Source organism: Mya arenaria, chromosome 7, assembly GCF_026914265.1.
Source record: "Mya arenaria isolate MELC-2E11 chromosome 7, ASM2691426v1".
Lineage (NCBI taxonomy): Eukaryota > Metazoa > Mollusca > Bivalvia > Myida > Myidae > Mya > Mya arenaria.
The window spans coordinates 24,763,578-24,885,473 of record NC_069128.1 but is presented as its reverse complement, the minus strand read 5'-3'; the positions used below and the strand labels follow the sequence as shown (position 1 = coordinate 24,885,473).

The 121,896-nt window shown below is 34.3% G+C and overlaps 1 protein-coding gene and 1 long non-coding RNA gene across 3 annotated transcripts; both read right to left on the bottom strand.

The window, feature by feature from the left end:
* Positions 1-6,350: 6,350 nt before the first annotated feature.
* Positions 6,351-11,135, bottom strand: LOC128241693 (uncharacterized). Of its 2 annotated transcripts, none has more exons than XR_008262446.1 (4): positions 10,943-11,135; positions 8,824-9,026; positions 7,495-7,701; positions 6,351-7,015 (listed from the first exon to the last, which is right to left on the bottom strand). It is a non-coding gene; the product is annotated as an uncharacterized LOC128241693 (long non-coding RNA). The 2 variants fall into 2 exon arrangements; XR_008262445.1 differs by having other exon boundaries at positions 7,495-7,634.
* Positions 11,136-29,963: 18,828 nt separating this feature from the next.
* LOC128241024 (dual specificity calcium/calmodulin-dependent 3',5'-cyclic nucleotide phosphodiesterase 1C-like) lies at positions 29,964-72,760 on the bottom strand. Its single transcript, XM_052958009.1, has 12 exons — positions 72,756-72,760; positions 72,255-72,321; positions 67,177-67,434; positions 64,006-64,106; positions 59,429-59,554; positions 56,588-56,689; positions 49,615-49,735; positions 49,013-49,094; positions 48,358-48,537; positions 46,943-47,011; positions 45,279-45,428; positions 29,964-32,989 (listed from the first exon to the last, which is right to left on the bottom strand). The coding sequence occupies exons 1-12, from the start codon at positions 72,758-72,760 to the stop codon at positions 32,625-32,627; spliced, it is 1,626 nt and encodes a 541-aa protein (XP_052813969.1). The 3' UTR covers positions 29,964-32,624.
* Positions 72,761-121,896: the final 49,136 nt, after the last annotated feature.

Here is a 121,896-nt window from a genome sequence, read left to right as displayed (position 1 = left end):
TAAGAGAGGAAATCAAAATTGACCATGCAAGATTGCAAGATCAATGGCGATGGTTTATCACATTGAAAATGTCATGTACTTACACTGAGAGTGGCTCCAAGACTTTTCTATTTACATAGGTAAACAATCATCTTATTCACAGATGCTGTGCACATATTCATACATTTGGCTTCATTTAGAATGAAACTTCATAAATAAGTATGCGCATATTTGATATTTTTTTATCTCCATTTTGCAAAATTGAAATCACATGATTTTTTCAAACGAACTTGTACCTGTTGAAAATTTACGTGTCAAATTAAAAATGCTACCAACGGTAAGATGAAAATAAATCCATTTGATTGTAGTGATAACATACATGTCTGAATCATTCGGCCGCTCTGATCAGAGTAAATTTTGAGGTCAATAAGTAGACTGGTACCCTGATTTACTTTTCCTCAAAAATATTAAGTTTATATACAGGTACGCGGCATATGGTTTTTAGTAAACATTAATAGTATTTAACAATAAATACCAAAAATCATGTTGTATTTAAAAAAAGTGCTAAGTGCCATGCGATGATTAGTTAAAAAAAACTTCGAAAAGAAAATATCACGGAAACATGCAAATTATGTCGAAAAAAAGAACAGGGACCGACTTCGGAATACCAACATTGTATACAGAGGTTAACAATACTTTTTTTAAATCAACTTTCCTGGTTGTTTTCTACTTAGACCGCACGCTTTATTCGCTTAACGTATGAATTTACAAGACATTTCGATTGCGCGACGGGCACCGCGGTTAGCTGATACTGGTTTCTTTTCGGATAAAAGAGAAAGAGGGTACCAGTCTATCAATACAGAGCATTGAACGGAAAAATTTCGATGCGTACTTTTCCAATATGTTCATATTCTTATTGCATAAAATCTGACCGTATGCAAGAACATTCATGTAGTTAACCCGATTAACTCACTCGTTACGTATGAAATTCTTGTGCTTCATTAAAAGAACATACAGTTAGCTTGAATTGTTGGGAGAACTATTTTTATTGGATGTTTTCATTGTAATCAGTTCTGGTACTACTTTGATTATTCAAATTCGCTAACGGCCGTCCAATCAAAATACAGCGTATGAAAACATTACGTCAGTGAACCCCCGGATGCGGCTTGAAAATGCAGATAGCGCGTTTATGGCTATGAACTAGGCCACAAGCGCCCTAGGTCCAGGAACGTAAACACATGTACATAGTATTAAAATGTCACATATTTAGATAAGAAGCCATCATTTTTAAGTATATGCCTTTCGATTGTTCAGTAATGGTTTTCATTTGTTTCACGAATATTTTGTGCGATGCAATTTGTTCAACAATGCATTTTTTTTAAAGAATTTCAAATAACGCACATTGCCAAAAATGGCACATCACTGAATCGATCTGTGTCCACAGGTCGTAGTCTGATCGCTGTATGCCTAAAGGTAGCATCCATGAAAACCGTGCTTTGACCCACGCCTTATTCATTTAACAAAAATATATTAAAATTGAGAGAATAAATTATATTTACGGAAATAGAGCATTCACTGGACTAGGGGCTACATGTGTATATAAATGTCTTAATAGTCCAGTATGGATGAAAATTATCCCGCACATGCATTTCATGAAAAAAAAAAATCGGGCGCGGGCCGGTGGAAAAAAACACACACACACACAAACAAACAAACAAAAACATATATATATACATGAACATTTAAGAGAACAATCAGAAAAATAAGTCATCTAATAATATAAATAAAAAATTGTCAACGCATCCTTTGGTCTTGAATAAGTTTTAGAATTTAAATAGCACTTGAGATACGTGTACAGACTGGACAAAACGTCCTGTTCTCAGAACACTTTCGTGCCATAGAACTGTCCGTGGGTGGTGTTAGTAGTTTATACTCCGGGTCCCGGCGTGAGCACATTGAAGGGTCCCCGAGTGACAGTTCAACCACCGCACACCTATCCTGGGCAGACTATCAGGCGGTTAACCAGTACTAGGTGCCTTAACCTCTGCAAGGAACTGACAACTTCTGTACATGCCAGGGGCAGTGGTACAGTTCGAATGGTCGTAGAAATGATTTCATAACCAATCACAACAGAAGTGACCTGGTCCGCCCGGGTATCGAACCCGGGTTGTCCGATTCACAGTCCAACGCTCTACCGATTAAGCTAACCGATCGAACTGTCCGTGGTGGTGTTAGTAGTTTATACTCCGGAACTGTCCGTGAGACTTCCCCATCCTTTTAGAGTGTGGACATACCACGTGGTTTGTGACGTCACATTTTGTTATAACGTGAAGCAAAATACCGCTCGATTCGGAAATGATTATCGCCGTAAGTTTGTTTATTTCATATCATTTTTTATAAAACCTAGCGGAGGCTAAGCGGAAAAAATGTACACTATACTCGGTTACTGAGCGATATGTTGAGCATTTTTTGTTATTTTTCAAAACTCGTGGGCAAATGCTGATAATGTACAAAATAGCGAAAAGCAAATGAAGTTTCTGGTCCAAAAAGTTGTTTATATATTAGGGATGCAAACGAATGACAAAATTGATATTCGAATATTCGGTAATTCTTTCGATCGAATATTCGAATATTCGAATACCAAAATGATCCTTTGAGAATTGTAGTAAACTAATATTCACTAACGTAATAGCCAGGGCCCTGGTACTCTTCTTAAAAGACTCTTCTTCTAAAACGTGTTGTTGGAATCAAAGTTTCCTGATAGATAGATTGAGTGACATACTAAGCAGTATGATGGTGACATTTAGTTGTCATATATATGTCTTTTAATTGCTGCAGAACATAACCGATGCTCATACCTACTGTCTATGCAAACTATTATTGCAAAACGGGTATTAATTGGGCTCATGGCAAGAAGGAGAGAGATCGGCAATTGTTCCTCCCAAATCTGCTCTTCGTTATAACCAAATAGCTTTTCCTTTTCGTAATAACAAAAAAAACAACATTTGATATGTCTATGTAGTGTGTTCCTCATTTGTAAATATGAATATATCCTGGGGATAGAATATGCATTCCGAGACTTTCGTTTTAAGGCAAACATGGTGAATATATATATATATAAACAACTTTTTGGACAAGAAACGTAATTTGCTACTCGCTTTAACAAACTATATTTTGTACATTATCAGCATTTGCCCACGATTTTTGACAAAACTAAAAATTGCTCAACATATCGCTCAGTAACCGAGTATAGTGTACATTTTTCCGCTTAGCCTCCGCTAGGTTTTATAAAACTTGATATGAAAATAACAAACTTACAACGAAAATCATTTCCTAATCGAGCGGTATTTGCTTCACGTTATAACAAAATGTGACGTCACAAACCACGAGGTATGTCCACACTGTTTTAAAATTCCCAAACTTACTATAGATTTTTAGACACGCATGCTATCCATCTCTAAATAACAACAAGTTAAGACCAAAAAGAAATAAAATAGTCAGAGCTGTGGGACCACTTTAGATGTCATTCATCGTAGGGCCCGCGGCATCTGGGGTTCAAAATTACTAATTTTGCGATTATCCCACAAAACGGTGGGAATGAAACTCCCCCTGGCATAAAAAAAATGTTTCAGTCACACTAGGGGATGTTACGCGGTCAAGCCATAATGCAGCCACTATAGGGCGCGGGCAGACCTTTATAAACTCAACAACAACAACATCAGGTAGCATTCAGCTAGCTGTTGTAGGCTCCATACTCCACATTTCACACGATGGTGATAAGTCCACGTTGTTGTTGATGGATGTGTATTGAATGTCAACATATCATGACTCAGCTGACTAGTATTATTATAACGTATAAAATGCTTTAGAAAAATAATAAGAGTTATGCTCGTGAGACAATGAGATTATCTACTCTAAAAATGTCAACTCTAAATGGCCCTAAGCCAATAAACAAAAACACGCAAAATATCGACCCCTATTGTAACACTAGTGCAATAAAAATGGTATGCAAAGCAGAGAATTGTCATGCCAAACATTTCTTAAAGGCCTAGTTTAAGCCTTCTATAAGTGACCCCCCCCCAAAAAAAAAAAAAAAAAAAAAAAACACCCCACAAAAAACGTGTATTTGTACACAACCTCTGTTAGTTCGTTTATTGGCTCAGGGCCATTTAGTGTCAATTTCTATAATAAAACTTCTAAAACTGCACAGCAGGATACTCAGATCGGCGATCTGATAAGAGGGATCAAGGCAAGTAGATTAAGATCAATAAACAGAGGTTGTGTACAACACACAGTTGTTGTTGTTTTTTATTTTATTTTATATATTTATTTTTTGGGGGGTGGGGGGTCACTTATAGAAGGCTTAAACTTGGCCTTGAATTGATCTTAATCTAACTGCCTAATTGTCTTATCAGATCTCTGATCTGAGTATCCTGTTGTGCAGTTTAGGATGTTGTGATGTTTTATAGAAAAAAAAACAGGTCATTATTTTTTCAGATAACCACAAAGGTGGCCATATAACTGGCTCTAATTTCTTTGATCGCCCCACTGTTTTCTTTTTATCCCAACATTGGACCAAGCCATACACTATATGAATGCATGTAAACTTTTGAATCATAGTCACAATTTTGCCTTATAAAATTTGATTCGGTATAGCCCCTTGCCAAAAATATACCTTTTCAAGTTTTGATTTCAGTTGTTCCACATTTTCGCATGGACTAATATGGTCAGAGTTTGGTAAACTCACATAGTCTATCGGTGTAGGAAGTGTCAATTAACGTCCAAACATGAGTGTGTTTTTTTACTGTAACCTGTGGAACTGTGGCTCTGTTAGCAGAAGTTATAAGTGAAAGTTCAGTATCCCAGTTAGCCTGTTTTTCATTTATTTAGGCTGATATCATATAATACCATTCCAGAGATACTCATTGAACATTCCGATAATCCGTATCCCGGATCCGGAGACGAAATACCTGAATACACTAACAGTGATCGAGTCTGTGAAATCCATTTTTCATCTTTTTGACACTCGTGCCTATTATGGACAACAAATACTGCAAGAAGAGGAATCAAAGCGCTGAAAGCGCTGCAAGACTGTCGGTGACGTAACTGAAGCAAGCAAACACTACCGCAAAGTTCTTTCAAATGAAACGTGATCAAATGATTTCATACAAATGATGAACACTCTTTAAGGTAGATGAAGAAGGATAATTGTGATTATAATAAGCACAAATATATTGGCCCTACTTAATCATGTATCCTATGGCCTACAAGATTCTTAATTCAAATTTCCTAATTTTGAACCGCTTTAAATTAGTTAAATGCATATTCATTATGTTAAAATTGCTTCAATTTATGACGTCGCTTATAACAGTTTCAGTAAGCAATTACATTCCTTCATTTCATTAGGGTCTGTTGAAGCCAATGTCTTTAAAATGCAAATACAATACAAACTATACCCAAGATTCAAGGGACATAATAAAAATATAACTTTAAAATGATGCTCTTTCAAGCCTAAAAATGCCTCCCAGAACTTCTATCAACAGAGTCCACATATCTACAAAATTTGTGTTCGAGTTACTTTCTTTGATATAAAAGTGAAAACAAATCTGCATGGTGCTGTGGCATCATACCATGAAAAAAACTAATATCTTTAAAATGTGTTTTCTAGTTTGTTTTTATTATAAAAGTGTTAATAAATCTGCATGGTGCTGAAGAAAAAAAACTAATGTCTTAAATTTCAAACCTGCAGCATTAATTAGCGCCATGTTGTCAAGAATATCTGGACAATTGAATGAAATATGCATGGACCGAAATGACAGCTGGTTTTTCATTGACAAAAGATGCCTTTGATACAGTTTTAAGATTATGCTATGTATGAGGGTAGTTGGTACAGTTTTCACTCATATTCAGATGACGGCTGATATTTGCTGATAAACATGTATCCTCTTAGCAGCAGGGAATAAGTAAATGACATAGTTTTAATGACCAATATTGGAAATGTGACCTTGACCTCCAAATCCGAAGGGGTCATCTGCTGGTCACCCCAAACCTAAATTTCAAGTTTGAAGGCCATGGGTGCAGACTTTGTCGAGTTGTCACACAGGCAAGCTTTTTGCGTTCAATGGTCTGTGACAAATCAATAGGGCTCACCTACTGATCAGGCCCAACCCCAAAGTCAAGTTGTTCAAGGGCCATGGGTGCAGGCTTTGTCCAGTCATTATTAGTACAACCTTTAAGCATTCAAGGTCACTGTGACCTTGACTTTTGACCCAATGACCTCTTAAATCAATAGGATCTTCTAATAGTCAGACTTAGCCTCCATATTGAGTTTGAGGGCCATAGGTGCAGGCATTGTCAACTTATCAGTCAGATGTATGGTTTGACACCTTCCTGTTCAAGGTCACTGTGACCTTTGACCATATTACCCCTAAAATCAAAAGGGGTCATCTACTGGTTAAACCAAACTTTCATGTCAAGTTTGACAATAGGTCTAGGAATTGTAGAGTTATCACCCGGAAAAACTTTGGCCTACTGTCAGACAGACGGACGTAGTGGCCAACATGTGCAAAGCAATATACTCCTCTTCTTTGAAAGGGGCATAATAAATTGAAATTGATTAAATATTTTTGTTTATTATGTTAATTAACTTACACTACATACAACAAGTACCATTTTGATATTTTCGAATGCTCATTTGGGCATGTACATGGGTTTTGATCTGACTATGAACATGAAATTACATAGTGATGTTCCCTCCTATCAATACTAAATTTAAATAACCATGAGAAAAAAAGAATGTTTTCACTGCACCATGAATAAATATGTCAAACAAAATAAATGTCAAGTTATTCAAGATTAATTTAACACTGTTCTTTTGATGATTTCCATGCATTCCTGACTGCAGGTTTTTCCCATTTTCCCACACAGTTATTTCATATTGGCCTTACAAGGTCAGATCTTGAGTTGGGTCTTCATTGCTGGACACTATCTCTTTATCTCCACAGAAAACACACTGGTGCAAGTTTCACTGCAACAACTGCAAAAAAAGTTATATTATATTCTAACTGAACTCTGCATCAATATTCAATTATTTTTTATTGGATTTAGGAAATGTCTTTGTTTTAAAGGGTTCATATAAATTAATGCATTTTTTTTCAATTTAATGCATTATCATGCTGGACTCTTTGACATTGATGGTTAAAACAAAGAAGGCATATGATTTGTGTACAGATTAAACATTATTAATTATAAATGTGTTCTTTAATTAATAGACAAGTGGCAACAATTTCCCCAGTTAAAAAAGCTTACATTTGTATATCTGCAGATTAATCATTTGCATTTCTTTTGCTTTGATCATTTAAGTCAAATGAGTTAGACATGATAATGCATTAAAATAAGAAATATATTTTTGGGCATCAATCTATAGAGTGTGCCTTCAATCTAGAAATAAATTTCTTCTCAACAGATGCTAAATTATAAAAAAATATATAAACCAAGATTTTGATTATGACATACCTGCATAGTTAGTGGTCTCCATAACTGCTCAGAAATGCTCCCTATGACAAACTAAGTGCTGGTGTATGGCTGGGTAATAGTGTTGCTCCAACCAATAGCGCAATTCTTCCTACAGGTGGACCAGCTCCTCAATATGGTTTCTGTCATGGCAGTGATAACAGTAAGTAACATGCCTTTTTCTACTTTCAAGAGAATGAATCTTCCAATCTAAATTACAAATTTAAGAACAAATATATACATATGCACATGTAATGTTGTTTAAAAAAAAACATTTAGATGCCACAAAACTATAAGATTTAAGGTGAAAATTGAGCCAAATCAAAACATTTAGTCATTTAAAGCTGCACTCTCACAGATTTACTGTTTTTACAACTTTTGTATTTTTTGTCTTGGAATGACCTACTTTTTTGCTAAAATATCTGCAAACCAGTGATATAAGACTACTGACAAAATATTAGATTGCAGACTTCCATATTTCAGGTCGAAAACAAAGGTTTTATGGCTTAAAGCGTTACTAACTGTTTAAGAAAAATGCATAAAACATTTTGAACTTAAATATAAACATTTTCTGACAAATTTATTGTCCGCAATCTTATATGAATGGTTAACATGCATTTTCACATAAATTGGCCCGTTGCAAAACAAAAAATAAATAAAGTAGTAAAAACGTTCAATCTGTAAGAGTGCTGCACTCTCAGTCACCGATTGAAGGTTTTGATAACTTCTTTTACTTTTTGGCTTGGAATAAGCTAATGAAAAGCAGTATGAAAATTGATGAAATAAGACTGCTGACAAAAGATAAGATCATGTTTTTACATTTGTAACTATTGGTTTTAAGGTTAAAAGCATTACTAACACTTTACTAATAATGAGATTTTTGGCACAGAACATCATCTTTTGACCGTATTAAAATAAGAAAACAGCGTTCCAATATTTTCAGTTGTCTTTTTTGACTGAATTAATATAAGAAAGCAGCGATCCACTCTTTCCAGTTTTCTGTTATGTCCAGTGTTCAGAAATTCGCAAAAAATAATTCATTACAAGACCAAGAAATAAAAAAAGAGTTGGTAAAACAGACAATCTGTGAGAGTGCACCTTTAACATATGGCTACACAACCAGTACATTCATCAGCTTTACTGATTCGAACCAGGCACATTTATATTGGTAGACTAGCATTTTACCATTCTGTGCTGGCCAGTAAAGTTCTCATTTGAATTAGAATTCAAAATGTATATACCTTTGTTCTTTTTTTTGCCAACTCTGTTTCAACTGAACTTCCTAAATGAATGAGAAGTTTCAAAAAATAATAACAATATCTCAGTAAATACCTGCATTTATGTGTTTCTTGTGCAATCTGTCAGCTTTGGTAGGCTCAGGTTTCATTTTGTCCACCTCAATACTTGTAATCTTCTAGTCTGATGTACTGCAATCCAATTTTTAAGTCAGGTCAGGCAGCCATTTCAGCTTTGTTCCAGTTGATTGTATCAGATGATGTTAACAATACTAGCCTTGTATCCAGGCACTTCTCAATCTGAAAGTTTAAAAAAGAACATGGTCTGTAATATTTAATAAAAAAATCATAATTGTTTACTCCTGGATGATGGGTTCTAAAGTAAACCTTTAAGAAAAGATGCTACTTGTATGGTGCTTGAACCCACGACCATGTGAACACTTGCATGGAGATCTGTCAAACTGAGCTAACCGGGTAACCGATTTTTAGGCAACTCCCAGCTTGGCTCTACAATTGACAGGTGCATTATACACTATAGAGACAATGAATCAAACACTTGAAGCACTAGTCCAAATAATAGTAACTTAACTGATCTTTTTACAAATTTTGAAATGGCATATCCTTCACATACAATTTTTTGTACCAAAAGTGGGTAGCTATTCCGATTGGGATTCCGGGTCAGATAATTATATATATCTAAAATATGAGTTATGTACGCAAAAAATAAAAGCTGACGAATTATTATGAGTTTGATGAGTGTTTTTCTTCATTTCATACTGTCAAAACATAATGATATGAACTGTTATACATGAAGATCACCTGCAAGGCTGTGGTGCATAGATTTACATAGATGTAAAATGGTTGTGTTTAAATGCATTAAATGCTTGTTTTGTGAAAAAAATCTTTGCACTTACATGGTAATAACTAAAATACGAATATAAACCTTTAATATCTATTTCAAACATATAATACTTATCGAACTACGATTTCAATATCTTTCAACCCCCACCCTGTTTTGCACAAACCCGATTAGACGTAAGGGATTGGAAGAATCCCATATAACACGTCTATTTTTTTAGAATATTGAAGCATAATTATATGTTCTTTTTTGATGGTTGAGACGTTTCAGGTTAAACAATAATTAAAAATGCGAAATAATTTTAGTGAATAATCTTGCCATATATATATATATATATATATATATATATATATATATATATATATATATTTTTTTTTTTTTTTAATCGTAAAAAGAGTCCGTCAACGTGCAAATATTTAGACTAAGAGATGTAGATCAGCTAGATGTACCTTCTAGTCTAGTCCACCTAAATGGCCGTCAACCAGTCTTTTGACGATTTTTAGGCTATGGCAGACTGGTGATACACATGAAATGTCAAAATAATAAAAAAGTATCCCTGATCGCTCATTATTGTAGCTACCTTCTAGTCCAAATAATTGTACGTTGACAGATTTTTTTACGATTTTTGATACAGCAAATCCTTCATGTACAAATTGTTTTGTACGAAAAGTGGGTAGTTATTCCGATCGGGATTTCGGGTTAAAGCATATTGCATCTATAACATATCATAAAAACAAGAAATATTACCAGATAATGTTATTTTATATAAATTCCGTAACCAAAAAGTAATATCAACCAAATAATTATGAGTTTGATGGTTTTTTCTTCATTTCATTCTGTCAAAACATAACAATATATACATGAAGGGCACCTGCAAGGCTGCAGTTCACAATTTTACAACAATCGGAACATTTCGGCCATCAATTGTAACAACTCGCCATCTAAGGTAGGCTTCGAGATAGTCAATCCCTGTTGGATACTGGCTGAGGTGTTCAGATTGTTTGGCCAAGGCCAAGTTGTTACGATTGTATTATCTCGAAGCTTGTCGGAGGTGGCCGAATTATTACGATTGGGTCAAGTTGTTCCACTTGGCATAATCGTTGTCTGCGTCAGTCAACTTTCCTTTTAATGAAAAGGTAAATAATGTGTTTTAATGCATTAAATGCTTGTTTTTTTGCAAAATAGCTTTGCACTTCCATGGTAAAATATGAATATAAATCTTTACTTTATTATCCATTTCAACAATAAAATACTTCACTTAATACAATTTCAATATTTTCAACACCCCCGTTTAGACGTTAGGGATTGGAAGAATCCCGTATAACACGTCTATTATTTCAGACTAATGTACATGTACCTTCGTGTCCGAAATCGATCACTTCCTTGCAGCTCATTTCTGGATTGTCTCCATCTAAATTTAACATTTTTAAACACATACATAAATGCCATTTTTGCTTCGATTGATGTTAAAGCAAATTTAGCACTAATTACAGGTCGGTTATTTTGTAGAAGAACGTATTCGAAGTAACATTAAATTTCATTTCCGCATAATCGCCGCCATATTGTGTATGACTTTCTAAACTACACCCTGTAGTCCAAAATAACAATAGGCATAACGTTGACACACTGTGATAGGTATAATCCAAATAATTTACTCAAACAAATATACTAGTTCGATTGCTGCTGAAAAAAATCATTTGAAACATAAAAGCTATTTCACAAAATATTACATGACATGAACTCTTTAACCGCGTATGATTTATTTCTTAATAGCTTTCATTCATAAAATAAGTTCTTTGCCGGGGTTTGCCGGGTCAGTCTTGAATGCTGGGATATGTGTGACGTCACACGGGGTGCAAACATGTGGTGTAGCTTACTATTGGTTGTAGGGTAAAATGACTTCGTATGTAAATGCTATGCTTTCATTAATTTTCATTATTTTGTTCAATAAAACTCACCAAATTGCAACGGTACAGCTATACTAAGAGTAACACGCAATGTTTGTCATAAAAAAGGCAATAACGCGTTAAATACACATAAGCAGGTACTTGACGCCCCACATTCACGTAAGTAGTTCTGTTGCTACGCAGGTGGTGTGTATTAATATATTCATGTTCAATATGTCGTGTCAGGCGACTAGTCGCGTTTCTGAAATACCGCTCTCTAAAGACAGTCTAAAAATGACATGACAGCATGCACACTTGTATTCCCTGTATTTTCCCTGAAAACGGTAATGTTCCTAGTAAATAAAAGTATCACATTATCCACTTATGCAAATTCCGTTCATTGTGACGTTTCAAGCACGGCTTACATCCCTTACACGGCAAATAATCGCACTATTTAACAGGTTAAATGCATTGTTTCTAAGAAAGATTCACACTTGAACGATGGTAAAGCTCTTGTTGTGGTTTGCACCATTTAGTTATAATACGCTTCACATCATTACTGGAACTTAATGCATCTAAGTCATTAAAAAGTAATTATAAATGTTTTCTGGTGATATTTTAATAATCCGAATGGTTATAAAACATCCGTTGCTCACTTTTTCTGTGCTGGAAATTCAGTAGTTCGCTGCCACAAATATTTATTTAGATAATTCACTAGCCCTTTATGTAGAGCTTAACTAACATAGGAAATTAACACAATATAATGTTCTTCTACTACCATTTATTTATTAATACACTTGAACGATATTTACAAAGAAACAAAGCTTACACTAAATATCAATGTTAGAACTTATCATGGCAATTTCACCAACAAGATACACTTATAGCAGCCTTCATTTTCTTTCTAAAGCATTCGCTTTTATACTCCATTGTAGTAGCTACAATAATGAGCGATCAGGGATACTTTTTTTTATTATTTTGACATTTCATGTGTATCCCTGTAACCAGTCTGCCATAGTCTAAAAATCGTCAAAAGACTGGTTGACGGCCATTTAGGTGGACTATCCATTGTAGTTGCGTATTAAGGAGACTGCATCACGACGGGCAATCATTGGAGCCATAACATTTTGTTATGTGTTGAAAATGCTCCAACGCGTCTTCCGTTATATAGTGCCAATGAGTGGAATATGGATGCAAACAGTGAGTATGGTTTCTTATTTTTCATTAGCTATGAGTTGTTCTAAATGTAAAAGTTATATATAAAATTTAAAATCTGATCGTCTAGAATTTGCATAACTTCTTGCTAGAGGTTAGTGCTGACAACGTAAAAATCTGAGAATTATTATTGTACCTTATGTTTAAGCATTTTTTTACATGTGTGTGGATTTTTTATCGACAATAGGTTGCCTCGTTAAAAAATTTAGAACTTTGTTTGTTATACTTGGTGCACTATGCCCGATTTTCTGAACATTGTGGTGCCAATGAATTGTAAACTAGTAGGAAACGAATTGTGAAAAAACTGTAGTAATTTCACAACATGAAAATTAACAATTAACTGAATTAATATCATCATTTTAAAGTATGACGAGCTACCACAATGCTTCGCGAACTGTAAGGTTCATTTGGTGTCTAATAAAGTAATACTTGTTTGCAAATGATCGTAGTAATTCTAATTCTGTATTTCCAGTTATTATAAGGCAAAAATCTAACGATTGTGTTTATATATTTTCAGATGGGTGTCTTTAAAGGGAAAGGGAGGCGGGGACTTTTCCTTGTCGAGAAAAAAATCACTCCGTGGCTCAAAATTTGCAAGAAAAAGTAATTTACAAAGTCAATCACCTAAATTAACAAGCACTTTCTCTTTCTACAATGACAAGATCCGCGCGCAAAATTCTTCAGGATCTAATCACTCACATACTATTTATTCCCTGTATGCATTGATGAATCTTAATAATGCCTTCATCATAGTCACTCGTGGACAAAATGAATAGATTTATATAAGTGGTTTATAAATATGCATATGCAGCATGCTCTAGATTCTGGTCTGAAAATACTGAGACAAAATGAGAAATCTTCACTCACTTTCCGTTCCATTCAAAAGCCGTTCAACGTTTTACGCGCTTTGATTTTTATTGCAAATGTGTTTATTATGCATTTAGTAATGGGTAAAGGTCGTAAGAGTGTAATTATACAAGTAACTGGTTTGATGCGACATATTCGCATAACCCACCTCTTTATCAAAATAAAAGTAAAAACATCCAAATGCGATTTTTTTTCAAGTATTCATTCAAGTATTTGGGCAGGTTTTGTATGAATATAGTATTTCGAAGGACCCTCAAACGTACCAGCGGTCAACGAGGGGCCTCCACTGTGAAAAGTCTTTGTTCTATTCAGTGAGTGTACAACCTTTGAATTCACTTCTTGAAGGCCATGGGTGCAACACCAAGAGTTCGAAGAAGTCTTAGACGAAGATCAAACCACCTGCAAATTGGACTTTGGGTGACAAGCAAAACAATTATTTAATGTCATACGCTGTTCACACGTTGCAAGGTCAGACGCATTAAATTTAAAACTATGGCACAGAAATGCAATAGGCATACCGAAATGGGAATGGGTTCAATAGACAAGACGACCAGGTTTCAGTCAGAAGACGTGGCTTCGTTTCCTCATCAGTGGCACGGAAGCTAGAACCGCCAATATCCGGATATGTAGGGTCCTGTTTGGCCATGTCAAGTTGTTACAATTTCAAATCAAGCGCTCAAAAACTTTGATCTGACTTCCTTGGTCGCTTTGAAGTTTCGTTACCACACTACTTCGAACCAGTTATGAAAACCTTCGATTTTTTAAAAAATAGTGTAATTAAATACGGACTTATTTTCATATTCGATGGGTTCGCTGCAGATCGACACTATACCGCTTACCCCCCTCACCCTTCAATTTTTATTGCATTTTTGAAACTTTTATTTTTTTCATTTTTGAGAAAAATGTGTAGGCACGTGCCTACAGTGCCTAAAGGAAGCTACGCCCCTATTATTGCTCTCCATCAAGAGGGTAGACGCGTGCACATATTACTCTCGATCATGGGGGTAGAAGGGTGCACATATTGCTCTCGATCATGAAGGCAGAAGGCTGCACATATTGCTCTCGATCATGAGGGCAGAAGGCTGCACATATTGCTCTCGATCATGAGGGAAGAAGGCTGCACATATGGCTCTCGATCATGAGGGCAGAAGGGTGCACACATTGCTCACGATCATGAGGGTAGAAGGGTGCACATATTGCTCTCGATCATGAAGGCAGAAGGCTGCACATATTGCTCTCGATCATGAGGGCAGAAGGCTGCACATATTGCTCTCGATCATGAGGGAAGAAGGCTGCACATATGGCTCTCGATCATGAGGGCAGAAGGGTGCACATATTGCTCTCGATCATGAAGGCAGAAGGCTGCACATATTGCTCTCGATCATGAGGGAAGAAGGCTGCACATATTGCTCTCGATCATGAGGGCAGAAGGCTGCACATATTGCTCTCGATCATGAGGGAAGAAGGCTGCACATATGGCTCTCGATCATGAGGGCAGAAGGCTGCACATATTGCTCTCGATCATGAGGGAAGAAGGCTGCACATATTGCTCTCGATCATGAGGGCAGAAGGCTGCACATATTGCTCTCGATCATGAGGGAAGAAGGGTGCACATATTGCTCTCCATCAAGAGGGCAGAAGGGTGCACACATTGCTCACGATCATGAGGGAAGAAGGGTGCACACATTGCTCTCCATCAAGAGGGCAGAAGGGTGCACACATTGCTCACGATCATGAGGGAAGAAGGGTGCACACATTGCTCTCCATCAAGAGGGCAGAAGGGTGCACACATTGCTCACGATCAAGAGGGTAGAAGGGTGCACATATTGCTCTCGATCATGAGGGCATAAGGGGGCACATTTTGCTCTCGATCATGAGGGCAGAAGGCTGCACATATTGCCCTCGATCATGAGGGCAGAAGGGGGCACATATTGTTCTCGTTCATGAGGGTAGAAGTGTGCACATATTGCTCTCGATCATGAGGGCAGAAGGCTGCACATATTGCTCTCGATCATGAGGGCAGAAGGGGGAACATATTGCTCTCGATCATGAGGGCAGAAGGGTGCACATATTGTTCTCGATCATGAGGATAAAAGCGTGCACGTATTGCTCTCGATTATGAGGACAGGAGGGCGCCATAAATAAAAGCAAAAACCCTTTTAAATGAACTAAACTTAATACAGTGGTTACCTTATTTCTTTCTGTTTTGTAAATGTTATAACTGCTGTCACACAAATAACCAGTCCTAAAGATAATCAAAATTATGTGACTGCAAACAAAATCTAGAATGTTCATTTTTTTAAAGATTTAAATAAAACAAGATGGAAATTTAATGATAAATTATAAAATGAATTTCTGAAAGAGTGTTTTTTTATGGTGGTAGAGAGATCTCATCTGCTTAATCACTGCATAGATGATTGCTGAAATGATTGTATGCTCTTCATTTATGTACAATTATTAATGATTTTAAATAGCTATTCTGGTATGAAAGGATATATTTAAGACACGCTGATCCATGCTGTTCATTACACAGCCACTGTAGTTTTAAGACAAAACACTACTCACCATGTAGAAAGAATTCACAATGGCCTTGTGGTCTCGGAGTGAGAAGCTAACCCTGTTGTCAAACGCCGCCGAGAGGTGTGAACGCAACAAACGATGGTTCGAGACCACCCGTCACCCACGATAGCCAACAACGACGGTATAACTAACAATATTTTATTGCATTATAAACCATTGCATTAAAAAATAACAACAAGATATATGCAACATTTTGGCGTATTTTAACGAAAATTCATGGGCACGTAGCTATAAATATTTTTTATAAATGCTGATATCTAGCGTCCATCAATAATAGTGATTATGACTAAAATGAGCAGTGTAAATGCTTGACTGCAGTATACGAAAGGTTTGATCATCGACCTTCTTCGGATATAAAATGTTTCACAATCAATCACCATGTAATACTATTTGAAATCGCAAATCACTAGGATATGAAATTGCAAATCAGTGGTGGTTATTATTTTTCCTGTTTGTTGTTATACTGTGTATTAATTTTATATTCAATAAGAAATATCACCTAAGAAATCATTAGCGCATGTTTATCATGAAAAAGAGTTAGTTAAACAAAGCAGATAAAACACTTAATGTCATAAACATTTTATCTTGATTTCGGATGTTAACATACACAAACTAATTGCTGTTGACATCATCTGAACATGTAACCGGAAATACTAAAAGAAGATTTCGATTATATGAAAGGCATTTAAGCTCATTGTTGAATACGGAATATTGCAAACGAAGCAAATACAGTTATACAAACTATGCATGTACATGTGTATTTTCGATTATGATATAGCATTATTCAAGTAATGCAGTTCTACAAACAAACAAACACACTACTCGTCAGACTGCAAAATGACGGTAGGCAATCTGCACCTTCGACAGAAGAATTTGATTTCAGTTAAAGCGCTTTACTTTCGAAAACAAGTTCATCAAACCGTCGCGCAGTTTCATTTGGGATTTATAGTCGGAATCTATATCCATTGACATGTTTGTCTTTTAGGATACGTTTTTTTCAAGGGAGGCAACTCATATTACTCTTGTGTTTATTGCATTATCATTCATTGCATTAAAAAACAACAAAAAATCAACAACATATAAGCAGTATTTTGGCGTATTTTAACGAGAATTTATGGCCACGTAGCTATACATATTTTTTATATAAAGGCTGATATCTAGCGTCTATCAATAATAGTAATTATGACTAAAAATGAGCAGTGCAAATGTTTGACTGCAGTATACGAAAGGTTTGATCATCGACCTTTTACGGATATAAAATGTTTCACAATCGATCACCACGTTATAATACTTGAAATCGCAAGTCACTAGGATATGAAATTGCAAATCAGTGGTGGTAATTCTTTTTCCAGTTATTAATATTATGTATTGTCTTATTGAATTACTCGTCTTAGAGTTTGAATAACATGCATTTCAATATTCGAGTGATCTATATTATACAAAGTTTATAAACACATTTAACCTTATAATATTGATCATAAATCACAAATATTGAGGTTTGTTTTACGTTTCATTCCGATGTTAGAAGTCTTTGCCTAGAAAAAGTATAAGGCCAGCTTTATGTAAATTTACATAGAGATTTTGAAGATTTGTTGAGTATTGATCTGTTTATTAAATTAACTTCCTAGACATTTATTAAGAACTTAGAACATACGAGATCACATCATAATAATTAAGAAGGGCAGAGCGAGCGATAAAAAGCCTAATTTGTTGTCGAGCCTGTGCATGCGGTGAGCAAGACATAGTTTTCACAATGGCGGTTCCGTGTATGTTCGTGCTGTAGTGCATTCCGTCCGGACTGAAAATTGTCTTAGCTATATCTTGACCATACTTATAGGGTTTTCAAAAATAATTGCCACAAAGTTCACCATGCTTCGTGTCCCGCAAAAGACTCAGGTCTGTACATAAAATGTGAAGGTCAAGCTTAGAATGGAGGTCAAAGGTTGAATTGATAACTGTTCATAGGACTTGTCAGGGCAAACTATCAATCAACCATTATGGGTATTCTTGGAAACTGGACACGAATGTACATCAGGATAAGGATACATGTCGCATACATGTCCCAGGACTCAACATTAAGGTCAAGATCACACTTAGAGGCTTAATGTCAAAATGAGTACTTTTAATAGGACTCAGGGCCGGACTTAACATTGTCTGGACTGTATCTTTACAAAAGTATGACATGATGCGGTTGTGTGTTGCGCACAAGACCTGTAGAAAAGTCAAGCTTTACGTTCAAAAGTTCAAATACGTCTAGTTCTATAATGTCTCAGGCTTTTTTATATTTTCAGCAGGCGGGTAACCAAATCACGAGTTCATGTCTGTTGATTTGTAAAAGTGCAAATGTTAACGATTAAGCTTGGTACTTATTCAAAGCTGATACTGATAGGCGATTCTATCGGCTGAAAAAACAGGTTATAATCTAGATGAAAATAAAAACAGGAGCTAAAACTATCCATAACAGTTAAAATCATTAAGAATTAAAGTTACAGGTAACCAACACACGTATGTCCTTGCTTTTTATTTACACCTATATATACAGGTTTCAAATAATGCTCAGCTTAGCTAAATGCTTGATTAAAATCTGAAAATAAGACTATGTGACATTTCGGCGCAAGAAGAATGAAAATATACTGCTTGAATATAAATATATGAAACAAATTTGATAACGTTAGTGTGTACTGGATATAAGCTTACCTTTAAGACTACAATCTACTTCTTTTTGTTCAATGTGCAGGTGTAAGACCATACGTATAGCAACATATCATCAAGCTTATACATATAGGTTAATTAAACCGACTACCCCTGCACAGAAATATTATTATGACACTTTGTAAAAGATTCCATAGTATCTCAATTTACATGTAATCTGGTCGCTAAGCAAAATGCAGGATTAAATGAATCAGTCCCTGAAGCAAAATCAGTTGCGAGCCAAGACAATCACCCAGGCTGGCATATGAATGGAAATCCAGGACCTTGACTAGGATAAATAGACTTAGGCGCATCTGGAAGAGTTGTTTGTCGAAAATTCTTCCTGTCGACTTATTGCTTTGGTAGAGGTGCCGACATTTTGTTGACATTGACAACTGACGAGCACCTGCTGATCCGGATAGCACATACCATAGCTAGGCAAAAACTCTTCTGGTCTGGTTTAGAGATGATTTTAATACATGTACATTCATTAACATATTTTTACCATGTACGTTTAATGACATCAGCTACTCCTGTTCTACCTCTCCTTCCTATTTGAACAACTCGACCCATGGAATAAGTTTGCATAACTTTCATTGAAGTCGTACCTTGCAAATTATGAGAATAACCGATCATATCACTTGGTAAGCAAAAGCTGTTCCATTAACAAATACGTCAGCACATACAGCTGCAAAGGCATTGTACGAGCCTTTCTTGCAGTTCAATGGTTTACTACAACGTATACACAGTGATCAGAGTCGAACTTTCCTAAGTAAAACCATTCATGAGCTGTACCAGTTAGCGAAGTATTTTCGAAGTCATGAACCACACCATACCCATTAGAACGGAAACGCAGAAAGTTTCAGCTCTTCTTTACTACGAACGTTGGAAACACTGCGGGAAGAAGACACATCCGATTGGAAGGAACATATTGGTTCGATGGTGTAGGCGTACAACACAGCTATTAGTGATGCTACAGGGTTCTCTTTTCAACTATGCACTATTCGTTTCGCATCTCCGTCTTGCTGTTGATTTATACTTTCGAACTGGTCCCTCTGAGCAATAGACTTCAAGCCATTGCTTGTATGTTTCCATTTGCCCATCATTGTTCATTACTGATATTATGTATTGTAATATTTGCAGGTCATTAGACCACTTAGTCTTTATACGTATGTATACCTATTAAATGGAATATAAACAGAGTGACTTAATTATAAATAATGTTCCGGTCACATACATAAATAAACCAATTGGATAGTCTGTGACGGACTTTCCAGTTTCAATACCTTATCCTCCAACTGCCTGTGCATATGGAATTTTAAGTCGTTTTGGCCAAAAATGCCATTCTATGAGGTTTTTAGACTGGTCATCGACTCAAATGGCATATAAAGCATCAACCGGCGCAGTTCTTTTAATCTTTGTACAAGATTCAAGTTCTCGCAGTGAAATTTTCATTTTCTTAAACATTATGTGTGATCGTACGAATGTAGATGACTCAATTTAAAAAAATAATACTAGTAGGCGAAAGTTTTGATAACCATGAATTACATATTTTGAACAAAAGGACCAAAACTTATAGTCCTTTATTCGTAAATACACCAAAAACTAGCTCAATCTGATAGTCTTTGTCACTGTCTATCAACCAAGCACCTGTGCATCTGTAATTTTAAGACGTGTGTGCCATTCTTCGAGGATTTTCAACTGACTCAAATGACATTTAAAACTAAAAAAGCAACGACATAAAATAAAATGTATTCCTCATTACTGGGAGAAAGTTTAGACAAAAGAGAGAAGCCGAAAAACAGAGTGAGTGACAAATTTCCCGTATTAATGTTGCTCTATTTATGCATGTTTTGTATTTTTAATACAAAAGTTACCTTTAGAAGAATATCTTAACCCTCCAGACGCATTCATCGTTGTATGTAACCGTATGTAGTATAAGTATAATGTTCAATATACTAAATTAGGAATAATCATTATTTGTACATTGAAGAACATTTGAGAATATAATTTTGATGACTTTTTGCGATTCACTTATATTTCGCTTTGTATTCCTTTTATGCGTAAAGTGTTAAATCCCAAGGATATTGACTTGTTCACATACTTTTAGGGCAAGTTAACATTTAATCGAATCACAAATGTAATGATCTAATTTATTATGATGTTAGGTCATAAAAAGTATATATGTGTGAATTAAAAATCAAATTGTTTTACATCCATGTAAATGATTCAAATTAAATTATAAAAAGTATCATGGATTATGCGTTTTGACTATGACAGAGATAATTCAAATAAGCGATTTTCGTGAGTACTCGCATGGAAATGCATTGAAAATACATAAATGTGAGATATTCTCACATTCTCTCGCAGTTTGTGTATTTTGTGCCATTTCGTTTTTGTTCTTCATTGAATTATATTCTTCACTTGTTGATAACTGAATTGCTGCGTCTTCTGCCTGTGTTCGTTATCGTCTCCACACTTGTTTTTGCATACCAGATTTGTTTTATGTACACTTGTTTCAATCGGCATTTAATAAGCGTCAACAATATCGGAAATTTTCTGAAAACCTCATTGTGGTAAAGTATCATATTTACAATTAACTTTCACCCTGCGAGGTATTGATGAAATGATGAAAATATCGTGTTACGTTATATAAAAGTAATGTCCGGAATACACGGTGTCGCACACTTTCTTCGTCGAAAATGACGCAGTGTTGTTTTGCCTATAACTTGTCGAACGCTCACTTCGAAAGTCTCCAAGGAAAACAGCATACGAGTTTGAAGCGTTTTATTTGACTGTGATAACAATTCCTTTTTACTAGTTTAAAATGTTAATATACATGTTTGTAAATTTGTTAGGAAATCCTAATAGAGGTGTATCCTCGACGCTTGTCAAAAACAAAATGTGTTATCAGTATCTTTTGGTCAATATCTACCACGTGACTGTCATAAGGCTATAAATTAGTTAAAACTATATAACTTTTATCCATGCTGGACCGCCGCATTTCGAAATAAGATGTTTTGACAATCAAATGCGCTCAGTTTTCAATATGCAACTTAAGTCAATCTTATGGTCATACATCATTGATTTCATTCACTGTATTGGTGTGTTATTTATACCTCTTAATCGGATACGCTACATGAATCTTAGATCCAATTAAGACCAATATTGAATACTACCCCTGGGCGATAATCATTAAAGATAGATACCATAAGAATGTACTTGTAACGTGGTAGATATGTAACGAACAAAAGAACATAGTAAAATTAATATGCAATGGACATTTAAATATTGCAATATATATATATATATATATATATATATATATATATATATATATATATATGTGTGTGTGTGTGTGTGTGCGTGTGTGTGTGTGTGTGTGTGCGTGTGTGTGTGTGTGTGTGCATTGTAATAAAATACCTTTCTATGTAGTCTAAAATAATAGACGTGTTATACGGGATTCTTCCAATCCCTAACGTCTAAACGGGAATGTGCAAAAAACCACAGGCATCTGAATCATTGTTTGTCACTAAAATATTGTTTAAAACCATTTCGGGTACATACAATGAGATAAACAACACATCTGAAGATATTTAGTGTCTTTGATATACAAAAAAGAAACAAGGTATGTAACTCAAACTTACCCGATTTCACGGTAGAGTCCAGTTTTATGTAAATTTCTCAACCAACATATAAACAATCCATTTTTAAATAAGTGACATGGAAAGAAGAGTCAATTACCTTTAAAATGGTGTGCGATATGTTGGTATAACTATATTGTCTTCAGACAAACAAGCATAATTCAATGTCAAATTCTCATGTTTTTCTTTAGTCGGAAAGAGTACAGCAAATTAAAATCTTCAATTTTCCCCGTGTAAACAGTACTAAACACAGACCTATTAAAGTTATTTTATGCTTCAGTGTACAGATAAATTAATTCCATTCCTTTATATCACAATAAGACTAACACCACAGTTTAAGAAAGAACCGTATCAGTCTTCAAATTAAATCCACTTTAAAATTTTGTTTGAGGCGGACATTTTCCTGACAGCGCTCAGATGTTTCTGATCAACCTCCAAAGAAGAGTATTTGACCCATCCAAGCTTGTGTGGCTCACATTCAAGCCGGTACAAAGATGTTAAATGTACATGTCAATGACATCATATGGGCGCTTGTCGGTAAAATGGCCGGGTGCCTACGAAATTTAAAGAGGATTTAGTTTAAAGACTGATACAGTTGTTTCTAAAATTGTGATGTTAGTCTTTTCGTGATATTATGGAATGGAATTAATTTATCTTTATATTTTTATTAAGACAATATAGTTATGCCAACATATCGCACACCATTTTAAAGGTAATTGACTCTTCTTTCCATGTCACTTATTTAAAAATGGATTGTTTATATGTTGGTTGAGAAATTTACATAAAACTGGACTCTACCGTGAAATCGGGTAAGTTTGAGTTACATACCTTGTTTCTTTTTTGTATATCAAAGACACTAAATATCTTCAGATGTGTTGTTTATCTCATTGTATGTACTCAAAATGGTTTTAAACAATATTTTAGTGACAAACAATGATTCCGATGCCTGTGCAAAAAACGGGGGTGTTTTAAAAATATTGAAATTGTTTTAAGTGAAGTATTTTATGGTTGAAATTGATCATAAAGAGTTAAATTCATATTTTACCATGTAAGTGAAATGTTATTTTGCACTAAACAAGCATTTAATGCATTAAAACAAGTTGTTTACCTTTCAAATAAAACGAAAGTTGACTGACACAGATAACAATTATGCGAAGGGGAACAACTCGATACAAGCGTAATAACTCGGCCTCCTCCGACAAAGCTTCGAGATAGACCTCGTTATACAATCATAACAATTCGGCCATGGCCGAAATGTTCCGAGCGATTTAAAACTGTGCCCTGAAGCCTTGCAGGTGCCCTTCATGTATATATCGTTATGTTTTCACAGAATGAAATGAAGAAAAGCCGTCATACTCATAATTATAAGTTGGATATTTTTTGTGTGCGTACGGAACTAATATAAAATAACATTATCTGGTAATATTTCTTGTTTTTATGATATTTTATAGACGCTTTATGCTTTAACCCTGAATCCTGATCGGAACAACTACCCACTTTTGATACTAAACAATTTGTACGTGAAGGATTTGCCATATCAAATATCTAAAAAAAATCCGTCAACGTACAATTATTTGGACTACCTTTCTATGTAGCTGCAGAAATCGTGGGAAATAAGGGGTACGATATTCACTAATAACGTTCACTTTTGACAAGACGTTGTTATGGTTACGGGTACCTGTTCTGTTTCACCGCGTATTTTCGACTGGTACATTTGGGGTACATCAGTTGTTTAATTCGGAGCTCCTCTGTCATTTTTATCGAAAACAACCCCCGATGTTTGCCGGTACAACAGTTGAAGTAAATTGTAATTTTTTGAATTAAATCATTAATTAAATGTAGTGTTTTAGAGCTGTATTTATTGATCTAGGTTCAAATTGATTGCCAGTGAAGTGCATTATTGCAAAAATAATTAAGATTCCAAAGAGTTAAGTCATAAAGTTTAACTGCTAAATAAAATTACTACGCGATCAACTTGCGGCGGACTTAAACGTACCGCTTTTGAGTATGTAAACCGTCCAAATACGCCCGAGGTTGTTTTCGATAAAAATGGCCGTGGAGTTCCGAATGCAGTTGGTTCTGAGATATGGGTTATAGAACACCAATTTTAATTTCTTCTTTACATTGGAGCAACGTTCGGCGAAAAAAAATAAATAAATAAAAATACGAAATTTAATTTAATTTTTATTTGGTTTTGGAATATTTAGGTACGGCGCTCCCGTAAATCTAAAGATATAAAAAAATTCTGGTCTTAATTTCTACACAAATAACACTTGTATTTGCATGAACAACGTACAGGTGTTTTAATTTAAAGATTGAGACACAAAGGAAGTTCGCCTCAAAGACGGTATCGATCTGTCGCACCCTTTTCGACTGACCAGAAACTGATGTTTATTTTGCATTGCGTTGTGACGTCATTTATTTATGTTATGATTTCTAATTAGGCATGTGTGATGTCGTTTAATCAATGGTAAATGACGCTTCAAATATCAGTCATTCATTTTGACACATTATAAATTCGGGTTGCAAAGTTTACCTGGAAAGCTTTCGATCTAGATCCAAATTTATAAATAATTGAAATCATAATTAGAAATTGGTTTTCATAATAAATGCCATTTTAACGACGCCCATTTTGTTTTATGACGTCATTTAAACATCGCGCAACGATACTTGTTATGACGTGACGTCACACGAGTGGAATACGGCCGTATTGCACTTGAGTGGAATACGGGCTACCGTATTTTGCGATATCTATTGCGTGTGGATTTATGAAGGGTAAATAATAAAAGTATTTATACTGTGTTTCCGGTCCAGATAGAAAAATCAATCCCAAGGGCAGGCGCCCTAGCCGGTAACGAGGCTTGCCGCGCATTGTGTCAGGGAGTCAGATGTTTAGATATGGACTGGATAAACATGATTGATCTTTTTTTCTTGCGTACCTAAAATTATCAATTTGTGGAAAATTGACGTAGAAACGCATCTTTGTATATTTCATCATAAAATACGTGCAACGTTGTCACGAAGCGTAGTAATTTTTGGTAACTTCGGGTTGAATTTGAATTAAACATATTGCATACTTAAATATATTTGATAACGCTTTTTTGAAAAGGCATTATGTTTGTTTTTTTTCATAAACCATACAATAAAGGAAATAAGAGGTAGCGCGTTCACTGTACGCGTAATTCATCTCACATGGAGTGTGTGTAAGAATTTGTCTTGGTCATTTTACTTGTATTGGATTTCAGATCATCCCTTTATTACAGTAAATAAATGATTATACATCAAATGCAATCAACCGGCCTCTTTAAAAAATGAAAATGACATGTATGGTGAATGGCATAACAAAAACATCGGATACCTGAAATAGTTATGCGGGGTTTCAGTATTTCCTGCTCAATTCAGGTAGTTATGTAATCAAAGCGCTGAAAGCGCTGCAAGACTGTCGGTGACGTAACTGAAGCAAGCAAACACTACCGCAAAGTTCTTTCAAATGAAACATGATCAAATGATTTCATACAAATGATTACCACTCTTTAAGGTAGATGAAGAAGGATAAATGTGATTATAATAAGCACAAATATATTGGCCCTACTTAATCATGTATCCAATGGCCTACAAGATTCTTAATTCAAATTTCCTAATTTTGAACCGCTTTAAATTAGTTCAATGCATATTCATTATGTTAAAATTGCTTCAATTTATGACGTCGCTTATAACAGTTTCAGTAAGCAATTACATTCCTTCATTTCATTAGGGTCTGTTGAAGCCAATGTCTTTAAAATGCAAATACAATACAAACTATACCCAAGATTCAAGGGACAAAATAAAAATATAACTTTAAAATGCTCTTTCAAGCCTAAAAATGCCTCCCAGAACTTCTATCAACAGAGTCCACATATCTACAAAATTTGTGCTCGAGTTACTTTCTTTGATATTAAAGTGAAAACAAATCTGCATGGTGCTGTGGCATCATACCATGAAAAAAAAAACTAATATCTTTAAAATTTGTTTTCTAGTTTGTTTTTATTATAAAAGTGTTAATAAATCTGCATGGTGCTGAAGAAAAAAAACTAATGTCTTAAATTTCAAATCTGCAGCATTAATTAGCGCCATGTTGTCAAGAATATCTGGACAATTGAATGAAATATGCATGGACCGAAATGACAGCTGGTTTTTCATTGACAAAAGATGCCTTTGAGGCAGTTTTAAGATTATGCTATTCAAAGTATGAGGGTAGTTGGTACAGTTTTCACTCATATTCAGATGATGGCTGATGTTTGCTGATAAACATGTATCCTCTTAGCAGCAGGGAATAAGTAAATGACATAGTTTTAATGACCAATATTGGAGATGTGACCTTGACCTCCAAATCCAAAGGGGTCATCTGCTGGTCACCCCAAACCTAAATTTCAAGTTTGAAGGCCATGGGTGCCGACTTTGTCGAGTTGTCACACAGGCAAGCTTTTTGCGTTCAATGGTCTGTGACAAATCAATAGGGCTCACCTACTGGTCAGGCCCAACCCCAAAGTCAAGTTGTTCAAGGACCATGGGTGCAGGCTTTGTCCAGTCATTATTAGTACAACCTTTTAGCATTCAAGGTCACTGTGACCTTGACTTTTGACCCAATGACCCCTTAAATCAATAGGATCTTCTAATAGTCAGACTTAGCCCCCAGGTTGAGTTTCAGGGCCATAGGTGCAGACATTGTCAACTTATCAGTCAGATGTATGGTTTGACACCTTCCTGTTCAAGGTCACTGTGACCTTTGACCATATTACCCCTAAAATCAAAAGGGGTCATCTACTGGTTAAACCAAACTTTCATGTCAAGTTTGACAATAGGTCTAGGAATTGTAGAGTTATCACCCGGAAAAGCTTTGGTCTACTGTCAGACAGACGGACGTAGCGGCCAACATGTGCAAAGCAATATACTCCTCTTCTTTGAAAGGGGCATAATAAATTGAAATTGTTTAAATATTTTTGTTTATTATGTTAATTAACTTACACTACATACAACAAGTACCATTTTGATATTTTCGAATGCTCATTTGAGCATGTACATGGGTTTTGATCTGACTATGAACATAAAACTACATAGTGATGTTCCCTCCTATCAATTCTAAATTTAAATAACCATGAGAAAAAAAAGAATGTTTTCACTGCACCATGAATAAATATGTCAAACAAAATAAATGTCAAGTTATTCAAGATTAATTTAACACTGTTCTTTTGATGATTTCCGTGCATTCCTGACTGCAGGTTTTTCCCCATTTTCCCACACAGTTATTTCATATTGGCCTTACAAGGTCAGATCTTGAGTTGGGTCTTCATTGCTGGACACTATCTCTTTATCTCCACAGAAAACACACTGGTGCAAGTTTCACTGCAACAACTGCAAAAAAGTTATATCATATTCTAACTGAACTCTGCATCAATATTCAATTATTTTTTATTGGATTTAGGAAATGTCTTTGTTTTAAAGGGTTCATATAAATTAATGCATTTTTTTCAATTTAATGCATTATCATGCTGGACTCTTTGACATTGATGGTTAAAACAGGCACATGATTTTTGTACAGATTAAACATTATTAATTATAAATGTGTTCTTTAATTAATAGACAAGTGGCAACAATTTCCCCAGTTAATAAAGCTTACATTTGTATATCTGCAGATTAATCATTTGCATTTCTTTTGCTTTGATCATTTAAGTCAAATGAGTTAGACATGATAATGCATTAAAATAAGAAATATATTTTTGGGCATCAATCTATAGTGTGTGCCTTCAATCTAGAAATAAATTTCTTCTCAACAGATGCTAAATTATAAAAAAAATATATAAACCAAGATTTTGATTATGACATACCTGCATAGTTAGTGGTCTCCATAACTGCTCAGAAATGCTCCCTATGACAAACTAAGTGCTGTTGTATGGCTGGGTAATAGTGCTGCTCCAACCAATAGCGCAATTCTTCCTACAGGTGGACCAGCTCCTCAATATGGTTTCTGTCATGGCAGTGATAACAGTATGTAACATGCCCTTTTCTACTTTCCAGAGAATGAATCTTCCAATCTAAATTACAAATTTAAGAACAAATATATACATATGCACATGTAATGTTGTTAAAAACAAACCATTTAGATGCCACAAAACTATAAGATTTTAGGTGAAAATTGAGCCAAATCAAAACATTTTGTCATTTAAAGCTGCACTCTCACAGATTTACTGTTTTTACAACTTTTGTATTTTTTGTCTTGGAATGACCTATTTTTTTGCTAAAATATCTGTAAACCAGTGATATAAGACTACTGACAAAATATTAGATTGCAGACTTCCATATTTCAGGTCGAAAACAAAGGTTTTATGGCTTAAAGCGTTACTAACGGTTTAAGAAAAATGCATAAAACATTTTGAACTTAAAAATAACATTTTCTGACAAATTTATTGTCAGCAATCTTATATGAATGGTTAACATGCATTTTCACATAAATTGGCCCGTTCCAAGACAAAAAATAAATAAAGTAGTCAAAACATTCAATCTGTAAGAGTGCTGCACTCTCAGTCACTGAAGGTTTTGACAACTTCTTTTACTTTTTGGCTTGGAATAAGCTAATGAAAAGAAGTATGAAAACTGATGAAATAAGACTGCTGACAAAAGATAAGATCATGTTTTTTATATTTACATTTGTAACTATTGGTTTTATGGTTAAAAGCATTACTAACGCTTTACTAATAATGAGATTTTTGGCACAGAACATCATCTTTTGACCGTATTAAAATAAGAAAACAGCGTTCCAATATTTTCAGTTGTCTTTTTTGACTGAATTAATATAAGAAAGCAGCGATCCCCTTTTTCCAGTTGTCTGTTATGACCAGTGTTCAGAAATTCGCATAAAATAATTCATTACAATACCAAGAAATAAAAAAAGAGTTGGTAAAACAGACAATCTGTGAGGGTGCAGCTTAAACATATGATATGCATTATTAGCCAAGTGCAGACCTACTCACATCCTGGCTACACAACCAGTACATTCATCAGCTTTACTGATTCGAACCAGGCACATTGATATTGGTAGACTAGCATTTTACCATTCTGTGCTGGCCAGTAAAGTTCTCATTTGAATTAGAATTCAAAATGTATATACCTTTGTTCATTTTCTTTGCCAACTCTGTTTCAACTGAACTTCCTAAATGAATGAGAAGTTTCAAAAAATAATTACAATATCTCAGTAAATACCCGCATTTATGTGTTTCTTGTGCAATCTGTCAGCTTTGGTAGGCTCAGGTTTCATTTTGTCCACCTCAATACTTGTAATCTTCTAGTCTGATATACTGCCATCCAATTTTTAAGTCAGGTCAGGCAGCCACTTCAGCTTTGTTCCAGTTGATTGTATCAGATGATGTTAACAATACTAGCCTTGTATCCAGGCACTTCTCAATCTGAAAGTTTACAAAAGAACATGGCCTGTAATATTTAATAAAAAAATCATACCCGGTAATTGTTTACTCCTGGATGATGGGTTCTAAAGTAAACCTTTGAGAAAAGATGCTACTGATATGGTGCTTGAACCCACGACCATGTGAACACTTGCATGGAGATCTGTCAAACTGAGCTAACCGGGTAACTGATTTTTAGGCAGCTCCCAGCTTGGCTCTACAATTGACAGGTGCATTATACATTATAGAGTCAATAAATCAAACACTTGAAGCACTAGTCCAAATAATAGTAACTTAACTGATCTTTTTACAAATTTTGAAATGGCATATCCTTCACATACAATTTTTTTGTACCAAAAGTGAGTAGCTATTCCGATTGGGACTCTGGGTCAGATAATTATATATATCTAAAATATGAGTTATGTACACAAAAAATAAAAGCTGACGAATTATTATGAGTTTGATGAGTGTTTTTCTTCATTTCATACTGTCAAAACATAATGATATAAACTGTTATACATGAAGATCACCTGCAAGACTGCGGTGCATATATTTACATAGATGTAAAATGGTTGTGTTTAAATGCATTAAATGCTTGTTTTGTGAAAAAAATCTTTGCACTTACATGGTAATAACTAAAATACGAATATAAAACCTTTAATATCTATTTCAAACGTATAATACTTATCTAAATACGATTTCAATATCTTTCAACCCCCACCCTGTTTTGCACAAACCCGATTAGACGTAAGGGATTGGAAGAATCCCATATAACACGTCTATTTTTTTAGACTATTGAAGCATATATGTTCTTTTTTGATGGTTGAGACGTTTCAGGTTAAACAACAATTAAAAATGCGAAATAATTTTAGTGAATAATCAACTCTGAATTGAAAGTAACATGAAGATGTTGTAGTGAAGGATTTGCCATATATATATACATATATATATATATACATTTTTTTTTAATCGTAAAAAGAGTCCGTCAACGTACAAATATTTAGACTAAGAGATGAAGATCAGCTAGATTACCTTCTAGTCGTAATAATTGTACGTTGACAGATTTTTTTACGATTTTTGATACAGCAAATCCTTCACGTACAAATTGTTTTGTACGAAAAGTGGGTAGTTATTCCGATAGGGATTCCGGGTTAAGGCATATTGCATCTATAACATATCATAAAAGCAAGAAATATAACCAGATAATGTTATTTTATATAAATTCCGTAACCAAAGGTGGCCAAATTATTACGATTGGGTCAAGTTGTTCCAGTTGGCATAATTGTTGTCTGTGTCAGTCAACTTTCCTTTTAATGAAAAGGTGAATAATGTGTTTTAATGCATTAAATGCTTGTTTTTTTGCAAAATAGCTTTGCACTTCCATGGTAAAATATGAATATAAATCTTTACTTTATTATCCATTTCAACCATAAAATATTTCACTTAATACAATTTCAATATTTTTCAAACAGCCCCGCTTTTTGCACAAAACCGTATAGACGTTAGGGATTGGAAGAATCCCGTATAACACGTCTATTATTTCAGACTAATGTACATGTACCTTCGTGTCCGAAATCGATCACTTCCTGGCAGCTCATTTCTGGATTGTCTCCATCTAAATTTAACATTTTTAGACGCATACATTGATGCCATTTTTGCTTCGATTGATGTTAAAGCAATAGCACTAAATACAGGTCGGTTATTTTGTAGAAGAACGTGTTCGAAGTAAAATACAATTTCATTTCCGCATAATCGCCGCCATATTGTGTATGACATTAAAAACTACACCCTATAGTCCAAAATAACAATAGGCATAACGTTGACACACTGTGATAGGTATAATCCAAATAATTTACTCAAACAAATACAATAGTTCGATTGCTGCTGAAAAAAAATCATTTGAAACATAAAAGCTATTTCACAAAATATTACATGACATGAACTCTTTAACCGCGTATGATTTATTTCTTAATAGCTTTCATTCATGAAATAAGTTCTTTGCCGGGGTTTGCCGGGTCAGTCTTGAATGCCGGGATATGTGTGACGTCACACGGGGTGCAAACATGTGGTGTAGCTTACTATTGGATGTAGGGTAAAATGACTTCGTATGTAATTGCTATACTTTCATTATTTTTCATTATTTTGTTCAATAAAACTCACCAAATTGCAACGGTACAACTATACTAAGAGTAACACGCAATGTTTGTCATAAAAAAGGCAATAACGCGTTAAATACACATAAGCAGGTACTTGACGCCCCACATTCACGTAAGTAGTTCTGTTGCTACGCAGGTGGTGTGTATTAATATATTCATGTTCAATATGTCGTGTCAGGCGACTAGTCGCGTTTCTGAAATACCGCATCTCTAAAGACTGTCGGCTTGCAGCCGACAGTCTAAAAACAAATGAGTTCCTCATCATTTAAATTAAGCAGATTGTTATGTGCACATTTACATCAATTATACATGTATGTCTGTTCTTTAATTTGTGAAAAATAGTTGAATCTATACCTTTATATTTGGTTATGAATGTTCGGGATTAAAACAAACTAAAATAGATACAATCAATCAAGGCGCTCGATTTGAAAAGAAAAAGACAATCAACATTCATGAATGTATGAAATATATACATCTCATATGGATGATATACCAGTCTCTGTGAGAAATAGATAATCTTATACAAAGCTAAAGCTGTCCTGATTATACGCCATCTTCACCTTTTCAACAAAACGCCTCCTCTTCCATTTCACTTCCCGAGGAATCATTTCTAGTCATGATGTCATTACCTCCATCCATTGTTTTTATGACGTCACATTCATTTTGGTTTGCTTCATCGATCCCCCCACCTGATTCACTGACAAGAGTGGTGGAAATATGTTTCTGAACATAGCCCTTTTTGTGTGAAATAGAGAAGCCCTCACAGGTTAACCCAATAGTCTCGAGTAAGCCAGTAGTTGAAGTCTGACGTGAAATGTTTGGGATGCCTGCCGTTGACGTCTGACGCGCAGTGACGTTATAGAGACCGCTTGTTGACGTCATACGGGATGTACGCTCAAGACCGGATGTCGACGTTTGCCGTGAAATTCCTATGTTGATAGAAATGTTATAACAATAAGTTTGATATGGATAGTATAACTATTCTATTTTTGCGCGAAATTGCGTTAAGCGTAATGAAAAAAAAAGTATATATGTACCAAGTAAAGAATAGCCTAATAGCCTTTTTCGACACGGAGCACATTCATGTGAAAGTGTAAAGTAAAAAATGCAATCTATTTTAAAGACTGCAATCTGCCCATATCTATCCTATGCTTTATCTTACTGTTTGTTTTCTTTATCATTTTATATTATAAACTATGAAGATTACTTCATTGTTAATCAGATCTACTATTCAGAGTTTTTCTTTCTTTTTTTTCATGTCTAATTATGTTAGTTTAAAAGTGGTTACGAATTGCTTATGAAAACCCACTTAGGAAATTGGATATGATGTATACCTAATTTGGAGAAAATATATGCAGATTCCTATCACATATTAAAATGACCAGGTGAAAGTGGTAAATAATAAGAGTAAACCGAAAACATTTCATGACAAGGATTTTTTTGCTCCGTGTTATCGTCCTTTTTAAAGTTTTGAACGTCGTTATTTTCGGCCATGAGTTTTTTCAATCCCACCAAAACAACATTACCCTATTGATTTTGCGGTTAGTGGGTCAAGGTTGTGGTGACCTCGAGCTGAAAATCTGTTTCAAATCAATAACCTCAAACTCGGTAAGCAATTTTGTAAAGTCAAGAAAATGAAGTCTGTTGATTTTGGAGTCAGTAGGTCAAAGGTCAAGGTCGCGGTGAACTCGAGCGGAAAATACGTTTCCGATCAATAATTGAAGAAAACCCGGGCCCATAGACCATTAACCTGGTAGGCAGGTTGGTAATGACAAGCAGATGAACCCTAATGATTTTGAGGTCAAAGGTCAAGGTCGTGTTGACCTCAAGCTAAAAATCCGTTTCAGATCAACAACTGATTTCATATGATTTGCACTTGTAATGAAAATTAAAAACATAATGTATTCATCATTTCTTTTTTCTATTAACAACTAGAGCTATCAGTGAATGTGATCAATATCCCTGTTGACCGCCTTGATAGACAACGGCAGTGAAATATGTAGAAGTCCCACCTAAAAATGACAATGCTGTGGAGGGGATTATAAGTATCTATCAAGTGTTTCCGGTACGGATAGAAACATTCGACCCGAGGGCACGTGCGTAAGCCGGTAATGAGGCTTGCCGAGTTACCGGCAACGCAGCGTGCCCGAGGGTCAGATTTTTCTTTGATATTTTTTCTTGCATATCCAAATTTATCAATCTGTGGAAAAATGACGTTCAAAACGAACTTTTGAAAAATAACACCAAAAAGCGCGTGCGATGGTGTTTACTGACGTCACAGAACGCAGTAATTTTGAATAACTAAAAATAGCGATTATTTATTTTCAGTTTTAATTAAAAGTCTTGCAAACATATATATTTGATTGCGCTTTATTGAAATGGCATAATATATTTTTCATAAACCATGCAATAAATGAAATAAGTAGTGGCGCGTTGTTGCGTGTGGCTCATCTTACATGGGGTATGTTAGATGGGTATTTCCAGCACTGGTCACATGGCCGGAAACACACGTCCGGTATGCAAGAAAATCAAATTCCATCAAGTTGTTATCAAGTTATGCTCTTGAGAAGAAAAAGTAACAAAGGACAAAAACGCTGTAATAAGCTGTAATAGAGTTATGGTTCTTGTACATTATAGATCCTCTCATTGTGCTTTACCATTGTATGGAGTTTAATTAAGGTGGAACGCGACCATGAGCGATTTTTTTAGTAAATGTCCAAATATTGGTATTCAAACAAAACAGCATTTATGCAAGTCTTTTAAGTATACCACGAACGTCAATATTGAGACGTATGCCATTTTGTGCGTTCCCACTAGAATACCTGATATGCTCATCATTTTTTTTTTTATTTACCGCAATGAATTTTCATCACAAAATATCAAACCAAAATGTTTTAAATGAAATTAAAATACATATTTTTATCTGATACTCATTTGTGTTGATTGTTATACATGCATTACTGTAGTTTCTATGTTTAAAATAGCCTTTAATCGGCTCCCATTTGACATTTTTTATTAAGATTGTTAGTATGTACTTACACAATATAAATGGTTAAGGGACTGTATCTCATCAAACCATTTATTTGTTAAAGTACATACTGACACCCTATAACCATTTTCAGATGCATATTATCTGGGACCAATAATCCTACTTCCAGATATTATACACTTTAACAATTAAAATCATAGCGCTTAAAACGTTGACAGGATTTTAGTCTGTCTAGATTTGTGAGTATAGTCATAACATGCCGAATGGAACGGAACATGTGTGGAGATTTCTCAGTTTGTCTTAGTAATATCAGCCTAACGCAGTTGCGTATTTCTCCATATTTTGTAGTTATTTGGTATTCCACATATTAAATGAATACTTCAACTGACTAATACTCTATTGTTATGATTCAAAGGAGTGTCAGCTTAGAATCTAAAGGTATTTTCTAAGGAAGTCATGAGCATGCATATCACTTTCTTTAGATGTTTGTATTAATTTGTTTTATATTTACATGACTATACTCACAAAACGTAGTAGGCTGAAAGCCTTTCAAAGCCCTAGGCGTTTTGACTTACATATGAGGACTCTGTTTACCTGATTTTAGTGTGTATTTTTTTATTATAAATCAAACATTGACATTAAAGTGATTAACTTTTCGGGTAACGATAAAATCTGACATTTACTTTAATATATAGATAGAAAGCTAAATGAGAACTGCACTTGTGGAAAACAATATGTCAGGGACCTTGACAATGAGGTTAAATGCAGTACAATGATTGTATATGTATTTGTAAAAAGGACCTTGCATAATGCTAAATAACTTACTGTTACGTTTTCCCAGTGAGGCATGGAATATCAGACATACCCTAAAAACCTCCCTTTAACGGTAATGTGTAAACGGTAATTTGTAAATTTGCACATGCAAATCATATAAGTCGTCCGCAGGTTATCTCTTTGTAAGTTTGCACATGCAAATCATATAAGTCGTCCGCAGGTTATCTCTTTGTACGTTTGCACATGCAAATCATATAAGTCGTCCGCAGGTTATCTCTTTGTAAGTTTGCACATGTAAATGAGACAGTTGCAAGTAAGTAATAGTTATTGAATAACTAATTAGCAATCACTAAACATTTTGGCAATAAACAAGTTTTATAGAGTTGGCTGCCGGCTATCAGAAGGACAATTTTATTGTGTACAAATATGTTTTTTTGTGTCCACAAATTTACTGATGGCAAATATCTAATAATACCTGTAAAATATAACATTCAATCTCCGACATAATTGTATTGGTTAAAACGAATTTTTATTTTTTATTTTTAAGTACATATTATAAAGTACGACTTACCAGTTTGCCATGCATGCATTAGAATATGCTATTATTCACAGAAGAATACATACACCAATAGCACAGTGTAGTGTTTCAATTTGGCCAACGTCTGATGGCCATCATGGGTGCTTTAAGTAATTCTGACTGATTTTTGTAATGAATATAACCAGTGTGTGCATACCACGTGATAAATTGCGTCATAAATGCTACGTCGGAAGGCAATATTTTGCTTCGAATGAAGACTTTAAATAAACAAAGACAACTTTACTATTTTTTCACCATTTTAAATTAATCATAGTGCAGTCTACGCCGCTTACGGGGCCCTGCATTCAGTCGTTTACCAGAGTTTGATTGAGAGTTTATTTTCTTAAAACACTTCGACAAACCTTTTCACAATACGGCCGTCTGACGGAGCACTGTCAAAACATTATTTTGGAAACAGGTTTGTCGAAGTGTTCGATAAAACTAATCACCATATCGAGGGGTGAATGCGAAAAGGTTTTATCTTCTTCTTTATTTAATGTCACTTAGAACCTTTTCGCATTCACCCCTCGATATGAAACTTCGGTTTTTAAAGGATGCTCTTTAAGCGACATAGACTGCCCTTTGTTCTATGTAAAATGGTGTAGTAAGCGAAAAATTATCTTTGATTTAAGTCTTTATTTTAAGGAAAATGTTGCCTTCCGACGTAGCATATATGACGTAATTTATCACGTGGTATACACACACTGATAATACTGTTGGGGATAAACAAATATGCTAACTTCAATTTGAAAAGAAAAAACGTTAAATGACTCATAAATCATTTTTATACATACTTTCAAGTTTTAATGGACAAGTTCAGCCAAAATGAAACATTATTCCAAGGAAGAGAATAGGAAGTTGTACCTGCATGAACAGATTATAAAAGAAAAGCATGCTGCCTGCCACGGTCACTGAAGTGTACCGCTCTACATGTAGTTGGTCTAAAAGCAAAGCAAAAAGTCACCAAGCTTTGATGCAAGGAAGAGTATCCCCCTGTAATGTATATTGTAAAACGTAGCTTGACTAGATAATATTTAAGTCTTGTACACATGTTAAACCGTTGTTGAAAGAACTTGTCTTAGTAGACAAACTCTTGGTATGTGTTCTGTAAATCCTTTAAAATTATACACTGGCGAGTAAAGCCCAACATAAACAAAACCTCACTGCTGATTTGTGTTTCTATTGTTGACTGTGTTTTGGCTTTTCACATCGGATTATCAGGCAATAACAAATTGATTAGTTGTCCGTCGGATTACCACATCTCTTTTTTCCGAAGTGCAAAAAAAGTACTTTTTGCGACCGCAACTACAATTTTGCCGAGACTGACTATTTTTGCACTATATCTTGAAAAATTTACAAAATAAATCTTTCTGATCGAAAGGATTAATGTCTGTTTGTGAAAATAACCCATATAAGCTTTGTTTTTTTAGAAGGAAATCTTCAAATGGGCCGGCAAATCTAGTCCATCCGCGGTGGAAACGGAAGTCGATTACCTGAGAATATCAACAATAACAAATTGGAAAAAACAAGTCTTTTGGATATAACGTATTGTCCAGCTGTCAGACATGTGTATTAACACATACAGATGGTACATACTTTTCTTAAACTGACACTAAAACCAGGTTCATTAAGGCCATATCGTAAAGCAGTTAATGTCATGGTAAATTACCTTCATTCATATATATGAGGTTAAGTTGGAAGGTAGTCGGGGATTCGAATATTCAACTACCTACCAGTTGCCAGTTGGGGATTCGAAATTTCAACTACCTGCTAGTTGCCAGTTGGGGATTCGAAAAATCAGAGTTAGATGTTGATGTTGATATTAAGCTACTCGACTATTTCAAGTTAGTCGGTTATTTGGAATTCAGAATATGTATATTTACATGGTTTTAAAGGTCACATATGGAACGCCAAATGTTTTTTAATGCATGTACACACATGTATCTTCGTAAAAAACACTGTTTTAATTCACTTTCTTTCTCGTATATTCGCCAGTCGAATATTATTTGACCATTTCGCGTCTATTATTCGCGAATATTCAACTACTAACCAGTCAGCAGTTGGGGATTCAGCTTATGTCTATATAAATGGTTTTAAAGGTCACATATGGAAAAATCAAACGTCAAATGTTTGTTTATGCATGTACACATATGTATCTTTGCGACAAACACTATTGTAAGTCACCTTTATTCGTATCTTCGCCAGTCGGATATTCGACCATTTCCAGTCGATTATTCGCGAATTTTCAACTACTTACCAGTCAGTAGTTGGGGATTCAGAATATAAGTATCTATCATGTGTTTCCGGTCCGGATAGAAAAATCCGACCCTCGGGCACGCTGCGTGACGGGTAACTCGGCAAGCCTCGTTACCGGCTACGCGCGTGCCCTCGGGTCGGATTTTTCTATCCGGACCGGAAACACATGATTAATATTTTTTCTTGCATACCTAGAATTATGAATTTGTGGGAAAATTGACGTAGAAAACTCATTTTTGATTTAAAATTACTGCGCTTTATGACGTCAGTACACAACGTCGCACGGGCTTTTTGGTGAACTGTACAAAAGTGCGTTTTCTACGTCAATTTTTCCACAAATTCATAATTTTAGGTATGCAAGAAAAAGTATCAATCACATTTTTCCGGTCCGGATCGAAAAATCCGACCCTCGGGCACGCTGCGTGACCGGTAACTCGGCAAGCCTCGTTACCGGCTTACGCGCGTGCCCTCGGGTCGGATTTTTCTATCCGTACCGGAAACACATGATTGATATTTTTTCTTGCATACCTAAAATTATGAATTTTAACATAATTTAGGAAAAAATGACGTAGAAAACGCATTTTTGTACATTTCATCAAAAGCGCGTGCGACGTTGTGTACTGACGTCATAAAGGGCAGTAATTTTAAATCACTATCGACGTTCCTTCGACGTTAAAGTTCCTTTAAAAATCGCGCTTTTACGATTATTTATTTTCAATTTTAATCAAAAGTATAGTACACATATATTTTTTAATCTTCTTTATTGAAATTGCATAATATACCTTTCATAAACCATACAATTGAAGAAATAAGAAATGGCGCGTTGTTGAGCGTGACTCATCTTACATGGGTTATGTAAGATGAGTTTTTCCAGCACCGGTCACATGACCGGAAACACACGTCCGGCATGCAAGATTATTCTGTCGTGTAACATTATGTTCAGATTAAATGTCCTCGCGTCCTGGGTCTTTCGCATATACTGCTTGTGCACAAACATCTATCTTTCCTTTAAATATCAACTTCTTAATAAGTGTACACGTAACGGAAAAAACCCATACACTATAATAGTAATTATATATATTAACACAAAGCGGTGTGACATTCTGTTTACACACAAACAGTACGATTAGTGAAGTTTTCTTTCTATTTCAAATGCACTGTTCATGTAAAACCACTGATTTGATTTCATGCTATACCTGCATAAAATAATATCGTAACAAAACCTGCATATGTGATTTGCATCAAATATGTGAAGGTAAATAATACCTTCAGAATGTGGTTTTTATTCACCTTTCGCCGATGTTTTATGTGTTGTTGTTTTTTAAATCTGTAGAACAAAATATTAATTTGGTGTGGCATAGTATGTCATTTAACAAGATCGCAGCACTTTTTTGCTACTAGCTGAGCTAATAGATCCAATATTACAATTTTAATAAAAAAAATAGATGGGAAGTTCCGCACTTGCATTTATCCAATAACATAGGTGTTATAAATGTTTAGGAATATGTGTTTACACAACTATGAAATCATTTGTTATAATGAGTTTGCTACGGCATGGTATATAAATAAATCTTGTAATAATATATAACAGATATTTTGATGATTTATATGTCTATGTCAGGAAAACTTTGTTTCCATAGCTGAACAAGTCGATACACAGTATTGCTTTCATATTATACCATTTATCAACTTGTCTGGCTTATGGCTATAAAAATATAAAACAGAAACAAGCATAAAACAAGTCCATCAAAGTAACGGTAATATTTATTCTAGTTTGCAACTGAGAGTGAAAAAACGTGAATGAATATGTGCTTCAGTAACATTCAAGACATATTTGTATAATATTCATAACAAGATCAATTTACTGTAAAGTCCATAACTGCTACTAGGTTCAATATATCAGTGTAAGAATAATGCATAGAAAACCTATGAAATCTAAAGTTATATTCCATAACTAAGTAAATGAGTAGGTACAATTACAATTAAATAAGCTGTTCATAAAACATGTATTTATTTCTTTACAGAAGTTACTTTATTTTTTATAATTGAATGCGCATACATCATTTCAAGTAATTCTCTTAAATATGCTTGAAGAATAATGAAAAAAAATCAATTTAATTTCCTTTTACACTGACAACAATACTATTCTTAAAACCATTTTCATTAGTAGCACTAAAGTGAAGCCCATTATAGTAAATCATAATATTAAGTACTGTAATCTACAACTAATTTATGTAAAACAATTATAATATACAGATCATAAATTCCTTTTACAAATATATGTACATCACTAATATTCTGAATGTACACAAGATAGTTTGCATTAACAATAACACAGGGCAATGATATCATTACTAAACTATTTTATCTTTAAATGAATATCAACACTATACAAATGTCACTGCTTTCACTTCACATGGAATCTTACCTATACATGTATTCTTTGTACATAATGTTTTGTTCACTGTGGAATAACAACTTTTACAATCTTATATAAAAACCACAAACCTCAGTGTCATTTTTCACAAGCAGGTTGTCATCTGCTTAATTTGCCTCTCAAACAAAAAGTAACAAAAAAGTATGTCTATAATTATGAGATGGATTTCAGCCACAAATGAAGATCAGAAATGGACTCATCATGTTTTACATAACATGATCATATTTATGGCATAATCATGTGGAGGGGTTGCCTCATATCATCTAGAAAAACAATGTAATGTTAACTTAATTATTAATTGCATCAGAAAAATATTATGTAGGTATCTAAGTGGAAAATATGTGTTCATCCATGTGTTTGATATTAAGATTAAACCTCAATCAAACACTGTTCTTTGCACCGCTGTTTTTTGTGTCTTGAAATATTTGACAAAACAAATGTTGCTTATTGTACAATCTCTTGTATACATTTTACAATCCTCTACTTTGCTTTGTAGAAGTCCACCAGCTTTGATATTGTTGGAGAGTACGAACAAAGGTAATTTTATTCCCAGCAAGCATAATATTTTGGTCTAATGGTTCAGAATCAAACTTTAAATGGAAGTAATTGTCACAAAAGCAGTAAATGGTTGCAATGGCTGAGTTTTGCAGTTTTAGTAACACATTTATTATATAACATGAAATGTTCACATTTTCAAAGGGAGTTGGTTTTAAACATTTAGTAGTGAATATGCATGAGAAAGACACTGGGAGTGTGTGCTTGATATACTGTTGAAATTTAACTAAGTGCTCAAACACATTATAAACTCACAGACTTTGGACTCAAATTGAACTATTTATGACATCTCCTTATTACCATATTTTGCAGGCCATAGAATGTTTAAGTTTTTCTTTACATTTCTGATAAAAACAGCAATGAAAATATTTTGCTAATGGCAATGAAATGGGCATGTGCCTTCAAGAAACATAGATTACATTTATACCAAATAATACCATTAATGAATGTTTTGTTTCATTCTGAAGTAATTTTGAATCTGTGCAATTACTCATGAAAGTTTGGTGGTGCTTACAGTCAAAATCTGTATTTTTTCCACTCAAGATTGCTTTTAAATCCAGTTCCATTTAAGATATTGTTTGCCTTGATAGGTCTTGAAACAATGATTGGGAGAAGTGTTTCATTGATAACTGTCTGTGTCAGGTCTGATAGCATTATTGACATTATATCTTTACATACTATAGACTTCAGTGTTCAAGGATGAATATGATAACAAGTGCCATGAACATTAAAACCAAACAATTAATTACCTTAGTTCATGACTGTGAAAACTCTTACTGAGGCTTTCTTTTATACGAGAAGAGATGCAATTTTGCAAATTTAACTATTTTTCTATTTGATTCGAAGCCAAACAAAACATGCACCAAATTTCAAAAACTATTTCTTTATGAACAATAATCTTGATACAGTCTTGTAGCAAAGACTATGTCCTGCTTTTTATTCATATAAATATCTAATGAAACAGCAAAAACATTGTATTTCTGAATACATTTTAATTTGAAATCTATTGACCAAAATAGGTCTTGGTCTATATATATATATTTTAAGCCAAAAGAATATTCTATTAACCTTGTAATTGAGATCATTCAACTTATTTCAATGCAATGTAGGGAAAAATAATTGCCAAACTTCACAACCAAAGATGAAACAAATAGCAGTTTAAACAACAACATGACTACCTTCTCCATGCCCGGGGGTCAACATCTAGGACATTGAAATCTTTGAAAGATTTCTGTCCTATTTTGCCATCAATCTCACCCTATCTCACAAAAATTCGTACAGGACTGTTTATTGCGGACAGTTTGTGCTGTAAATGACAAAAAGTTACACAATTGTGAAAATATCACAGCACTTGAGACATTTTGGTTATAAAACAAGAAAAATTCTAAACAATTTGAATGTTCACTCTCTGTTTACTACTACTTTAACCTAACTGTTCTGTTTACTACTACTTTAACCTAACTGTTAAGAATAATACTCCCCCTAATAATACCAATATAAATTACTGATAAATATGTTGATTCCCACAAAAAATTAAATAAGAGACATAAAGAAACAATAAAAAGAATGTGAATGTGTATTTGTGTCTTCAGCAACCTCTTGTATAAACCTTTGATAGATGTCCATGGGTTATCTATTGGAGAGTTAATTCATTGAAACAATTTGATATGTTAATAGTTATTATTGGATAAATATTGACTAATCAGTTTTCGATTTGGATACAAAATATAACCAAACAAAAAGAAACTGATTTTATACAATTGGCAGCTGATGTTTACACCAAATAAAAATACTGTTTCTTATCTGCTCTTAGTGCATTAAATTTTGACAGCTATTCAAGTATTTTTTGAAGAACAAATGCATGACAAAAAAGCAAACTACTTTGGAAAAAAGATTAGTTATGTGTTTTGTATTGCTTTCAGTAAAGTATGTCATTTGATTTCTTAAGTTGTTAAATTATCTCTAAACATATTTTATCAACAACTTGTGGTATGAAGAGCTACCTTACAAAAACAGAAACCTTTTTTGTTTGACACTATGGGTAGAGGGCTTCTTAGTTCTGTTGAACTCTTCATCCTAAGGAAATTTGGACAAAAAAAAATGTATATAGTTCCTGTTGTATTTTGCACTAAAATACAATGTACACAGAAAATTGAGGTTTGTATAGAAATTTAGAAATTCTACAATGAATCTATGCTTGATATTTTGTGTAATGATACACCATATAATATTCTAGCTTTAAAGGGTTTAAGATTTTTTATAACATGCCCTCCTTTGTATAGATGTGTAGATGAAGTTTGTTTATCCTGCAATGTAAGAGTTTCTGATTATCTCCCTTGGACTTTTCCCACTAAGATTTTGTTTTGTTTGGAGTTTAAAACATATTTATTAATTTCATTCTGTAGTTCCAACAAGGCAGTTAGCAACAGGTTTGTGTTTTATTCATTTTCCTCAATTGTGTTTAATACTGGGGACAGTTTTTACAAATTGATATTAAAATAACAAATATATGACAGAGGTAACCCTATCAGTTCAATATTCCTTAAAACTGATGCATTACCTCCTCGAAAGTCACACGCCACTCATATTTCATTAAATCAATATATATGTTCATTAAATAGGTATTAAGACCCTTAGAAAAATTAAATGCCTTTTGAGTGCCAATAAACGTAAAGTCAATTGAGTGATTTGCATATTAAATTGTACAATAAATTAATAAATAAAATTTCAAATAGCAAATTTATACATTTTGGTTTCATTTCATATATAGAAATGATTTTGCACAAAATATTGACTGCAAAAAGGCATGGAGACTCCTTAAATAAAGAATATCCAATCATGTAATTATAAATCTGAATACAACCAGATGCCCTATATTAAGTTTAACAATTGGGGATTTTCTTAGATCTAAGAAAATAACATCATTATACAGCAAATAAGCAGCAGACTATCCAATTGCACAGTTTCATTTGAAGTCCCCTGGAATAAGGTCATTTGTATTCACTTATTTGCATATTCTAACCATCGGCTCCTAACATTTAGTTACAATAGATGGAAGGAACTAGAATCAGATACATGTAAACAATATGCAACAGATAACCACAAGAAGTCTTAAAGGACCGACTTGCAGAAAGATGGCGCCATTCTAAACAAATGAAAATGACTTGTAAAAGAGTTAATTGTGTTTTATTTAATTATGTTGATAATGTTAGCCATGTTACCATTCATAAAAATAGCACTTAACTTGGCTGTAAAATTAGCAAAATAAATCATCAGTGAAAAAAATAAATTGTGTTGAAATGTGTGTCAGATGAACATTTTAATTATATCAGTTAAAATGATATAATTAAGATAAATATATCTATGAATATAAATTTACCTATGAACAAAGAAAGTGATATACAAATAATGCAATCAAAGATTTTTACAAGTCATTATAGAAGTCACATGAGAAACAGTACACAGTCATGCTCATTCGCTGCTTTACCACTGCATGTCATACAAAGCATAGAAAAACACCGCCAGTCACAGATATTAGCAAAGTTGTAAGGAGACAGAGCCATCGAAAGAGAGGAGATTTGATTCACATTCACAATCACTTTTTCAAAGAGCTGTTGCCAGGTGCTTTACCTTTTTGTTTATTCTCGACAGTTTTATTGTCTGTGCTATTAAGTGCTTCTTTTTTCTCTTCCACTTTTGATTGTCCATCCATCTTTTCTTCTGCAGGTATTGCGTCAGTTTTGCCTGCATTTTCCTGATTTTTCTGCCTTTCCTCAGCATCTAGTAATGATCAACACTCATGTCAATATTGAAATATATGTATTACAAATATTGCAATGAATTCATTTTTTAAACATCTTCTATTCATAAAATCAATTTTTTCATAAACAAGGAGGTATACTCTTTTTTTTTTTAGCTCAAAACCCTGTTTGTTGCACTTTACCATGCAAGCTTCAAAAGAACTTAGGTTAAATGTTTTTTCTACATTGACATTTCCTCATGATCAGGTCCTGAATTCAATTAATGTTTATATACAACTTATTAACTACAGTATCCAAACAAAATATAGGATTTTTTCAATTCTGTATACAACGGTCTAGTTAAAACGATTATATAATTCATTATCGGTCATCGAAATTAGACCTTGGATGAACAAGCCCGAATTTTTATACTATTGCTAGGCATCAAGGTTTTGAACAAGCCCTGCTAAAGAACTTTCAGAATTTGAGCAAGCCCAGAAGACATTTTACCAGTGCAGGGATTGCGGACTCGTGTTAATTTCGACCAAAGTAATAAAATGTACTACTACAAAATAATGAAATACAATAATTACATAAACTATATAAAAATACCCTAAAAGTGACTATTGTGACCATAAAGTATAAAATCTATTCCCTTGTTCTAAAAGTGCCAGTAGACATTTTTTCAAAAAGTAAGCTATAAGAGCAAGGGAGACAATATAGCAAGATTAACTGCCCTTGCTTCAAGAGTTAACTTTACATAAATATCAGATTTTACTTTTGAAAAGGTTTTCTTCTATAAGTCAATAAATCAATAGAAACTTGTGACCCCCCCCCCCCACAAAGCCAGGCCAGTTTTTGTTCCAGAACAAGATTTCTTCTTGATTCAAGTCATAATTGCCAGATTTTAACATAATGTGTGCCTTATGTAAGTCTATAGTAAACTTGTAGTCCCAGAGGTGCAGCCAGTGTAACGCCCAGGCCTCGATTTGAACAAACTTGATAGAGGAACACCATATGATGATACACACAAAATATCAAGGGTCTACACCTTACGGTTCCAGGCAAGAAGATTTTCAAAGATATCCCCATATAAATTTGCATGAAACTTGGGGGCCAGTTTTGACTCAAGGGGCATAATTTGAGAAAACTTGGAAGAAGACCACTAGACTTTGTAAGACACCAAACATCTAAGCTCAAGGCCTCATGGTTTTTTTCAAGAAGATTTTTGAAACAGTTTTTCCTTTTGTTTGCCATGACACCCAGAGTTCTACATGGAATTAATTTCTTTTGAACAATTTTGAAACAACACTACCAGGAATCATCCCTGTGAATTGCCATCAAAATTGTCTACACAGTTTAGGAGCAGATTATGTTTATATGCAATTCTGGATGCCAGCGGGACATAGATCAATCACAATAGCTCACCTTGAGCACTTTGTGCTCAGGTAAGCTAAAAACAGACAAGCTAAATGTATGAATAATAAAACAATTTTTCAATCTGATTATTTAGATATCTCTACTAAGATTGAAGTACAAATGAACTTATGTAACCTCTGGCGGCAATCGCCTTCCACTGTGACTTGTTTTGGGCCAAACATTCTGCCCACGGCCTCCCAACAGCTGAAATAGAGGAAAACATTTAGAAAATACTTTAATTTTACACTAGTTGTGATACCAACACTGCCATCATGTTAAAAGAATAATAATTATCATGGAGGCGAAATGTTTTTAGTCTGATGTTGTAAGGGTACCTGGAATTCACTGAGGAAATCAATTTAACTATCTACCTATCTATGAAGCTAGAGTTCACTAAAGAAATCCACATAACTATTTAACTATATAATTGTGAAACTGGAATACACTGAGGAAACCCACTTAACTATCTACCTATCTATGTACATCCACTTATCTATCTACCAATGTATGGAAATCCACTTAACTTATAATCTACCTATCTATGTGCCACCATGTGACTTGCCCTTTCAAATTTTGTTACGAAACTTTTCTTTCTATTTTGGTTATATCTTATTTTTCTATAATATTTACTTTCATAGTTTTCTGCATAGACTTTTGTCAGTCATTCTAATTGCAATTGAGTGTTTTGACATTTTTGATAAGACTTTTACTGCTTTTTCTTTTTAATGATTATCAATTAAATTACATGTATCTCAGATCTTACTCTTAAACCTTACAATTTGAGAATTGGACACTTTTCAATTCTCTCACAACTTAATCTTTTGTAAATGTTACTTTTTGACAATGGTAATTTTTGATTGACACTTCCTTTAAATTCATTGGTAGATGAATTTCACTGGTACATGTAACTTCTACTCTTGAAGTTTGTATAAATAGTCTGCTCATTTTGAGTTTAATACATTTTTATAGTTGGGCAAACTTATTTTCTTATGGACATATTTTGAAAATTAACTAGGAACTTTGTACTTCTTCTTTTACTAAGGAAATATCATTGAACTACTTTTATTTTAATTACATAATCTATTCACTTACTTTCATAACTTGATAAATCACATAGACTATTGGGTGTTTTTTTATGAATAAGTCTTTGTATAAACTATTTAATTTAAATGTGGAATTAATAAAGAACCAACTTATAAAATATTTATTGGACTTGAGATGTTAATCAAATTGAATGACTAAACGTGATCTGAACTTAAATGGCCACTCGCAGTTGTGCCAGCTAATTCCCCAAATTAATGGCCAGCTCCATGTGCCCTTAGACAGTGTGGCTCGGGCTTGGTGAACCCCCTAACCTGGCCCTTCCCCACATTGCATGACTTAACCGGGGTGCGCGTTCCCATATGTAACTGGAATATACTGAGGAAATCCACTTAACTATTTACCTATCTCTGTAGGTCGAATACACTGAGGAAATCTTTTACGATCATAAACTGAAACAAACAATTATCCTCTATTTATCAAACATCATATTAAAGTAATTTATTTACAAGAGGATCTAGATGAGGTTCTTGACGCTGGTGATACACTTTTGTCCTTGTCAAACACTTCTTCAGAAATTGGGTCATCATGGACACTGGTTTGAGATGGGTTCCGCAGTGGGGTCACAATTTTGTCCAACATATCACCCATTACTGTGAAACTTGGCTCAACGATGAAGTCAATGAAACCTGAAATGAAATATTTCCCTTTTTAGTAAATACCAATTTATTTTTATGTGAAGTCAGCTAAGATGAATTACTCACAAATTTGTGTCCTGGGCAGAATAAAAATTGTTCAAATTGCACCAAATTCATGAAAATATAATACCAGTAGATTAAATGGTCTTAATAAATTAAGCAGACAGTGAAAATTGCAAAAACTGATGGCTTTTGGTCAGTTTAATCTCTTCTCAGTGGGGAAAGGTCCAGCTTTAAAGGGCAAACAGGCTTGTTCTTTTTAGCAATTGTAGTTCAAAACTATTTGTTTGGGCTTTTAAATATACCTTGGGCTTCCTAGCACTCAAATGGTCTGTGCGTGCAGACTGATGAAGCTATAACCAACTTAAAAATGAGCTTAAAAAGGCAGTAAATAAATAGATCATCAGTACTAATAGGAGTATTTTTTTCGTAAAAATAAAAAGAGCTAAAATCATTTTTGATTTACCTATTTGAGATTCAGCAATCAGGGTATTTTTTCTATCACAGAGAGGAGAAAATGGAAGTCCTAGTTCTTGCTCGCGGTCTCCCTGGAAAAGCAATTTTTCAAGCAAAGGTATCTTGAATGATATCTGATATGGTTTCTGATGGCTGGTTGTTGAGACTATATTAGTTTGGTATCATTTCATACAGTTTTATGTTTAGAGAAAGAACATGTATAAAGCTATGGTAATTAATAATACACAAAATTTTTAGACTTAATTCATTGCAAAATTGTTCATTTCACATTAGATTTAGTTGCAACAAAGAGAAAAAATACTTCACCGCATTTTTTTCATAAATGATTCATTTTTATATCTTTAATTTACTATGAGTAATCAGCTTGCACATTATTCTTTAAAATGATACAAAATTTATATAGGGAAACCTGATATCAAAATGTAAATTTTTACAAAGATGAATGCTTCTGTAAAATATCTAGCTTATTAATACATGACTTTTGCCCAAACAAACACAGACACCTTGTACCAAGTTTGTTTAAAAGTCTACCAACAGAAGGCCATCTCATGAAGTGTTCCAAAACTATATAAGGGAGGTAAATGCATGTACCTGTCTGAAGAACTCTTCAATAAGGAGATCAGTCCAGCGCTTGTGTATATCCCAGTCCTTGGCTGGATGACTGATGTCTGCGCAGTGTAAAACCAATGACAGTGCCTTTGACTTGTCTATGCTGCAACAGACAATAACAAACAAACTTTCTGTTTAGTGTTATAATGAAAATGGTCTTTCAAATGTGTATACAGATGCAAATAAATGTTAATTTCTAAGGCAACCTTTCTTTTATAAAACATCACTGACAAGCATGCTGAAAACAATCAATCCACTGTGAAATACTGTGAAGTCATTTATATTCGTGGGCTTGAAATTTCGTGGTTTTTCGAAAAAGGACAATTTCGTGGGTTCATAAATTCGTGAATTTTCAATAAAAAAAATAAATCAAAACTGCAATCCTAAATCATCTGTAAATTCACCATGTGCCCATATCGTGCTATGTATAATCTACATCACGCATTTTATGACACTATAATTAGACAATATGTCAATTAGGGCAGATACGCATGTCATTTAATTTAAAGGTCATATTATTATTTAAAGGTCATATTATTATTAAGTAAAGATGAACCCACATCAAAGATATAAAATAGTGATTGTGTTTTTGCAAACTTTGAAAACATGGTAAGGGAATTTAATTAAATAATTGATTAAATATTTGATAAAAAAATCAAAATCAAGAGGCGACGCTCAAACACACAAGGTTAATAATCAGCATGTTTTACATGTGCCACACAGGAGGTTGGTAATTAGCTTGTTTAAATGTTCCGGTAATGTCATACAAAAAACTGAATGCAATTACTGATAATTGACTACATATTTAATTTATTATCATTGAAGTTAAATAATATATAATATAAACCATTTTAACAGTAAAATGAGTTGTATACTGCGAACATGTATATTCATGTGAATACATGATCATTATGTGTACCCTCTACATAGACACTACGATTTCATAATTACAGGTCTAATTTTCGTTGGGACCTTAAATTTGTGCATAGGCCAACCCATGAAATCCACAAAAATTAATGTCTGAGTTTCTGACGTTTTTACAACGTCTTTCCAACATCAATTGTTTGCTGGGATGCATTTCAAAAGTGAAAGTTATCAAGACGCTATTGTCTTCTCATTTGCATTAATCTAAAATTCCAATGCCCTTGTTAAAACTTGTGTGAATGTGAATAAATACTATATTGTAGAGTATAATGATATGATATTTATTATTGGTGATTAATGATAGCTAGTGATGTTTAGGAGAATTTTCCACAGGAAAACAAGGCAAGAAGGCCTTCAATCATGCCAGCCTATTCATAGGCTGAACATCATGCCCTTACATCACATTCTCCTACAAAACAGCAACAACCTCAGAAAATGGATTTCTAACAATATGTAACTATGATGGAATGAAATGAAAATTCGCATTATTTCTGAGATATAGCCAGACGTCAATATATTAGCATATTTCCTTTTAGAGCATGCAGTGTCTTGTTAACAAACTCAGGAAATCCCAAACTACAAGACTTTATTGCATAATAAGTCACCCAAACTTTATAATACATGTATATCAATCATCTTTTACATTTCATGTATTTTTTGCTAAACCCATGATTAATTCCAAATACTTGCTTAAACTTTGAATTATATGTCTTACATGATGAATAGGACTAGTAACAGCATCACCAAAACATTTTCTGTCAAGACAGTGTTTCAAGATTCGCACTATTTTACCCCAGAATTTATATTTTTTTCAAAACTGTACACTTGGTGACATTGCTGAAATTTCAAAAATAAGAAAGTAGGTCAAAAGGTCACAGTCAAGGTCATTCAAGAAGAACATTGATATTTGTTTTTAAGGTAGCACACCTCTAATGGGCATCATTTCAAACTATAATCAGCTTGATAATTTCTTAATACAGTAAAACTGGGGTCGTTCGAACAAGTGGTCGTTCGAGAACAGGTAGTCCCTGGAGGTCGGAGCTTGGTCCCGAACATATTTCCTTCTATTTTTATAATTTCACACTTTTCCCCTGAACGCGTGTTCCAAAATAAACAAACAATTGCTCACAAGTTGTAAAAATTGCAATGACAGTTGAAAGGCAATTTAATAAGGTGTGAAAAAAAACGTTAATCACTGTTTACGCATGACTGATAGTAGTTGATAAGGGCATTTGAGAAGATAATTATAAAAAGTTAATTGTGAGAAATGTAAATGAGTACTAAAAATATGAATAAAATATGAATAAACACTACAATATCATCCAACATAGGAATCTCTGAAAAGAATTCCTTCGTGTCACTTTGCTTTGCAATATGGCAATTTTGTAAAAATAAACATTTCTATTTATTCATTTATTGATATATCTTTTACATTTAGTATGCATTCAGTATACGACAGCCTTTGAACATATGCATGATTTTCTAAAACGCAACACATAATTGGCGTCTTGGTAATCAGTCACTTTTACAACTTCAAACTTAAAATACACTAAAAGATATTTCATAACAGACAGGAAAATTGAAATTCGGGTCGTTCGAAACATCGGTTCTCTCGAGGTTTTGACTCGGTCCCAGGCGTCCTTGAGTGATCACAGTTTTACTTTATGTATCATTACCTGGATTCAGAAACAAAATTTAAAAGAAATTTACCGTCATATAACAATTTTATTTAAATTTGAATTACCCTACCCCCATTTCAGAATTGTCGATAAAAACAACATCACCAGAGAGACAATAAAAATCCTTTATTTCATTTATTTTTCAACATTTTGGTAATAATTTGGTAACAGAGTAACAAGAAATATATTTGCTTTTAGAAATAATACATTATTTATCACATCACCAACATTTAATATAATCATACTGTACTGAAATGGCCATATGGTATTTCAATTTTAACATACTGTTTTGACCGCGTAAAATTGGAACATCGATGTTTAAAAGCAAAATCAACAAGTTCTAGAAATAATCATGACCTGTTCTTTATTAATTATTATCTTTAATCTTTTGGGAACATTATGCCAAAAAATCAAAATGTTTTACCGTCTCATTTAAAAAAAGGAAAGTTTGTAATTCCCAACCACCTATTTCAGCCGTGCCTCCATTTTATAAAATCTTCATAGAAGCTCAAATTTATGTGTAGAAATGTATTAAGTTACTTTTAAACGAAAATACAATATTAACTTCTGTAAAAATGTTAGCTAATGAAAACAAAGAAGAAAAAAATGATTAAAAAATATTTGTGCGAACCACTACCTTGAAACCCTCAAAAGATTTGTAGTCCTGTGCTTAACAACATAGGCTAAAGCATTATAATTGAAGAGTTTCAAGTGGAGGTTGTTATTAGTGGTGCGCTACCTTAAAACTGTACACCTACGTCAAAAGGGTTGGGGCCAACTTTGACCCCAGGGGTATTATGTGAACCAACTTGGTAGAAAGCCTTCATATGATGCTAAATAACAAAGATCAAAGGTGGGCCATGTGGTTTGAAGAAGTTTTGTCCCAGGGGGCATAATTTGTACAAACTTGGAGAAGGAACACTGTATGATGCTACATGTATATACCATAATTATCAAGGGTCTGAGCCTAGCGGTTTCTGACTGGAAGATTTTCTTAAACAACTCTAATGGAAACTTTTGACCTCCAGGGCAGGGTCAGTTTTGACCCCAGGGGCATTTTTTTGAAAAACTTCATATGGGACCTCTTTATGATGATTCATACAAAACATCAAGAGTCTGGGCCTAGCAGTTTCAGACAAGATAATTTTCCTATATAAGTCTAAAGAAAACTGTGAACTTGTGTAATAAAAGGGCAATAACTCTAAAAATACTGTGGCAATTTTATATCTATAAAATGTCTAGTAGGACATTGAAAAGTGAAGTTTTCTTTTAATTAGTATTTCTGATTGGGAGAAATTATTATGCACAGATGGTGTTATCTAAATTATCAGTATAAGCTTCTGAGTAGTAGCTGTAATGTCTACTTCTTGCCACTCTTATCCTTCCCAGGTCTCTAGACAGAATATTAATCATGCATTTGTGTATTCAGTGGCCTCAGTCAATGTTATGCAGTATTATATGATAGTGGCCGGCTTTCTTCGACCATAGTGTCCGGCTTTCTTCGGCCAGAGTGTCCGGCTTTCTTCGGCCAGAGTGTCCGCTTTTCTCGGGGGCCACTATTATGTAATACTGTCCGCATTTCTTCGGCCACTGTCCGTTTAAAACTGGATATATAAACCGAGCCTTTCTCAGGAAAGGGGGGAGTTGAGATGATGGGAGTGGGGAGTTGAGAGGAGAGGGAGACTAAGTAGAAAATAGAGAATGACTTTTGGACTTAATTAAATAGATGTATTTTTAAACTGTAAATATTAAATAAGACTTTGTGTATGACAGTAGAAATAAAATTAATGGTTTTAATTGTTTTTCCAATGATATATTGGATGGTGGCAGCGGAAAGAAAAGGAAACAATTCCTAAATGAGTAAAAGTCCACACCACTGACTGTGGTGGAAATACCGAATAATTAAAAGCACCGATTAAAGTAAAAATCGGCGACAATACCATATTCAAAGTAATGTTTCTTTTGCACATCACTTCACCCCAACACAGTCATTGTTTGTATGAAGTTTGAGGTCTATACCTCAATAACATATAAATTAATGGAGAAAAGTGGACTTGTCTCGATATTCAAGGAAACATGCACAGACATACTGACGAGACTAAGGAACATGTATTCCTATGTAGTCCACACAGCTAAGTGGTGGGGGTATAACAATTGAACCAAAACAAACTGTGTTCCTGAGAATTTACTAAGTGTATGGGGTAAGTGTCATTGTCTTTTTTTTTGGTAAATACTGGTCAAAGTTTAATAAATTTCAATAATGACTTCTTAAGGCTGGAAATCCCAATTTCTATATACTGATAGGTCAATATGCGCCAAATTTATTCTGTCTTTAAAAATTGCTCTCTGTCAATCTACAGTTTATTTATAGATTATGTTATAGTTTTATTGGTGTCTGCCACTCTGAGAGCCAAGAAACAGTCACTAAGGATTCACATTCCAGCAAGGACACCTCTTTTGTACTGGTTTCCACTCTTAGTATTTTGCACCAGTCAATTGAAACCACGGCCCCCCAGGTCCGGGGAATAGCGAGGACTTTGACTTTTGGTCCAGCCAAGCGGTTAAAATCCCCACCCTCTGGCGACGAACTGACGGTCAAATACCCCCGCAATCCAGGGACCCTAGGTAAGGCCCATTCCCCTCTATATTTGACTCGAAGACCACCGCATTCACCCGGCATGGCAGGGCCACCGGGAAGGTAAAAACCTGGCTCATTTCCCCGGCTATCCTCGCTATACCCCTGGACCTGGTGGGCAGTGGTTACAATTGGCTTGTGCATTAAGCAAAGTGAACATGAACCTAACAACATGAGATAACTTACAACTAAAACGTTAACTCACTTTTCCAGCATGCTGAGGATAATAAATAAAAACACAATGTAAATGTGACTTTACTTATCAAAAGACGCACAAGCCAGCTATCTAAATATTAATCAGATTATTTTACTAGCCTACTTGAACAGAAATATATTTAGTTCTAGAATGAGGAATTAGGTCCTGTTAACTGCAAAGGGAAAACAAATATAATCACAAATCATAAAGGAAAATAAATCACATGTTAAAACATATCAATCAATATCAGATATAATCTTTAAGAAGGGAGTTATTAAACTTAAAATCATGGGAAAAATAAATAATCCCAGACAAATCTATAAGGTTTGACTAAGACCACACCAAATTATTTTTTTGATCCACATTTTGTTTGCCAAGGAAATTGGAGGAAGCCAGCAAAATAAATTATTAAAAATAAAACTCTGTTGGACAATTACTGTACTAGTAACTACTATTTACATATACTGACTCAATTGTTTTGAGTAAGCTATTAGAAGGATAAACCAAATTCCTAAGTTAATTATAACAGATTTTAGGTATGATGATCATTGCTGGAAGAAAAGGTGCAAACAATTTTCTTGCATACCAGACGTGTCATTCCGGTCATGTGACTAGTGCTGGACCCTCAGGCATGCTGCGTGGCCAGTATAACTCAGCAAGCTTAGTTACTGGCCTACGCGCGTGCCCTCCAGTCGGATTATACGAGCCGTACCGGAACCACATGATTGATACTTATAATCTACCTGAATCACTTGCAACATAATTTGCAACTGTATACAGACATTTCTGGTGACTGATTTTGGAGATAAAAAAAAAAAATGCATAAACAAATTTAGTAATATATAGTTCTTGATTTAATTTTGTTTTGAATATCACTGTTATGTAATGCATATGCTTACCTAAGTGAACAATACCAGGGTATGTGCAGTAATACTGGTAATTACTATTAAGCTCAGTGAGATGTTTTATTCATTACAATGGGGCAATGATGGCCCTATATCGCTCACCTGATTAAACAAAAGGTTATTAAGTTATTGATCGGATAACATACTGCAAATAAATATGTATGGGTTAAAAAAGTTACAAAGGGCCATAACTCTTACAGCATATTGTTAATGTGAAAAAGTTTAAAGAAGTTTGAAGTTGATTTCTTCAATGATTGTAAAACAATAAAATTATAATAAGAAAATAAATAAGTATATTTTAATATATATTTTGATAAAAGGTTCACCTAAGAAACCATCTCACATTGTGCCCATGCCGGGAATCGATCCTGGGTCGCATTGGTGAGAAACTTGTGCGCTAACCAGACAACCAAAGATGCGGTCGCACATATTTTATTTTTTTACTTTTCATTAAAATAGGTGTGGTATATCAGCGGAATGAAACATCAAACTGGTGTGGTCTAAGCTCACTAAACAAAATGGAATATCTATTAAACAAGATATAAAAGTCACTTAGACAAAATGCCTGTCATGAATGTCCAGGCAAATTACCCAGCAATCAAGGGGAATAACTCACTTTTCTGGCATACTGAGGAGGTTTTTCATGTTCTTGATCTGTTGGAAGTGGTAGGACATGTCAGTAGCTAGCACCATGTCGATTACCAAGTTTCGGAACTCTCTGTGGAATAAAATATATCAAAAGCTAATTTCATTGTTAATCTGGCCTCTTTGTCTGAGAAATCAATACAATAATGATGTAATTTATGTACAATAAAAAAGTCAAATTCAAAAGCAGACAAGAAATGCTGCAATGTGACCAGGTTTTCAATGATTCACAGAAAAACTTCCGCCTACATTGTGGGATTCAGTTTCAACTGGTGTTTTTTTCTATTTTTAGTAACCTTGACCTGGATTCTTAGGGGCCCAAAAATGAAATTCCACGGAAGTCCTCCATAAACTCTTCCTACATACCAAGTTTGGTTATAATATGTTATTTGTTGAAAGTTTTCAGTCTCATTGGGTTATCTTCTTTGAGTTACAGTGACCTTGACCAAAAACTCTTCCTATATTCCCATATGTCAACCCTAACAAAAGTAATTCAGTACCAACCATTTTTCTATGTTTAGTAACAGTGACCTATTTTTAGTAACAGTGACCTTGACCCTAGAGGCTCCAAACAGTCCCATGAAATGTCTTTATTAACTCTTCCTATATATATATACCAAAATTCTTGTCAATATGTCAACCCTAACAAAAGTTATTCAGTACCAATAATTTTTCTATTTTTAGTAACAGTGACCTTGTTCTTGCCGTTAGGGACCCCAAATGCAATTTCAAGAAAGGTCTCCATAAACTCTTCCTGTATACCAAGTTTGGTCAATCCTTAATAAAACAAGAGCTATCACTGAAGGTGATTAATACCCCCGAACGCCTCCTCTCATTATGATTTATCATTGTATGAAGTTTTATGAAATTCCATCTAGTAGTTTTCAAGTGACTGTCCGGACAAAAGTTTGACAAAAAATACACAGAAAAAGGCAATAAATTTGTAATTTGTTAAAATAGTGTAATGATTCATGTACACTGAACTCCTTCTCATTGTGCTGTACCTTTGTATACAGTTTTATTACATTCCATCCAATAGTTTTCAAGTTATGCTCCGGACAAGGAAAAAGTAACGAAGGGCAATAACTCTGTAATTGGTTGAAATATAATTGCGGTTCCTGTACACTGCACCTCCTCTCATTATGATCTATCACTGTATGAAGTTTTATTAAATTCCATCTAATAGTTTTCAAGTTATACTCCGGACAAGAAAAAGTAACAAAGGGCAGTAACTCTGTAATTGGCTGAAATAGAATAGCAGTTTCTGTACACGGCACTTCCTCTCATTATGATCTATGATTATATGAAGTTTTATTAAATTCCATCCGGTAGTTTTCAAGTTATGCTCCGGACAAGGAAAAGTAACAAAGGGCAATAACTCTGTAACTAGCTAAAATAGAATTGCGGTTCCTGTACACTGCACCTCCTCTCATTATGATCTATCACTGTATGAAGTTTTATTAAATTCCATCCAATAGTTTTCAAGTTATACTCCGGACAAGAAAAAGTAACAAAGGGCAGTAACTCTGTAATTGGCTGAAATAGAATAGCAGTTTCTGTACACGGCACTTTCTCTCATTATGATCTATCATTGTATGAAGTTTTATTAAATTCCATCCGGTAGTTTTCAAGTTATGCTCCGGACAAGAAAAAGTAACAAAGGGCAGTAACTCTGAAATTAGCTGAAATAGAATTGCTGTTCCTGTACACTGCACTCCCCCTCATTATGATCTATCACTGTATGAAGTTTTATTAAATTCCATCCAATGTTTTCAAGTTATGCTTCGGACAGGAAAAAGTAACAAAGGGCAATAACTCTGTAATTGGCTGAAATAGAATTGCGGTTCCTGAACACTGCATTCCCCCTCATTATGATCTATCACTGTATGAAGTTTTATTAAATTCCATCCAATAGTTTTCAAGTTATGCTCCGGACAAGGAAACAATAACAAAGGGCAGTAACTCTGTAATTAGCTGAAATAGAGTTATGGTTCTTGTGCACTGCACTTCCACTCATTGTGCTTTACCATTGTATTAAGTTTTAATAAATTTCATCTCGTAGTTTGCAGGTAAATGTCTGGAAAAAAAATTGACAGCAACAAAAACAAATAAAGGGCAATAACTCAGTAATTAGCTAAAGTAGAGTTATGGTTCTTGAACACTGCACTTCCTCTCATTGTGCTTTACCATTGCATGAAGTTTCAATGAATTCCATCCAGTACTTTTCAAGTTATACTCCTGACAAAAAAAAGTAACAAAGGGCAATAACTCAGTAATAGGCAAGAATAGAGTTATGGTTATTGTACACTGCACTTCCTCTCATTATGCTCTACCATTGTATGAAGTTTAATCCAATTTCATCCAGTAGTTTTGCTCCGGACAATTGCAACCGACTGACCGACCGACAAACCGACCGACCACAGGGTGACTCCAATATACCCCCTTCAAACTTCGTTTGTCGGGGGTATAATTATTCCATACCATAGGCATGTCTGAAGCTGCCCTCCTGCTGGCCCAGCATTACAATGATGTTCGTCATTCCCAAAACCAGGTTTCACTTTCAAAATTTCATTGTCAAAGATAAATGAGAAGCTTTAAAGCAATTAGCATTAAAACAATATTTGACAGAACATTTAATTTTCTGAACCCACAGTCTAAAAAACTTCCGTATCCAAAATATCATTCAATGTTACTGCCTTCTTTGTAAAGCTCCAACATCTAGGAATCTGTGTAAAAATTGAGGAATCTCAGAAAAGCCCTTCACTGTCTATCTAGTCTTAAAATTGAAAATTTAAATGCATAAATGACACACCTGTACTCTTCTTTACTTAGATTGGACAGAATATTGCTTTCATCTACACTCATGATGCGGAAACTTGAGCTCACATGGTGGTTCTCAAGCACTGCCCGGTCATTATACAGCAGGGCTACTTCGGACCTGAATAAAACAAATCATAACATAAATACAAGTGGGGGTCTCTTTGCATATTTTCCATGATTCTTGGCTCTATTTCAATAAAATCATTTACCAGCCATTTTCTTTACAGTGAACCTTAAATGTTAAATGCTTAGGTTGCATCTAGTACACAACACCAGATGAATACATCTGTAATAATATGTGGTTCTTTCTAACATGCGTTATGGCATAAAGAAATGACACACTTTGAACTGATCAAAGATATGAAAACCTTTTGTCTTTGATAATCAGAAACACTACAAAAGTCAGTTTGCTCACTTTTCCACAGCTGTTATGTTTAAAGATTGGAAGATTTTGGTGAAACATGCTTGGATCACTGTAAAATTAGAATAGAGTTGAACACCATTAATACGAAATCGTTGGGACCCCAAAAAATATTTCGAAATAACGATATGTAAGAAAATGTCAGTGATCGCGAATTAAAGATGACAAGAAATATGAAGTTGTGAAGAAAGTAATGTCGGTTACATGTTACCAATGCAATAAATTCGGTTTGAGTGATCTTTTGTATACATGTTTGTTGAATTATGGTTTAATGAATGACAAATAATTCCTTATTTATTAAAACAAGATTAAACATTTAAAACAAAACAACAGCACATGCATGCATTCTGAATGTAGCATGTAGTTAATAAATAGCATGTTTAAATAGCAATGAAATTACACGTTATTTACTCGGGTCAAGTGAGCAATGCCGTGATCGAATCAGATGATCATTTTCGAATGCTATTCAGGTTGTGTTCACCAGCAATATATACACTCTACATCACCCAAATAAATCGCTCATTTTCTGACTTCGATGTTTGTATTATGAAGCAATTTTGTGTCAAATTGTCTTCGTAATATTTGATATCTTTTATTTAATAGTTCTTAATGTTTTTGTCCCGTAAGTCTGATGTACATATTGTCTCTTTTGCTGTTCAGATGTAAATCTTTTATTCATATGAAATATATGATATTTGGTATGAAAATTAATGTTATCTTATGAGGAATTCATTTATATTCTTTATAACATAGAACCTTTAAATTATATGCAATATTTCATACATTTTCTTTATTTCCTTTTACATCTGAAGGGTTTCATAATGGTTTTTAATTCTTCAACAAACTGTTATTTCTTGTGTCTACATGTTTCCTTTAATTTTAGCACCTTCATTATTTTATGTTCTAACTAATCTTTATGCAACAGGCTTAGCTAGACAAGTTTTGATAGCTAAGCCTCAGTGAGACATTTCAGACATTCTTGTTACTTCTTAACCTTTTAAAACAACAATATTTTTCATATAAAAGCCTAAGGATCACTTTTATTAAGGACTTCGAATTGTATGGTGTTCCATTACATTATTTTATACTTTGTGTGTTACCAAAGTCAGGACATTGTGTTACAAATATTATTTTCTACTTTGTGTGTGTTACCAAAGTTATAATAAAGGACATTGTGTTACAAATATACATTTCTAGGAACAGTTTAATAAGTGTGTTTAATAATTTGTGTTACAAATTTAAAATACTTAAACACTTGTGCTACCAGAATTATTGATGACACTGTATAAATTTCTTCTACTGGTGTTCCATAGAACTGTATGCATGTGATTATATTCTGGACGTTATTAAAACTTTAAAACATTCATTGTGAGTTGCGTCAGGATTTGAACCCACACATTCACGTCATTATAGTTTGGTGGATGAATCTGGGGTACAGCACTGTTTAGCTGCTGTGACTTTCCTGGTACCTCTGAGTGTGCGGACCAATCAACAGCCAAGCGAGAAATTTCCATTATAAAAGAAACTGACGGACTCCACAATGAATTTCAGCCATTTCCAAAAGGGTAACCATCATCTTTTTTACCCTGTTATCATGATGTGCCAGCCATGCCGCAGTCATTCTTACCACCACTGCAATCGGACCAATTCCCCTGGTACTCCACACCAAGCCAGGTCAACATCTTTTCGCAAAAGTCAGATGCAGCTGCGGGACCGTATAAGAATGACTGCCTTCATGAACAGAAAAGACTCCCAAAACATGCCATTTCACCACCTGGACGATGCTGACCTGCAGAAGTTGCGCTTCAACTCTTTGACTAGAATAACATCAAACTGTAAGGCAAATTCTAAAAACCCTCAAGAAAAATTTCAGGCAACTATTGAAGGTCATTGTGCAGCAATTTCCTTCCTCAAACTCCAAAACAATGACCTCAAAGTTAGTGACCAAGTGCATTTCAACAAAAACATGGAATTATCAAAGCAGCTGGACCGTCAATCTGAAATACACGCAAAGGCTATGTCAAAACAAATAAAGATAAATCAGGACCTCACGAAGAAACTTGACCACATGGTATCAGAATCAAAAAAGGCTACAAATACAGAAGAGATTGCTCCACTAAAACTGCTCAACTCAAAGCTTGTTGAGAGACTCAACAAGGCACAAAAACAACTACAAGATCTAAATCTATGTTACAACCAGACCTCACAGACACGACAAAAAATAATTGAAAAGGCCAGACAGGAACTGAAAGATATGGCAAGCGAAATCGTTGTGCACCGTTATGATGACTACTGGGACCATGAGGAAGGAAAACACAATTGCCGGCAATGTGGCAGTCAGGAATACCATTCAAAAGATGAGTGTCTTGCTGTGGATGAGAAGTGTGGGTGCTGTAACAGAGTCGGACATTTCACTCTTTTGTGTAAACATCTATATAAACAACTGTAACAGGCAAAAATTTGAATTATTCAATCTCTAGATAATGTTTTAACGTTTGGAGTCCAAACTTAAATGTATTTGGGGGGAACTATTATGAAGCAATTTTGTGTCAAATTGTCTTCGTAATATTTGATATCTTTTATTTAATAGTTCTTAATGTTTTTGTCCCGTAAGTCTGATGTACATATTGTCTCTTTTGCTGTTCAGATGTAAATCTTTTATTCATATGAAATATATGATATTTGGTATGAAAATTAATGTTATCTTATGAGGAATTCATTTATATTCTTTATAACATAGAACCTTTAAATTATATGCAATATTTCATACATTTTCTTTATTTCCTTTTACATCTGAAGGGTTTCATAATGGTTTTTAATTCTTCAACAAACTGTTATTTCTTGTGTCTACATGTTTCCTTTAATTTTAGCACCTTCATTATTTTATGTTCTAACTAATCTTTATGCAACAGGCTTAGCTAGACAAGTTTTGATAGCTAAGCCTGAGTGAGACATTTCAGACATTCTTGTTACTTCTTAACCTTTTAAAACAACAATATTTTTCATATAAAAGCCTAAGGATCACTTTTATTAAGGACTTCGAATTGTATGGTGTTCCATTACATTATTTTATACTTTGTGTGTTACCAAAGTCAGGACATTGTGTTACAAATATTATTTTCTACTTTGTGTGTGTTACCAAAGTTATAATAAAGGACATTGTGTTACAAATATACATTTCTAGGAACAGTTTAATAAGTGTGTTTAATAATTTGTGTTACAAATTTAAAATACTTAAACACTTGTGCTACCAGAATTATTGATGACACTGTATAAATTTCTTCTACTGGTGTTCCATAGAACTGTATGCATGTGATTATATTCTGGACATTATTAAACCTTAAATACATTCATTGTGAGTTGCGTCAGGATTTGAACCCACACATTCACGTCATTATATTTGTAACATACGCGTACTCAATGTACTTCTTTAATAAGTGCTAATTGTGATCCATTGTCACCTCACACCGATGCCTGAGTGCATTACAGTATGTTGTGAAAAACTATGACATGATCAAGTTCGAAATAAGGACTGATAAATAGATGTGAAATACCAAATCGGGACCGTAATTTTTACTGCGAAATAGCCTTTTTTTCGAAATAGTGATTTCGGATTTTAGAGTAATTTAGTTAAACAAAGAAGGAAAAAAATCGGGACCAAAAACTAATTTCGGATAAAAGATGTTCGGAATAACGGTGTTCAACTGTACACAAAAACCGTAACCATATTTTCCAAGTAGGGGCAAAATAAATATCATATGCAAGAATATAAGTATCTATCATGTGTTTCTGGTACAGATAGAAAAATCTGACCCTAGGGTACACGCTTAGTTCGGTAACGAGGTTTGCAGAGTAAACAATGTAAACAATGTTGCACGCGCTTTTTTGTGAAATGTATAAAAGTGTGTTTTCTACATAATTTTTCCATCAATTGATAATTTAAGATATGCAAGAAAAAATATCAATCATGTTTTTCCAGTAAAAAAATCCGACCCTCGGGCACGCTGCATGGCCAGTAACTCGGTAAGCCTCCTTTCCGGCTTATGCGGCTGCCCTAGGGTCAGATTTTTCTATCCCTAACCAAAAACATATGATAGATACTTATAGTCCCATCATCAATCTTCTACCCTATAATACCCAACACTTACGAGGTCTGAATGTGGAAGTTATTGGTAGTACCAGTATGTTCAAAATCATGAATCAGAGCTGCAACAATGGTTGCGAAGACTTCTAGGTCTGTTAACCAGTTCTGAAAAATAAACAAGTACATGTATAGTTATAACTGCCAACATATAAATACATATTGATTTATTTTGAAAATATATTATGTATTAGTATTCTTCCGGATGTTTACTTTTCAATGTCTGATAGTTTGCATGCATATAGATTGGTGACAAAAATGTGCACCATTTATATGAAGTTACATGTACATCTTAAAATGTGGTGTTGTTGTTTTCAATCAAATGAATTGTAGTTCATAAAACTTTTTTTTTTACTTTGGTGGATGTTAACTTGAACTAACCAGAGTAACTAAAACAGCCTTCCCATCAGTAAGGTCTTAACAACAAAATGCTGTCACACTTTGGTTGTAATGTGAATTGGAATGAGTTCCTTAAAAACAACATTGAACAGTATTTGGATTCCTACATTCTTAATGTGTCAATGGTAAGTTGAAAAAATGTATTTTTGATGTCCTTTTTATCATTTTCATACCTTGAAGAAAATGCCCATTTTGAATGTTTTGTGTTTACTTAAAAAAATCCTCGTCAACGTTAGCCTCAGTTGTCCTTTGTCAGATAAACTACTACCCTATGCTTCATTGGGTACTGTTGTGATTTGGCTATGAAGATCTTGTAATCATGAATGATTAATGAGGAAGTTTCATTTGTTCTGCAAGATCAGCCCATGCCAAAATAAACACAGATACTGTAAAAGTATTCTGGCGATATGTAGCTGGAATTAGTGATGTAGCTGGAATTAGTGATAAAACAATTATCAATTAAAATCGATTACTCTTCGCTGACAATGCTATGTCGGCTACAATCGATAGTGGTTGTCTAAAATCGATGTCGCTAATGTTACTTCCGGTAACTACGTATTTTTTTTTTTGTTTTGTTGTAAAAGTGGAGTCAATGTCAATTTTTCTTTTAGGTAAATTCTTGTTAAGTTCATTTTAAAAAGGAAGGTCACTCTCCTAAACAAATGGGGTGAATGTAACAACTTTTGCTTAAACACTAATAAACTTTCCCAAAATTACAAATTGTTTTTAATTGTTTATATATTTTATAAAACCTTCTTCAATAACCTGTCTCTATGGTGAAGTGGGTCCGGTCTTACCTGCACAACCAGGGATCCCTGCTCGATGCATTCTGTCTTTGATACTGTTTTTGGTATCGTTTGTTATTAACTAATTTACTTTTTTTGTGAATATTTTATGAAATTAAGATACTGTGAAATCATTTATATTCGTTGGCATGAAATTTCATGGTTTCCCGAAAAATTACAATTTCGTGGGTACTTGAATTTGTTGTTTTTCGTTTTTGAAAAAAAGTAATTCGAAACTGCGATAGTTCAAGATCGTCTGCATTATCTCCACGCGCTGGCCTGTGATTTCCGTCTTCTACGTTTCTTTGTCACTCGGTTTATGACACTCGCTAAAGTGGTTCGACATGCACATGTCAATTATCGATTTAATTGGAAATTAAGGTCATAAAAGAAGATGTACCCTGATCATAAATACAGATAAGCGAAGCCATTGAATGCCAATTAAGAATTTTGCAAACTGTGAAAAAACCGAGAAGGTCCGTATATTTGAGTAAACAATCCCTAAAAATTGCTGATGTCTACAAATTAAATCACTTTTGAATATCATCTCATTTCAATATTTATTCACACGTTTTTGTTTAATAAGTATTTTGAACGCGTTGTTTTGTACATTGTCACATTGGAAGCTCATTAACCTCCGATGTAATCGATTAATTATTTCATTAAAGAAAAAAAATCGAGAACCAACACTCATCACTCACATCTTGTAAACTTGGAGATTTTCATGAACAGCACATGTTTAGAGACGTGCTTTAGTTATTTGGTTCATATACATTAAAATGATTTGGTTTATTTGTTAAAGGCTGATATAATATATTAATAAAACAATGATAGTAAGATATACAGTGAGACGGATATTTACACTGTATACTGAGGCCTCTGTAACGAATAAACTAGACTATGTACATAACATGGCAATTGAAAAAGTGAATAAAGGGTTTATGTTTCGTGAGATCTTGAATTCGTGGATCACCCAACCCATGAAAACCACAAACATTAATGCCCGACGAACATTAATGATTTCACAGTATTCTAATGAAATTCTCAATATGACAGGTTATCGAGTGTTAAGCTGGTTCACAAATATTTCATATGCTTTTACATTGATAAAATGCTAAGATAACTTACTTGATGCGGTGTGCATCATTTTGCAGTTGATGTGCAATTATTAAGTATGTGTTGTGTTGTTATTTTATTGTCCGATGGTAAATCGATATGCCTGGTCCGATTCGATTCGATTATCGATAGCAAATGGAGTCCGATTTTCTACATAGACCACTTACCTGACTGGAGACAACTGACAAAACAGGGTTTGTGAAGAGCATTTTAGTTGAAACATGCAATTTCATTGAAAGAAGAGTTATCTCCCCTGCCTCATGCATATTCATTAAAACGAGATTTTGTCAATTTTCCCACGGTATTTATCATGGGGTGTAACGCAAGAAAGAACCCTGGTTGCCCACAATGCAGATGTCAGACAAAATGTCCAGCTTGTCCAAAAAGTGTTCACATACACTGCCTGAGTCATCCAAACAATGTGTAGATTTAAAATCCCTAAAGTCATGAGTCATCCAAACATAAAGATGATGTAAAAGTCCAAAACCCATGAGCCATCCAAACATTTAAAGCTGATCAGCTTTAATGGTCAGACATTGAGAAATATAAAATGTAAATAAAATGTATTTCATGCTCAATAAATCTTTTTAGTAGAACATCTCAGTAGTTGTCTGAAAGGATATTGTCTACTATAAAAGCAGGCAGTTAGTACCTGTCTTGGTGGTTTATTCATTGAATTTGCATTGACAGGGAACCTTAGAGCTGCAACAGTTAATACATGCAAAACCTCTGGGAAAATTTGGAAATAAATGTGGAAACCTAATTTTTCTTTGCATTTGGTTGAAAAGTATGTTTAAGCATTTGGAATTGCTTTGGCCAAAAATTGTTCGGAAAATTCCCAATATAATTATCATTATTTTCCATAAATATTAACTCACCACAAGTTTGCTCTGAGAAAGGATTGTATGTACAGTCTGCGCGATGTCCCCTCCATGTACAAGGTTGTGGTAGGGATTCTTGTACTTGCCATAGCCAACTTCTATAGCTAATAGAAAACTATCCAGCACACTACTGTTTATCTTGAACTTGGTGATCAAGTCATATTTTTGCAGAAGTTCATATCCGACATATTTTAAAGCATGACCATCTGAGGCACTGTTAACGTTGAACACGTTGAAAGACCAATCATCAAGGTGCTGTAAAGAGTTCAAATATGGTTAACATGACAAGGTTTAGTTAGAATCAACATTTATATGAATGCTCACATTTTTTATCAATTTTTTTATAAAAAATAATAATGTTTGTTTCTGTTTTCACGCCCTACCCTACTTCTTTGCCCCGACCCTGAACCGTTTTATTGCCTTGAGAAATATTTTTATATCATTTGTTTCATTCTTTAATCTAAAAGTTTATAATGAAGGGTTTTGGGCTTAAAACATTACCAGTGATGCTCATTTGGATTGTTTATCATCAATTGTTTTTGGTAACAGAAAAATCTCAAGAAACGATTTGCCTTATATTAATAAAAATAAATAAAAATAACTACCTATCAACCTACCTACCCATTTTTTTCTGGGCATGAAACCAAAAACAACCCATTTTTTTCTGGGCATGAAACCAAAAACAAACATATTTTTAATATCTTTTTGGTTTTATCCATTTAAAATGTTGTTGGTTGAATGTCAAATTGTCTTCTTTTTTTTCAAGGAATAATAATTTTGTGATTTATGCAAAACATCTTTTTGGAAATATACTCAAAACTTTGAATGATTTCATTAGCTGGATTTCAAATTTTACCATTTTAGTGTGTTAACTTTGTCAATTTCCTTTTTTTTTTTCATGCAATTTAACTTTAAAATGTAACTTTAAACTTTTCTGTAGGTTGAAACCAATCGCTTTCCTTAAGATGCAAATTTAAAATTCTTACACAATTCAAACTGAATGTAATACGACTCAGATTAAAAAATAAGATTTTATAACAGCATTCATTTTAGACAGTTTTATTACGCAAAATGTTATTAAATAATCTAACATTCAAGTCCAGCAGTGATCAAGAAATGTAATTTTAACTGGCTATTGCAGGCATAAAACAAGAACATCGACAGGCAGATTGGCGACCATGTTCTTTCTTCTCTGTTGTTCAAGGTGCATAACTCATAACTAATAAGTCATAGTTGTTGACCTTGTTACCTGTATGACTCTTCTCACTCATATAGCACTAAGTTTCATTGGAATATTATCAAATGTATGTTTAGATCATTGGTTCATCAGCAAAACAGTAAAAAGAGTTTCCATGATGGCGACAACAATACCAAAACTATGAAAATACCGTTGCCTTTTTTCTAGCTCGAACAAGCTAAATGAAAACTGTAACATTCTTGAAAGAATTGTTTAACTATAACTCTCAGAACAAGTCAGTCAAAGCTCCATTTAATATTGAAAATCAAAGAAGGAAACAGTGTTTTAAACATGTGTCCTAAATTTTACAAAAATAAAACTTAATAAAAGTACAAACCATGAATTGCTTATATGTCCTTTAAAAGATTAACTTTATTTTTAAAAATATAATTAAGATTTTTGTTTTAATCATGCTGTCAAAGAGTTGAAATATTGACAATTTCCAATTGTAATAAACAGGACTGCTAAAAGTTTGAAATCTCAATCGTTCAGGGCCATTTTGACCCCAGCCCCCCCCCCCCCCCCAAAACCCCCAAACACACACAAAAAAAAACACCCCACAACAACAAATCTTTTTGCATTGTACCAATTCGTAAGCAGTGCTATAAAGCCATCATAGTGGACTTAGATTGTAATTTATACAAAATAAACATCAAGAGATGCTTATAAATCACGTTCCTGCGGTTTGGAAAGCTGCAATCGTTTTTAATTGCAGCCGACTAATACAGCAGTCAGACGACAAAAAATGTAACGGTGTTGTGATTTATTTGATTTAAATACTGCTACAGTGGATCAACATTCAACTGATAATCTTTAATAAACAGATTATAAGTATCTTCCATGACCGAGAGTGTAAGATAGGTTCATTCAGACCCGAGCGTAGAGTGTTTTACGGAAACGAGGTTTACCAAGTTTACGCAAAACACCCTGCGCGAGGGTCGGGATGAACCTATCTTACACGAGTGGCTATGGTAGATGCTTTATCCCACCTCAGTTAAACAAAATTAAGTAAATATGTATTTTTTTGCTGGAACTCTTTTGTGCTTGGTGAAAATAATAGCGTACGGGTATGCGATAATTCGTGGTTGTCATGGATATTCGCGCAGTGATTCAGAAAATGTAAATGGTCTGATCGGTCTTTAAATAGTTCTAAGAAGAGTGAAGCATTATTTCTTGAAAAGTGCGTGAAAACTGTTTTCTGGTGACATTTGAAGCGTAAAATAATTAACTAGCGTTCTAAATATTGACACAAGACAAGGTTTCCATGATGCTCTACAGACGACAGTCTTCAACAAGGGAGGTAATTACAATGTGGTGACCATTAAAAGAAGTTCCATACGGGCATTTTATCTTCGCCCGTGGGCAAGATAAGAATTTCTAGCATGGTTAAATTAGTGGATCTACTTATCTGAGGTGGGAGAAATAATTATCTATGTTAGTAATCAGGGCTTCTAAATATTTAAAAATTGACACAAGGCGACATCGATGTTTTCAAAATATTTTCTTAAAAAGACATAAGCTGCACACTCAGTGATTAGTTTCTGCAGTTAATCAAGCATGTCGCTGTTGATATCCTATCACAACAAAGACAACTGCATCTACAAGAAGGGTTAATGGCTCTTTATAGCAAAACAAGGCTGTCTAGAGGATGGCTATATCCCTCGCTATTGCTTTTTAGCATTGTTTTACTGCTTTTGAAGAGAAAACACATGTTATAAATATATTATCACATGTGTTCATTGTTTATTAAAATATTAAACTTGTTGCACATCATGAATGCTCGGCAGAGTGCGCAAGTATAAATCTGGACCGCGGTCAAGATCACTGCACATCGTCGCAATGAGAACAACATTTGTACCAAGTTCTATGGTAAGCCATCAATGCATAAGTCAGTTATAACCCGAACAAAATAAGTAAGTTATAGCCTGGACAGGAAATGATACGGACAGACAGACAAACTGACAGGATGAGTGCATTCCTATTATCCCCTCGCCACTCTGTGGCGGGGAATTATAAATAGCAGTTGTTTACATGAGAAAAGGGGGGTGATTTTGACATCTCTCTGATGTAATAAAAACAGCCAATTGGCACAGACAATATCACCCTCAAGATTTATTATGTACCCTGGTATTTGGGGATGTGGTATGACAAACACTGTTTGTATTACAAATTCGAATTTATTTACTGACTTACAGATTTCAAAAAATAAACTATTTTTGGACCGATTTTTTTGTTAATGGTCTGGCAAAGTCAAAATCAGTCCCGATTGGCAAATTGGTGGTTTTTAGAAGCCCTGGTAATAGAATAAATTCTGATGAATTTTTTGTAATTTTTGACAGTATGACTATTACAAGTCAAAAGTAAAATTTAATTTGATTGTTGTTAAAACAATTCTAGCATGGTCTTTCAACTTTTTAAATTACTTTTAAACAAAACAAACTTAAGTGTAACCCTACTTTTAAGTTTTTAAACAATACTGGAGCTTTGACAACACTTCACCTCATTTGGATCATAAAGTAGTGTCATGAATGGTTTGGCAGCATGGCGAGTAATAGCACTGGATTTTAAGACAAAAAGAAATATGTTCATGCAAAAATACAAAATGTTCTGATTTCAGTTATACACTCAAATGGAGCTTGTGACTTTAAACAAGTCTGATTCTAATATATCAAAAGCAGTGACACTCCCACTCCTACCCCCTACCCCCATCTGAAACATCTTGAATGTTTGCTATTCTTAAATATCATCTGCTTCTGATACCCTGCTGGTTAAAAGCATTAAATAACTTGAAACCTTTGAAAAAAGACACATCTGTGAAGATTTCCAGAGCCTGAAAAAGAGTTCCAAAACTGCATTTTTTTATGATTTTTTTTCAAAGACATGCAGAAATAGCAATAACCAGTAATACAGGTGGCACATAATTTTTGATTTTTATAAAGTAAATGTCCTATTCAACATGCCTAGTACATGTCTTTTGTGAAAAAAATAGGACAAAATAAGAACTCATAATATTTCCCCATTCAGCAAACTTTTTAAAATGATCATTCAAGAGTCAAAAATATGATATATCAACTTTGTGTAACACTTGTCACAGTAAGGTATCACCTAGATGGTAGGCAGAGTTAAAAGTTTATTACACACTCAGGGGCAGGGTGCATTGTTTTGACACACCCCTTTGACCCCCCCCCCCCCCCCCCATTTAAAAAAAAAAAGTAATCCCAGGCTAATTAATAATGACAGGGAAACTGTTACTAATGATAACTTACATTTTTTTTTTTTTGTTAATTTTTTTTTTTCTATTACCTTTGTACAAAATGGGGGGGGATGTTTTAAACCTTTAATGTTCGCATATCATACTTTCCATATAAAATGTTGTTCCTGATTGATTTGGGAAATGACAACATTGTTGCTGATGGGATTATTTTTAAAACCGCCGATAGGATAATTTTTATCGAAACAATTTGCATTTTATTGGAGTTTGGAATTAAAAATCGTAGAATCAGAAAATAGACCCACAATAAAACCCTGACAAATCTATTACCGTATGCATGTTTAATAGGACATTCACATACATGGAAATTAATTTTGCACTTTATAAAATTACTTATACCTTTTTGTCAGTGTATAAAATGTTGTATGCACAATATTGTATACACATCAAGTTTTTAATTAAGCTCAACTGTCCTATAAGTGGAATAAAAAAATCAATTCAAATGGAATAAACAGTTCTGCATTATCACTATTTCTGCTCTAATCTTTGAATGCATAAACCTTAAAACAGTTTTTGCTCACTTGGCTTTTTGTGTCCCCCACAAGATTCTGAATGGCTTTAACATACCTTTAAAATAAGAAGTACATGTGGCGGAACATTTAGCCCTGCGGAACTTGATAAACGACGGTATATTCTGCAACAAACATCTTTATTCAATATTATACTTCTTTTACTGGAAAGCAATTATAAGTATACTAAAATTCATCAAGACAGTTTTGACAGAATTTAATGCTTCAATAATATAGATCAGGAAATATAACAGTTACTGTTGTCTTAAATTCAGTTAGAATATGACCTACATTTTCAGCCAATAACATTGCAGAGAGGCCTTCATTAAGTACAAGGCTGAATCAATCAGAATTTCAACTTTCACGGATGTTTAAAGGTCTGCCTACTGCCACTCATCTGATACACACTCCCTGCATCAGAGTTTGCGTTTACAATGTGTCAGCCAATGAGGTTGTATTCTTAGTCAGTTAGTTGACCTGAAGTGATATCTTAATTTCAAAGGGCTCGTTCGCTATGCTCACTCCGCCCATTCTTTAAGAACAATCATTAAGATCTTACTTCATGCCATCTAATGTACACATAAAGTGAGTCTATGAAAGTTTGAGTGAGGTTTTTGAGTCTCACAGTTTTCAAAGATGGCCACATAATTGTACAAGTTTATTAATGTTCAACACATGTCATGTGAAGATGTGAGTATAGGTAGACATGACATATTTTAATTTAAGGTAACCAATAAAACACTGTATTTTTGGCCATATTTTCATCTGTGTAAATAATTTTAATTATTTATTAACCATAAGTGATGAAGCCCTTCCAGCGCTGTTGTCTATAAGCTTCTCTTGTTGTCTTTTTTAAAGTTTGTAGGAAGCGAAACAAACAATACCTTCGATGAATTTAATATGAATTTAATACTTACAATATTTAGATAATATTTTCCTTATACTTTCTTAGCTGTACAAGAGCCTTTTTGGTCAAAACACATTAGTTTAACCACCCAAATGTTCACCTTATGCTTCATGCACATGAACCTGATTCTAATTAAACTTGATACTGGTTTATAATGATGTCATGACCATCATTTCATTGTCATAATAACTTGTTATCTTACATATTGCAGAAAGAAAAAAATGTTAGTCATACCTCTGTTTAACAAACTGGTCAATATGGAGATACTGTATAATCAGCCTGGCCATTCATATATTACTGCCCCCCCTCCCTACTTGGGAAAAAACATTAATTGGTGCATTATAAACAGTCATGATGGCACAGGTTATTACTAAACAGCTGATCATAACAGTACACTTACATTCTTGTTCAATAAACCTTTGAATGTATTATTATTATTATTGTATAATGTTGCAATGAATATATGTTAACTTTACAAACATATAAAGTTAGGTGGATACAATTCATATATAACATAATTTCTTTAGTGTAATAAATTTTGTGTGCCTGGGTAAATCAACTATAAAAGCACTGTTTTAAATATGTTTCACCATGAAAAAGTAAAACAAACAAATAGTTTCATAATCTTGAATACATTTGAAAGTATTTCCTCGCACTATTAAAATACTACTAATGTTCACGTCCTCAAGTGTTCTGCATCAAGGGTTTTAGTAATAGCCGACAAGAAAAATCCTTTATGTCCAAGTTGTCAAATTGCCATCTTTAAATGACTACACCATACTTGCAGGGCTCAACACTAACAGTAACCCGTTGACCAAAGATATCCACGTCTGTCAGGAGCATCATAGCGAGGGAATCTGCTGGGTAACCAAATAAAAACACCTGACAGACATTTACCAGATATGGACAGCTCGGATACAAACATGACAAGAAAGGCTGCTGCAACAGCGATGTGGGCTAGCCAGAATCCAAACTAGAAAAGGTCTTCAAGTCAAACGTAAAAAAGTAACTCAAATAGGTAATGCTTTTGTCATGGTGAACGGTCAATGTTAACTTACTCAAGTGGGTCCTCAATTGATACTGTTCAAGGATAGCTCTGGGCCCGAATGTTTTACTAGGGTGCTCTTTTGCGGAATTGCCCGAACATTTTCGTCAAGGTTTTACGAAATATAGCAAATTGGTGAAAACTGCCAACAAGCCTTGAGACTTGAAACTTGCACAGTTTACCAAGTTCCTAGGTAAAGAGCATGAACAGCATGCTTAAATCGAGATTGCAGTGGTATCAGAAGTATATTCAAAGGGTTTTAAATGGCAGCAGTGGCTTCAAAAGCCTATTTTACTGTGACAAAGTATTCCATTTTTTATGATTTTTTTGTCAGAAATGCGACTTAAGTCTCTAATTCATGTATCCCCTGATTTTTGTATTTGCAAGCATTCTTAAGTTGAACGGAAACTGTTGTTTAACCTCAGGATCACTGCAACCTTGACCTTCATCCTACTGATCCCAAAGTCCAAAGGGGTCGTCTACTAGTCATGACCAACTAACATAATTACTAAGTATAAAGTTCCTGAGTGCAAGGGATCTTCAGTTAATGAGCAAACAACATTTTTTTCACCTCAAGGTCACCTCAACATTGACCTTTCATTTTTTGTTCTCAGGGACATCTACTGGTCATGACCAAACTTTCTTACCAAGTATGACGTTCCTGGGTCCAAGCGCTCTATTATTATAGAGGGAAATAAAGTTGGCATAACAACTAACAGAATGACTAACAGGGCAAAAACAATACAAAAATTTGATTTTTTGTACTGATACCATGGTTGTTCCTGTAGTTTTCATTGTATTAGAAACAATTACAAATAAATAGGTGGAATGTATTTAAATTAAACAATTTAAAAACGAGTGCGTTAGAAGATTGAGTGAGTGTATTTCGATAACCAGCTAACAAACTGCACCCCAAAAGTCCTTATGCAGCGGTAATTTCCCTTTGCATTATATACAAACTTCTCTGCTAGTCACTGGATGAACACTGCGAAGGCGATTAATTGCATTCAGGTACATTTATTTCAGCAATCAATGGTTTCACATTTGGAACTGTACCCGGACTGAATATGTGTATTTGAGAACGGGTCACCTGGCATGTATACACAATAGGACCTGATATAGACAATCACCATGTGACCTTTGAAGGCAACAACTTCGTGTTCGACGGCATGACTATTGATACAGTATCTGTTTTGCCGGGGATGGGCAAAATGTCCGCATGATACCCGACCAACTTGGTAAAATCTAGCCTATAGGATCTGATCGACGAACGTTAAATCGTTTTTTCGAATCAATATTTCTGAGTAATTATTATATTTCCAAAAAAACGTTTGATCCGTTAGTTCATAGCACGTTAAACTGGTTTCATCGTTTAGATATTTTGACGCCACGAATGATTCTTAATTGTTGGGGATTAATTACATCATGTGTACAGAGCATTCTTGTTCAGCATACATTCAGTTTCATAATTACCACTTTCATTTCTATATATAACTTAGTTGTATGGTATGGCATCTCACACACTGCATTACAGGACGTAATCGGTTGCGTTGTGGTCAGCTAGGTCTGGAACAAGAAGGGATGTTTGCTTGGTATAACGTCAATTCATGTGGGAGGATTCGTATCCAACCTGGCCGTTTGCCGAAAGCAGAGACCACACGTCGGTATTACATCGGAGCAGTAAATGTGGAATGGGACTACGCGCCGACCAAAATTCACTTTATTACTGGGAAGAGTTTGTTTGGTCCTACGAGGTAGGTTTGTCATTCTTTTTTATTTTACTAGTTTTCAATTAAACGGCAATAAGTATCCTACGGTATTTAGTTTTATGTGAGTATTTCGTATATTTATACATAAGGGAAAAACCTTTGTTATAGTTCATAATTGGCATAGGAATGTTATTGGGTGTATGGTAACATAATATTGTTCTGGTTTAACTTAAGTTAATTGAACTGATTACGTTTCAGTCCCAGTTTCATTTACGTGCGAAACAGATCTTTGTTGGTACAATTTAAACTAAGACCGTGTTTCGCGAATTTACTGACAACACATTCACACAGATGAAACCTCACCCTGAGAACCTCGGCGTAATCGGTCCATTCATACGTGGAAATGTCGGAGATACCATAGAAATACATCTGAAAAATATGGCAACTTTCCCATTGAATATAGTCCCTAAAAATCTACCTTTCGCAGATTGATCAGTAATAAACCGTGCGTTGCCTACAGATCCAGGCAAGGTAAGAATATATAGATATTCTATCCCATATCGCTCAGGTCCGGAATGAAAACAGCCAAAATGTATTGGAACTATATATACTTCACGGGTAGATCCGCTTAAAGATGCACATAGCGGTCTGATTGGTCCAATGGTTATATGCAAGACAGGAACTCTTGATGAAGATGGTCAAAGGACTGATAGCATTAAAGTAGAGTTTGCAACAGCTTTCTTCATTTTTGACAAAAATCTGAGCCACCTCGGTACAGCCAATTTCGCAGCACGGGCTCCGGCTAGAGTAGACGTTGTGGATCCTGATTTCATTCAAAGCAATCTGTATTTTTCAATAAACGGATACATTTATGGAAACTTGAATGGCCTTGATATGGAGGTAGGACAGAGGAGCGCTTGGTATGTCTTTGGAATGGGTATGGATGACGACATCCATACAGTGCATTTCCATGGACAGTTATTCATACGGAGAACAAAAATAAAGATCCGCGGGGACGTCCTCGAGGTTTACGCGGGAACGTATGAGATGGTAGAAATGAAAGCGTACAATCCGGGCACTTGGTTTTTTCATTGTCACGTGAGCACACACGTGCAAGCTGGCATGGAAGGCGCATACAGAGTTATTCCTAGATTCACCAACCAGTGACTTGAAGGTTTTATTGTATATATGTATATAGGATTAGTTGATAGTGTTGTATGTTTGTTACTCTCAATAAACATTTCAATTAGCCCCATATTTGTCACTTTTAAATGGTGCTTCCGTAGAATGTCAGTAGCGGGATGTTGTTTGTTTCTATTTAATATATCATGTTGATTTTGTTAATATTGTTTTTGCGTGTCGTGTCTTAAATTGTTCAGTGACGGCTGAATTGATTATCTCACTTACTGACCCAGATGCTTTACTCTTTCAGAAGAAAATAGGTCACCAACATTTACCTGCGTGTGTACAATCTTTAAAATGTATCCACAAATAAAGTTAAAATTATTAGTGTTATCTTATCGCAGAATGGTATGCAATGTACCTGATTCACAGAAACGAATTAACAAAGTACATGGGATTTTTTTTTCAATAGAAGTACGAATATATCATATAATATCATATGAATGGTGATGGAAATATTTTAATATTTCGAAGACAAACATCAATCTTCCAATATTTGATGAACAAAGGTCATAAATTTAGCATGTTCATGAACTTGATAGAAAGAAGGTGGAATAACTCAACACCGGTGTCCAAGTATTTATCGCTCATTAAATGCTATGTACATCTGTATGATAAGTACGAATGGTATACAAAAGCATTTGGCTGCGGCCCCTAAAACGCTGTCTCTTTTTATATATTGCATATATTGCTTTAAAGTTCAAAGTTTGAATATTGTCTTTTTGTACAGGTTTTTGTACAAAATTGACACATCACATTGTTTAAGAGGAGGCCCCATTCACGTAGTTTTAATTATGACTCGTAAACAGAGCCAATGACATCAGGCAAATGTTTAGTATGATAATCATTGTTTCATAGTACATTGATAAACAGACACGCATGAGACACACGTGACAACATAAACAAATAACAAATACATTGGACGATCAATTTATTTATTCGTTTTAAACTCGATAATAAAGACAGTTGTAACCAGATTTGAATCACTCTCGTGCCTTGGTTTGCTGGGTACTTGTCAAAAGCGATTTCAGTGTGAGGAACGCACCCGGCGCGCGCACCCTTAAAAACAACCAAATTTACTTTTATTGCGAATATCGGACAGAGAACAAGTAAAACAGTACGCTAAAAATACAATGTTGTTTATTGTTAAGATGTTCTTGGCGGAGTACCAACAACCCCATCCAATATGTAAACTATTTAAAGTTTGGTTCTGAGGGGTGAATGTCAAGGTCGTGCCCATAAGTTACGCACCCTCACACCTCAATTCCTGGACCCACTCCTGCTAATATGAACTGCATAAGTAGCAATGATGGAACTTGACGCTCTTTACCTTTTGTAAGTGGGCGGACACATAAACTACTTAACCATTTTGTGTCATTCACGAAAAAATATTTTCCCCCCCCCTTGAATGAGTCAGTGAACGCAGATCAAACCTTAATGAAAGTGAACAAAAGGTTGCTCATCCCTCTTTTAATAGAATGTAACTCTGTGGTCATTGTCAATGTAATATATAATAAGGAAAGGTAAGGTGACTACCAAGCGTTCTTTAAAATACAAAACAGATGTCATTGAAATAAATAAATAAAAAATGGTCGGGGGATTATTCGGCGGGCTTTATATAATATACGAAACTGAACTGTCTGGTCAAATGATAATCCGAAATGATTTAGAATGCATCGAAGCGGACATTGTCAGTGTAATACATACATAACAATAAATGGCGAGGTGGCTATTCATCGTGCTTTATGAAGCAGTTCTCTTATCATTGTTTATGTATTACGCAATACAACAGTATGATATGGTGACATATCCGCAATGCTTTAGAATTCATCTCAGTGGTAAATGATAATAACAATGGAATGTTAAATATGATCAGGTGGCTAACCTGCGTGATTAAAAATGCAACTTCTTGGTCATTGTGAATCTTATTCATTATACAAGAAAGATAACTATGGTCACGTGATTATCCGCAGAGCTTTCGAATGCAACTCAATTGTCATGATCAATGATTTACATATTATAGTCTGGTGACTATCCGCAATGCCTAAGAATCGAACTCTGTATATACATTAAAAATGGTTTTGGTCCACCTTGTGGTATAAATCAATGTAAAACTCAATAAAAAAATAAATAACGGTGACATACCAGCAGTGCTTTATAGTAAAACTTGCTGGCCATTAGCAAAAGGATACAAATACGAAAATACTTTACGGAATGCTTTAGAAATTACATATGTTGTCAATGTCTATGTAATACGTAATAAAAAATGGCCAGGTGACCATCCGCATTGTTTTTGTATGCATCTGAGTTGATACTTAAATAAATGTACTTAAATTGATAAAAACGGGGTCTTTAATTATAACGGCCCTGAATATTGTTGTTGTTTTCTGAAAAACAAGATTGTTAAACCAACTTTTCTCCAGAATAGATGAAGGTTACAAGGTACTATACCAATATACGATGTGTTTCTCAATCTCCTACGCATTAGTCTCCCTTGGCGAGCAGCGACAAAGGGAGGTTTGAAAAACTAACATTAAGCAAAATTGTTTGTTTTGTAAATGTAATCCAAACGAATACATTTTCAATTATTCCCACATATTGTAGAGATTGATATATATTGTATATTCTTTTTATCCCTGTTCAATTCAATTTTAACAGTAAAGTGGGTTGAAACCAAATACAATTGTTACAGTATGCCGGGGCAATTTTACCCTACTTTGTCGTAACCAGTACGCGCGGTGGAGCCTGATTTTCCCTAAATGAGCCTTTGAAATTCGCAATTTTCAGAAAGAAGAAAACAATACATTATAAACAGACAAACAACAAATCGAATAATTTCAATTCCGCTGCCTATATATTTGTTAACAATGTGAAATTAGATGGATTCCTAGTCAAATAGCGTTTTGCGCCAACGGAGGGTCTTTCCGTAGGACAAGCAGTCTCGTTCTGAGATTGACCTCTAAATTGACTAAATATAACTATGGAAAACCCAAACCAACACGAGAACTAGTAAAATAATAGAACGAAAACATAACTGGATTTGACTCATCTATTGTTCAACAATAGAGGAAATATATCCTAAAACGCTATACTATACATTTACATTTCAAAGCACGATAATTGTATCGAAACATGGAAAACAGTTTAAAGCACATATATGTAACTACATTATTGTAGCACGTGGCATGCATATCATCACTGTGATTTGAGCTGTGTTGCACAGCTTAATTTGCAGTCAAGACAAAACATTGGTGTTAAAGCCGATTTCTAGTCAGTTATTGTAAAAGTAGAGGGGACTTTTAACAGTACCCGACGATATGTCCCTAAATGACGTATGACGCGTGTTTAGTGTATTGTCATCACATTCACACCTCTCGCATTAGGGGCCAGTCGTTGTAAAAAAAACTTTATAACAACAACAGTGTTGTAGGCAAAAGGTTTTTTATTCTCTTTATTGAGAATTAGTATTGTTACTCTTTTTTCCAATATTCGAATACCGATTTTGACATTCAAATACCAAACGTTTGATCGAATATTCGATTATTGGAATATTCGTTTGCATCCCTATTAAACAGTAATGTCTTTCAAACATGTGTATACTTAACATGTTATAATTGAGGTAATTAACAACTTCTTTCGGTGATCTACATGCATGTTTTTTCTTCTATTTTATCGCTCGGACATGATACTATGCATATTTTATTTCTTGTACATTGTATGGTCATGTATCTATATGCAGTGCTTAAGGAAGCAACCTCTGTGGTCCTTGTCAGTGATATTGTCAGGTGGTCATCAGCAGTGCTTAAGAATAAAATTATGTGGTCAGTGTTACTTTTAAAACAGAATATATATATATATATATATATATATATATATATATATATATATATATATATACAAATTCAACCTTTGGGATATTTTGCCAATTTGAACAACCTTTGGAAGACATTATCATTAAATGCTATATATCCTATAATAATATATCCTTTACATTTTCCTTCATAAAATATGCATATATAAATGTAGTAAAGCATTATTAATGATGCTTTTTTTCAAAAATACTAACCATCGAGAATATACAATTTTTGACTGTCGCCTAAAGGTTAAGCGCCGTATGTTCATGAAAAAGTACAACCTTTGGGTTAAGTACCCCAAAGGTTGTACTGTATATGTCGGTAAAAGGTTCAATAATATATAATGTAACTTAACTACTTAACTCAGTCGGTAGAGAGGTCTGAATGTCTCGCGGCAGACCCTGTTCGAATCAAAGCGGTAAATATCGGTTAACCTAATACTTTAGTCCTACTGACAACGTTAAGATGCCTGTTCGGTAACAATGATTTATGTAGCCATCTCCTCAATCATTTCAAGATATTGTCAAATTATTATTCCTTGCATTTTGTTTGCTATGTTCATGACAATATTTGAAGTTAATTTTATTCAAAGTCGGGCTAGGTTGTGATCTTACCCTCATACTAAGACGAAGGTTTATGAACCTTAATAAACAATAACAACAAAATCTATGTCATTATTATTAAACCAAATACATGTTGCTTGTCCAATGACATACTCTATTGCCGTTTTCATCATTGCATTACTCTTGTAAAAAAGCAGCATTGTTTGCAATTATGACGGGGTTGCTCAATTGCTTCAACCACCCGTTGGTGTGTAAGCTTCTTTACACTCGCACTCGGGCCTTGCCCATTCGACCAGTGCTCTGGTAAGAGTATTAGTTATTTAAAATATTTCGAGAATGGTGCACAGACACAATACAGCCCTGGTTTGAGCCAATCCAATTCTTTGACGTACCGCAAAGTACAGGACTGTCACACGGGACCACGATTAACGTCCATCCCGGAAGATGATAAGTATATTAATGTTGCGGTTTGGAATCGAAACTGCTGTGCCTGGATTGACTAGTGTGACCACGGAACCACCCGCAAAACGTTGACAAGCTAGTAACCGTGTATTTCGGTATTTTCTCCCTATATATGGCGATTCCGGTGAGCAATGATATGGTTGTCGGAATACATCCTCCGGCGGGATTATGTATGGCAAAAACGTGTCCCCTGTATCCAAAAGCGTAGTTAGCAGCTAGCTTTTTTCATTTTCGTTTGCTGGAAGAACATCAATATGATTAAACGGGTATAAAAAATACAAGTTATTATGACTATATGTACATTGCAGCATGAATGACTCATTTAAGTAGTTTAATACGAAAATTTGAAATTGTTGTGTATGATGCCTTAATTCTGTTATGCCAATGGCAAAACGAAATTGTCTGATGGAGGCGCAGACATCGACGACCCTATACTTGGAGGAAGAATTGGCTATTGGATTATATATATATGTCTCTGGTGTAATGTCGTCTGCGATTTCATACGTTTTCTTCTCGACTTAAACAGACGTGTTGTTACAAACCAGCTGTTCCTGTACTTTCAATAACAAATAGAAACTACTCTTTGCTAATATCTACCGTTATGGCATTCCTTAAAGTACAAGGGACACACGTAGTGCACGTGCGTTTTTCAAAATAATTTCAGAACTGAAATAAGAGTGAAATCTATATACAATGTAAACTTATTATGTTTTTAATTTGAAAAGCTGAAATGCTATGAAAATATGTACATATTCATTTTGATTAAGTTTTACTCGTATCTGTTTGATTGTTAAACCGTTCGAATTAATTATATGACGCTTTTTCTAAGAAAATAATGACAAAACAAATCAGTAACGTATTATTTCACTTGAGAAACAACCACCAGAAACCATACATTAAAATTACACTTAGAAAAATGATTTGTTTTAATGAATGTAGTGCAGTTAATCTCTCCAAAAAGATTTAAAGGTGCACTTGACAATTATAATTGAATATTTGATACTGTATAAAAGCGGTAACAGCAGGGGAAAAAATGCACAATAAACGATAAGAAGGTATAACATTCGCTCCAGGCGGTAGGTCCTGGCGCGAGCCCAAGACTGTCTGCACATCATCTTTCCGCGTATCTATAGCCCATTTAAACAAAGCGACACACGAACCTTCCCTAGATTGAATAGCAAACTGATATTGCCACTAATCGTTGTTTTCTTGATTCCATCGTGTATGCGGTCGAACAACTTCTTCCATGTGTCGATCTCTTTGTGGTTGATAAAGGAGATAGGTTGCCCCTCTTTCCCATTTCTAACCTACGTCCCTTAAAATGGGTTTACATACTTAATTATTATACGGCTCCAGTTAGTAATTAAGTAGAGTCCGAAAAATAAACCGTGGCGTATTAAACAGCAAACCGTTTTAAAACAGTGTTGTTGTATTTTAAACTTTGGCATAACACATGTAAATGTGGGGTAGACAATGTATAACAAATATAAGATATTTTGAACATTACGTTTAAGATTCGAAGATTCGTTTAAATATGTATCAAAATGAATCTAGGAACATTTTAATTCATTCAAAAATGGTTCTTATATAGTTTTCCCATCAATTTATAAAAAGTATTTCAATTACAAATCGAACTTCAGTTTTTCAGACATACTCATTCGTTTTACGATGTCTCTCCCAGAGGAGTCCGACTGCAAATATTAATTGTTCAGATATAAAGAATGTGTTCATTGGTAGCACGACGCCTAGTTTAGTTTCAACTATTTTTACTATTTGTGGGATTATATTGTTATAAAGTGGGGGTTGATGTTTTCACTTAAACCCAGGTTATGGTTACACGTAAGAAGTCGAGACAACCGTTGGAGTATAAAAAACCCAAAAGGAATGAGGTCACAGAAGCGGAATTTTAAACGGGATAATGAGGCTTAAATTGAAATTGATTCGATTATGTTTTTTTATTGAAATCCCGATAACGGAAAAAGATTGACCACAAGTTTAGAAAACCTATTGACTATTTGACATAATATTTTGTTTAATTTTGACTGACGAAGAGGTGTATCACTGTTATATTATTAAAAAGGCATTTACTGCATGTTTTAAAGACAAATTAACACATAAAAAACACTTTGCAAACACATCCTAGCAGTAAATGCACAGTTGTTTTTATGTAAGGTTTCTTCGTCTTTCTTAACATGAATTTTACCTCAATTATACACCAATGATATATCTGAATCAATACGTTGAATAAATAACTGAGTCGGAAATAAAAACGTTTGTTTTATAATTATCAAGGTTTAAACAAAATCCTTATTGAGTTTACATGGAAAAGAGCTTTCATATGAAATACGTTTAAGCAACATGCAATATACATTGATTTTTATTACTTCTTCAGGAAGGATCGCTTAAGATCATATCGTTATTTACATGAAGCTTACAAAGGCCATTTTTCCTGCAAAATAATAGAGGGAAGAACAAAACAATAACACTAACATAATTTTACGGAATATTTACATTTGTTTGAATTTTATTCATAATCTACACTGAGCAGAGATTATCGATTGAAAATTTAAAAAAAAGGCACTTTTGGGACATATAAATTTGCATAGGTCCTTAAGTACGAATGTCCTGAAAATCTTGTGACAAGCATATCATCAACTTTTATGTATTTACTTCAATCTTTGATTTCGCATAACTTGACGTAAGAACGTGAAGGATTCTGCATTTAAGACACAACCGTTTCATTCATTGGCAGGTGTATTGTCCTTAAGTCTATAATAAATTCATATAATGTACTAGATGCCATTTTTTCTAAATCGAACAACTTATAGAATATTCAGTGTTTCACATATATTTTACTGTTTGAAATTATGAAATAAAACGAAAAGGACTTTATGGACTTATGCATGGATGGCATAAAGAACGATATATTAATCAACTTTTAACCCTACCGAGCCCGGTAAACAAACACTTACTATTACAATTATTTTGATGATGTATTATCCACGTTGTGGTGACAAAACTTTTCTTTTTCTTTTCTGATTTCGTTTTTACATGAAAGGATGAGGTATTTCAAAGTATGATTTTACATATCGGTCTAACCATAAACTTTTAAATACATGTCACCACAAAAACATAACGTCAAACGAGCGAACGCATCAAGAAAGAAAATATCGGAAAAAATGTATATGTTATAAACAATGTTTCAATTCTTCTCATTTAAAGCTTGTACACAACCATTGTACTAATAGAAGTCCAGAATGATACATGGTGTATGCTATGTAAGTTGATGGTGTTATTTTGATAAAGCTTCGGGTCCAAGTACATTGTAGGTTTTTGACCCACACCTAATTCATTCAATAACAAATATTCAAATATAGAAAATAAATTATATTCAGTGAAAAAGAGCATACACTGGACTAGGGGCGACATGTTTATGTCTAGATAGTCCAGTATGGGTAATTATTATCTCGTTCTTGAATACTTAATTGGAAAACAATCGAACGCGGGCCGTTTGAAAAACAAAAACAAACAAAAAACCAAACAAAAACAACATAAATATGTAGATAAACATTTGAAAAAACAATCAGAAAAATAAATCAATAAAAAATGTCAACATATTCTTTGGTATTGAAGAAGTTTTAGAATTCAGATAGTAGTGAGGCAACTGGGAATTCAACAACAAAGAGGTCAGTTCACATTATTATATATGTATACACAGTGAACGAAACGTCCTGATCTCAGAACACTCTCTTGCCAATGAACTGTCCACAAGTCTTACTCATCCTTTAAAAATATCAAAGTTACAGAGTTACTAGCTTTTAGATTTTTAAGACACGCATGCTATCCAATTTCTAAATTACAACAAGTCAAGACCAATGAAAAAAACATATGTGGGACCACATATTTCATTTATAGTAGAGCCCGCAGTTACTCATTTGGCAAATTTCCCACAAACAAATGGGATTACCCCTCGGCCTCAGAAATATGTTTCCGTCTCACTTGGGGCTGTGACGGAGTCAAGCCATAACGCAGCCTCTAAAGAGTGCGGGCAGACCTTTATAAACTCAACAACGGCAATAATAGACGCCAAGTGGCGACATATCAAGCCCGCTAAAAAAGCTTCAGACACAGTCAGACTATTTTCCATGTTATTGCAACACAGACTTACATCGAGTTCAACAGTAAGACGAAAACTATTTATATTTAGTATGATATATAATTTGGTAACGATCAACTTTAAAATTTAACAAACTCGAACATCTCAATTTATTGTGTACTCAATTAATTAATGTTTCAATAGAACTATTTCAATTGTTGACCTCTCAGTGTTACCTTAAGGTCTGGCTGATGTGTGTGCTACGGCGCCTTATAATTGTGAAACCGTTTTGAAAATCCTACTATGAATGATAAATACAGCCAGGACAATGTTTGCTCAGGATCAGTTGAAGTACTTTGTGTACTTACGTTTTGTTGAAAATACTAGTATACATGGTAAAGTTTCAACCCGGACTAAGATCCGCTTTTCTACGATCGTCATAATTATCAAATCACTATTGAACCCTCGGACAAATCCCGCCAAATATGAGATTCTGCGATGACCGTGATAGTATGCAACTGACTGGTATGTTTTGCTTATTAAGCGAAAACAGTTATCTAAAATCTACAGCGTACTTAAAAGATGAAAGAGTCATTTAGAAACGTTTACAATTATAATCATATACACATATATGTTATAGCACCATAACTGATGATAACATTTTACTGAAAATAATGTATATGCCATATTCTAACATGGCACATACTCTTACTGACAATATATTTTCTGATCCCTAAACTTTACTGGCAGAGATAATATATAAATGTCATGCGTAGGCAATTAAAAAGGCAATTTATTTCTATGTCCTTTTATATTAAAATGTGTTTACACCTCAGAGGAATAATGAACCCACAAAAACAATAACAACCAAAAGTAAATAAAAAGCAAAAAAATAACAAATGCGATAACATTAAATGTAAAAACCCGTATGCAAAACTATATATTTTTTTAACACAGTGACTTTTCGGTAAAATTTTCTGATCCTAAACAAAACTTACTTTTAGGCAGAGGTAAAATATTCATGTCATGGGTAGGCAATTTACTTCTATGTCCTTTTATAATAACAAATGCGATAACAGTAAATATAAAAACCCGTATGCAGAACTGTATTCTTTTCAAACAGAGTAAATTTCGGGCAAAAGAAAATTTTGTCATGTGGTAAAATAATTTCATGTCTCCCAAAGGTTGGTGCGATGTTACCCAAAGGTCGGATTGTGTTAAACATTTTGGACACTATATAAAGTCATTTTCTTGAAAGGTCACTGTTGCTCTTCATATGTTATGAGGAATAAATGTCGCAAGTGTCAGGTTCAACGCCGGGAAAAGGCAACTACTTCAATTTCAAACATGCAATTTATTCATTTGTTTTGTTAGAAGGTTTACTATATAGTGATAAAATACCCGTGTATAACAATACACGACAGCCTAAAGCGTACAGTCGATATTATTTTTAATGTTATGTGACAAGAATGTGACCTCATCCTACAGTTTGTGGTCCAAGTTGGCACCTAACAGGTCAAATCAAGTCCTAAGTTGTGCATAAAGTCACTCCGGTTTCTGGTTAATATGTACCTAATAGAAAAAATAATGTCCGGAACAGATCATTTAATGTACTTTGCCATGACAACGCGGCAAAGTAGTCAAACTATGGGGACAAACTGGTACTCAGCTGTACACAAAGTGTCATCGCCCAATAAGCACATACTAGGAACATACGAGATATGGCCATAGGCTATTTATGTGATGTTTAAAGTTGGGGAGCGGTAAATATTTAATTTTTAAGTATGCAAAATATTCCTCTTTCGTTAGAATGTTCATTAAACAATAATAAACAATCTCTGTGTATAGAATTCATGATTTTCTAAAGTGGACACTCGAGCCTCTTATAATGTTACATCGTGTGACAACAAAGTACTGTTTGTGGTCCAAGAGAACACATAATAGGAACAAACTGGCACATCACCTGACTCTATATTGATCTCCGCCTACTGGTTGTCGCCCTGATATAAATATTAAAGCGATAGCGTCTTGAAAGGAGCATCAAGTGACCTCTGCTTTCTAGTGTTTGCCCTAGTAGACACATATTAGGGACATAATAGACACGAAGTGAACAGATTATGTCTTATGTACATTATCTGAACATATAGTGACCTCCTTCTACTGATTGTCATGTCATGCGAGTGTTGACAGCCAATGTAAATGGCCCATTTCTTAAATCTTAAATCTTATATAAGGCGAGTTTTGAAGCCAATTAAAACGGAGGAAACTCATAGAGTTATATTGATATTGGCAAGTTTGGTCGATATGGAATGAGTTCTGGAATATATTTTCTTCAATTATCTGGTATTGCTACCGCAATTGTCTAATAGTAATAGTTGATTAATAATCAAATGTATGCATGCCTTGTTACAATGTTATAGAATAGTATATAGAAAATCCGAATTTTTGATATAATATTATCAATTAGGTACTATCATAGTGGCCTAGTTATTTGTCCGAGGTTAGATGTATTTGCCTGAGCCCAAAAGGGCGAAGGCAAATACACTGACCGCGGACAAATAACTGGACCATTATGAAATCACCTAATTAATAAATGTTTTATTAATTGACTTTTACCATTTTTGTTAAAACATTTTTATAACTTACCAATTCACATTGAAGCCATAGCTTCCCTTATTCATTCATGGTGTCTGCTTTTCTAGAATCGACTATGCTGATTTTGACATTCAACATTAAAGTGACATTGCAAATGCTTATGAAAAAGCTCTGTACATTAAAGAAAGCATTTCTTTTTATCTTAATTTCGTAAATCGTTAGCCAAATGTTAAATGTTATACCTTCGTCGTCCATTTTGTCGGTGTGCACAAAATATTCGTAAAATCTACCAACGGGTTAATACAACTGTAATATCAAACCGTAAAAAGTGGTTCAAGTATTCAAAATAAGTTAATGCGATGCACACAATTTTCAAAACAGTCAGAAAACGGAAAACACAATGGCTGCTTTAAAAATGATTACTAGATATTTCTCATAACAGACGGGTTTCGACAGCCAATGAAAATGACCCATTTCTCAAATCCTATATTAGGCGAGTTTTGTAGCCAATCAAAACGGAGGAAACTCATATTGGCCTAGTTTTGTTGATACTGGCCGAGTTTAGTTGATATTGAGCGTGTTTTGGCGGCGTAAAATTGTCTTCAATTGTCTGGTATTGGTACCGCGTTTCCTCTGTATCTCGTCAAATACGTAATAGTTGATTAAAAACAACAAATTCTAATAAGTACTACTAGGGTGACGACCGGTCGGCTAAAGTCACTATGTGTATTGGCTTGGACATGTATGCCTATTTTAATGGTGACAATCAGTAAGCGGAGGTTATTATTTCAGTTCAGAACTATTATGTCGCTATCATTATTTTTTTAATTTAATAATATTTTATTGCATGAGAACACATTTCACAATGACAATATCAATACAAATTTTAACACAATATTTAGACCGACATTATAAAATCAAGCATGCAAAGGGATTGGGCCACGAGTTATGCCAACATCAGTTACGGCCCTCTCCCGTCGCTATCATTAGCCTACTTATGCGACAGGCAGTAGGCGAAGGCCACTATTTCCTGTTCAGGACTTCAGTGTCGCGTTTAAGTGCATTCTAGGACGGTAACAAGAAAGCAAAGATCGCTTTATGTTCATTTCAGGATTTATATGTCCTTGTTATATTTTTACAGGGACTTGATTACATTATGAATGCATGCATGAGCTTAAATTTTGATTTACATCAATTTCAAATAAAACAAGTATAATCAAAGTTATTTGTTATTAATTAAACACTGTTTCGACATAATTATATACTGAACTATCACTTAACTAACATTCATAACGGTGTTAAGGTGTTGCACATTTTCACGACTTTATGTTTTATGTCACTAATAAATCGCGCATGCTGTTTTGTCTATAAATTGTTTGTTCGACATACCGTCAATCCATATCCCGACTTAGGATTAACGGTGTATAAATGAGTATATTGACATCGGCTTACCGATTATTGCCCTAGTAGAAACAAACCCGAGACATGCTAGTACAAATCAGAACTGAACTGAACATAAATGGATATACGCCATGGCTGGCAGCAAAGAATTCTCATAAAACGGACATAGTAAACATCCACTATACAGTAAGTGTTGTAGGCGATCTATATCATTCGAGTTTTAAGAACTATGTTTAAAAAAACAAGAATATGAGGATAATGGGGATATATAGTACATGTGGAAAATAAAAATATTGGAAATATATTGTCATAAAGTTATTAAAAACTATCGAGTATACTGGCGAGGAGGAAACAAGTCAATGATTATGAAAAAGTGTAGAAATCTAACTGCTATGCGATTTGGGTCAAAAGAAACGCGTCAGTTGGAAACTAGCATTATATGTCTGAAGATCTCAGCAAGTTGACACAACTTCTGCAAAAACAGTGATATCTTGCACCGACTTGTAAAGTATGCCAATATGAGCATAAAAGTAATCTTAATAATTATTACAATACGCCTCAAAAAAGAGTGATACGTTTGGAATCGTTCCAAATTATCCAAATAAATATGTATTTCTTGTAACACCATAACTTATGATAAAATTTTAATCATTATTAATTATTTGATATATATTCTAGCATGGCAAATACTAATTTTACTAACCTATTAGGCTGAGGTTAATATTCATTTATTTTTAGGCAGTAAATATTATACCATAAGTGTGTCCATCCACATCTCATCAGAACATTGCAACTACATAAAATATATTATATTATAATTTAGATATATTGGATTACACAAAATGTAATGAACCATATGCCAAATTATGTTTTATTAAACACAATACCTTTTGGGCACATGCTATATAACCATCTGATAACAAGTACAAGTTTCCCAAAGGTTGCAACCATGTAACCCAAAGGTCGGATTTGTTTAAATATTCCGTAGACGATTTACAATCTTTTTCTAGAAAGGTCACGGTTGCTCTACTGCTCTATACACGACAATTTCACATATACCATGTTGAAAGTTGATGGGGGTCGACACTCTAGTTTCCTTTTACTGTTGCCTGAACATACAAAATAGTGACCTCCACCTACTAATTGTGGTCCGCGTATTCACAAAATAGTACTAGCACCCACTGGCCGATGCCTAGTAGACGCATGAGACGTACTTTCCTGAATAGAACATAATGTGACATCCACTATGACTTTATGCCCTAGTGGGTTCATAAAAGGAACAAAACAGAGCAAATTCAGCTGTTCATATAGTGCCATCCGCATACAAATTGTCATCCTATTACGCACAAAATATGAACATGATATACGTGAACTGATTGTTAATTGACCTCCGCCTACTTGGCTTCACCCTGTTACGCACATGCTAGCGTTAAATGCAATAAGAATTAATATGAACGAACTGGTCTAAGGCCGGACATACATTGACATCCAGGTACTGGTTGATGGGCAGACACCTGATAGAGACAAATTTGTTTCCAAATGGGTTTATTGTGACGTCCGCCATTCCTCGTCGCACTATTATGCACATAATTGAGTCAAACGGTAACATATATTGACATCTGTCAACTGGTTGTCATCATAGTAAGCACATAAAAAGAACCTACCGTACATGAACTGAATTGTATTGACCTCCGGCTACTGGTTGTCGCCCTGATAAACACATGCTAGTGAATGGTTAGTCCTTAATTGAACATAAATTGGCATTGTCATGAACCTACTGGCTGTCGTCCAAGTTAACACATATAACACATATAAGAATATAACAGTAATGAAGTGAACAAGTTATGACCTCAACGTACTGGTTTTTTTTTCCTATTAAACAAATGATATCCATTTGCTATTGGTTTTGGCCCTGGTAGGCTCATGATAGCGACATACTAAGTATGAGCCAAAAACAGAGTGATACCAGCCTATTGACATCGCCTACTATTATCTACCTTGTCGGAACATAATAGGGACTACTGGGCCATATCGGAACACATGGTGACCTCCGCCAACTAGTTGTAATCCTACCAGCTGCATTGTAGGGATAAACTAGACATACTGTAATCATATAGTGAACTGCACCTACTGCTTGTCGCCATAGTAGGCGAAAGAAAACGACATACTAGTCCTGACTAAAATAAGTGACCTCCGCCTACTGGTTGTTGCACTAACTGGCACAAAATAGGAAAATACTTCGATTAAAGAAAACAAAAAGCTGAGACTTTCGCCAACCGGTTTTCATCTTCGTAGACGCAAAATAGCGACCGAATAGACATGATAGTGATCGCCCCTACTGTTTTTTTCAATAGAACGCAAATAATAGGGACGGACTATTTCTAGACTATAAGGCAAATTAGAAACATCATAGACGTGAAATGTTCATTATGACCTGCTTGTGGTTCTTGCACTAATAAGCACCCAAAAGGGCTAAGCGGAACAAGAGTGACCTCCTGCTACTGGTTATCGCTCTTGCCATAGAAGGGATATTTAAGGGACATTATTGGTTTGAACCAAACACACAGTGACATTTGCCAACTTGTTATTTCCCTAGGACGAACAAAACAGGGACATATCGGAGCTGAACTTAACATAAAGCGATCTCTGTCTATTGGCTGCCACACTTGAAGGCACAAAAGAGCGACATACACGCCCTGAACCGAACTGGACATAGTTACTTTTGCCTACATTTCGTTGCACTAGTAAGCACCAAAAACGATATACGAGCTGCACACATATTTCTGCATAAAACATTTCAACATAACTTCTTTGGTTTAGTATAGCATGGCACGTACTACTGTTTCTGACCACATTTTTCTGAGACCTAAACAATGCTTTTAGGCAGAGGTTAAATATTCATGTCATGTCTAGGAAGTTAAAAATCAGATATACCTTTATGTCCAGTTATATAAAAATGCGTTTACACAACATTAGAACCATGGATTTACAGCAACAAAACAATAAAACACAAAAAAGAAAGAAATGCGATAACATTAAATGTAAAAACTCGTATGCAAAACTATATTTTTTTTAAACACAAAACTAACTTTCGGAAAGCAGAAGATTTGACCATCTGGTAACATCATTTCATGTCTTTCAAAGGTTGCAACAATGTTACCAAAAGATCAGATTGGTTTATATATATTTTAGACATTATAAAAAATCATATAAACAATCAGCCTCAGCTGAACACAAAATGACCTCCATCTACTGGTTGATACCCCAGATGGCATATATCTTAAACCGCACCATACTATTTCTCGCCCGAGTAGGAACATAATAGCGACATTTTATCCCTGAATAGAAGACCAGAAGACCTAAGCCAACTAGTTGTCAAAAGTTTGGATCATAAAAGGGACATTTCAGTCTTGAACAAAACATGTACGAGTGTTTACCTTAATAAAGCGGTCTTCATCATGACCTGGCGCCCTATAAAAACATTCCCTGGGCCTGAAGAGAGTAATAATGACCTCATACTTCTGATTGTTGCCATAGTTTACTCATTTTAGGGAGTTACTAGACGTGAACTGGGCATAAAACTGCATCAAACTACTGGTTATCGCACTAATAGACACATAAGTGTGACGTACTTGACCTAAAGTGAATGCGCAGTGACCTCTGCATGTCCTAGTGCCCTAGCGGGCATATATAAGGTCATCATTCAGGCTCAAACATTAGCAGGCCATGCTGCTTAATGCACAAGTATCTTTATCATTGGAACATACAGGGCCTGAGTAAACATAAATTGGCCTGCACGTACCAGTTATCGCCCTCATGTGCGCATCTAGTGAATCAGCCTACTTGTTGTCACCCTGTTCGGCACGAAAAAGACATACCAGGCCTGATTTGATCACATAATTAATGACCGCCGCCTACTGGTTGTCGCCCACAATAAAGACATATGAGTCCTGAACTGAACAAAGAATGATATCCGCCTACTTGTTACCGCGCTAGAAGACACAGTGTAGGGATATACTAGGCTTGAACTAAACAGATTGTTGAAAATCAATATAGTTGGATCACAAGTGTCATCCTCGTTATGCCTGACGCCCTAGCATATGCATAAAAGAGACTTACTAGTTCTGTACTGATTGTATAGTGACTGCCGGCATGACCTTGGACCCTAGCTTATACTAAGCCTAATCTGAACATATGGTGACAGCCGCCTACTGGTTGTCGCCCTAGTATACACATATAAGGTAAATACTATACCTGAACTGCATTGTTGGCACATATAAGGGACAATAACCTTGGAATAGGCTGAAAATATAGTAACCTCCGCCAGCTGATAGTCCACCGAGTAGGCACATGTTATGAACGGCTTGGGCCTGAGCTGAACCTTTGAAAACCACCGCCTGCTAGTTGTCACCTTGTTCTAAAAGCGCATAACAGGGACCATACTAGACGTGAGTTTAACACATATTAACCTCTACAATCTAAACGTCGATCTTTTAGGTACATACTAGGGACATGACCTCATGTGAACTAAGCTATGTCTTACATTTGGCTTCGAAATTATATACCAATTGAATGGATTACATGGAACTTCAAATTATTTTCTTAGCCGCGTACCAAATAAGACGTTTTTAATTATCTATACAGTCGAACCCCGTTGGCATGACATTTTCATTAACAGATGTAGAGCAACATTAAGGATATACTCAAAAAATGCTTGTAAATAATTTCAAAAGTATTTTTTCAAATACAACCTTCGGTAACATCGTTGCGACCTTTGGGAGACATTGAAAATTTTCACCAGAAGGTCATTTCTTCTTCTCGCTAATAGTCAATGCGCGTTTAATAATAATAATATATTATTGCTAACGTTTTTTTATGCAACATGTTTTATTATCGCAGTTGTTATTTGATAAGTATATTGAGTGTTGTTTTTTAACCAACGTTCTGATAAAGTGGCTACACGCGTTTTTATTCGGACGGAAATTGATTTTTGTTATTTAACTCCTAAACATCACACCTCAATAATACTTTACTTAGTACTAAAAAAGGCATCGTTTATTGTAACAAACAAATATGAATTACATGGTACTTCAAATTAAATTCGTTGACGCGTACTCAAAAAGACGTTTGCAAATATCTATACAATCGAATCCCGTTGGCTCGATTTATCAGGGACTGGCCGAAATACTTCGAGCCTCGCGAATATCGTGTCAAGCGGTATATTTGTGTATATTTAGACATTTAAGAATGACTTGTTAACCTCGTTTGTTGTTTGCTACGCTATATCCTAAAGCGTTATTATTACCGTGTGCATATCGTACAGTTCACAACATGACACATTTGATAATATGAAATAATTTGACTTTTTCTTCATTTTATTTAAGCAATACAAATATAAACCAATCCATAGAAAAGCAATAAACAAGCAAATTAATACTTATTAAGTAGGAATTCTTATGAAGAAAAGTGTTGTGTGTGAACCCAATCTTAACAACTAATATAATGAAACATAGAATAGCATTTTGACGATTCATGTTTTCTTAACATAAACTTATAAAATTGATTAAGGTAGTTTCAGAGGCATCAATAGTGGAGAGAGAATGTGCACAAAATAAAAAATGCGTACTGTCGAAACAGATTATCATTTTCTACTAGTGGTGTGTCCATATTATAGATATCTGAGATCTTCATGTTTACCAAGAAATTATTGGTCTTGGCCAACTTTACAACTTTACATGGATTTTGATATTTAATGAATAGTTATTAAGTAGGTACGCTAAATAAACTAGCTAAATGTATATATCTAGCATGTAATCAACGTTATAATTAAATTGTATATATGTACACGTTATTTTTTTCTACAAATGAACTAGAACAACAAGGTAAAGTGTTACCATTTAAAAAGATAATACATCAATATATAAATCAAAACCAGAATTAAAACCAACATTTAGACACTAAAAAGTCTCATTCTATTAAACATACACAGTTAGCGATATGTCAAACACGAAATCCTCGTGCATGTTCTTTTCAATGCGATATTTATGTCAAATTTGTTCTTATATTCAACAATATTCAAACCATATAATTTCGTCAGGCATGTTATTTACAAACATAAATTATTATTGTGTAAATGGGGAAGTTATGGATAAATAAGATTATTCTAGTTCGCTTTTTAAATATTTAACAACATAGTTTTCTCATTATTAATAGGTACATTTGTGTGTGTATAGAAATGACTTGTTCACCGTCTTTAAATTATATTATGAATAATAGCAATGACATTTTTATGTTTATGATAATAAAACTGAAACTTGACTTTGACATACTTTTGACGTCTGTATTCGTGCCAATTAAAGTGAAAGCATGTTTGCTCAAACTGTTAAACCATTTGAATCTGATAATGATTATAATACCAATCAAGCGAATTTAAAATTTTAAAAAGTATATATACAGTGCTTAGCAAAGCAAACAAATCAAGGTGTGAAAATTGACATCGAGTAAAACAAACAAAACAAAAGGCTAAATCTTTACTAAAGACCGCAATATTACATCGAGCGTAGAGAAATATTTAACCTCAAAATACCAAGCTAACCGATCGAATTTTATATGAACATATTGAAAAAACAAAAACTTTAAATCTTGTTCGAACCAACGAGGATATCGAACCTTGCGATACCGAGACCCCGAGTTTCGACTGTAATCGAATATTAATTCATTGGCATCAGTGGCCGATCTGCCGACATGAAAACCTCATATTTATCATTTTGTCACTTCCGATTGCACTTAAGTTTGGGTCGCAATTTTTACACCTTATTTAATATATTGCTTAACGCTATGCCTCTATAATTTTTATATTTACTCGCTTCACCACGTGTTCAGTTATATATTGGTGTTATTATTACCCTCTCTAAATGACTCCGGGTATTCTGCGTTATTTAACATTATGTTTAACAATTAAAGCAAATTTGGCGGAACTCATTGCAAATGAATTCTTAAAAAAAAACGCTATTAACATATTGTTGCCGGGGCTTTTTCGCTATAGAAGATATATAATTCTTAAGTTCTGATTCCGATATTATCCCATCTAGCGACTCATATGCCTTAAAAGGCACATTTAATTCTTTTTCATTATTCGCAACACCAAAAGGTTTTTAAAATCCTTATACAACTCATCTATAGATAAGCCTTCTGAGCTGGGTATACTTTTCTTGTACTGAGTTTTCAATTTTTTCCAAACTGTTTTGTTGTTTTATTGCCATGTTAGCAATTATACACCCTCATTCTATGTTATTATTATTATTATTATTATTATTATTAGTAGTAGTAGTAGTAGTAGTAGTAGTAGTAGTAGTAGTAGTAGTAGTAGTAGTATTATTATTGCAATCATTTACCGTATTTCTATCTTTATTCATTGTGTTTTAGCACAATTTGCAATATTTCAGTAAATGAATTAACTGAATCATCAATGCTTGTATTTTAAATATTGTCACACAACGCGGTTAATCGTTACTGTGCGACTGTAGTAATTTTAAGAATGGATTACGTTCTCACACGCAATGTGTATACTGCGAATATCCAATTGATCAAGTAATTGAATTCCTGTTTGTAAACAAATACCTTATAAACATATTGTTATTGCCGAGTGTCATAGAATTGTGTGGAAGGAAGTATTTCAAAGTTGCTCAAAAGAGAGAAATATCGATAGTTAATGATAAAATAATCTACCGGGTTATTTCCGTTAGTATTATGGCAAGTAAAGTCGCTTATTTTACTATCCTTACTAGTAACTTTTTCCGTGGTTTTCTAAACATGTATCTTTACTTATTATGTTAGGAACATTTGTCAACATGTGTTCGAATTGCTCGTTGTCTATATTATTATGAAAACTTAAGAAGCCAATTTCATCCGCCATGCGGCCGTTTAAATCGCAATTTATTGCAAGTATATAATCACTGCTATATATTTCGATTTCCTGTTTAGTTTTACCATTTGTATGCCTTTCAGTCCTATGTCCAAATTTATAGTGTGGTTTACATGAACTTCGAATTATTTTTTTAGCCGCGTACCAAATAAGACGTTTTTAATTATCTATACAGTCGAACACCGTCGGCATGACATTTTCATTAACAGATGTAGAACAACATTAAGGATATAATCCAAAAATGCTTGTAAATAATTTCAAAAGTATTTTGACAAATACAACCTTTGGGTAACATCGTTGCGACCTTTGGGAGACATTGAAAATTTTCACCAGAAGGTCATTTCTTCTTCTCGCTAATAGTCAATGCGCGTTTAATAATAATACTATATTACTGCTAACGATTTTTATGTAACATGTTTTATTATCCCTGTTGTTATTTGATAAGTATTTTTGAGTTTTTTTTTTTGCCAACGTTCTGATTAAGTGGCTACACGCGTTTTTATTCGGACGGAAATTGATTTTTGCTTTTTTAATTTCCTAGACATCACACCTTATTAATTCTTTACTTAAGACTGTAAAATAAGGCATCGTTTATTGTAACAAACAAATATGAATTACATGGTACTTCAAGTTAAATATCTTTGACGCGTACCAAATAAGACGTTTTCAATTATCTATACAATCGAAACCCGTTGGCTCGATATATCAGGGACCGTCCATAATACTTCGAGCCTCGCGAATATTGAGCCAAGCGGTTTTGCGTACTGTATGTGTATATTTATACGTTAAAGAAAGACTTGTTAACCTCGTTTTGTTTTGCTACGTTATCTCCTCAAGAGTAATTATTACCGTGTGCATATCGTACAGTTCACAATATGACAAATTTGATAATATGAAATAATTTGATTCTTTTTGAAATTTATTTACTCAATAAAATTATATAAACCCATCCATAGAAAACTAATCTTGATGCTAAATTGGTAGGAATACGTGCGAATAGCTTGGTTTGAACCGAGTCCTCTCAAGATTGCCCACCATTTGACAGTTGTATTAATTCTTCCATTTGGAGAAACCTTAGCGCAATAATTTTATCTGAAGACGCCTGATCAAAACACAATCAGATTTATACCTGTACTGACATTACCATTAAAACGCACATTAGATGAGTTTGGACATACATCCATGTAACATAATGCAAATGTTACGAAAGTTGAATTGGAGATGTTAATCCAACGTGTTTATGATCAATGCGTACATTGTTGGTTTTAAGATGTTAATAATAGTAAAAACCTAGAAACGTTTGTACTTATGAAAATAAGTGTTGTAAACCCAATCTTAACTATATTCATATAATCAAACATAGAATAGCATTTTCACGATTCAGGTGTTCTTAACATAAACTTGATTAAGGTAGTAAGAGAGGCATCGAGCAGAAAGACTGTGTACAACGTAAAATATATATGTACTGTCGAAACAGAATATCATGTTCTACTAGTGTGTCCATATAATAGATATCTGAGATCATGTTTACCAAGATATTATCGTTCTTGGCCAACATTACAATTTTACAGGAATTTAAATATTTAATGAATTGTTATCAAGTATGTACGCTAAATTAACTTGCAAACTGTGTATATCTTGCATGTGACCAACGTAATACTAGTTATTAAGATGTAAATATGTACACGTTATTGTTATCTACAAATGAACTAGAACAACAAGTTTTACCCTCAAGTTAGGCTCATGATAGAGACATACTAAGTATGAGCCAAAAACAGAGTGATACCAGCCTATTGACATCGCCTTCTATTATCTACCTTGTCGGAACATAATAGGGACATACTGGGCCATATCGGAACACATGGTGACCTCCGCCAACTAGTTGTAATCCTACCAGCTGCATTGTAGGGATAAACTAGACATACTGTAATCATATAGTGAACTGCACCTACTGCTTGTCGCCATAGTAGGCGAAAGAAAACGACATACTAGTCCTGACTAAAATAAGTGACCTCTGCCTACTGGTTGTTGCACTAACTGGCACAAAATAGGAAAATACTTCGATTAAAGAAAACAAAAAGCTGAGACTTTCGCCAACCGGTTTTCATCTTCGTAGACGCAAAATAGCGACCGAATAGACATGATAGTGATCGCCCCTACTGTTTTTTTCAATAGAACGCAAATAATAGGGACGGACTATTTCTAGACTATAAGGCAAATTGTAGAAACATCATACGTGAAATGTTCATTATGACCTGCTTGTGGTTCTTGCACTAATAAGCACCCAAAAGGGCTAAGCGGAACAAGAGTGACCTCCTGCTACTGGTTATCGCTCTTGCCATAGAAGGGATATTTAAGGGACATTATTGGTTTGAACCAACCACACAGTGACATTTGCCAACTTGTTATTTCCCTAGGACGAACAAAACAGGGACATATCGGAGCTGAACTTAACATAAAGCGATCTCTGTCTATTGGCTGCCACACTTGAAGGCACAAAAGAGCGACATACACGCCCTGAACCGAACTGGACATAGTTACTTTTGCCTACATTTCGTTGCACTAGTAAGCACCAAAAACGATATACGAGCTGCACACATATTTCTGCATAAAACATTTCAACATAACTTCTTTGGTTTAGTATAGCATGGCACGTACTACTGTTTCTGACCACATATTTTCTGAGACCTAAACAATGCTTTTAGGCAGAGGTTAAATATTCATGTCATGTCTAGGAAGTTAAAAACCAGATATACCTTTATGTCCAGTTATATAAAAATGCGTTTACACAACATTAGAACCATGGATTTACAGCAACAAAACAATAAAACACAAAAAAAAGAAAGAAATGCGATAACATTAAATGTAAAAACTCGTATGCAAAACTATATTCTTTTTAAACACAAAACTAACTTTCGGAAAGCAGAAGATTTGACCATCTGGTAACATCATTTCATGTCTTTCAAAGGTTGCAACAATGTTACCAAAAGATCAGTTTGGTTTATATATATTTTAGACATTATAAAAAATCATATAAACAATCAGCCTCAGCTGAACACAAAATGGCCTCCATCTACTGGTTGATACCCCAGATGGCATACATCTTAAACCGCACCATACTATTTCTCGCCCGAGTAGGAACATAATAGCGACATTTTATCCCTGAATAGAAGACCAGAAGACCTTAGCCAACTAGTTGTCAAAAGTTTGGATCATAAAAGGGACATTTCAGTCTTGAACAAAAATGTACGAGTGTTTACCTTAATAAACAGCGGTCTTCATCATGACCTGGCGCCCTATAAAAACATTCCCTGGGCATGAAGAGAGTAAATAATGACCTCATACTTCTGATTGTTGCCATAGTTTACTCATTTTAGGGAGTTACTAGACGTGAACTGGGCATAAAACTGCATCAAACTACCGCACTAATAGACACATAAGTGTGACGTCCTTGACCTAAAGTGAATGCGCAGTGACCTCTGCATGTCCTAGTGCCCTAGCGGGCATATATAAGGTCATCATTCAGGCTCAAACATTAGCAGGCCATGCTGCTTAATGCACAAGATCTTTATCATTGGAACATACAGGGCCTGAGTAAACATAAATTGGCCTGCATGTACCAGTTGTCGCCCTCATGTGCGCATCTAGTAATCAGCCTACTTGTTGTCACCCTGTTCGGCACGAAAAAGACATACCATGCCTGATTTGATCACATAATTAATGACCACCGCCTACTGGTTTTCGCCCACAATAAAGACATATGAGTCCTGAACTGAACAAAGAATGATATCCGCCTACTTGTTACCGCGCTAGAAGACACAGTGTAGGGATATACTAGGCTTGAACTAAACAGATTGTTGAAAATCAATATAGTTGGATCACAAAGTGTCATCCTCGTTATGCCTGACGCCCTAGCATATGCATAAAAGAGACTTACTAGTTCTGTACTGATTGTATAGTGACTGCCGGCATGACCTTGGACCCTAGCTTATACTAAGCCTAATCTGAACATATGGTGACAGCCGCCTACTGGTTGTCGCCCTAGTATACACATATAAGGTAAATAATACCTGAACTGCATTGTTGGCACATATAGGGGACAATTTAACCTTGGAATAGGCTGAAAATATAGTAACCTCCGCCAGCTGATAGTCCACCGAGTAGGCACATGTTATGAACGGCTTGGGCCTGAGCTGAACCTTTGAAAACCACCGCCTGCTAGTTGTCAACCTTGTTCTAAAAGCGCATAACAGGGACCATACTAGACGTGAGTTTAGCACATATTAACTAAATCTAAATCTCTACAATCTAAACGTCGATCTTTTAGGTACATACTAGGGACATGACCTCATGTGAACTAAGCTATGTGTTCTTTACATTTGGCTTCTAAATTATATACCAATTGAATGGATTACATGAAACTTCAAATTATTTTCTTAGCCGCGTACCAAATAAGACGTTTTTAATTATCTATACAGTCGAACCCCGTTGGCATGACATTTTCATTAACAGATGTAGAGCAACATTAAGGATATACTCAAAAAAATGCTTGTAAATAATTTCAAAAGTATTTTTTCAAATACAACCTTCGTGTAACATCGTTGCGACCTTTGGGAGACATTGAAAATTTTCACCAGAAGGTCATTTCTTCTTCTCGCTAATAGTCAATGCGCGTTTAATAATAATAATATATTATTGCTAACGTTTTTTTATGCAACATGTTTTATTATCCAGTTGTTATTTTATAAGTATATTTGAGTTGTTGTTTTTTAACCAACGTTCTGATAAAGTGGCTACACGCGTTTTTATTCGGACGGAATTGATTTTTGTTATTTAACTCCTAAACATCACACCTCAATAATACTTTACTTAGTACTAAAAAATAAGGCATCGTTTATTGTAACAAACAAATATGAATTACATGGTACTTTAAATTAAATTTCGTTGACGAGTACTCAAAAAGACGTTTGCAAATATCTATACAATCGAATCCCGTTGGCTCGATTTATCAGGGACTGGCCGAAATACTTCGAGCCTCGCGAATATCGTGTCAAGCGGTATATTTGTGTATATTTAGATGTTTAAGAATGACTTGTTAACCTCGTTTGTTGTTTGCTACGTATATCCTAAAGCGTTATTATTACCGTGTGCATATCGTACAGTTCACAACATGACACATTTGATAATATGAAATAATTTGACTTTTTCTTCATTTTATTTAAGCAATACAAATATAAACCAAACCATAGAAAAGCAATAAACAAGCAAACTTAATACTTATTAAGTAGGAATTCTTATGAAGAAAAGTGTTGTGTGTGAACCCAATCTTAACAACTAATATAATGAAACATAGAATAGCATTTTGACGATTCATGTTTTCTTAACATAAACTTATAAAATTGATTAAGGTAGTTTCAGAGGCATCGATAGTGGAGAGAGAATGTGCACAAAATAAAAAATGCGTACTGTCGAAACAGATTATCATTTTCTACTAGTGGTGTGTCCATATTATAGATATCTGAGATCTTCATGTTTACCAAGAAATTATTGGTCTTGGCCAACTTTACAACTTTACATGGATTTTGATATTTAATGAATAGTTATTAAGTAGGTACGCTAAATAAACTAGCAAAATGTATATATCTAGCATGTGACCAACGTTATAATTAAATTGTATATATGTACACGTTATTTTTTTCTACAAATGAACTAGAACAACAAGGTAAAGTGTTACCATTTAAAAAGATAATACATCAATATATAAATCAAAACCAGAATTAAAACCAACATTTAGACACTAAAAAGTCTCATTCTATTAAACATACACAGTTAGCGATATGTCAAACACGAAATCCTCGTGCACGTTCTTTTCAATGCGATATTTATGTCAAATTTGTTCTTATATTCAACAATATTCAAATCATATAATTTCGTCAGGCATGTTATTTACAAACATAAATTATTATTGTGTAAATGGGGAAGTTATGGATAAATAAGATTATTCTAGTTCGCTTTTTAAATATTTAACAACATAGTTTTCTCATTATTAATAGGTACATTTGTGTGTGTATAGAAATGACTTGTTCACCGTCTTTAAATTATATTATGAATAATAGCAATGACATTTTTATGTTTATGATAATAAAACTGAAACTTGACTTTGACATACTTTTGACGTCTGTATTCGTGCCAATTAAAGTGAAAGCATGTTTGCTCAAACTGTTAAACCATTTGAATCTGATAATGATTATAATACCAATCAAGCGAATTTAAAATTTTAAAAAGTATATATACAGTGCTTAGCAAAGCAAACAAATCAAGGTGTGAAAATTGACATCGAGTAAAACAAACAAAACAAAAGGCTAAATCTTTACTAAAGACCGCAATATTACATTGAGCGTTGAGAAATATTTAACCTCAAAATACCAAGCTAACCGATCGAATTTTATATGAACATATTGAAAAAACAAAAACTTTAAATCTTGTTCGAGCCAACGAGGATATCGAACCTTGCGATACCGAGACACAAGTTTCGACTGTAATCGAATATTAATTCATTGGCATCAGTGGCCGATCTGCCGACATGAAAACCTATCATATTTATCATTTTGTCACTTCCGATTGCACTTAAGTTTGGGTCGCAATTTTTACCCTTATTTAATATATTGCTTAACGCTATGCCTCTATAATTTTTATATTTACTCGCTTCACCACGTGTTCAGTTATATATTGGTGTTATTATTACCCTCTCTCAATGACTCCGGGTATTCTGCGTTATTTAACATTATGTTTAACAATTAAAGCAAATTGGCGGAACTCATTGCAAATGAATTCTTAAAAAAACGTTATTAACATATTGTTGCCGGGCTTTTTCGCTATAGAAGATATATAATTCTTAAGTTCTGATTCCGATATTATCCCATCTAGCGACTCATATGCCTTAAAAGGCACATTGAATTCTTTTTCATTATTCGCAACACCAAAAGGTTTTTAAAATGCTTATACAACTCACTATAGATAAGCCTTCTGAGCTGGGTATACTTTTCTTGTACTGAGTTTTCAATTTTTCCCAAACTGTTTTGTTGTTTTATTGCCATTTTAGCAATTCTACACCCTCATTCTATGTTATGATAATTATTATTTTATTACAATCATTTACCGTATTTCTATCTTTATTCATTGTGTTTTAGCACAATTTGCAATATTTCAGTAAATAGAGTAAATGAGTCATCAATGTTTGTATTATAAATATTGTCACACAACGCGGTTAATCGTTACTGTGCGACTGTAGTAAATTTAAGAATGGATTACGTTCTCCCACGCAATGTGTTTACTGCGGATATCCAATTGATCAAGTAATTGAACTCCTGTTTGTAAACAAATACCTTATAAACATATTGTTATTACCGAATGGTCATAGAATTGTGTGGAAGGAAGTATTTTAAAGTTGCTCAAAAGAGAGAAATATCGAGAGTTAATGATAAAATAATCTACCGGTTTATTTCCGTTAGAAGTATGGCAAGTAAAGTCGCTTATTTTGCTATCCTTACTAGTTACTTTTTCCGTGGTTGTCTAAACATTTATCTTTACTTATTATGTTAGGAACATTTGTTCGAACTGCTCGTTGTCTATATTATTATAAAAACATAATGATACATTATAAATCTGACATTTGCGTTTGTATATAAATTACATGTTCACCGTCTTTAAATTGTATTATGTATAACAGCAATGACATTTTTATGTTGATGCTAATAAAACTAAAACTTGACTCTGGCATACTTTGAACGTCTGTATTCGTGCCAGCTAAAGACCGAAATTAAAGTAAAAGCATGTTTTCTCAAACTGTTAAACCATTTGAATCTGATAATGATTATAATACCAATCAAGCAAATATAATAGATCAGCGCCTCGGCTTAGCTAAGCAAATAAATCAAGGTGTGAAAACTGACATCGAGTAATACAAACAAATCAAAATGTTAAATGTTTACTAGAGACCGCAAAATGACATTGAGCGTTGAGAAATATTTAACCTCAAAATACCAATTAACCGATCGAATTTTATATGAACATATTGAACAAACAAAAGCTTCAAATCTTGTTCGAGTCAACAAGGATATCGAACCTTGCGATACCGAGACCCCGAGTTTCGACTATAATCGAATATTTATTAATTCATTGGCATCGGTGGCCGATCTGCCGACATGAAAACCTATCATATTCATCATTTTGTCACTTCCGATTGCACTTAAGTTTGGGTCGCATTTTTACAACTTATCTAATATATTGTTTAACGCTATGCCTCTATAATTTTTAGATTTACTCGCGTCACCACGCGTTCAGTTATATATTGGTGTTATTATTACCCTCTCTCAATGGCTCCGGGTATTCTGCGTTATTTAACATTATGTTTTACAATTTGAGCAAATTTAGCGGAACTCATTGCAAATGAATTCTTAAAAAAAACATTAAATTATTGTTGCCGGGGCTTTTTCGCTGTAGGATATATATAATTCTTAAGTTCTGATTCCGATATTATCCCATCTAGCGACTCATATGCCTTAAAAGGCACATTGAATTCTTTTTCATTATTCGCAGCACCAAAAGGTTTTTAAAATGCTTATACAACTCATCTATAGATAAGCCTTCTGAGCTGGGTATACTTTTCTTGTACTGAGTTTTCAATTTTTTCCAAACTGTTTTGTTGTTTTATTGCCATGTTAGCAATTATACACCCTCATTCTATGTTATTATTATTATTATTATTATTAGTAGTAGTAGTATTAGTATTATTATTATTGCAATCATTTACCGTATTTCTATCTTTATTCATTGTGTTTTAGCACAATTTGCAATATTTCAGTAAATGAATTAACTGAATCATCAATGCTTGTATTTTAAATATTGTCACACAACGCGGTTAATCGTTACTGTGCGACTGTAGTAATTTTAAGAATGGATTACGTTCTCCCACGCAATGTGTATACTGCGAATATCCAATTGATCAAGTAATTGAATTCCTGTTTGTAAACAAATACCTTATAAACATATTGTTATTGCCGAGTGGTCATAGAATTGTGTGGAAGGAAGTATTTCAAAGTTGCTCAAAAGAGAGAAATATCGATAGTTAATGATAAAATAATCTACCGGGTTATTTCCGTTAGTATTATGGCAAGTAAAGTCGCTTATTTTACTATCCTTACTAGTAACTTTTTCCGTGGTTGTCTAAACATGTATCTTTACTTATTATGTTAGGAACATTTGTCAACATGTGTTCGAATTGCTCGTTGTCTATATTATTATGAAAACTTAAGAAGCCAATTTCATCCGCCATGCGGCCGTTAAATCGCAATTTAATGCAAGTATATAATCACTGCTATATATTTCGATTTCCTGTTTAGTTTTACCATTTATATGCCTTTCAGTGATCTTAATATTATCTTAAACCCTATCCTTAAAAGAAATGGAGATACATCCACTATCACGATCTTTTCTTGTATTTTTAGTACCAAATAAATTCTCAATGGGAACATTTCCTATATCCAAATTTATAGTGTGGTTTACATGAACTTCGAATTATTTTTTTTAGCCGCGTACCAAATAAGACGTTTTTAATTATCTATACAGTCGAACACCGTTGGCATGACATTTTCATTAACAGATTAGAACAACATTAAGGATATACTCAAAAAATGCTTGTAAATAATTTCAAAAGTATTTTGACAAATACAACCTTTGGTAACATGGTTGCGACCTTTGGGAGACATTGAAAATTTTCACCAGAAGGTCATTTCTTCTTCTCGCTAATAGTCAATGCGCGTTTAATTATAATAATATATTACTGCTAACGATTTTTATGTAACATGTTTTATTATCCCAGTTGTTATTTGATAAGTATATTTGAGTTTGTTTTTTTAACCAACGTTCTGATTAAGTGGCTACACGCGTTTTTATTCGGACGGAAATTGATTTTTGCTTTTTTAATTTCCTAGACATCACACCTTATTAATTCTTTACTTAAGACTGTAAAATAAGGCATCGTTTATTGTAACAAACACATATGAATTACATGGTACTTCAAGTTAAATATCTTTGACGCGTACCAAATAAGACGTTTTCAATTATCTATACAATCGAAACCCGTTGGCTCGATATATCAGGGACTGGTCATAATACTTCGAGCCTCGCGAATATTGAGCCAAGCGGTTTTGCGTACTGTATGTGTATATTTATACGTTAAAGAAAGACTTGTTGACCTCGTTTGTTGTTTGCTACGTTATCTCCTCAAGAGTAATTATTACCGTGTGCATATCGTACAGTTCACAATATGACAAATTTGATAATATGAAATAATTTGATTCTTTTTGAAATTTATTTACTCAATAAAATTATATAAACCCATCCATAGAAAACTAATCTTGATGCTAAATTAGTAGGAATACGTGCGAATAGCTTGGTTTGAACCGAGTCCTCTCAAGATTGCCCACATTTGACAGTTGTATTAATTCTTCCATTTGGAGAAACCTTAGCGCAATAATTTTATCTGAAGACGCCTGATCAAAACACAATCAGATTTATACCTGTACTGAATTACCATTAAAACGCACATTAGATGAGTTTGGACATACATCCATGTAACATAATGCAAATGTTACGAAAGTTGAATTGGAGATGTTAATCCAACGTGTTTATGATCAATGCGTACTTTGTTGGTTTCAAGATGTTATAATAGTAAAAAGCTAGAAACGTTTGTACTATGAAAATAAGTGTTGTAAACCCAATCTTAACTATATTCATATAATCAAACATAGAATAGCATTTTCACGATTCAGGTGTTCTTAACATAAACTTGATTAAGGTAGTAAGAGAGGCATCGAGCAGAAAGACTGTGTACAACGTAAAATATATATGTACTGTCGAAACAGAATATCATGTTCTACTAGTGTGTCCATATAATAGATATCTGAGATCATGTTTACCAAGATATTATCGTTCTTGGCCAACATTACAATTTTACAGGAATTTAAATATTTAATGAATTGTTATCAAGTATGTACGCTAAATTAACTTGCAAACTGTGTATATCTTGCATGTGACCAACGTAATACTAGTTATTAAGATGTAAATATGTACACGTTATTGTTATCTACAAATGAACTAGAACAACAAGTTTTACCCTCAAGTTAGGCTCATGATAGAGACATACTAAGTATGAGCCAAAAACAGAGTGATACCAGCCTATTGACATCGCCTTCTATTATCTACCTTGTCGGAACATAATAGGGACATACTGGGCCATATCGGAACACATGGTGACCTCCGCCAACTAGTTGTAATCCTACCAGCTGCATTGTAGGGATAAACTAGACATACTGTAATCATATAGTGAACTGCACCTACTGCTTGTCGCCATAGTAGGCGAAAGAAAATGACATACTAGTCCTGACTAAAATAAGTGACCTCTGCCTACTGGTTGTTGCACTAACTGGCACAAAATAGGAAAATACTTCGATTAAAGAAAACAAAAAGCTGAGACTTTCGCCAACCGGTTTTCATCTTCGTAGACGCAAAATAGCGACCGAATAGACATGATAGTGATCGCCCCTACTGTTTTTTCAATAGAACGCAAATAATAGGGACGGACTATTTCTAGACTATAAGGCAAATTGTAGAAACATCATACGTGAAATGTTCATTATGACCTGCTTGTGGTTCTTGCACTAATAAGCACCCAAAAGGGCTAAGCGGAACAAGAGTGACCTCCTGCTACTGGTTATCGCTCTTGCCATAGAAGGGATATTTAAGGGACATTATTGGTTTGAACCAACCAAACAGTGACATTTGCCAACTTGTTATTTCCCTAGGACGAACAAAACAGGGACATATCGGAGCTGAACTTAACATAAAGCGATCTCTGTCTATTGGCTGCCACACTTGAAGGCACAAAAGAGCGACATACACGCCCTGAACCGAACTGGACATAGTTACTTTTGCCTACATTTCGTTGCACTAGTAAGCACCAAAAACGATATACGAGCTGCACACATATTTCTGCATAAAACATTTCAACATAACTTCTTTGGTTTAGTATAGCATGGCACGTACTACTGTTTCTGACCACATATTTTCTGAGACCTAAACAATGCTTTTAGGCAGAGGTTAAATATTCATGTCATGTCTAGGAAGTTAAAAACCAGATATACCTTTATGTCCAGTTATATAAAAATGCGTTTACACAACATTAGAACCATGGATTTACAGCAACAAAACAATAAAACACAAAAAAAAGAAAGAAATGCGATAACATTAAATGTAAAAACTCGTATGCAAAACTATATTCTTTTTAAACACAAAACTAACTTTCGGAAAGCAGAAGATTTGACCATCTGGTAACATCATTTCATGTCTTTCAAAGGTTGCAACAATGTTACCAAAAGATCAGATTGGTTTATATATATTTTAGACATTATAAAAAATCATATAAACAATCAGCCTCAGCTGAACACAAAATGGCCTCCATCTACTGGTTGATACCCCAGATGGCATACATCTTAAACCGCACCATACTATTTCTCGCCCGAGTAGGAACATAATAGCGACATTTTATCCCTGAATAGAAGACCAGAAGACCTTAGCCAACTAGTTGTCAAAAGTTTGGATCATAAAAGGGACATTTCAGTCTTGAACAAAATATGTACGAGTGTTTACCTTAATAAACAGCGGTCTTCATCATGACCTGGCGCCCTATAAAAACATTCCCTGGGCATGAAGAGAGTAAATAATGACCTCATACTTCTGATTGTTGCCATAGTTTACTCATTTTAGGGAGTTACTAGACGTGAACTGGGCATAAAACTGCATCAAACTACCGCACTAATAGACACATAAGTGTGACGTCCTTGACCTAAAGTGAATGCGCAGTGACCTCTGCATGTCCTAGTGCCCTAGCGGGCATATATAAGGTCATCATTCAGGCTCAAACATTAGCAGGCCATGCTGCTTAATGCACAAGAATCTTTATCATTGGAACATACAGGGCCTGAGTAAACATAAATTGGCCTGCATGTACCAGTTGTCGCCCTCATGTGCGCATCTAGTGAATCAGCATACTTGTTGTCACCCTGTTCGGCACGAAAAAGACATACCATGCCTGATTTGATCACATAATTAATGACCACCGCCTACTGGTTTTCGCCCACAATAAAGACATATGAGTCCTGAACTGAACAAAGAATGATATCCGCCTACTTGTTACCGCGCTAGAAGACACAGTGTAGGGATATACTAGGCTTGAACTAAACAGATTGTTGAAAATCAATATAGTTGGATCACAAAGTGTCATCCTCGTTATGCCTGACGCCCTAGCATATGCATAAAAGAGACTTACTAGTTCTGTACTGATTGTATAGTGACTGCCGGCATGACCTTGGACCCTAGCTTATACTAAGCCTAATCTGAACATATGGTGACAGCCGCCTACTGGTTGTCGCCCTAGTATACACATATAAGGTAAATAATATACCTGAACTGCATTGTTGGCACATATAGGGGACAATTTCACCTTGGAATAGGCTGAAAATATAGTAACCTCCGCCAGCTGATAGTCCACCGAGTAGGCACATGTTATGAACGGCTTGGGCCTGAGCTGAACCTTTGAAAACCACCGCCTTCTAGTTGTCAACCTTGTTCTAAAAGCGCATAACAGGGACCATACTAGACGTGAGTTTAGCACATATTAACCTCTACAATCTAAACGTCGATCTTTTAGGTACATACTAGGGACATGACCTCATGTGAACTAAGCTATGTGTTCTTTACATTTGGCTTCTAAATTATATACCAATTGAATGGATTACATGAAACTTCAAATTATTTTCTTAGCCGCGTACCAAATAAGACGTTTTTAATTATCTATACAGTCGAACCCCGTTGGCATGACATTTTCATTAACAGATGTAGAGCAACATTAAGGATATACTCAAAAAATGCTTGTAAATAATTTCAAAAGTATTTTTTCAAATACAACCTTCGTGTAACATCGTTGCGACCTTTGGGAGACATTGAAAATTTTCACCAGAAGGTCATTTCTTCTTCTCGCTAATAGTCAATGCGCGTTTAATAATAATAATATATTATTGCTAACGTTTTTTTATGCAACATGTTTTATTATCCCAGTTGTTATTTTATAAGTATATTTGAGTTTGTTTTTTAACCAACGTTCTGATAAAGTGGCTACACGCGTTTTTATTCGGACGGCAATTGATTTTTGTTATTTAACTCCTAAACATCACACCTCAATAATACTTTACTTAGTACTAAAAATAAGGCATCGTTTTTGTAACAAACAAATATGAATTACATGGTACTTTAAATTAAATTTCGTTGACGCGTACTCAAAAAGACGTTTGCAAATATCTATACAATCGAATCCCGTTGGCTCGATTTATCAGGGACTGGCCGAAATACTTCGAGCCTCGCGAATATCGTGTCAAGCGGTATATTTGTGTATATTTAGATGTTTAAGAATGACTTGTTAACCTCGTTTGTTGTTTGCTACGCTATATCCTAAAGCGTTATTATTACCGTGTGCATATCGTACAGTTCACAACATGACACATTTGATAATATGAAATAATTTGACTTTTTCTCATTTTATTTAAGCAATACAAATATAAACCAAACCATAGAAAAGCAATAAACAAGCAAACTTAATACTTATTAAGTAGGAATTCTTATGAAGAAAAGTGTTGTGTGAACCCAATCTTAACAACTATATAATGAAACATAGAATAGCATTTTGACGATTCATGTTTTCTTAACATAAACTTATAAAATTGATTAAGGTAGTTTCAGAGGCATCGATAGTGGAGAGAGAATGTGCACAAAATAAAAAATGCGTACTGTCGAAACAGATTATCATTTTCTACTAGTGGTGTGTCCATATTATAGATATCTGAGATCTTCATGTTTACCAAGAAATTATTGGTCTTGGCCAACTTTACAACTTTACATGGATTTTGATATTTAATGAATAGTTATTAAGTAGGTACGCTAAATAAACTAGCAAAATGTATATATCTAGCATGTGACCAACGTTATAATTAAATTGTATATATGTACACGTTATTTTTTTCTACAAATGAACTAGAACAACAAGGTAAAGTGTTACCATTTAAAAAGATAATACATCAATATATAAATCAAAACCAGAATTAAAACCAACATTTAGACACTAAAAAGTCTCATTCTATTAAACATACACAGTTAGCGATATGTCAAACACGAAATCCTCGTGCACGTTCTTTTCAATGCGATATTTATGTCAAATTTGTTCTTATATTCAACAATATTCAAACCATATAATTTCGTCAGGCATGTTATTTACAAACATAAATTATTATTGTGTAAATGGGGAAGTTATGGATAAATAAGATTATTCTAGTTCGCTTTTTAAATATTTAACAACATAGTTTTCTCATTATTAATAGGTACATTTGTGTGTGTATAGAAATTACTTGTTCACCGTCTTTAAATTATATTATGAATAATAGCAATGACATTTTTATGTTTATGATAATAAAACTGAAACTTGACTTTGACATACTTTTGACGTCTGTATTCGTGCCAATTAAAGTGAAAGCATGTTTGCTCAAACTGTTAAACCATTTGAATCTGATAATGATTATAATACCAATCAAGCGAATTAAAATTTTAAAAGTATATATACAGTGCTTAGCAAAGCAAACAAATCAAGGTGTGAAAATTGACATCGAGTAAAACAAACAAAACAAAAGGCTAAATCTTTACTAAAGACCGCAATATTACATCAGCGTTGAGAAATATTTAACCTCAAAATACCAAGCTAACCGATCGAATTTTATATGAACATATTGAAAAAACAAAAACTTTAAATCTTGTTCGAGCCAACGAGGATATCGAACCTTGCGATTCCGAGACACCGAGTTTCGACTGTAATCGAATATTAATTCATTGGCATCAGTGGCCGATCTGCCGACATGAAAACCTATCATATTTATCATTTTGTCACTTCCGATTGCACTTAAGTTTGGGTCGCAATTTTTACACCTTATTTATTATTGCTTAACGCTATGCCTCTATAATTTTTATATTTACTCGCTTCACCACGTGTTCAGTTATATATTGGTGTTATTATTACCCTCTCTCAATGACTCCGGGTATTCTGCGTTATTTAACATTATGTTTAACAATTAAGCAAATTTGGCGGAACTCATTGCAAATGAATTCTTAAAAAAAACGCCATTAACATATTGTTGCCGGGGCTTTTTCGCTATAGAAGATATATAATTCTTAAGTTCTGATTCCGATATTATCCCATCTAGCGACTCATATGCCTTAAAAGGCACATTGAATTCTTTTTCATTATTCGCAACACCAAAAGGTTTTTAAAATGCTTATACAACTCATCTATAGATAAGCCTTCTGAGCTGGGTATACTTTTCTTGTACTGAGTTTTCAATTTTTCCAAACTGTTTTGTTGTTTTATTGCCATGTTAGCAATTCTACACCCTCATTCTATGTTATATTATTATTATTATTATTATTAGTATATATATATATATTATATTTTATTGTCAATCATTTACCGTATTTCTATCTTTATTCATTGTGTTTTAGCACAATTTGCAATATTTCAGTAAATAATTAAATGAGTCATCAATGTTGTATTTAAATATTGTCACACAACGCGGTTAATCGTTACTGTGCGACTGTAGTAATTTAAGAATGGATTACGTTCTCCCACGCAATGTGTTTACTGCGGATATCCAATTGATCAAGTAATTGAATCCTGTTTGTAAACAAATACCTTATAAACATATTGTTATTACCGAGGTCATAGAATTGTGTGGAAGGAAGTATTTTAAAGTTGCTCAAAAGAGAGAAATATCGATAGTTAATGATAAAATAATCTACCGGTTTATTTCCGTTAGTATTATGGCAAGTAAAGTCGCTTATTTTACTATCCTTACTAGTAACTTTTTCCGTGGTTTTCTAAACATGTATCTTTACTTATTATGTTAGGAACATTTGTCAACATGTGTTCGAATTGCTCGTTGTCTATATTATTATGAAAACTTAAGAAGCCAATTTCATCCGCCATGCGGCCGTTTAAATCGCAATTTATTGCAAGTATATAATCACTGCTATATATTTCGATTTCCTGTTTAGTTTTACCATTTGTATGCCTTTCAGTCCTATGTCCAAATTTATAGTGTGGTTTACATGAACTTCGAATTATTTTTTTAGCCGCGTACCAAATAAGACGTTTTTAATTATCTATACAGTCGAACACCGTCGGCATGACATTTTCATTAACAGATGTAGAACAACATTAAGGATATAATCCAAAAATGCTTGTAAATAATTTCAAAAGTATTTTGACAAATACAACCTTTGGGTAACATCGTTGCGACCTTTGGGAGACATTGAAAATTTTCACCAGAAGGTCATTTCTTCTTCTCGCTAATAGTCAATGCGCGTTTAATATAATACTATATTACTGCTAACGATTTTATGTAACATGTTTTATTATCCCTGTTGTTATTTGATAAGTATTTTTGAGTTTTTTTTTTAGCCAACGTTCTGATTAAGTGGCTACACGCGTTTTTATTCGGACGGAAATTGATTTTTGCTTTTTTAATTTCCTAGACATCACACCTTATTAATTCTTTACTTAAGACTGTAAAATAAGGCATCGTTTATTGTAACAAACAAATATGAATTACATGGTACTTCAAGTTAAATATCTTTGACGCGTACCAAATAAGACGTTTTCAATTATCTATACAATCGAAACCCGTTGGCTCGATATATCAGGGACCGTCCATAATACTTCGAGCCTCGCGAATATTGAGCCAAGCGGTTTTGCGTACTGTATGTGTATATTTATACGTTAAAGAAAGACTTGTTACCTCGTTTGTTGTTTGCTACGTTATCTCCTCAAGAGTAATTATTACCGTGTGCATATCGTACAGTTCACAATATGACAAATTTGATAATATGAAATAATTTGATTCTTTTTGAAATTTATTTACTCAATAAAATTATATAAACCCATCCATAGAAAACTAATCTTGATGCTAAATTGTAGGAATACGTGCGAATAGCTTGGTTTGAACCGAGTCCTCTCAAGATTGCCCACATTTGACAGTTGTATTAATTCTTCCATTTGGAGAAACCTTAGCGCAATAATTTTATCTGAAGACGCCTGATCAAAACACAATCAGATTTATACCTGTACTGACATTACCATTAAAACGCACATTAGATGAGTTTGGACATACATCCATGTAACATAATGCAAATGTTACGAAAGTTGAATTGGAGATGTTAATCCAACGTGTTTATGATCAATGCGTACATTGTTGGTTTTAAGATGTTAATAATAGTAAAAACCTAGAAACGTTTGTACTTATGAAAATAAGTGTTGTAAACCCAATCTTAACTATATTCATATAATCAAACATAGAATAGCATTTTCACGATTCAGGTGTTCTTAACATAAACTTGATTAAGGTAGTAAGAGAGGCATCGAGCAGAAAGACTGTGTACAACGTAAAATATATATGTACTGTCGAAACAGAATATCATGTTCTACTAGTGTGTCCATATAATAGATATCTGAGATCATGTTTACCAAGATATTATCGTTCTTGGCCAACATTACAATTTTACAGGAATTTAAATATTTAATGAATTGTTATCAAGTATGTACGCTAAATTAACTTGCAAACTGTGTATATCTTGCATGTGACCAACGTAATACTAGTTATTAAGATGTAAATATGTACACGTTATTGTTATCTACAAATGAACTAGAACAACAAGTTTTACCCTCAAGTTAGGCTCATGATAGAGACATACTAAGTATGAGCCAAAAACAGAGTGATACCAGCCTATTGACATCGCCTTCTATTATCTACCTTGTCGGAACATAATAGGGACATACTGGGCCATATCGGAACACATGGTGACCTCCGCCAACTAGTTGTAATCCTACCAGCTGCATTGTAGGGATAAACTAGACATACTGTAATCATATAGTGAACTGCACCTACTGCTTGTCGCCATAGTAGGCGAAAGAAAACGACATACTAGTCCTGACTAAAATAAGTGACCTCTGCCTACTGGTTGTTGCACTAACTGGCACAAAATAGGAAAATACTTCGATTAAAGAAAACAAAAAGCTGAGACTTTCGCCAACCGGTTTTCATCTTCGTAGACGCAAAATAGCGACCGAATAGACATGATAGTGATCGCCCCTACTGTTTTTTTCAATAGAACGCAAATAATAGGGACGGACTATTTCTAGACTATAAGGCAAATTGTAGAAACATCATACGTGAAATGTTCATTATGACCTGCTTGTGGTTCTTGCACTAATAAGCACCCAAAAGGGCTAAGCGGAACAAGAGTGACCTCCTGCTACTGGTTATCGCTCTTGCCATAGAAGGGATATTTAAGGGACATTATTGGTTTGAACCAACCACACAGTGACATTTGCCAACTTGTTATTTCCCTAGGACGAACAAAACAGGGACATATCGGAGCTGAACTTAACATAAAGCGATCTCTGTCTATTGGCTGCCACACTTGAAGGCACAAAAGAGCGACATACACGCCCTGAACCGAACTGGACATAGTTACTTTTGCCTACATTTCGTTGCACTAGTAAGCACCAAAAACGATATACGAGCTGCACACATATTTCTGCATAAAACATTTCAACATAACTTCTTTGGTTTAGTATAGCATGGCACGTACTACTGTTTCTGACCACATATTTTCTGAGACCTAAACAATGCTTTTAGGCAGAGGTTAAATATTCATGTCATGTCTAGGAAGTTAAAAACCAGATATACCTTTATGTCCAGTTATATAAAAATGCGTTTACACAACATTAGAACCATGGATTTACAGCAACAAAACAATAAAACACAAAAAAAGAAAGAAATGCGATAACATTAAATGTAAAAACTCGTATGCAAAACTATATTCTTTTTAAACACAAAACTAACTTTCGGAAAGCAGAAGATTTGACCATCTGGTAACATCATTTCATGTCTTTCAAAGGTTGCAACAATGTTACCAAAAGATCAGTTTGGTTTATATATATTTTAGACATTATAAAAAATCATATAAACAATCAGCCTCAGCTGAACACAAAATGGCCTCCATCTACTGGTTGATACCCCAGATGGCATACATCTTAAACCGCACCATACTATTTCTCGCCCGAGTAGGAACATAATAGCGACATTTTATCCCTGAATAGAAGACCAGAAGACCTTAGCCAACTAGTTGTCAAAAGTTTGGATCATAAAAGGGACATTTCAGTCTTGAACAAAATATGTACGAGTGTTTACCTTAATAAACAGCGGTCTTCATCATGACCTGGCGCCCTATAAAAACATTCCCTGGGCATGAAGAGAGTAAATAATGACCTCATACTTCTGATTGTTGCCATAGTTTACTCATTTTAGGGAGTTACTAGACGTGAACTGGGCATAAAACTGCATCAAACTACCGCACTAATAGACACATAAGTGTGACGTCCTTGACCTAAAGTGAATGCGCAGTGACCTCTGCATGTCCTAGTGCCCTAGCGGGCATATATAAGGTCATCATTCAGGCTCAAACATTAGCAGGCCATGCTGCTTAATGCACAAGAATCTTTATCATTGGAACATACAGGGCCTGAGTAAACATAAATTGGCCTGCATGTACCAGTTGTCGCCCTCATGTGCGCATCTAGTGAATCAGCCTACTTGTTGTCACCCTGTTCGGCACGAAAAAGACATACCATGCCTGATTTGATCACATAATTAATGACCACCGCCTACTGGTTTTCGCCCACAATAAAGACATATGAGTCCTGAACTGAACAAAGAATGATATCCGCCTACTTGTTACCGCGCTAGAAGACACAGTGTAGGGATATACTAGGCTTGAACTAAACAGATTGTTGAAAATCAATATAGTTGGATCACAAAGTGTCATCCTCGTTATGCCTGACGCCCTAGCATATGCATAAAAGAGACTTACTAGTTCTGTACTGATTGTATAGTGACTGCCGGCATGACCTTGGACCCTAGCTTATACTAAGCCTAATCTGAACATATGGTGACAGCCGCCTAGTGGTTGTCGCCCTAGTACACATATAAGGTAAATAATATACCTGAACTGCATTGTTGGCACATATAGGGACAATTTAACCTTGGAATAGGCTGAAAATATAGTAACCTCCGCCAGCTGATAGTCCACCGAGTAGGCACATGTTATGAACGGCTTGGGCCTGAGCTGAACCTTTGAAAACCACCGCCTGCTAGTTGTCAACCTTGTTCTAAAAGCGCATAACAGGGACCATACTAGACGTGAGTTTAGCACATATAATTAACCTCTACAATCTAAACGTCGATCTTTTAGGTACATACTAGGGACATGACCTCATGTGAACTAAGCTATGTGTTCTTTACATTTGGCTTCTAAATTATATACCAATTGAATGGATTACATGAAACTTCAAATTATTTTCTTAGCCGCGTACCAAATAAGACGTTTTTAATTATCTATACAGTCGAACCCCGTTGGCATGACATTTTCATTAACAGATGTAGAGCAACATTAAGGATATACTCAAAAAAATGCTTGTAAATAATTTCAAAAGTATTTTTTCAAATACAACCTTCGTGTAACATCGTTGCGACCTTTGGGAGACATTGAAAATTTTCACCAGAAGGTCATTTCTTCTTCTCGCTAATAGTCAATGCGCGTTTAATAATAATAATATATTATTGCTAACGTTTTTTATGCAACATGTTTTATTATCCCAGTTGTTATTTATAAGTATATTTGAGTTGTTGTTTTTTAACCAACGTTCTGATAAAGTGGCTACACGCGTTTTTATTCGGACGGAAATTGATTTTTGTTATTTAACTCCTAAACATCACACCTCAATAATACTTTACTTAGTACTAAAAAATAAGGCATCGTTTTATTGTAACAAACAAATATGAATTACATGGTACTTTAAATTAAATTTCGTTGACGCGTACTCAAAAAGACGTTTGCAAATATCTATACAATCGAATCCCGTTGGCTCGATTTATCAGGGACTGGCCGAAATACTTCGAGCCTCGCGAATATCGTGTCAAGCGGTATATTTGTGTATATTTAGATGTTTAAGAATGACTTGTTAACCTCGTTTGTTGTTTGCTACGTATATCCTAAAGCGTTATTATTACCGTGTGCATATCGTACAGTTCACAACATGACACATTTGATAATATGAAATAATTTGACTTTTTCTTCATTTTATTTAAGCAATACAAATATAAACCAAACCATAGAAAAGCAATAAACAAGCAAACTTAATACTTATTAAGTAGGAATTCTTATGAAGAAAAGTGTTGTGTGTGAACCCAATCTTAACAACTAATATAATGAAACATAGAATAGCATTTTGACGATTCATGTTTTCTTAACATAAACTTATAAAATTGATTAAGGTAGTTTCAGAGGCATCGATAGTGGAGAGAGAATGTGCACAAAATAAAAAATGCGTACTGTCGAAACAGATTATCATTTTCTACTAGTGGTGTGTCCATATTATAGATATCTGAGATCTTCATGTTTACCAAGAAATTATTGGTCTTGGCCAACTTTACAACTTTACATGGATTTTGATATTTAATGAATAGTTATTAAGTAGGTACGCTAAATAAACTAGCAAAATGTATATATCTAGCATGTGACCAACGTTATAATTAAATTGTATATATGTACACGTTATTTTTTTCTACAAATGAACTAGAACAACAAGGTAAAGTGTTACCATTTAAAAAGATAATACATCAATATATAAATCAAAACCAGAATTAAAACCAACATTTAGACACTAAAAAGTCTCATTCTATTAAACATACACAGTTAGCGATATGTCAAACACGAAATCCTCGTGCATGTTCTTTTCAATGCGATATTTATGTCAAATTTGTTCTTATATTCAACAATATTCAAACCATATAATTTCGTCAGGCATGTTATTTACAAACATAAATTATTATTGTGTAAATGGGGAAGTTATGGATAAATAAGATTATTCTAGTTCGCTTTTTAAATATTTAACAACATAGTTTTCTCATTATTAATAGGTACATTTGTGTGTGTATAGAAATGACTTGTTCACCGTCTTTAAATTATATTATGAATAATAGCAATGACATTTTTATGTTATGATAATAAAACTGAAACTTGACTTTGACATACTTTTGACGTCTGTATTCGTGCCAATTAAAGTGAAAGCATGTTTGCTCAAACTGTTAAACCATTTGAATCTGATAATGATTATAATACCAATCAAGCGAATTTAAAATTTTAAAAAGTATATATACAGTGCTTAGCAAAGCAAACAAATCAAGGTGTGAAAATTGACATCGAGTAAAACAAACAAAACAAAAGGCTAAATCTTTACTAAAGACCGCAATATTACATCGAGCGTTGAGAAATATTTAACCTCAAAATACCAAGCTAACCGATCGAATTTTATATGAACATATTGAAAAAAAAAAACTTTAAATCTTGTTCGAGCCAACGAGGATATCGAACCTTGCGATACCGAGACACCGAGTTTCGACTGTAATCGAATATTAATTCATTGGCATCAGTGGCCGATCTGCCGACATGAAAACCTATCATATTTATCATTTTGTCACTTCCGATTGCACTTAAGTTTGGGTCGCAATTTTTACACCTTATTTAATATATTGCTTAACGCTATGCCTCTATAATTTTTATATTTACTCGCTTCACCACGTGTTCAGTTATATATTGGTGTTATTATTACCCCTCTCAATGACTCCGGGTATTCTGCGTTATTTAACATTATGTTTAACAATTAAAGCAAATTTAGGCGGAACTCATT

Coding starts and splice junctions, on each gene's coding strand:
- LOC128241024 (XM_052958009.1), bottom strand. Junction 49,095..49,614: donor TTGAAGAGTTCTTCAGACAG/GTACATGCATTT, acceptor TTGCTTTTCCAG/GGAGACCGCGAGCAAGAACT. Junction 48,538..49,012: donor GATTGCTGAATCTCAAATAG/GTAAATCAAAAA, acceptor ATTTCATTTCAG/GTTTCATTGACTTCATCGTT.